The sequence below is a fragment of the Mytilus edulis genome, chromosome 12 (assembly GCF_963676685.1).
Source record: "Mytilus edulis chromosome 12, xbMytEdul2.2, whole genome shotgun sequence".
In the NCBI taxonomy this organism is placed as follows: Eukaryota; Metazoa; Mollusca; class Bivalvia; order Mytilida; family Mytilidae; genus Mytilus; species Mytilus edulis.
The window spans coordinates 68,933,900-69,048,710 of NC_092355.1; the positions used below are offsets into that span (position 1 = coordinate 68,933,900).

General features: G+C 32.3%; 2 protein-coding genes across 11 annotated transcripts; one reads left to right on the forward strand and one right to left on the reverse strand.

Annotated features, from left to right (window-relative positions):
• Nucleotides 1–1,716: 1,716 nt before the first annotated feature.
• LOC139499000 (translocating chain-associated membrane protein 1-like) lies at nucleotides 1,717–15,334 on the reverse strand. Its single transcript, XM_071287650.1, has 12 exons — nucleotides 15,016–15,334; nucleotides 14,045–14,108; nucleotides 13,041–13,162; nucleotides 12,393–12,509; nucleotides 11,753–11,808; nucleotides 11,341–11,425; nucleotides 10,505–10,575; nucleotides 8,459–8,569; nucleotides 7,866–7,937; nucleotides 6,972–7,043; nucleotides 5,991–6,127; nucleotides 1,717–5,716 (listed from the first exon to the last, which is right to left on the reverse strand). The coding sequence occupies exons 1-12, from the start codon at nucleotides 15,139–15,141 to the stop codon at nucleotides 5,619–5,621; spliced, it is 1,131 nt and encodes a 376-aa protein (XP_071143751.1). The 5' UTR covers nucleotides 15,142–15,334; the 3' UTR covers nucleotides 1,717–5,618.
• Nucleotides 15,282–76,297, forward strand: LOC139498999 (MYND-type zinc finger-containing chromatin reader ZMYND8-like). 10 transcript variants are annotated; one of them, XM_071287641.1, is made up of 28 exons: nucleotides 15,282–15,534; nucleotides 24,947–25,145; nucleotides 27,105–27,158; nucleotides 30,799–31,053; nucleotides 33,630–33,761; nucleotides 43,593–43,647; nucleotides 50,590–50,655; nucleotides 52,834–52,971; nucleotides 53,679–53,794; nucleotides 54,254–54,397; nucleotides 54,804–54,917; nucleotides 55,690–55,782; nucleotides 56,344–56,431; nucleotides 56,909–56,964; nucleotides 57,254–57,334; nucleotides 58,571–58,630; nucleotides 60,459–60,514; nucleotides 61,233–61,355; nucleotides 61,989–63,599; nucleotides 64,051–64,447; nucleotides 66,853–66,987; nucleotides 67,519–67,597; nucleotides 67,995–68,119; nucleotides 68,926–69,162; nucleotides 69,545–69,682; nucleotides 72,021–72,173; nucleotides 72,911–73,054; nucleotides 75,191–76,297. In XM_071287641.1, the coding sequence occupies exons 4-28, from the start codon at nucleotides 30,847–30,849 to the stop codon at nucleotides 75,413–75,415; spliced, it is 4,773 nt and encodes a 1,590-aa protein (XP_071143742.1). In that variant the 5' UTR covers nucleotides 15,282–15,534; nucleotides 24,947–25,145; nucleotides 27,105–27,158; nucleotides 30,799–30,846; the 3' UTR covers nucleotides 75,416–76,297. The 10 variants fall into 10 exon arrangements, with proteins under 10 accessions (XP_071143742.1, XP_071143748.1, XP_071143747.1 ...); XM_071287642.1 differs by lacking the exon at nucleotides 15,282–15,534 and adding an exon at nucleotides 20,539–20,663 and having other exon boundaries at nucleotides 25,031–25,145; nucleotides 30,724–31,053; XM_071287639.1 differs by lacking the exon at nucleotides 15,282–15,534 and adding an exon at nucleotides 20,539–20,663 and having other exon boundaries at nucleotides 25,031–25,145.
• Nucleotides 76,298–114,811: the final 38,514 nt, after the last annotated feature.

Here is a 114,811-nt window from a genome sequence, read left to right on the forward strand (position 1 = left end):
ACAGATACAGTTAAGTCTGCCCCCATTTCTAGAAATTGACAATAAGGGTCGGTTGAAAGCAAAACTTTACAACCAAAGAGATGATATCAACTCTCAAACTGTAAACTTCCCATTTCTATGTATCAACATTCCAGCAGCACTTGCATACGGAGTATTTAAATGGTACGATATTCCCGGGATTATATTTCTTTAATAGAGAGTTGCTGCTCACACGCAAGCTATCAAACCAAAAATTCCAAATGGTGAAGTTGAAATCATCCCTATCAATATTAACGCAATGTATTAGTTACATTCTAATAGGTCACCACTATGTAATTCTTAAAGATTGACATTCAGAGCATTTGTGTTTTACTCCATCAAGGAAACTGTCTAAGCATTGCACTATGCACACTCTATTTTTTAAACCATTAATCTAGGTACATTGCAATAACATAGCATCAAGTTCTCATTGAGATGTAGATAATAATATTGTATCTATACTCAGATACTATAAGCAATAGATCTTCTATATTTGGTGTATGAAATGATTGCGAGGTGTTTATGTTTAATTGACAGGTGTCATCTGACCTTGACCTAATTTTCCTGGTTCAGTGGTAAAAGTTAAGTTTTTTTGGGATTTTGCTTTTAATACTATTTGCAATAGTCAACTGTATTTGGTGTGTGGAAACATGTCAGTCTGGCAGGGTTTATAAAACCTTGGAGTTGTTGTCACGGTTCATTACTCAGTGTTACGTTTTTTGATAATTGGTGTTTTTCTTAAACTATAAGCAATCTATAGTTAATGCATAGATTGATTGTAAGGTGTAGTGGTGTACATGTATGTCTGACCTTGACCTCATTTTCATGACTCATTGGTTTATTTAAAAAAAAATTGGATAAGTTTGTCCCTTAGAAACTATAAACAATATTTTGTGTATGGAGTGATGGTTAGGTGTTCATGTATTTCCAGTTTGGTTTATCTGACCTTGGCCTCATTTTCTTGTATCATGTAAAGTTTATGTGATACTGAAGTAAAGCTTTATATTTAGGACTATCAACATAATATCATTGGTTAGTAAAGAAGGCTAGACATTTCAGTGTATGCTCTTGTTTTAAGGAAAATCATTGTCAACATACACACAATGATGACCACAGACCATGTGAATAATCCCCTCAGTATTGTTATGGCTATTTTTATGGAATATAAGTCTCTGCATACACAAACGAAGACCACAGACTATTTGACTAAACACAAATTGATTTTTTTAAATATCAGTGTCAGCATACACACAATGATGACCACAGACCATGTGACTTGACACTATCAGAATGTTTAAAGAGACTATTTGACTAAACACAAATTGATATTTTCAATATCAATGTCAGCATACACATAATGATGACCGCAGACCATGTGAATAATCCCCTCAGTATTGTTATGGCTATTTTTATGGAATATAAGTCTCTGCATACACAAAATTAGCAGAAAGATAATACCTAATTAAACAGTACACACTAGGATTTGCTTATTTTCTTGGACCATACTCAAGTTTGAAACCAAAACACCTCATACATTTGAGACTTTCCCTACCTAAACTAAAATGGACACAAAAATCCTGCAAAAGATGGGAACCAGTAACACAAAATACAATAGAGAGATGTGGTATGGTTGTGAAAAACTTTTCCTAAATTTCAATGGACGAATATACAATATGGCCTACAATTAACCAAATCAAATACATTAAAACTATTTAATATTAAATTCTTTTTCTTATATAATGCAATGAGACTTAACTACAAATTTGACTGTAAATCCTTTATATTAACATATAGATAACAGATCCTTAGATTTAAAGACATCTCTACACTATTTCTTCCTATTTTTAACGCCAAAATGTAGAGTTATCTCCCATTCTGACACTTTTTTTTTAAAATGCCAAAATGAATAGAATAATCTCCCTTTCTGACACATTTTTTTAATGCCAAAATGAATAGAATTATCTCCCTTTCTGACACTTTTTTTAATGCCAAAATGAATAAAATTATCTCCCTTTCTGACACTTTTTTAAATGCCAAATATGAATAGAATTATCTCCCTTTTTGACACTTTTTTTTTCTGTATATATTTCTCAAACACTTGCAATTTATACCAATACTCAATTTAAATTCTACTAATGCAATGGAGATACTAGCCTCCATTTTTTACCAGAGGGAAAATAAAACTGTAAATTCAGAAACTTTTGCATGCAGCTTTTAATGCCATTGTTGAGAATGGACGACATTGTTAGATTATTCATTACGATTTTATGAAACGACGCATACAAAAAAGCTATCAATTTATTTTTTTCATTCTTTTGGCAATAACTAACCCCTCCCAATTTTCCCAATTCTATAAAAACATGGCAATAATTTCTGAATATACAGTAACTTTCATGCAAAATTGACTTTACAACTTGAACCCATACGGCTTAACGACATCTACATTCCTTTCAAACTACATTATTTAGTTTAGGAAAAAAGATCACTGTTTCTTACATTTTGCATGGTTTAGAATACTTTTGTACAACATTTCCACACTACACAGTAGTGCATTTAATACATAAAGCTGTGTAAATGACTAGAATTACACCTCTCATTCAAAACTCATAAGGAACTTCATATCTCTTTTTATTTCCAAATGTAGAGCAATACTGTAACTTGTCACATATACATGTATGCAAACAGAAAGCACTACTTTTTCCTAAAACAATTTATCATTTCAGTTTTTAATGCATTCTAGGTAGTTTCATTGTTCGTACCAAAATATGAAAAAGACGGCAAGTCTTTTGTTGAATTTCAGTTGTTTGGGACACTGTTAACCAAGCCATGCATTATGGAGTTTTAACCCAGAATGCATTTGATTCTGAAAGACAAGTGTTTTAACTTGGTTTTTATCTGCAATTATTTTTTTCATTCATGCATGCATTGTCAAAGTTGAATTGTTTATAAATCAGTAATCTACACCTTTATTTAACAATATACACACTAAATGAAGAACAAATGACAACAAATTCAGATCATAACTTTATTCTTTAACAAATTTATTTTTACAATGCATTTAAAAATACCGCTGAAAGTTCATTAACTATTGGTGTGTGTAAATGATCTTTTAACCACATGTTCCTAAATAAATGTTGAACATGGTTCTTTCTTACAGCTAACTTCCTAATGCATGTAGAGCAAGACTTTGATTAGCTTGCTTGCTTTGTTTGTATATTGTACAATTGTAATTGGGATAATGTCCAATCAAATTTAAATATAGTACATACAGGTTAAAATATGCCTATATATAATTGTTTGAAGATGTCAATATTTTATAATTACAAAGCTTGAATGGCCTTTATACAAATAGCAAGCAATCCTACCAAAGTTTTACTGTACAAGCATTAGGAAATTAGCTGTAATAATGATGAGAAACATGTTAATCTAACTGGATATTAACATTGCTAGATCATAATTCTTTAATGAGACTGCATGTTTTAATTCTTACAATGAGTGACAAATAGTGAAATCGAGTCTATTTGATATATGATATTATGATTTTCAACGGTATTTTCAAACAAAGTGTAAAAATAGTGTGATGCATAAATATTGCAATCAACAAATACATCTTTTCTTTTCATTACATTTTTATACAATTAAACACAAAATAGTTTGCTTTAAAATAACAAGTACTTGAAAGTAATTACATTAATCAATAATGATTTCTTTTCTAACAGGTTTTCCATATACAACTAGTACTGTATAATGGGAGGTAGGAAGGCACTTTAAAATATTGATGGATGTTTCTACAGATCAGCATTAAGAAATCAATCAGGAGGGGGGAAGGAGGGGTCCTGATCCCAAAATCCCAGGCTAAAAAACATGAAATCCAGAGGTACCAATTTAAAATAAATTTAAATACCCTGAAATTCAAAAAAGAATTCCTGAATCCCAAAAGGGTCAATCCCAAAATCATGTGCTTGAAAACACCCTATTCCAGACTCCCGATAAAGGTCCTATCCCCCCTCAATCTGGCATGGTGGGATAAAACTATATGTGCCTTCCTTATCTACTATATATTTCTATATGAAACAGTCATTAATATACAACAACATGTGAGCTATTTTATATTACCATAGATCTGACAAACAAGCACCTACTTCATCATAGTAACTCTCAACCTACATTTGAATTTGTCTGATAAACTTTTCAATCTACATTTTACAAATCAAATTAATGTGTTTCGTTAAAATTTTTAATTATCAATTTTAGATATCAAATTAATTCAATCTGTTAAAATTTTCTATCTACATTTTTATAAATTCGTAATGTATATCACTACAGTGAAAAAGGTGTTTTCAATGTGTGGGCATGAAATGATCAATATATACATGTAGTGGTTTTAAAATCAACATCTAAATTGATGAGCACTTAATGAATGAAATTGTACATTAATTATTCTGGTAATATATCACATATTCTCCCTTGTTTTCATACAGGCAAAATACTTAATTATGTACTTTCAGGGACACAGTTAATACTATCAAACTTATTAACATCTTTTGTGTACCATCAATATGGTAAAAATGACAGAGTGTAATTATAAACCAAAAGAACAAATAGGTAGGTCAAAAAACAAAAGGTTGAAATATTTTACTAAAAATATAACTGATAATTATTCATCATAACAAATTTTTAAATAAAACTAAAAATGAATTCTTAAAAAAATGAATTCTTAAAAAATGAAGTTAATAATATTTCTTGTGTAAAACACAATTTTTTTTCTGAGAAATATGACCAACAAAAAACTCCCAAAACATAAGTTCAAAGCATTTTTTATCAATTTTTAATATGGGCTGTTCCATTAAAACATGCATGGTATCAATTGATTATAAGTTTTATATCATGTTAAAAATCTCTGTATAAAACAGCTGACTTAAACATATGTATTTTATAAAACAACTTAAATGCTGGCTAAAATAAAACCAATTCAAAATAACAAAAGCGCATCTTAAAATTGCTAATGCGATAATTTTAAGCATATCATAAAACAGACATAAACAACATACAAACAAACAAACTTACAAACACATTAACATTTGTACCACCACCATCAACAATCTAAATGACAATTTCTGTAAGGGTGTTGTCAGATTTTTTTTTAAATAAACAAATGATAAAATGTTAAAACAATACAAATATGATAGCCTACTAGAGGTAATTTTTGGCTGATTAAACTGTTCACACAAAGATACGTTTCACCTGTGTAACACAATCATAAACTTTTAACAGTTGTTAATGAGACCTGAAATAGCCTTGTGTTACACAATTGTTTTATGTTCCCATTTCAAGATCTTGATACATGCAAATATAACTGCAAATTTGAGATTTAAAGTGTTCTGCTTACTTACAATGTTTTTAAAATTTTGAATGCAAATGTTTACTTTCTTGAAACATTTATTATTGCAGTTTTAATAATAATAAAAACAATGGCACAAATTTCTAAAAACAAGTTAGCTGACATTACACCCAAACAAAATCTTGTCACATGATCAAGGAGACAAGTCATGTGACAACACATCCTAACAGATATGTCACATGATACAGGTCACACATGCTTAGTTCTTCTTGCTGGCTTTAGAGCGAGATCTCACACCATTCTCAGATGCAGTTTGTTGATCTACTTCTGGGAGGTTTTGTATGTCTTCTTCAGCCACTGTAAATAAAAAAAAACATTGTTATTAATAAACCATTGCTTCAGTGGTATGGGGTAGACATAATTCAATGCATCAGTTGAAATACACACAATTTTGAGAAAGTTTTGTATAATTTATCCCAATTAATAGTTAGGATTTCTTATCAGATTTAATTGTAAAATATGTTTAAGAAATAACTACGAATTTAATGGTCAATTTTGGTCATTTTTGTTATAAATGTCTCGTTTATAAAAAAAAATATCCCTGTTATATAATTTTTGTATCCTGACTTACTTTTAACCTTCTTCTTGATTGGAGATTTAATTTTACGTGAGACAGCACTTCTTTCTCGGAGACGTCGGAGATGAAAGTTGATGAAGTTCCACATCATCCAGGCCTGCAGTAAAGATACAGCTGCCAGGCAATTTATTCTGAAAAAAAAAACCCAAAAAATATTTTTTTACATCAAAAGCCAATAAACATGATTTATATGTTCCTAAAAATTGTGTTTTTATTGAATCCTCCCTAAAATTCTAGGTTCAAGAGATTAGTTTCTCTCAAAACAAGAATGTGTCCATAATACATGGATGCCCCTCTCGCACTATCATTTTCCATGTTTAGTGGACCGTGAAATTTGGGTCAAAATTTTAATTTGGCATATAAATTAGGAAGATCATATCATTGGGAACATGTGTACCTAGTTTCAAGTTGATTGGACTTCAACTTCATCAAAAACTACCTTGACTAAAAACTTTAACCTGAATCCAGATGAACAGACGCACAGACAAACGAACGGAAGTACAGACCAGAAAACTTAATGGCCCTCTACTATTGTAGGTGGGGCATAAAAAATATTGTATATGTCATTCAAGAACTTTTTATCTTCAGTGTGATTTCCAGAATCAATTAATTTTTACTATAAGTTCACCATTTGTTCATTCATCATTTGTATCAGTAGTTTCAGTAAATGTGTGGTTTGCACAATTGAAATTGTAACAGTAGTTTCCTTGAATACTCTGCAAGTGGACTGAGGTGTTTCTAATAACATACTTCCTTGATGAAAGAAATTAAACCTTCTTACTATTTTTTTCTTCATTAAAACTAAGTTTTATTAACATATTTACATTTGTTAATAGATACATCAATCTTATCCTGGCCTCATTAACATTAGTAAAGAACATCTGGTTAATTATGTTAGTACACAAATTTTCATTTATCCAGATATAATTCATGTTTTCACCTGAATGATTTTCTTTGTTTATTATTTATTCTTACCTTACAAGTTGAGTATTAAAGTTTCCAGCTGGGAAATCAATGGTTAACTGGTTACTTTGCTGTAAACCATACCTAAAATATACAATTTATTTATCATTACAATTAAAATCAAGAGTTTGTGGACCTACATTTCAATTGACCATATTCATCCTAAAAAATGTAGCTTTGAAAAAAGTAAAATCACAAAAATACTGAACTTAGAGGAAAATCAATTCGGAAAGTCCACAATCACATGGTCAAATCAAATAACAAAACGCATCAAAAACGAATGGACAAGAACTGTCATATTCCTGACTTGGTACAGGCATTTTCAAATGTAGAAAATGAAAGCAACTGTTTTTTTCTCATTCTATTGTATCTTATAAACGTGAATACTGTTTGGAGTTGGAGGTCTGCAGGACACTAAAAAGTTGAATAGGTTTTTTTGTCAACAATGACAATATGGTGGCACTGACAACGGCTCCCCCTCTTTTCAGTTAGTACTGAGAGTAGTCGTACTTTTAATAAATTAATCAATGTTTTTGTTTTATTTGTATTGTGCACCTTTCTTTTCTATATTTGCTAGTTTTACATTCAAATGTTTGATTTAACACACATGGTAGCCAAGAAGGGCACATTCAAAATCTGCTATGATGTATTATTAAAAAGAAAAGGTATTTTATATAATTGTAGATAATAATGTGTTTTGTAGAAATTTTATAGTCTCTCATAACTCTTTTTAGAGTGGCTCATGTTGTTTTAAATATTACTGTAATTTTATAAATGTATAAATGTATGTCAATTTTGAGGTGAGACTCTAATAAAGTATTTGTCTTGTCTTCAAAATCAGATAACCACCTCATGCACCTTAAGAGACACATTTATAGCAAAATTATCTCCCTTGAGTTTACTTACCAGAATGTCAGTACTGACAGAGTTATTGTTCCTAATCTCACCAACACAAAGAGACCATTAAATACCATAAACCTGTAATATAAGAATGTATTACATACAACGTGTGATTTCTTACAAAATAAGTTGAGTTACTCAATATAGATCATTAAGAACTCAAAACATGAGAAAGTATATAATATGTTTAAATTTTTTTTTATTAATTAACAAACTATATTGTCTTATGAAGTGATGGAGACATTTTTGGCTTTTAACACAGGCTTGGAGAACCACAAGACTGTAAAATAAGTATGTCTTGTTTCTTTTCCCAGCATGCAGAGTATTTAGATAGTTTGTCTATAGTCATAATTTGTGATCTTTCTGCTTAAAACATTGGTCTCTTGAGATACAAACACTACACGGTTTTTCATTATCGATTTCTCAATGTTTCTGTTTAAAAAAAAAAACACATCTCAAATACAGATGCCATCACAACTTATAAACAAATTGATTCTAAAATATTTTGAATTTTGTGAAACTTTTCAACTTTTATATTGTTGAAGAATATTTAATGCAATGAACAATAAAGTAAGTGTGACACACAATCATAAACTCACCCAGTGTTAGCTAAATCTGTCTTCTCTGAGAAGTACATTAATCTGGCTAGATGGAAGACAAATTCTACTGAATAGTGAAGTACCATCATCCCTAAGGCTACTCTTGTAAAACTGAAATTATACAATCACAATATTTATATAATGTCAACATGAAAACTCAATAAAATTGAGAATGGAAATGAAGAATATGTCAAAGACAACACGAGCTAAGAGCAGACAATACATTCTTTCAGTGCTTGTTCTGCAATTTTAATGCTTTTTCATCAAAGAAAGATCTTATTGTTACACTACAGCAGTGTTCTCCCCAGAAATTTTTGATAGCATCACATTTGGCGTAAAAAATAAATTGTATTTTTTTCAATGTAATTTGTCGCGTCGTGGTAATGCTCTATTTCCTTCATGTTATATACGTTATTGTTTATTACAAAATGTATTATATTGTTTGTATGCTATAGGCCCTTTTTTGGTGAATAAAATATTCTATTCCACCCTATTCTTTGTATATATATTGTTGAATTCATAACTGAGAATACAAACTAAAACCATGATAACAGTATTTTCAGTTTATGTTTTCTATACTAGTACTCATTTATAGTTCCAGAAAAAAAAAATTCCTCTTGGGCCAAATAAAAATATATGTGTATAGATACAATTGCACTAAATGTGTAGGAAAAAACACTGGTTTTTATAATAAAAAAAAAAAGGAAAAAGAAAGTATATAGCAATAAAATTTAAATTAAAAAACTTTCTCTATCATGTCTATCAAATATATTGGTTCATGGTCCCAGTTGTTTTCTTTTATCAAAATGATATATATTTTTAACAAAGTTATCTAATTAATAGTCTGTTAATGCTTAGTTTTCTCTTTAGGTATTGTTTTCTGTCTACTGTGCCATTTGTGGATATGTAGTTATCTTAAAATGCGGATTTTTGTCATATCTGGTCCGATTCCGATCAGTAGTTTACACTAAAATATTAAATGGCCGCCGAAAGCAATGAAAAATACGAAAATAAAACAATGTTTGACAAGAGATTGGGAATGAATATGGCGTTTTTAATGCATTAAATGGATGAAACATAAACTTAAGCCAATAACGATCACTTTCTAAAGAAAGTACAAAACTTATATAATTCAAAATCAAAATTTTCACTCTCGATTTACAACTAGTAATAGGAAGACTAATATTTTGAGTAAGTCATAAAAAGATAACACTCAATCTCTTTTAAAAAGAGAAAAAATGTTTGTTTCTTTGAATTTTCATTTTGCAAACATATATTTTGATTTATTTTATGATTTTCTGACTATAGTTTCCATTTGCGATTGCATACCACGTGGTATTAATCATGTCACAAGTGACAGCTTGGGGTATTAGTATCCAACCAGTTATCACCCAAAGGGCAATTAACACCTATTTAATAACTTTAAATTGCCTCTATTGTCCGACTTGAAGGGATTACAATTAACGGTAATATATTTTTTATGATCATAAGCGGTAATTAGATGAAAGTTCACAATTTAGGACATGGCTTTGCCATACAGAAACGAGAAAAATAACATCCTGAAAATAATTATAGCGTCGCGGAAATTATTATAGCGTCACGGGAAGAAAATATACGCTAAAACGGCCTGGGGAGAACACTGACTACAGCCCATGAAGATTTTGATAGTTTTACTTGTCCAATGTGGGCAGCTCAAATTAAAACTCAGATGTTGTAGACAATTTTGAAACACAAAAGCAGAAACTAAACTTTCAATGTTATTGTATGTTAAATTTTTATAAAATAGCATGTCCAACCCCTGTGTTTGGAAGCTTTGCCAATCCCCCTCCCCCTTTTATCTTTTTTGCATGAGTGAAATCAACCAACAGCTATCATATTCTCAAATCACCAGAAAGACTAAAATTGAATAAAATAAATATATTTGGATGTGGATATGAACTTGTTCAATTTTAACATTTAAAAATTTTAATGAAATGAGATGATGGATCAACAAATACTAAACAATGAACAAGTTTTTTTAAAGTATTATTCTTTAAAGATTCTTACTTTAATACATAAGCTCCACCAATAAATAACAAATACAACACAGCATATTGTATCCTAGATGACATTTCTTCCTAAAAAATAAAGCAAAACTATATGTGTAATTAAAAATATAACATTACTAATAAGTGAATAAAAGCAATCTAAGATTATAACTATCAGCTAATTACTATGCATCTAATTCTCAATGTAACATCCGCAAAATTTATATAAAATCTCAACTCAAAAACTAACTGAAATTCAAATTCTAGTAAAGTTAGTAATCTATACCAAGAGATCAAGAGAGATCTATAAAACATGCTCACATCAAAGTGATCTAACTGGATGAAAAATCTATCATTATTGCTAATATGTAAATGTCAAATCAACATTGCCAAATATGTATAAAAGAAGATGTGGTATAATTGCCAATGAGACAACTGTCCACAAGAGACCAGAATGACACAGACATTTAAAACAACTATAGGTCACCGTAAAACCTTCAACAATGAGCAAAGTGGCCTTTTTACTCTTAACAGCTATATAAGCAAGTTTGTAAGTAGGAAGATCCATACAATTTGTCACTTCAGAAATGAAACCATCTAATAAATAAACTTTTTGAAATTGACAAATATCAGACTTTTGTGGATGAAATCTACATTGTCACTACTCACATGTTATTTTCTCTGCAAAATGTGGATAACTATTAAGTTTTGTAAATTTCAAACAAAAACAAATTGTGGAACTACAGTAAATAAGAAATGGTGCATTATTTGTGTTGTTGAGTTTAAATTTCAGTAACCTGTGGTTTATACATGAGTGTGCATAAAGAGTGTCAAAATCTGAATTATGTATTTTACCTTTTTAGTTTTCTGGAAGTAGAGTTCAGGGAAGCTATGTAACCAGTAGGCTAATTGAATGATGAAGTAAAACTTGTTCACAAATCTGAAAGAATATAAGAGCAGTATAAAAACAAGAGTGTACATTCAGAACATCTTGTCTGCTTTACTTCACATTAATATGTTGAATGTCTGAAATATGACGGTTTTACTACAAGTATCACATAAAATTTTAAAATATCAATATGTTCGTAAAACTTTTAAAAAAAATTCCACCATTTAATATTACTTGTAATTTTTCTTTATACAATTGAATGGAAATATGCTATAAAATAACATGGAACTTGTACACAGAAAAGAAATTCTCTACTTGGTTTAGATAATTTCATAATATACTATCTTTAATAGCTTTCTTTGACTTTAAAACACATACCCTAAGTTTGCATGTGGATAACCTTCCCATAAGGAATTGATGTTCAGAAAATTCTCCTGAAATAAACATAATAAATTCATATTTAGGTGTCAACTAAACGGAAAGGTTAAGTAAAAACAAACATGTACTGTAAATTCAGAAATTATTATTGCCAGGTTTCTATTGATGCTTAAAATGTGAATAGGTTAATTAGTATGACAATCAAAATAACTTTAAACTTGCATTCTGATATCTTATTTTATATATTTGTATGCAGTTTTTTCTGTAAAAGTCATCTGATTTTGGACCCGTTTTTCAACAAACAGAAGACGCCATGTTTACACTTTCATTTGACTTTAAACAAAGAAAGATAACTTGTGTTTGCAATGTTTTTTAGCAGGAAAAAGTATTCTGATTCCCAGTAAACTGGGACACATTGTCAGCTGTGTGAATTTTGGCGAAAGGTTTAATAACATCAATGCAAAACATGTAAGAGAACTTAGATGTGAAATAGGTTAATGACAGAACTTCAAATACAATTTTTCAGGAATCAATAAATTGGTACATACAAAAATTTAATTATTGGGAATCTGTTCATGTGCAATTAGCAGAATCCTTTACATGGTATAAATTTAAAAATACACTAAAATCTTCCACTTACTCGGACAATCAGATCTGCTCCCCAGGCTGCTGATACAAAGTAGAAAAATAATAATTGTCCAGACTCATTAAACTTGCTGTGCTTTATCTTGGACAGATGCATCTTCTTGTTAAGTTTCTGAAACAATACAAATATACATGTATATTGCATACATCCCACTTTTTTAACCAAGATTTAGAATACCATTTGTTAACTATATATGTACTTTACATTGTATTGAAATCAAGATTACATGTTCATTGTTGTTCTGCGGTGTGCATGTTGTGTCAACTTTTATATTATTTAATTATGCTTTTCTCTGTGATAAATGTTCTTTGTGCTTTATATGTCATGTCATGTTTTTATTTTAGCGATATTTTTAACTTTTGTCATAAAGCAAGAAGTTTGCCTAGCTGTTCAACTGGGTTCACCACAACATTTTTTCTTAAAATGTCCTGTACCAAGTCTATGTATGTTGGCATGTTTTTGTTGCACTTCAGTGTTCATGTTGTTACTTTGTTTTCCTTCTATAGTTTATGTGTTTTCCTGAGTTTAAGATTGTAATCCAGATTCGTTTTCTCTAAATCAATTTATGACTTTTGAACACCCTTATACAACTGTTGTCTTTTTTTAAGACAAAATATATTGAACAAACATCTATCTACTTACATCTAGAACATACTCTTGGACCACAGCATGGATAACAATGCAGATCAAGGTGTAGAAAAACACACAGGAGATGTCCTTAGCTCCATTAGTATACATTATGGGCAGGTCCTCTGCTTCAGACACTATAAAAATAAGACATCAATATTTAAAAACAAAACTCAGGTTTAATTTCATGATCTTATTACTTTTTCCAACTGCTAACATTCATTTGGACTTAAGAATGAAATGCTTTTTTTCAAATTTTATTGGGGTGTATTTGAAGTGATGACAGAGGCATTTTTATTTAAGGAATGAATGTAATATTTTTTCTGTCTATGAAGAAATAACATAAAAAATGAGGTGCTTAGCACATTAATTCAAAATGTGCACCCCATTTTTAATGTTATTTCGAAAAGACAGAAAAAAAATTCCACTCATTTATTATAATTTAATTCTAAATTCCATTTTAAACAGGAGTAAACCATGAAAACATGTTGATGACGTCACGGTCACATAAGAAAATTTGGTTTTTGAGTGGATAAACAAAACAACGTCAGTCAATCAGAAGACGCATAACATAAAAAATTATTTGAAAATGTGAACCTGATTGCTCAATGCTGAAGTATAAAGAAAAAGAAGACCGAGGGTAACAGTATTTCACTTTTGACTAAAAAGAATGCAGAGTGAAAAAAAGAAGAGCAAACTATTTAACAATGAAATAAATACCCTTGGTTTTAACCTATTTAAACTAGAACAGAAATAAGAATGTGTGTTCAAAGGGAAATTCTTCAATTGACCTGCCCCTTAATAATGAAATTATTTCAAGTAACTGTCAAATTTGGAATGTTGAACCTTGAATAAGAATGTCCTTATAAAATCACCTAGTTGAGGAATAGAGTGATCCCTTTTGTCGTTAATGCTCATGGCATAGTAAATCAAATAAATTTTAATTAATATTTAAATCAAAGTGTCGGGTACCCCTTAAACGATGTTTATATTAACATGTAAAGTTGTTTTACACTCACCATTAACTGTTGAGGATACATTGTGTTGTAAAGCAACAAACAGTGAAGCTACTGGAGAAGTGGCCTGTAATAAAATATATAAATTCATTATACACAATAAAAGCTGTCTATTTTTGTCTAACTTCTGCATAAATATATATACACAAATTTCTTATTGAACAAGTGTATTTTTTTTTACTTTGGCCAGTTGTAAACACTAAAACAGTACATTTTTGTACTTTTGAAAAGGATTGATTTTTTACAATCAGCATGATCAGATATTGATTTATTTCAAACTATGTTCAAGGTCCATATGTATTTATTGTTGTGGTCTACTTTAAGCCTTTTTATACCTCAAAAAAAATTTTGAATGAAATTCTGCATTTTCTGAATTGGCCAAACAGCTGCTATGTTTTCACATAGCAAAAAATATTTTTAGTTTTGAAATAATGTAATAAAAAAGGTGGGTTCTCTATCTATAATTATGAAATAAATGTAAGTATTCTCTAGACATGCTAATTAAATAAACCACTCCAACAAGTCTTTTATATACAAAAAGCAGTAAATGTTTCTTCAGTTTGACACCCTGTTGACCGTTGACAAAAGCCTGAAAAGGCATTGTTTCATATTGGCAATCATGTTTTTATAATTAAACATCTTAAATCTGACTAGCATTTAATAACAAAAAAAAAAAAAAAATGCTATTGTTTATTTTGCAGTGTAAATTTATCTGAGTATGATCCATAGACTATAGTATACATGTAGCTATCGAATTTTTGAAAGTGTCAGATGTTATTTTCGTTTGACACTGACAGATGCTTCGAAAATTTCATCAGTTTTACGACGAAATAGTCGGCTTTCTCTTAATTTTAAATTGAAAAGAAACATGCTGTTATATTTCATATTTATATAATACAAATAAGTTAAATTAAGCCAGTATTGGCAGTAAAGAAAGTACCCGGCACCTGACCGGTACCATATGGCCATCTCACCTGAAACATGAGACCAACCACAAACACCATGGCGATGCAGGAGACAATGTCTGCATGGTTTTGTATCACAAATTCATGGCTTAGAATCGGAGGATTCTTTGTTGTTCTTGGACGTCTCATTCCCATGATTATCCTTGTTTGAAAATCGTCGATGTGGCGTACGACCGCAAATTGCGTGTAAAAGGAAGTAGTAGTCTCTTCCCAAGATGCACCAGTCTGCGTTGATTTCTTTGAAAGCTCTTATTTGATTGGATAATTATTTTTTTAGATTAAGGTCAAATTTTAGATTGTCTGTGCTGTAATCCTTGCCTGAGGCTGCCTATGAAAGATTTAAAAAAACATGTTTTCTGTTAAAAGTAGAGTCATATGGTTTTCAAATCAAAGTGGGGCTTGAAGTTTGTTGCACTGAACCATAGACATTGCATATCAAGTCACTTTGTGAAAGGAAAAGACTCAGAGAGAGAAAATTCAAAGCCAAAGTAAAAAAATAAAACATGAAATTGAAAGTATAAAAGTAGAGTAAAGTAAAGATTTATAGAAAAAGTTGACTCTTTAAAACATTTAGGCCTAAACCTGCAATCAAACTTAAACAATATAAACATATTTACGACATGACACTAAGACTACTAATATGAGGTAGGCATTACCTGTGAATGGGACGGTCTGTATGATTTTTTTTTTAATCAAACATGTTTAAAAGAGAAACGGAAATACTGTAACGTTTCCGATTTTGGTACTGTTGTTAGGGATTTGAGTTATGACGTTATTTAAGTTATGACGTCATATTCAATGTAAACAAAGAAACACTGTCATCAATTACTGTAAGGATTTTTTTATATAACAAACAATTTTTAAAAATGAATTAGTATTGAGCTCCTTTCTTAGACTGATAAATATACATTTTATTCAAAGTCTCCTGCAAACATGACTGGAAACAGAAGTAGATTTCTGTGCAGAACTGGTGGAACTTTTAAACCAGAGTAAAAACAAAAAGTAACTATAGTTGATAAGTTCCTCTGGACTTTTTTCGGCTATTTAGTTCTTTCCACCCGGAACTTTCCAACGTCTAAACAAAAGAGCATTTACACCTGTACATCCCGACAACAAAAAGACACTAGGAACATATCTGAGAGTACTTACAGTTATCTGACAGCAAGTTCAAAGCCATTAACAACTAATAAAAAAATCATGCATCTAAGAAATATTTATTTTATCCACTTATAGTTAAAGACTGTAATCATCTGCCACAACATATAGAATCAGTACAGAGGTGATAATCAAGAGTATTATCTTGGAATCTGCTCTCATCCCAATTGTCTGTATACCTAACTTTTCTTGTTATCAAATGTACATGTATCTAGATAGTTTTATCTAAATGTGATAAAAGGAATATAATTTAAACTGAAGGAAATTTTTAGCTCCATATGGGAAGACATGTTAGATGGTCCCTTTTGAATTTCCATATTATGGCAGATCTCAACATGCTGAACACTTATTCACATAACAATACCTTTAAACAACTTACAATAAAAAAAAAACAATCACTCTTAGCAGTGGCGGATCCAGAACTTTTCCTAAGGGGGCCCGCTCCAGTCATGCTTCAATGATTCCCTATATAATCAACCAAATTTTTCCCACGAAAGGAGGGGCCGGGGCCCCCCAGCCCCCCCCTGGATCCGCCTATGCCTAGCAACTTTTCTTTCTACATAAAATTACATGTATTAGGTTTTCATTGACATTTACATTTATTTTACTTAATTGCACATTTCACATAGCAAATTTTGATTGGATCATCAACATCTTCTACTTTGGAGTTTAAAAATCTCCTTCAATAAAAATTCTCTTCTTTTAATCACCCCAAATTTTAAAATTATTGTTTAAAAACAACGGTACAACCAAGGATTTGTATACTATTTCTTACTATACAAATCCTTGGTACAACCAAATTCAAATTAGAACACAAAAAAAAAAAAAAAAAAGACAATGCAAAAATGGTCTGGACAGTCAATACAATAATGCAACTCCAAACTAAGCATTCCTAAGGATTGAGAAACATCAACCCAACAAAAAAAACTGGAATTGTCAGATACTTGTGTGTTATTTGCTGTCAAGTATAATCACGATTATAGAGAACATCATAGGGCTTTTTTTATATCACACCTGCCTCAACTTGAGGCATCAATATGTACATGTAATCTTAAGAGGTTTGGTCAAAAACATCTGTTAACAAAATACAGACTCAGCAATCACTGTTTAAGGTGGTACCTAACACTACAGGGAGATAACTCTGTAGAGTCAGCTGAACGTTTTAATTACTTTGTGTTGTAAAGGGAATATTAAGCTTCTCAATGATCAAAATTGGTGTTTGTTGTTGTAAACGTAGAATTCCGAGCGTTCATAAATTTATAACTTAACACCATCTTTGTAGAAAATAACAGTCACGATTTATTCACACTATATGTATATACAGACGTTACATAAAATACAAAATACACGGCATACACTCTGACAGTACAAACATTCAGCCATCTTGTCTATCCGGCAACACATCTCTCTCTCCCACGTCACTATCATACAACGTCAATAATACGGGAAACAACATTAACACTGTTTTGTGACATTACGGACATGAAGACAAAGTCACATTCACAACATTTGTCAAACTGCTAATTATAACCAGTGTAATTTTTCTGACAAAACGGTTGGTTAAAATTTTTTGAAATTTTTATATTTTTGTTAAAGGGTTAAAGTAAATACTTTGTCAAAATTTTATTAAAATTAAACGAGACAAATTAATTTTAGTGAAAGTGTTGGGTACCACCTTAAGAATAGAAACTGGCAGACATGAACGATTTATCTATGTATGTGGTAAATATGAAATATTACCTCAGCATGAGAGGATGTTTATATTGTAATTCAAATTCTATTGAAAATGAAATGCACTTTCTTCTGGAATGCTCTCTTTACAATAACCTCAGTAGAGATATGACTGAGAATGTAAAAACTGACCCCAGTTTATTTAATTTAAACAGAAATGAATCTTGTCAGACAAAACATTATTCAGACAGACAGGATTTTTTATATTTTTCCGTTGATAACATAATAGAAAGGTTTAAATTTCTTTTTCAGTCAGACAAACCATTAGTCTCCTTAGCTTAGAACGTACTGTAAAACAATAGATTTTCTGGGATACTAAATAGAAAACATTCAACAAAACAAGATTTTCACAGAACAAGAAAATTTAAACTTACCATTGTAAAAGGTTGACTGGCAATGTTTCAATAACTTTAGTTCTTTCAGTTTAAAGAACTGCCTTTTAAGTTGTCAACTTTACTTGTAACTTCTGAAACTAGTTTCCTTTTTTTATCAACAAAATTTTGGAGTTAACTCCCTTTAATTGTTGATTTCTGCTATTTCAAAGTGTGTTTCAATTTTCAAAAAAATCATATATTGAAATACCAGGACAGGAACACACAAATGTTGGTTTTTTTTGTGCTATATTATGCATAATGCTAACTTGAGGAAGGTTTTTGTTTTTGTTTAACAAAAAAGGTGCCAATGTTAAGTGCAAGAAAAGTCTAGAGAGAATTATTTTCCACCAAATTTTCAACGGCTTATATCTCAAAAACAGGCACATGGACCCTCCATTTTTTCTGCTGTTTAAGTTTCTTTATTTATATACTTTCAATTTATAACAGTCTTTTAAAAAGCTTGTTATTTTTAAACAGAGGAGCAAACTTCCTTAAGTGGTCTTAGTAGTTCTAGCCAGTCAACACTGATGTTGTGACTTTGAACCCTGCTGGTGTGGGTGCACTTAACTCCAATCATAGTTGACTAGGATTGTCAGTTTTTTCTATTGAAGGTCAGTGGTTTTCTCCAGGCACTACAGCTTCCTCCACCAATAAAAACTGGCCGCCACTAAATAGCCCAAAAGTTCACTCAAAAGTGACATTAAAACACCAACAACCAAATAATCAAATCCCCCCCCCCCCCCCCAACCAATATACTTTTAAAACTATTCAGAGAAAGTATTGTGGTTGTGCCTGACAGTGTTCTCCCCAAGACCTAAAAGCACTATGGTACCCTGGACGTGGTGCTAATATATTTTCTACCATTGCATGTGCTATCTTGGATGATTTTATAATAAAATGTAAAAGGGCCATGGTGCTATTGTTTTTACAAAACCAGTGCTATGTTAATTTCCATGATGCTATTTAAAATTCAAGGTAGACTAAGTACACAGTGTGGGCATTGGAAGTCTCTTCTTAACTCCCACATGCATCATTATAATAATTAATTAACCTGGAAATCATTAGGCTTTTTACTTTTTCATTTGTTCAAAAAGAGACTAATTTCAGTAATATTTTGCTTGAGATGAAAAAAATCCTGTTGATGACCCAAATACTTCCTGTGGGAATGTCTTTTTGGGCAAGGTCCTGGCCTCATGGTCATAAAACTTTAAAGCATGATTTTTGTACTCAGACTCAAAAATCAACCATTCAAATTGCTGGATTTCATGTTTCGAGCATGACTTAGCAAAGTGTCAATTATGCCTTCAAGGCCAGATCTATTTGCATGATATGATTTCTACATACTGTGGATTCATTTATTTTCGTGGGTACCAATTTTCGTGGATTGCAGAAAACTTGCCTTTTTTTGTGGTGATGTAATTTTGTGGTTTTGCCAAACTCTGCATACAACCTGATAGAAAATTTGTAATTCGTTGAACATTTAAATTCATTGTTCTCCTGTACCCATGAAACCATGAAAAATTGGTATCCAATGAATAATAATGAATCCATAGTATACATATGTTATTTTACATTTTAGTAGAAAACAAATAATTTTGTTCAATTTCACAATTTTACTCATTCAACTTTTATGGCAGTACAAATCATGAACACAATATATCTCAATAGTTGATTCTGAAATTGAGAGACTGTGAGTTTGAAAATTGAAATAAGTAATTGCAGGTCAATTTAGTCCTTTCATCTCTGCTGAATAAAAAAAACCCATAGCTCTCTCTGTTTTTTTTGTTCGCCTAAATTTCATATTTTGGAAGAATTATCAGGCTATGAATACCTGGTCTTACACAAAGCAATAAATTTGCATATTTCTGCAATATTAATCAGGTGTTTGTTCTTAATAATTCACCTCCTTTTCCCTAAATAAGAAACAGTTCTCGCTTCCTGAAGTCAGAGTATATAGGGCCCACAGTGCTGAACAGTCCAATTATTTATTTATAAATGACATTTTTATTGAAAAATCTAGAATAGCTAGTTATCAGAAATACTATTCGGTAGTTATGTATAAACTGTTAACACTTGTAGTAATTTAAAAGGAATTTTAAATCCTCTACATTTACATGATTAACTCTTATCGTTTGTATATACTCTGTTCAGTCAGGCATAACATAATCAATACATCATTTTGTTTTCAGTCTGCAATAATTATCATCTGTAGTATTTTATCCAATAAGATCCTCAGATATCAATATTTCAAACTGAGTAGTTACCATGGTCACAAACTTCTGCTAACCAGTTGTCTATTCTAAAAATAGACCTGAGAATTTTATCATAGAGTCATCACACTATTTACACACATTGTGTGTTAGACAGCTAAAGATTGACGACTAGTTTGTTTAATAGGTAAATGTCTGAAAACAGGTTTTTAAACTATTAATTATGTTTTATTGATGTGTGGTATGATTTATTGTATGTGACTGCCTAATAGTCACAATTATGTAATTAACTTTAATTGTAAAATAATCAATTTGATGGACCATGCATGGAAGCATGGGCATGCTTGTTTAGTCCTCCATGTTTTTATTTTCTATTTAAAATATGCATTGTAAAAAGGTTTGACTAATTATTGTTTTGTTTAATTGATTAACATGCATTTTTACATTAGATATCATTGAGAATTCTGAAACACATGTTACAAAAATTTCAGTTTAATTAAAAAGAAAAAGAAACTTAGAAAGTAGTATTTTTATAAAGAGAACATGTTTGAAATGTTGTGGAGGCATTTATATAAGTACATGATGTGTGAATCGAACAATGCTGATGTGCAGTTTGACAGATAAAAATCAGAGACATACAATTAAATCATGTAAATCTGATAGTTTTAAAAATCTAGTCCGGTAATGCTGGATACCAGTTGACACATGTAAAGTCTGCAAGATTTTCTAGTCGTGAATCTATGTCTCTGATAAAAAAAATGAACAATAACATAGTGAATTATATATACTTGCATTAAACCTTGTAACTACTAAATAAAGTACACCAAATTAATCTGAAGAATATTTATGATATTTTAATTTTCTAACCTGGTGGGAATGCCCTTTGCTCTTTAGTTGTCAAACGACTTACTCCCTCCTGTTCATTAATTTTATATGACACAAATCTTTTGGTCCTTTTCTATGTCCAGTTTCCATTTTCTCATATAAAGTGTATGTGAATATAAATGTAAAACTGGGCTTTGATTCATGTCAGAGCCATACTGGGGATACCTTAATGACCGATAGCAGTAAAAATTCTGACTTTTTTTTAGTGACACTAACAGAATTTTTGGTGCATGACAACAAAATATACATTTTTATTATGATGATAAAAAAAAAAAATCAACTTCTTTTGATGAATCTATACTACTAAACATGCTTAAGGAAGAGACAGATTTCATTGAGCCACGTTACTCCTCTGAAACCATACAAAGTCAGATGAATTTGTGAAATATATATGCTGTAGAAATGCAGTTTTTTGTACTTCCTAAATTTGTCTTTGAAACAATCTTTTAGAAAAAAACCATACTGTAACTTTCATGCACGCTCAATCTACATACAACCCATGAATTTAAAAAACTTTGGTTTCAGCACTTGCCCAATTGTATAGCGATTTTCTAGTAACATTTAATTATTTCCAACAAATTCAGTAATCTTACTAATCACAATAAGGATATTTTGACAAATAACGATAGAATATTAACCAGCTTGACTCCAACTTCGCTTTGCTTTAGCCTGTCCTGCTTCAGGTTCAAATTTTTGGTCAAGGTAGTTTTAGATGAAGTTGAGGTCCAACCAATTTGAAACTTGGTACACATGTTTCCCATGATATGATCTTTCTAATTTATATGCCAAATTAGAGTTGACCCCACTTTCACGATCCACTAAACATACTAAATGATAGTGCGAGTAAGGGCATCCATGTACTGAGCAGTAAGGACACATTCTTGCTAGGAAATGTTTCTACCAAGTTGAACTTTTCATTCACTGTGCTTAAGGTGGTAGCAAAACACCTTGACTAAAATTTATTTGGCTTGTAATTTTTTTTTTAATAATTTTGACAAAATATTTACTATGCTCCTTTTATAAATTTTTTTAAATTTCACAAAACTAAAAACACACTCTTTCACAGAAAAATAATGTAAGCAGTATGACAAACATTAATTTGATCATTCTAAAGCTTAATATTTCCGTAACAATACAATGTGATTAAACAATTAGCTGATTTTACAGTTATCTCCCTGTACTATTAGGTATCACCTTATATATATACTTTAACATTTAAATCTATTACATCACAAAATAAATAAGAAATGCAAATAATTTACTAATATATCTGACCTTGAACTTATTTTTTTGTTTTGTAGGTCAAGCTTTAGTTTTCATAGTTTAAAGTTTTTCACATACATCAAGAATTTTGTGTCACTATAAAAATCCCTGCATACACTAAAACTTAAAAGCAATCAGTCAACTATATTTGGTGTATTGAATAATTGAAAGGGCAATATGTCTTGTTCATCTTACATTTATTCCTTTTGCATGGATCATTGATAATTTTAGGTTCATATCATTCTTGTAGATATAACCCTTATTTAAAACACTTTCAACTTAAACTAGTATAAAAAAAAAAGAAGATGTGGTATGATTGCCAATGAGACAACTGTCCACAAGAGACCAAAATGACACAAACAATAACAATTATAGGTCCCGTATGGCCTTCAACAATGAGCAAATCCCATACCGCATAGTCAGCTATAAAAGGCCCCGATAAGACAATGTAAAACAACTCAAACAGGAAAACTAACGGCTTTATGTATACAAAAAAATAAATGATAGACAAATATGTAACACATAAACAAATGACAACCACTGAATTACAGGCTCCTGACTTGGGACAGGCACATACATAATTTATGATTTACATAATGTGAATTTAAACATGGAAGCAATTTGGATACTCATCTTTACAGAATTATGAGTTGTTTGCTGAACATTGCCAGTAAATCTGCATGTGCGTATCAAATTGCCAACTACAGCACTGTTAGCATCATGAATTGTAAATTGAGAAGTTTATGCTTGCATTTATTATTGTGAATCCATGATCTCTGGAAAAAAACTGAAAAAATTATTTGAATTAAAATCACTGCTAAAATTACTATCAAAGCAAGTTTTAATCATTGAAAACCTGATACTGGTGCCATTTGTTGCATTAATAATTTTAATTATTTTATTGAGCTAGCTTTGTTCAGATTAAGCTTGTAATCTATTGATCTATACTGTATACTTCTATTATGAGTTTGCACTAAAAAAAACTTTCAAATTCATGCATTTAATTTTACCTGTACCAAATTTCCTATGTCATAATGCTTGTGTTAAATACAGTAAAACAAATGGTTAAATGATGTCATTTACAGTGTATTGCATGATTGTAAATTCAGGCCAGAAAAGTTGTTCGATTGATTTCCAGTAGAATTTTCCTCTGAATGAATTCTGTCTGTAGTGTTTAGCGTGTAAACAATGATGTGTTTGTATTTGGTACCCCCATTTATGACTTCCCTCATACAAACCCTATTGATTTTTCATTTGTTGGATATTATAATTCATGGTTCACTTGTAACAACAAAACCAACGAAAAAATTGATATCCAACGAATAATGATAAATCCACAGTACACAGTGGCCAGAGTGCTTATTACCATTAAACTAGATCAAGTTTGAATATGGGTGGCACTTAGACCTTTTACATGAAGTCCTTAGTTATGTTTCTTCAAAACGTTGTAAGAAAGCGGGGCATCATCTTTGTCCCATGGGTACATTTTCTACTTATTCATTCTGACTGATGAATATTTTGTAGACCAAAAGCATGTCTGTTGTATAAAATTATAAGTCTGCAGCTGCAGGTATCTGTGTTATTTTTTAATAACCAGGGTTTTTATATAGTAAATAGAAATGTCAAAATATTAAAAAAAGAAGAGATTAGTGATCCATCAAAAATTCAGTTATAATTTACACTAGAGGATCTGAAATTTTTAACTTTCCTGAGCACACTGTTTTATGTAGCTAAGGCCATACGATCACCTATAGTTGTTAATCATGTTAATGTTTGTGTCATTTTGGTCTTTTGTGGATAGTTGTCTCATTGGCAATCATACTGCATCTTTTTTTTTATAAAGTCCTATAATGTAAGATTCGGGAGGTTCATAACATTTTCATTCAATGTTTTTTATCAGCTATTTTTTTTTACTATCAATGTTGAACCGCAGACAACATTGATAGTAAAAAAAATAGCCAATAAAAAACTTTGAATGTCATGAATGTAAAGAACCTCTGGACTCTGGAGTCTTATATATTATAGGACTATAGCGGGAAGCTTAATTATTCCTTGGTTTTAAGGACCAGTCCTATCTTCACATTTCTTTTCCAAATGTTTGCTAACCTTGGGAATGACTGATATTTGATAAACTAAAGGTGCCTTCATTAATATTGATACATATCAATAGTTATCTTAATTGTTACAATTCTCATACAGTTTTGCATTATGAGTATCATGAAGAAAAAAAAATGGTCACCTGATCCCCATATTTGTTATTTGATTTCCAGTCTTTTTATAACTAGGATAATTAGCACAGAAAAAAGTATCATGATTATATAGACTTCACTTATGAGAGCATCTTGTTACCAAAGTTAAAGCTATAAATAGCTGCACATTGTAATGATTATTCAATCTTTATTTCAGTGTGAGGTTGATTGTTTACATTAACGGGCTGACAGATATTGCCATAGCAACAGAGATTAGTGTGAACAAGGATTAAACAGAAAATCGTTTACAGCTATTCATTAGATTCACACAGGTAAAGTACACAGATTGTTAAATGCCTCTGAGGTTAAATGTAAGCTTTGTTATAGTATGCATATAAACCGTACACAAAATGTTTAGATAATATATATTCTTTGAAAGTAAATGAATCAAATATTTCTACTGTAATAATAATGAGTTTTAATCATAATTGAACACACATGTATGTGAACCTCCCATGGGATATTAACTAGTTGTAATCAGAACAGATAAAAATACCAAATTTATTTATGCATATGTGATAATTGTTATTTAAAAATATTTTTCAAAACTTAAAAAGAGAATATTTGTTTACTTTTGATCTCAATTAATACGATAATAATCATTACAGTGGTTTAGTATTATGGATATAAAAATAAGAAGATATGGTATGATTGCCAATGTGACAACTTTTAATCCACCAGAGATCAAATTGTCTACAAACAAAAACCAAAAGCAATTATGGTATATGTAACTCTTTTTGGAACCCTCATAGCAATACATATTTCTTGCAACTGAGCAAAAGTAATTCTGATCTCAGGGAAAAAAAGAAAATAGATACTGTTTCATTCAAAACACTTGTCTAGATAAACCTGGTAGCTTTTAGAAAAAAACATTGATCCTTATTGAAATGAAGGTGCTAAAGCAAACATTAGAATAACTTTCCAAGACTTATTTGTAAAACAAAACACTTAATTAATTATAAAGGCTGAAATATGTAAATTTAGGGTTTCAGGCCCGTAGCCAGGAATTTCCAAGGGGGGGGGGGGTTCGTTGGACTCACAAACTCAACTTTAAGAGTCACAATTCGAACACAGAACATTGACTTTAACAGTGCTTATTTGTTTTCAGGGAAGGGGGTCATCAGAATTCTGCGAACCCCCCTGGCTACGGGTATGGGGTTTGGTATATTTCATAGTTTATAGAAATGTCCGAGCTTGAGCAAGACATGACGTTCTTATTTGGTAAAATAATGGGAGACTATTTCCTTATCTTAGACAAAAGTTCAAGTTCCATGTTTGTCAGGTGCCACTGTTACTGTTCTAGAGTTATACCCCTTTACAAATGGTTTCCCTCAACTAAATGTTATGAAACTTATAAAAATTGCTTATTACCACAAAACTCTGATCAAGTAGTGTCACTTTTACAGTTCTTGAGTTATGTCCCTTTATACCATTATATGCAAGTGGGGGCATCATCTGTGTCTTCACCATTTATTATGCCTCTGTCATAGACAATGGGGACATTTAATGTTAACCTTGACCATCTTTCTATCCTTGTGCCTGTCCATATTACCAACCATACTATTTTCATTTATACACTCTAACTTACCATTCTTCATGAGAAACTGTTAAATCTACAGGCCCGGGCTCAATTTTTTTTTTTGTACCGGTAGTTAGATTCTGTTGGTCTGGAGATGTTATTTTTACAGGCCCGAGAGCAATTTTACAAGCCTGGGTTGCCACTCAGCGCGAAGACTGACATACAAATGACTTAAATTTGTTTTATCCAAATTTTGTGGAACTCCTACATATTTCTAAGAACAAGAACATGCAGAGTTTGAAAAATTTGGGCAGTGAGTCATTCACTGATCTAGAGTTTGTCCTGTTATATGGAAAAATTGCAGCATAATGGTTGGTAGAATAAAACAGTATAAGTACTGTAAACCAACTTATTTTTACTGATACTTTATTTCACGTTTTACCCTTTCTTGACCACTTCGCGGCTATTTAATTTCGCGATTATCTGATTTACCTGATGAAGTTTATTGAGGAAAGATCAAAGATTGACATATTCGCGACGATTTATATTCACGTTATTTTTCTACTCGCTAATGTGGCGAAAATAAATCGCTCGCGATACTAAGTTTGTTTACGATTTACCCCCCTGTCCTCCCCCTCATGAATATTGGTATACCATGTATAATAATGATTCCACTGTATATTTGATATCCCCTTCTTCTATGTATTTTCAGGTGTAGCAGCATTCAAAATATTTGCCAATGGTGACTATTGATTAACTGTAACTTGTAAGTACCAAATTTGTCTGATGTAATAAATGAAGAGATTTTATTATTGGCTCCTAGGAGTCGATATTAAGAACTGAATGATGGACAGTCAGTGCGTGAATGTTTCTAACTATCTGATTGGAAGATATTACGAGACGTGAACAATCAAAGTTTATTGATTGGTTAGGACAATTCAAACCTAGTAAATGTCCCTCAATCCCGTAGAGTATGGGATTTGTCCTATCTATTTTAGCAATTAGATTTTGCCTGGTGATTAGTCATGCATATTCATGTTATTGATATACAGGTAACTTTTATCTATAAATAGCCAAATCTTCTGGAGTTTCGTAAACAACAACGTTAAAGGATATATACTACTTTATAATGTGTGTGGTAAAATTTGATGATTGATGCACATGGCTATTCTAGTAAATGAATTAATCTACAAAGCAAGAGCACTTTCCATTTTCATCAGTTAAGAGACGACTATAGCCCTTTTGAAAAGGCTAATACTTGTAATGGATTATAGGTTCATACATTAATTAATCAATAGTACTTGTTTTATGGAATGGATGCAACAATATATTACTATACATTCGTTCCTGTCTGTTCATGTTTTGTTGAACAAGACTTTGTCTTTTTATACGACCGCAAATTTTGAAAAAATTTTCGTCGTATATTGCTATCACGTTGGCGTCAGCGTCGTCGTCGTCGTCGTCGTCGTTGTCGTCCGGCGTCCGAATACTTTTAGTTTTCGCACTCTAACTTTAGTAAAAGTGAATGGAAATCTATGAAATTTTAACACAAGGTTTATGACCACAAAAGGAAGGTTGGTATTGATTTTGGGAGTTTTGGTCCCAACATTTTAGGAATTAGGGGCCAAAAAGGGCCCAAATAAGCATTTTCTTGGTTTTCGCACTATAACTTTAGTTTAAGTTAATAGAAATCTATGAAATTTTGACACAAGGTTTATGACCACAAAAGAACGGTTGGGATTGATTTTGGGAGTTTTGGTCTCAACAGTTTAGGAATTAGGGGCCAAAAAAGGGCCCAAATAAGCATTATTCTTGGTTTTCGCACAATAACATTAGTTTAAGTAAATAGAAATCAATGAAATTTAAACACAATGTTAATGACTACAAAAGGAAGGTTGGTATTGATTTTGGGAGTTTAGGTCCCAACAGTTTAGGAAATAGGGGCCAAAAAGGGACCCAAATAAGCATTTTTCTTGGTTTTCGCACCATAACGTTAGTATAAGTAAATAGAAATCTATGAAATTTAAACACAAGGTTTATGACCATAAAAGAAAGGTTGGGTTTGATTTTGGGAGTTTTGGTCCCAACATAATAAGGGGCCCAAAGGGTCCAAAATTAAACTTTTGTTTGATTTCATCAAAATTGAATAATTGGGGTTCTTTGATATGCTGAATCTAACTGTCATGACTGTGTATGTAGATTCTTAACTTTTGGTCCCGTTTTCAAATTGGTCTACATTAAGGTCCAAAGGGTCCAAAATTAAACTTAGTTTGATTTTGACAAAAAATGAATCAGTTAGGTTCTTTGATATGCTGAATCTAAAAATGTACTTAGATTCTTGATTATTGGCCCAGTTTTCAAGTTGGTCCAAATCGGGGTCCAAAATTAAACTTTGATTGATTTCATCAAAAATTGAATAAATGGGGTTCTTTGATATACCAAATCTAACTGTGTATGTAGATTCTTCATTTTTGGTCCTGTTTTCAAATTGGTCTACACTAAAGTCCAAAGGGTCCAAAATTAAACTTAGTCTGATTTTAACAAAAATTGAAATCTTGAAGTTCTTTGATATACTGAATTCAAAAATGTACTTAGATTTTTTATTATGGGCCCAGTTTTCAAGTTGGTCCAAATCAGGATCTAAAATTATTATATTAAGTATTGTGCAATAGCAAGTCTTTTCAATTGCACAGTATTGCGCAATGGCAAGAAATATCTAATTGCACAATATTGTGAAATATCAAAAAAAAAATTATTTAGAGTTATCTTTCTTTGTCCAGAATAGTAAGCAAGAAATATCTAATTGCAAAATATTGAGCAATAGCAAGATTTTTTTTTAATTGGAGTTATCTTTCTTTGTCCAGAATCAACTTAAATCTTTGTTATATACAATATACAATGTATATTCACTTTTTACTACCAACTGATAAATTAAAATAATCTTTACCATTCAGTGATAACAAGCAGTTTTTTTACATCTTAATATTTTATGATGTATTTAAATGAGTAGTTATTGTTGCAAACTCCATTAGAAATTTTAATTGAGATTAGTTTTGGAATAAGGGAAAGGGGGATGTGATTAAAAAAATTGGGTTCAATTTTTCTCATTTGAAATTTCATAAATAAAAAAGAAAATTTCTTCAAACATTTTTTTGAGAGGATTAATATTGAACAGCATAGTGAATTGCTCTAAGAGAAACAAAAATTTTAAGTTCATTAGAACACATTCATTCTGTGTCAGAAACCTATGCTGTGTCAACTATTTAATCACAATCCAAATTTAGAGCTGAATCCAGCTTGAATGTTGTGTCCATACTTGCCCTAACCGTTCAGGGTTCAACCTCTGCGGTCGTATAAAGCTACGCCCTGCGGAGCATCTGGTTAGTTATATCTTCTATTGGCCTTGGTGGCTGAGTGGTCTAAGTAGTTACTACTGTAATCACTAGCCAATCAACATTGAGATTGTGAGTTCAAACCCCACTCGTGCGGGAGCACTTGACTCAAATCTTAATTGACTAGGATTGTCAGTTTTCCTATTGAAGGCTGTGGTTTTCTCCAGCATTCATGCTTCCTGCACCAATAAAAACTGGCTGCCATGAAATAGTCCAAAAGCAGTGCTTAAACATGTAAAAGCTGTGTTAAAATACCAAAAATAAAATCTATTGAAAACACTCACAAAATTTGTCAAGATAGACAATGACTTAGACCTTGTTATACATCATTTGTGCTTTTCCATCATAAAAGGCTTAATATTCACCTATTTGTTAAATATTTGTTACCATGCATTGTTGGGTTGCCATTTTAGTGATTTTTGCACTGTACATACTATTTCCTCTGATTTTTGTCATTTCAAAAGTCAACAATGTTTTTATTTTAGTCCAAAGTTGTATATTATTGCACTTTTCTAAATACTGGGGGCTTCATTTATTTTCTTGAGTGTACTATAGTGTTAATTTTTGCGGAATAATGAATAATGATAAATTATGTTTTTTTGGGCATCTATATTTGATTTTATAGATTTATTAAAGTGTGCTTTCAAGACTATTGACAATTGATACTTCCTTCAAGATTGAAATTTGTGGTTTTCCTATTAAAAAATGAAAAAAGTGAATGAAATACTTTGGATTCATTATTATTAGTAAGATACCAACTTTTTCCTGGATTTTATTGGTACTGTATTTAACCCTTAGACTGCTGCATTCATTTCTATTGTGAAGACTTTTCCCAACCTGGAAATCAAATATCCAAAAAATACAATTTTCCTGATTCAACAAATGTTGTTAACCACAAAAATAATTGCCAGTAGATTTCTTCATCTGACTATCTTAAAGGGAAATACCTACAGTGAAACCACATCTTGACAGCTTCATACCACTAATGATCATGTGATATCTAATTACCACAAGGTTCCAAAAAAGAAGCATAACATACCAAGGTCGTTATTCAGTATCAAAATGTCGACTTGCCAAGTGTTTGGTTGTTTTGGCTATTATTATAAAGGAGCAAGCTTATATAAGTTTCCAGACCCATTAAAACAGAAAGAATTGTACCAGACGTGGCTGCGAATCCTTAACCTTCAAGATGACAGTTTCACTCCTTCAAGGCACAAGGGTGTGTGTAGCGACCATTTTGAAACGTCAAGTTATGAGTTGAATTTTATGGTAATTATAACTTTTTTCTGACAAAGTTAAAACTGTTTTTATTAAGTGCTATCATTTATTTTAAATGTCTTCGTTTTTATTTTTAAGCCATTCTCAAACTTTGGTTTGCCTCAAATAAATTTTATGAAACTTATACACAATGCTTATTACCACAAAACACTGATCAAGTAGTAATATTGGTGGTATCACATAAACCATTTTAGAATTATGTCCCTTTACAAATGAAAAAAAATGTGAATTCTTTGTTTCTCTAACTTAAAATTGCCTCAACTAAATGTAATGAAACTACACACATTGTCTCCACAAAAATCAGATCAGGTTTGAAAATTAGGTAGCATCACTTATACTGTTCTAGAGTTATGCACCTTTTCAAATAAAAAAATTGCTGAATTTCTAGTTTCAACTCTGTGACTTTAGTTTACCTCAACAAACGGAAAAATTGCTGAAATATTTGTTTCTATTCTCTTACTTAAGCTAATGCCTCAACTTAATGTTATAACTTATAAACTATGCAAATTACCACAATACTCCAATCAAGTTCAAATTTAAGTAGCCTCACTTGAACAGTACTCAGTTACGTCCCTTTATAACATTATGTGCAAGTGGATGCATCGTCTGTAAACACTTTCCCCATTTTTTTTTTTTTTTCAAATCAGTCAGACATCCGATCCGGACAGGTACTGTAAATTCATTTATTTTCGTGTGTACCAATTTTCGTGGATGAAGGAAAACTTGCATGTTCGTGGATTTTTAATTTAGTTGTTTTGCCGAGGTCCTCATACAAGCCTTTAGATAATTTGTACTTCGTTGAACATTTAATTTCTTGGTTCACCAATACCAACGAAATCCACAAAAATTGGTATCCCACGAATAATGATGAATCCACAGTAAGACTAGATTTGGGGATGGGGTATGGTAGAATATCAATCTTGAATTTATTCACTTTAAATACCAATTAATGAGGATGTTTGAAGAACAACTGTTTTGATAAGTGTGTGACATAAGCACCGTATATCATCGTACAGCAGATATATAGGTACTAACCAAGCGAGCATGATCGATTTTGAACTGACGCAGTAACGAAAATCTTTGTTTTGTTTTATCAATATTTAATGTACATTTCTCAAATGCTTCAAAATAATTTACATATCGTTTTTTTCCTATATATAAGACTACTTTTATATTCTATTAAGAACAATTAACTTGTAAATGCGCAAATAGTTGTGAATGTCAACACCCAACTTATAATTTTGATACAATTGGTGTTACATTTACATGTTTTATCTAAAAGAAAGCTAATACAGGGCAAAAGTAATAGTTACCAATCATAAACCTACCTGTGATTACTCATTACTTGAAACTTTTTGGGTATGAGTATGAAAATAAAGTTTTTGTGAACAGTGTGCAGCAAATTAACTATGAACCATACATAAGGATTTATGTGGTCGGCTAAACATCGTACACAACGATTCTTTTCAGAATAAAATATTGAAAACACATATGCATGAAAGATTTCAATACCAATTATTGATACAGCTATACTTATTACATACGCACAGTGGCCTAAATCTATCAGAAAAAGAGTTGCAATGAATATGGAATTATATCGGATGAGACGAGTACCAACTTCTTTGACAAGTATTTGCACATGTTTATAGTAATCGTTCTTGTTTGGGGATAATAATGAGACATCTCTCATCATCAACCTACAACCAAATAATTTCTTAAAACAACAATTATGTTAGAGTTGAGGTCCACATTGATATTTTGTGAACAAAGCAAAGATTTTCGTTACCGTGTGATGTCAAAATTGATCACGCCTGCTTGTTAGTACCTATATCTGGTGTACTGATGATACACGGTGATTAGCTTGGCTTCACACTTTGAATTCCTTAGCAGGTTTCATAAAAGCTGCAAGGATGATTGGTTGATTAAAATTAAGTGTAAAGTAAAACCAAGCAGCGACCAAGCATAAAAAAATGAGCGAGTGCGTTAGTTTTAATTATATTGATTAGATGATAAAAGTGAAAAAGAATGTGACTTTACATGTAACCTTCTAAGGCTATGAGACATCACCAGATGCTGCTCCTGATATGTTTTTCGGCATATATTATATTTTTATGCTTTCACATTTTCCCCCTGTTTCACAAAATGAATATGGCTTCTACTAAAGAAAGCTCCATTTGGAGCTAATGTGTTTAGAGACCTCTTATGTAAGTACCCCATTACTATATTACTGTATAGCAGGTTATTTTCGGGGGATGCAAATTTTTGCTTATTTTTGCGGATATAACAAAATCACCAAAAATAAATTCTGCCAATTTAAAATGGCACATGCAAAGGTATAGATAAAAGTTTTGAATCCGCCAAAATGATAACCACCAAAATATATTGTATACTGCCAATTTAAAATGGCACATGCAAAGGTATAGATAAAAGTTTTTAATTCGCCAAAATGATAACCACCAAAATATATTGTATACCTTATTCAATGAAAATCGCAAAATTTTACACCCGTAAAAATAACCCTCTATAGTATATGGTACCTAACTAACAAGTACTACATTAAATTACAGACTGAGTTGATAGGCCATACACCTAGACCTAGACTTAAACCAGATGCAGTACCCACAATATTTGCTGTTGATCAAAGTACCAGAGTAGACATCAGATATGAAGCAAGGAAAAGAGATCTAGAGCTGATTGAGGTAACAAAAAAACACTTATTTTTATTCACTTATATTTTATAGTGAATTGTGATGGATATTTAGTCAATAATTATGATAGACCATTTTCATATTACCGACTTTTGACTCAATAATTTATATTTTGTTGACAGGTTTACGGTAACCTTCTCTGCTGTTGGACATCATGGTTCTTGGTCAAGCAAGAGCAACATAAATAAGTAAATTCAAAATTTTAATCGGTACAAATTTGAGGGAAAGTTTACTCTTTTTAAATGCTTTCTATACGTGACTAAATCATCAGAAAGCAGTAAACTTTTCCCCCAAATTGCACTGTTTATATATTTGATTTTAATTCTTTTGGATGCTCGTAATTCACTGAGTACCAGGATGTCTTACCACAGAGTAGGTCACCTATCAATAAAATATAGAACCCGTTCTTATTTGGTAATATGAAAAGAGACTATTGCTGTATACCAACTTATTTTCGTGGAAACTGTTTTTTTGGCGTTTTTATCCCTTTCTAGCTAACTGCATCAATTTTTATATCACCATTTTATGAATTTTAGGTGGACTAAGGTGGTACCTAACACCTTGACTAAAAATAAATTTGGCTCGTTTAATTTCTCGAAATTTTTGACCAAGTATTTACCTTTAACAAAAATATAAAAATTTCAAAAACTTTGAACCACACACTTTCTTGGAAAAAATTTCATTGGAGACGTAGCAGTTGAATAAACACCAATTTTAATCATTCAGAAGCTTAATATTTCCTTGGCAATACAATGTGATTAAAACGTTTAACTGATTTTTACAGAGTTATCTCCCTGTAGTGTCAGGTACCACATTAAAGGGTAGATCAGAGTTTAAATATTGGCAAAAAAAAATTTAAATTTGTTTTTACTTTTCACAAAATCAATCATGATTGATGGTTTACAGTAGGTCTCTATTTGGTAAAGTGGACTTAAAAGATTAGAATCATATAGTAATAAAATTTCATCTTCTCACTTGGTCTCGTCCTGTTAAAAAATGACCAGCACCTTGACTCACCTTCAATTTTTTTTAGTGAAAACACTGTAATAGCATATTGATAAATAAATATGCATGCAATATCTGCCACTAGATGTTACCCATTCAATCAATATATCAAATTTTGTCTGATAACTTTGATTTCATTACTTGAATCAAGCAAAAGAAACAGATTTGTGTGTTAGCCAATAGAAAATAAGTATGTGTATTGAGTTGAACATTTGAATTTGTGGTTCATATTAACCAATGAGAACCATGAAAATTGGAATAATGAATCCAACTAAATATAATAATACAATTCATCTTACATCCTGGTACATGTATAATTCACAAACTCCTCTCACAACACATCACCAAAGAAACAGGAAATTATTGCTTTTGGGAGTCGCTTGAGGTCAGTGTTTGCCAGAGTTGTACCCACAGAATGTGGAGAACCTGTATTGCTGGTTACAATGTTTATTTTCTCTGTAAGAAGGGCAATAATACATCTTGGAAATTGCAACAATTGGTCAACAGTAAACACAGCTGGTAGTTTGATGGTGGCAGGGCCTCAATGGCCAAGTGCCATTGTGGTCTAAGTAGTTCTACTACTGTAATCAGTAGCAAGTCAATACTGAGGTTGTGAGTGTGTCTGTGTGGGTGCATTTGATTCTTATCTAGGATTGTTGTTTTTCCTCCACCAATATAAACTGACTGCCACAAAGCCCAAAAGTGTGGCTTTAAATGGTGTTAAAACACCAATAATCATCCTATGAACATGTTAAAGAAGGTTCATGGTGTAGTGTGACATCTTATAAGAGAGGGAGAAAATGACCAGGGTCCCTGGCAGGGATTAATCAAAAACTGGAAGTCAATAAAAAAGAGACATACCAAACAGAAAAGAAAAATTGACAGTAAGACAAATAACAGTCCACACAAACTAAACAGAAAACTAAAGATTGAGGTACAAGAACCTTAGGGATGAACTCAGGTGCTCATGGAGAAGGTAAACTATTTCTTCACCACTATTGGTAATGGTGATTATACACCTTCCAAGTAAAAATTTAGTGATGAATTGCTCTTATAAGGGAGCATATTTATTGTAGAGTGGTTGCATTAGACACAAATTAATGCCAAGTAAAAGAATCTCTGCTTACAATGATACTTGTATTGGAACTCTAACGAAGATAACGTCACAACAGTAGTGAAATCGTATATTAGAGAGCGGGAACATCTCATGTGCAATCAGAAACCATATTATTATTGGTCATTTGTGAAACACACAGATATTCTCGTTATTCCGTAACAACCAACAAAATTATGATAGTGACCAAAAAACTTTTGAATGGATGTTTCTACTTTACCATGAGGAATCCTTATTTCAACAGCTTTCCTTGTATGCAGTAACCCTCTCTCAAATAATTCATCATAGGAAGCATGTACATGTATCTTATAAATGTTGCTAGACAGAAACCAACATAATCACTAAACCTTGAATTATTCTGTGAAAGGTCTTGTTTATATAATATCAGAAGAGGCTAAAGATTTTGGCCAGCTTCTTTCCATATTTCTTTAGAAGTTTTTGAATGAAGTCACCTTACAGGAATAAAGGCACAAGTTTGCAAGAAAAGGGGCACAGTTGGTTCCCATAGGAATACTAATTGTCTGTTGACAATCATGTTCTTCAAAGGTAAGAAATATGATTGAATATCAGTCATAATTCTAACATCTTGATAATCAGTTTAAGAGCCTCTGGCCTTTGTTAGTCTTGTATTATTTAAATTTTAGTTTCTTATGTACAATTTGTAAATTTGTATGGCGTTATTTTAATTTCTTGTGTACAATTTGTAAATTTGTATGGCGTTCATTATCACTTAACTAGCATATATTTGTTTAGGGGCCAGCTGAAGGACGCCTCTGGGTGTGGGAATTTCTCGCTACATTGGAGACCTGTTGGTGACCTTCTGCTGATGTTTTTCTATGGTCAGTTTGTGGTCTCTTTGATACATTCCCCATTTCCATTCTCAATTTTAAGAGAAATTTTGGTTGGAATCTGATATGTTGTTTTTTTATTTACAAAGTATGATTTGTCCTTACTTAAAACAAGATATTTGCATCCTCGTTGATCTTTTTTTGTATGCCCATGAAACAAATTTTGACTAATTCTTTCAATCTGTAATGAAGAATGAGGTTAAGTTGTGTATAAAGGGTTAGGGACATCAATATTTTTAATGTATTATTGCTTGATGGAATGGACTTGAGATTGATTGAAAGTACTCTGACATATATTTTTTTATATTTATAGTGTCAACATCTTTATTGGACCAAACCACTTCCACTTATAACAGAAAGACATCAACATCCCAGATATTGATGGTTATCACAACATACAGATGTCTGTCTGCAATAACAAGTTGGTAGACAGCTTTTCCTAAAAATGTGGAGATTAATGTTGATGCAGTTTAAGGTTTTCAGTGAAATATTGCGCCTATATGTTTGTGGCCACAGCAATATGTGTTATATCTAGTGTCATCTTCATTCATGCCTCTGAAACCACCTCATCAGCCAAGTTGGGAGTTGTTATAGTCTCAGGTTTTCAATGAATTATTGCACCTATAAGTTCATGGACACAGCCAGAGGTGTTATACCCAATATCAGCTATGGTCACTCCTATGAAACCGCCTCATCAACCAAGTTGAAGTTGACAGGATTTTAACATTTCCGTGTTTCCATACAAGGCTGGTGGTTACACATACATGAGATAGACATGCATATATAAGTTTGGGAAAATTCAATATTCAGTTTATTCCCAAGTTAATAAAGAAGTCAGTAGTCATCAAGCATTAAAAAAACAACTATCTGAGATCTAACCATATTTAATTGTGCTCTTCACAAAGGATCATTGGCAACTGGCACATATTTGGTGAAGCCTGAGGCACTGCATCTTTCATGGGAAGATTGTGACCCACTGCTGACATTCTCACTGAACCCTAATGACATAAGAAGAAGAAGAACTGGTTACGTCAAGACGACCAATTGAAGAGAAGGTTTTTATTCTATTATAAGTAACATTGACTTATTTAGTCATATTGGAGCCATACAGATCAATTATGTAGAAATACTGTACAGAGCTATCAGGAGTTTGATTATCTGTCCTTGATGTTCTGTACTATTTTCTAGAATATTTCTTTAAAAGCTTTTGAAAGATAAAGTACCTGTAAGATGTATTTTATAAAATGTTCAAGGTCATATTGAATTCTTTGTTAAATTTTTTTCAATTTGTTATGAATTGTTTAGATAAATAAATTTGTATGAACTACATCAAATGTATTATTAATTTAAAGCAATTATCTCCAGGTCTACCATCGGTAAACTAAACAGATTGACTTCTAATTTAGTATCAGCTTTATAATATATATATAACAATGATGAATTTTAAAAGATGAGATTTTACAGATCTGGTTAAATTCGTTCTGACTTTACCTGTTTTTTTATTTTCATATCCCAGTTTGAACTTGATCATCTTTAATTCTTAGCCGTATTTGGCACAACTTTTTGGAATTTTGGATCCTCAATGCTCTTCAACTTTGTACTTGTTTGGCTTTATAACTATTTTGATATGAGCGTCACTGGTGAGTCTTATGTAGACAAAATGTGCGTCTGGCTTACTAAATTATAATCTGGTAACAATTAAGACCTGACAATTTCATTTCATCTGTTTTGTCTTTTGTTCTTCAGATATAAAAACTGGCCAAAAATTGTCATATGAATTCTTGACTGAGTTGGTACAAACCTGGAATCAAAATGAAAGCTAAAGGCAAAGTCATGATTTGTAAAAAAGTGGTATTTGATTACCATTTACTAAATACTTCCCACTTTTCGGTGCACTATATGTTAGTTGAACACCCTAATATTTTGAGTATTGCAAATAAAAGAGACCCATGTTTTATATGTACAAATATTTATTGGTCAACAACCCTTTCTTATGTAACTTGTTTATGTCATAAGCATTTGAAGAATAGCTACCAAATTGTGTTTTGATATGAGGTTTAATCTAAGTCCAATAAATTTATTTAATTATTACAGTACCGTATGCTATCATTGGAAAAATGTCTAGTTCAGCATGTAATAGGTAACTTAGAATGATTCAAATCCCATCAATTAATTGAATAGTTATAAAATGAACATAGCTTCATGTCTGAGCCTTTAAGAGCTAACTTTACTGTAGTGTTTGCTCATTGTAGAAGTCTTTATGTTAACCTATAGTTGTTAACATTCTCATTCTTTTTCTCTATTGGATAGTTGTTTCATAGGCACTCAAATGACATCTTTTTATTTTTCCATAGATTTGATGAATGATTTGTAAAAAGATAATCTACCAAAACCACATAAAAGTAACCACACAGATATACACTGTAACAGAATGATAATAAAATAATTGAATCCACAAATAGATAGTTAAATAAATACAAGTTAAACATGACGAAACTTGTCTTCTAAGAAAATATAAGCATGTTGATTGACAGATCTTTTAATTTTTTTTCATGTATTATATAATGAGAGGGGGTAGGAGGGGTCCTGATCCCGAAATCCCGGGCTTAAAAACATGAGATCCCGAGGTCCTGAAAGTCGATAAAAAGAATTCCCTGATCCCGAAAGGGTCAATCCCGAAATCCCAAGCTTAAAAACATCAGATCCCGGAGTCCCAATAAAGGTCCTATCCCCCCTCTATAATGCATAGGCCTAAATTGTTGCTGAATGGTCTGTATTTCGTCTTCAGCAATCATATTAGCCTGTCAACACTGAGGTTGTAAGTTCAAACAGTCTTGTTACCCGTTGTGATCAACTCTGATCTTAAATAACTAGAATTGCCTGTTTTCCTCCCAAAGGTCTTCGTTCTTTTTAATTGGCACCATAATATATAAGCCAAGAGATCTGAAAGTGACATTAAACATCAACAATCAATCAATCATATACATATGTCGAGGCTATTTTTTTGTAAGTTCAAAATAATGATCGTAATGATACCAAGATTGATATGTATACATAAATATTAGAATAGTCTGAAACAAATTCTTATGTTAGGAAACTGCAGTGTATTTCAGAAACATCGTTTAAATTCAAAATTTTTATAAGTTATCATATTTGATATAAGAAAAGAATTCTTTGAACAAAATACACTTCTGTACAGTAAGGTTTTATCTTAAAACATCCTAGTTGTTTATTAGGCTTACTTAATTTTCTCTATGAAAAAGAATGTTTACGCTAATTTTAGCAAAATATCTAAAATATTGATTAACCATTATTTTGTAAGAAAAAATTAATAAAACCATTTCTCACATTTAACTCATCTATAATTCCCATTTAGAGCCTCACAACATAGTCAATACTATGTTGAGAGCCCTTCCAAAATTGTCCAATTAAAATTCTGTAACTATGGCATTGTGCAAATCAAGCTCCGCCCACTAATCACAGCTGTGTAACTCATAAATAATCCACACACAGTGTGAAGGTCATCTGACATTAAATGGCTGACACAGAAGAAGCATGCTGCAGCAGTGTAGACAATCTTAATTTCTAAAGTAATTTAAAAACATGGTAAGAGGAATGCATTGTATTGTATTATGTGTATTGAATCATGCTTACCTGTGTAATTGATTACATTGTGAAATTTACACCTGTAGTATTTTTGTCAATATCATAACACCAGATTAGATCTTGTAATATTGTGTTTATAAATAGACACTAGACTTGTTATTATGAGAAGGAATATATGTATAGTGTATAGTTATGAAAGGTATCTGTTTAACTGATGTGTATTATGTATTATTTTATATTAATTATTGCGAATTAATTAAGCTTGTTATTTCAATAGTTTATAACTTCTGTCTATTATTTATATTGATGCTGATTATTAATTTATTTGAAGTAACTTTTTAGTTTGTTGTGAAATAATTGTATACTTTGCACATGTTGCATTATACATCTTTGTTTACAAAAATTTAGTTTTCTGTATACACTATTTTGTACATAGTAAAGTTTTTTAACCTCAGTTATTAAATTTTGGTGAAGGAATTCGAAAACTTACTCAATGTATACAAAAGTATATAAGCAATAATATATTGCCTGCTTCATCATTGAGTTGATAGTTTATTTACAATGTAAGATTATAGCAGAGACATTTAATACATAGACTAAATAACTTGTCATTGAATATTATGAGGTCATCATAAATTCCAGGATTAAAATTTTGCAGACATGTATTAATGTACTTTCTGCTGATTGGAAAAAACGTTCTATTATCGGAATTTTTATTTAAAAATACTAAACATTTATATACTAGCCATAGTATTTTTTTAATATAGAGGTTTTGCATTTATATTGATGTTTGCAGAAGTAAATGTAATATAATGAGCAAAAATAATTCTGTGTGGTTTTGAAAAAAGAAAAATTAACTGGCCACATTTTAAATCAGGGCTGTTGATGGGAGTGAGAAATGTTTAATTGTGGATGGTTGCATTAAAAGTTGTTAGAATTATAAGTAAAATGAAAATTTCATATTTGGTTAAAAAAAAAATCCCTCCCCACCCCCAACATGCCTTTAATTCTGAAAATGTTTTTGCTTTGAATACTTATTTTTTGTTGTAAATTCTGATACAAAAATATTCATTAGATGATTGTCCAAAGTGATTTATTTTCACCATGCAGGACATACCCGTAGCCAGGGGGTTCGAACCCCCCTTGAAATCAAATTGTGAGTGTTAAAGTCGAGTTCATGAGTCCAACGAACCCCCCTTGGAAATTCCTGGCTACGGGCCTGCAGGAAAGGTCAAACCCCAAGTAATTTGAAGCTTTGAGTTACTTGAGGATATTATCCAATATACATGTAGTCATGAGAATTGTTTTCCCTATTTTATATTCCAGGTTAATATATCAAAGCGTTTATTTAGGTTTGTTTTCTTTTACATTCTTATGATGTAGCTTGTTTTACTGGTTTGACTTTCATTTTAATTGTGAAGTGGGTCTCATTTGGGTCTAAGCGTGACGCGGGATTGCCGATTTTTTGTAAGCGTGACACGTAAAAGTCAAATTATTGTGTCGGGAAAACGGGAAATGAGGTCTAGCAGGACCCGGGAAGTGACAAAAAAAATTAGAATTGCTTGCGTACATAGTGTAAGCGGGATACAGGAATCTGACAAAACAGTAAGGGGGATCCGGGATCAGAACCCCCCCCAATGAGACCCCCTGTGAACTTGACAAAAACTAATTTTAATCAGTTTTCAATAGACAACTTTCGAGTTTGATGCATTTCCATCAAAAACTTTGGTTTTAGTGAACATCATTCGTGCGTTTAGGGGTGTGTCACTTCCGTTCCAATGTTGAGTGAGTGTAATTATTTTGTGGACATCTGTCAACATTTTGAACGATTTTATATGACTTGGATTGTCTTTTTTTTTAAACAAATTGATTAAGGGAGCATTAATGTATACAGAAATATAAAAAATAATGTAAGTTCATGATGAAAAGAAAATAGTTCTCAAATGATGCAATTTTACATAATTGCAAGAAATACATTGCCATATTTTGTATGTTCCTCTCCCACATGTCCCAAGTCAGGAGCCTGTAATTTAGTGGTTGTCCTTTTTCGCTGTATATCATCTTTGTTTTATACTATCCCCAAATGACCCCCAAAAAATAAGAATATAACAAGCACCGATTTATAAATTGTCTTTAATTTATTGGTGTGATAAATGGATAACATGATAATGAGTCATGCCATCTCCTATGCATGTGGATTATCAGTTATGACAATAAAATTTTGTTTCAATTTGACATATTTGTCTGTATCTTGTATGATTAATTGACATTGAATTATAAATTGATAAACTGCAGATTGCTGCAGAGTTTTTAAATGAGTTTTTTTATTGTTTCAGTTGTTATTTGATAATGAAATTCAATAAATTACATGGTGTGTTGAAACCCAGAAAGATGGGGGGGGGGGGGGGGGGGGACAATCATATCAACATTTAGAGATTGAATATTCTCTCCTTGTTCTAAATATTTTCCAAGAAAAAAAAACCCAATTGGAATAAAAAATGTTCCATATACATATATAGTTATTTTACAATAGACTATTTTCATATTACCGACTTTTGACTCAAAGTTTATATTTTTCAACAGGTTACCTACGACATCCTGGTATCATGTCAAGTTAGAGCAACGTGAAAAAGTAACATCAAGCTTTTATTTAATCTGTGCAATTCTTGGGGAAAATATACTGCTTCGTATTTTCTTTAAACGACAAAGTAATCGGAAAATAGTAATATTTCCCCTCAAAATACACCAACTCAATGTTTGATTTTATTTATTATGACTGCTCTTAATTGACCGAGTACCAGGATGTCGTAGGTAACCTGTCGAAAAATAATATAAACTGGAGTCAAAAGTAGGTAATGAAAATAGTCTATTAGAATATTGTGGATTCATTATTATTTGGTGGATACAAATTTTCGTGAGTTTCGTGGGTACAGCTGAACTGTGAATTCAAATGTTAAACAAATAACATATTTTCAGTAGGTTTTGTATACAGAGATTGGCAAAACCACGAAATCAAATATCAACGAATATGCAAGTTTTCTTCAATCCACGAAAATTGATACCTACGAAAATAAACAAATCCACAGTATGCACTTATATTTTACAATTATGGGTTGTTTGCTATTGAGATAGCATTCACATGTTTATTGACTTGAATGGAGAGTTGTCTCATTGGCACTCATACCACATCTTCTTTTATCTAGTAATTATAAATATGACAAATTAAACATCTTTTGCTATCTTTTTCAGGAAGGTAGAAGATTAAAAATGAGTCAAAGTTCAAGGGAGTCATCTGCTAGTAGAGGTATGACATTAATAGAAAAATTGAAAACAGTTTTCGGAAAATATAGATGTCCATGAGAAAAATGTTTTGTGGTTCCTAGAACGTGTAGGGTCAATAGGTCAGAAAGAGAAGAAAATTCTAAATCTTTTTATACGACCGCAAAAATTAGAAATATTTTGGTCGTATATTGGTATGATGTTGTTACATTTGAAATTGAAGCATTTTATAATTTATTCGAGTCGAGACAGAAGTCATAGAGAGAACATTAACAACATGTTCAAATTATTTATCAAATGAGAGTTTTTTCTTAGTACAAAAAAAAAAAAGAAGCAAAAATAGCATTATGTCAACAAGTAATGAAAAATTGCTTAAATATCTTCTAGTCATTATGGCTTCTTTTGGAATCGTACTACATCTCGGGGGCAGATCCAGCCATTTTAAAAAGGGGTTGGGTCCCAACCCAGGATAAAGTGGGGTTCCAACCATAAGTCCCCATTTAAATGCATTGATCGGTCAAAAAAGGGGGGTTCCAACCAGAAGTCCACATTAGAATTCCATGATCGTTCAAAAAAAGGGACCCCCTCCTCCCGATGGATCCGCCATTGCATCTACTAATTTTTAAATTTATGATAATTGGTAAATTCAAGCTATTTTCTCAGTACACCTTATAGACAAATTTTGAATTGTGCAATTTTCTGTGAATAATGAGTTTATTTCCAATGTCACACTGCTGATGTGATTACGTCACAGTAAAAACAGATTATTCACAGGTCATTTATTTCACTTGAAAATGAAGTTGGTGCAAAATCTGCCACTCAGCTGTGATAGCTGAGAGGGAGATCTCCCTCTTTGAAGGTAATGACATTGTTTACAGTGTTTGACCTTCGGTCAACTTATGCAGCTCAAGATAGTTGTATAGAACTTTGAATTTACATGTCAGAGGTAGATATGCAGTATTTTTAATGAATTGTATAATTTTTTTTTTGACTAATAGTTTGATATTTGTTTTGTTCTACAATACCCTGTACTGTTGTAGATTATATTCCTGAGAGTAAACAAAGGACAAGAAATATCCCTGTTAGGTGTGCCAATTCATTTGGAGGACAATAAAACAATTTTAATTTTAAGTATTTTTAGAGATAAAGGGGATTCAGTCAAAATCATTGTGTTCTTTTCAAGAAATATCAGGTAATTGTATTGTAACTGACTGAAAGAGGATTTTTGTTACACATTTTAGAAATATTTTATCAAAAACTTTATGAATAGAACAACATTTTATGGACATATTTCTATTAAATTGACCCAGTATTGCTGAAAGCACACCTTTAATCAACAATGAATACCTTAATACCTTTCAATTATAAAAGGTTTCAATTGAAATCTAAATAGTTTTTGGTCAGTTATCATTCCTTTCTATTTACCCTTATTCATAAAATGCATGTTAAAATGGCTAGTACAATTAAAATAAAAGAGATTGAAAATTACTGGAAAAAAATATGCTTTTATGATAAAAACTGACTCAAGGTTGAAAATAAAATAGATAGAAGAGATTTTGGGAGAGGTAAAAAGGGATGTCATTCCGAAATTCCAGAAAATATTCCCTGATCACAAAAAATGAATCACTAATGTCCTGATAATGATAAAATTTGGCAAAAATAAAGGTCTAATCGCAACGTTTGTATAAATGTTAGTTCACATTAGGCAAATTATAAATCAGTTAAAATTCTTCCAATCCATCGTCAAAAAGAATCAGCCATTACTATTTTTTTTTTTAATTTTAGGTAGTGATGTTGGTTGATGCACTGTACTTCCGATACAATTTGTCCAGTTATATTTGATGTTCATAAAATGTATCAATTTTCATTTCAAGAATTGTTGTATTTAAATTTATTTACAGGTTGTGTGATTTTAAATAGATAAATTGTGTACCCTACTCCTGAATTAAATATCAATGAAAGAGTAAATATTTGAAGCAAAAGGTCTTTATATGGACTTCAATGGAAGACAAACTCTTAATGTATATTAAAGATATCTAATAATCTGCTAAGATTTTGTTTGTTTCATCATCGCATCAACATGTACATGTGTACAAAAATATTCTGCAGAAAAGAGGTGCAAAAAAAAAAAGATAAAAGAATTTTTTGAATCCATAATTATTTATTTTAAACTTTCAGCTACAATTTGATAAAGTTTAATTATGAATTTAAAGATGGTTCATTTTTGCCTAGCAAACATTGTTATTTCCCTATACATGCTATAGTTGCATCTTTTTACTCTTTCTGGATTACAAAATAAAGCGTATAGACATGTGTTTTAAAAAAAAAATGCATATATGGTTTATCTTTGCATGAATTTGAAGATGTAGTTGATTGACGACATGCAGTATAATTCTTGATTTCAGGAAATGCCACCCTTCAAAACATATTTATTTTACTTTGCAGTTTAGTGTTTAATAATATTATTATGTTTTATATTAATGTCATTTGCTTTCTTTTTCAGAACATAGATAAGAATTGTCTGTTTATAAAATATGTAAAGCTATTTCTTGTTTGCAGATGATCATGAAGAATTGATTAATTTCCCCACTGGATACCTCTTCATTTCACAACAACATTACTGTGTAGTTTATCTCCTTGATAGCAGACTACAGTTTACATTAAATGAGGTCATGTGACTATAGAGATCTGCCACTTTAAAATCAGTCACTAGTTATATGTAGCGGTATTTCTGCCTAGAGCTGATAAATCTATTCTTAGCCCAGTCGTTCAGGCATGACTTATTAAAGTTCACATAAATAGTGTTGAACATTTAATTTAATTGGAAGACATTGTAGCTTATTGAAGACCTCAATTTTAAACAGGTGTCAACAAATGGCTAGGCTAAGTAAGTGAAAAAGATCAAGAGAAAAACCTAAAATACACACAAACAGATAATCACATCTTGGTGTCATAGAAACGTTATTGTATGATCTTGTATCAACTTACATAAAATAGATCAAACAAAACACAGGCAAAATATTTTCCATATCATTGAATCTAAGTTTTAGGAGTTGATTGCAAAATAGATGTTTTGAAATAATATTTTAATTATTAATTATTATTTTAATAACTTTTAAGATAATGCCTAGTTACATTATGTAATATTTCCCATGTTTGGAGACACAGTGACTCCAATTTCTGATGAATCTTCCCAAAAAATATATCTCATTCGACTGAGACTATAATCCATTTCACGAGACAAATCTCCCAATAATATGTAAATTTTCATATGATTTGCCTCTTATCTGTAAAACTTAGGTTTTTTTCAAGATGTTCATTTTATCAAGTCATTTAAATAGTAAAAACAAAACAGCTTCTGTTTACATTTAAAGCCAGTAGATATATTAATCCCTTAGCAAGATAAGCAAAATTTTCATGTTTTTATAAGAATTTACAAATCTTGCTTGCCGGTATAATAATAAATATGATATGATTTCTAATGAAAAATGCCTAAAACAGCTTATTATCATACGTGTACTAAAACTGTTCAACGCCAAAGTTAACAGCCGCTTTCTCACCCTTGATTTCTTGCAAAAGATCAGTTTATAGTAAATTATATTCAATATCTCAAAAGGGGTAACACAAACCATCTTTACATATATATACTGAAGTTTATCTTCAGAGAACTTCATGATGTTAATGCCTACAATCATGTATCAAATTATTTCATTATGAAGAGGCATCTCGAAAGTTGTTTTGACAATCAGAATTGAAATACCATTTATCATATGACGCTTTCAGTACTACTCAAAATAAGATGGTTGACAAGATAAAATATGCTCGCCAAATTCTCAGTTTCAGAAAATAAATCCATTCAGGCCAAAGGTTACACAAACTAAAATTTATAAATGTTATATACATGTATAATACTATTGATTTTACTTTGACACATATACCTGTTATTTATTCTTTGGATAAATGCCACATTCATAAAATGGCCCGATTTATATACTTGTTGATAATCCATAATGGTGTTAAATTAAAATGAAATGGCAATTGCATGTTGAGATTGGTTTAGGATTAAGGGATTTCAGAAACTCTTGGAAACAGCAAAGTCAAATGAAAGCCTTCTGTAGTAATACTAAATTATGTAATCGTATCCAAATTTTTGTTTACAAGTTCCTGTTTATATTTAGTGAGAGATTTCTATTTCTAAAATTTTGAGACCTTGTCCAAACTAAGAAAGAGCTCACTTTTCAGATTCTATGATTTTCACAAACCAAATTTTCAGATTATTGATTTTATGAAAGCTGCATAAATATATACCTGTATGATGGCTGTATCTCCCTAATAAAAGGGAAGATTTCTCAAACTACATTATGTCCTGGATCAGGTTATGATGCTTTACTTGTAAGAAGTTGTCTTTTTGTTGTACTTACAGATGAGGCAAGGATGAGGGGCGATAGGACCTTTATCAGGACTTTGGGAATCGGCTGTTTTTAAGCTGGGGATTGACCATTTCGGGATCAGGGAATTCTTTTTTTGAATTTCAGGTTGTCAGGATTTAAATTTATTTAAATTCAGGACTTCAGGATCTCATGTTTTTAAGCCCGGGATTTCGGGATCAGGACCCCTCCTAACCCCCTCAAGGATTAGGTAATACCTTGTTGTTTTAGTAACAGATGAGCCCAGTTAGTAGATACTTAAAAATAACTTATTGATTTACTTACAGATACTAACATCTTAATAAATACAGAAGAGCACAGCATTAGGTAATAACTTGTAACAGATGAGCTGAGTTAAAAGGTACCAGTTAATAACTTATTGTTTTTATCACAGATGAGCCCAGCAGAGCCGAGTTAGTAGGTACCAGTTAATAACTTATTGTTTTTATTACAGATGAGCCCAGCAGAGCCAAGTTAGTAGGTACCAGTTAATAACTTATTGTTTTTATTACAGATGAGCCCAGCAGAGCCGAGTTAGAAGGTACCAGATAATAACTTATTGTTTTTATTACAGATGAGCCCAGCAGAGCCAAGTTAGTAGGTACCAGATAATAACTTATTGTTTTTATTACAGATGAGCCCAGCAGAGCCAAGTTAGTAGGTACCAGTTAATAACTTATTGTTTTTATTACAGATGAGCCCAGCAGAGCCAAGTTAGTAGGTACCAGTTAATAACTTATTGTTTTTATTACAGATGAGCCCAGCAGAGCCGAGTTAGAAGGTACCAGATAATAACTTATTGTTTTTATTACAGATGAGCCCAGCAGAGCCAAGTTAGTAGGTACCAGTTAATAACTTATTGTTTTTATTACAGATGAGCCCAGCAGTGCCAAGTTAGTAGGTACCAGTTAATAACTTATTGTTTTTATAACAGATGAGTCCAGCAGAGCCAAGTTAGTAGGTACCAGTTAATAACTTATTGTTTTTATTACAGATGAGACCAGTAGGTACCAGTTAATAACTTATTGTTTTTATTACAGATGAGCCCAGCAGTGCCAAGTTAGTAGGTACCAGTTAATAACTTATTGTTTTTATTACAGATGAGCCCAGCAGAGCCGAGTTAGAAGGTACCAGATAATAACTTATTGTTTTTATTACAGATGAGCCCAGCAGAGCCAAGTTAGTAGGTACCAGTTAATAACTTATTGTTTTTATTACAGATGAGCCCAGCAGAGCCAAGTTAGTAGGTACCAGATAATAACTTATTGTTTTTATTACAGATGAGCCCAGCAGTGCCAAGTTAGTAGGTACCAGTTAATAACTTATTGTTTTTATTACAGATGAGCCCAGCAGTGCCAAGTAAGTAGGTACCAGTTAATAACTTATTGTTTTTATTACAGATGAGCCCAGCAGTGCCAAGTTAGTAGGTACTAGTTAATAACTTATTGTTTTTATTACAGATGAGCCCAGCAGAGCCAAGTTAGTAGGTATCAGTTAATAACTTATTGTTTTTATTACAGATGAGCCCAGCAGAGCCAAGTTAGTAGGTACCAGTTAATAACTTATTGTTTTTATTACAGATGAGCCCAGCAGTGCCAAGTTAGTAGGTACCAGTTAATAACTTATTGTTTTTATTACAGATGAGCCCAGCAGTGCCAAGTTAGTAGGTACCAGTTAATAACTTATTGTTTTTATTACAGATGAGCCCAGCAGAGCCGAGTTAGAAGGTACCAGATAATAACTTATTGTTTTTATTACAGATGAGCCCAGCAGAGCCAAGTTAGTAGGTACCAGTTAATAACTTATTGTTTTTATTACAGATGAGCCCAGCAGAGCCAAGTTAGTAGGTACCAGATAATAACTTATTGTTTTTATTACAGATGAGCCCAGCAGTGCCAAGTTAGTAGGTACCAGTTAATAACTTATTGTTTTTATTACAGATGAGCCCAGCAGAGCCAAGTTAGTAGGTACCAGTTAATAACTTATTGTTTTTATTACAGATGAGCCCAGCAGTGCCAAGTTAGTAGGTACCAGTTAATAACTTATTGTTTTTATTACAGATGAGCCCAGCAGTGCCAAGTTAGTAGGTACCAGTTAATAACTTATTGTTTTTATTACAGATGAGCCCAGCAGTGCCAAGTTAGTAGGTACTAGTTAATAACTTATTGTTTTTATTACAGATGAGCCCAGCAGAGCCAAGTTAGTAGGTATCAGTTAATAACTTATTGTTTTTATTACAGATGAGCCCAGCAGAGCCAAGTTAGTAGGTACCAGTTAATAACTTATTGTTTTTATTACAGATGAGCCCAGCAGTGCCAAGTTAGTAGGTACCAGTTAATAACTTATTGTTTTTATTACAGATGAGCCCAGCAGAGCCAAGTTAGTAGGTACTAGTTAATAACTTACTGTTTTTATTACAGATGAGCCCAGCAGTGCCAAGTCAGTAGGTACTAGTTAATAACTTATTGTTTTTATTACAGATGAGCCTAGCAGAGCCGAGTTAGTAGGTACTAGTTAATAACTTATTGTTTTTATTACAGATGAGCCCAGCAGTGCTAAAAGAAGATCAATGGGACTAAGGAAAGATGACAAGGCTAAGAATAAAGGTTTGTGAAGTAGTTTGTTTGATAGTTATAAAATGTTGGGGGTTAAATACATTTTATACCTCATACATCCTTTTAGGGTTCTCAGAGGCTGAGTGGTCTTAGTAGTTACTACTGTAATCACTAGCCAGTCAACACTGAGATTTTGAGTTTGAAACCCGCTCGTGCTGGTGTACTCGACTCCAATCTTAATTGACTAGGATTGTCAGTTTTCCTATGGAAGCTCTGTGGTTTTCTCTGGGCAGTCAGGCTTCCTCCACCAATAAAAACTGGCAGCCACGAAATAGTCTAAATGCGGTGCTTAAAAGTGGCTTTAAAACAACAAAAATCAAATCAAATCATGCCTCCTTTTATAATGCATATGGTGATTAGCAGACACATCTGTTTATTCCTATGTTGATTAGTGAACAGCTCTGTTAATCTATATGGTGAAAAGACGGCACACCTTTAAAATCATGGTGATGAGTCAACACACCTTTAAAATCATATGGTGATAAAATGACACACCTTTAAAATCATATGGTGATAAGACGACACACTTTTAAAATCATGGTGATCAGCCGACACACCTTTAAAATCATATGGTGATAAGAAGACACATCTTTAAAATCATATGGTGATAAGCCGACACACCTTTAAAATCATATGGTGATAAGAAGACACATCTTTAAAATCATATGGTGATAAGAAGACACATCTTTAAAATCATATGGTGATAAGACGACACACTTTTAAAATCATGGTGATCAGCCGACACACCTTTAAAATCATATGGTGATAAGAAGACACATCTTTAAAATCATATGGTGATAAGACGACACCTTGCTTTTAAAATTCATATCATACATGTCATATGGTGATTACCAAACCCATCATTAAAATTATATGGTGATCAGAAAACAGGTCCCTTCAAATCATATGGGGATTAACTAATACTGGTGATGAATAATAATAAATAAGCTTTATTCAAAGTTGGTCTGGTGTACAAAACATGAACTTCTTTTGACATGCATTCATTTTGATGAAATTCACAATCAACGAGACAAACTGTATAAATAGACATTTACTGGCTGAGAATTTAGATAATTTTATATTCCCTTTTAGTCATCTACATTTAAATGTATTAGCACTGAGGTAAATGTATTAGCACTGAGGTAAATGTATTAGCACTGAGGTAAATGGTTGCTAATTCCTTGGTACAGATAAAATGCTAGTAAAGAACAAAAGAGGCGGATCCAAGGGGGAGGGGGGGGTTGGAACCACCCCCTGTTTTGGGACGATCAATGCATTTGAATGGGGACATGTAGTTGGAAACCCCCCCCCTTTGTCCTGGGTTAGGAACCCCCTTTTTAAAATGGCTGGATCCGCCCCTGAACAAGCATAAGTGTATGTATCACTTGTTGAAATTAACAATGACAGTTCCAAGCAGTACATAACAAAATAAAGGAAAAGAGAAATTTAGGGGGGGGGGGGTTGGAACCACCCCCTGTTTTGGGACGATCAATGCATTTGAATGGGGACATGTAGTTGGAAACCCCCCCTTTGTCCTGAGTTAGGAACCCCCCTTTTTAAAATGGCTGGATCCGCCCCTGAACCAGCATAAGTGTATGTATCACTTGTTGAAATTAACAATGACAGTTCCAAGCAGTACATAACAAAATAAAGGAAAAGAGAAATTTAGGGGGGGGGGGGGGTTGGAACCACCCCCTGTTTTGGGACGATCAATGCATTTGAATGGGGACATGTAGTTGGAAACCCCCCCTTTGTCCTGAGTTAGGAACCCCCCTTTTTAAAATGGCTGGATCCGCCCCTGAACAAGCATAAGTGTATGTATCACTTGTTGAAATTAACAATGACAGTTCCAAGCAGTACATAACAAAATAAAGGAAAAGAGAAATTTAGGGGGGGGGGTTGGAACCACCCCCTGTTTTGGGACGATCAATGCATTTGAATGGGGACATGTAGTTGGAAACCCCCCCTTTGTCCTGAGTTAGGAACCCCCCTTTTTAAAATGGCTGGATCCGCCCCTGAACAAGCATAAGTGTATGTATCACTTGTTGAAATTAACAATGACAGTTCCAAGCAGTACATAACAAAATAAAGGAAAAGAGAAATTTAGGGGAAAGTAATATTACATGACATTCACTAACCAAAAATTAAGTTTTGAATTCTTTATTTTAGATCCAGAAGAAGAAAAAGAAGGGAAAGATAGTCGACCAATCAGAACCCGCCTGTCAACAGGAAGTATTCATATGAATGGAACAACTACTATAGCTGTGGCTAAAGAGATTGAAAACAATAGTAAACTACTGACAAAAGGTAAAATACAGTTCTATCATTTCTCATCTCTGTAATTTATCTGTCTATGGCAGTGTTTTAGTAGTGAATGGCATTATTGGTTGTTATGAACCATTGTTATTTTCTGATGATTGTACCACAAGTTTTATTTGACATCTTGAGGTTTAATTTATTTCACCAAATTTTTTTTTAAATAACTATCAATGTGTTTACATTAGGGAAAATAAAAACTTCAGAAGATAAAAAATTGATAGAAGTCAGAGAATTCTTCATTTTGCAACACTTGGTGTGTGTAAATTCCAAACACAAATAACTAAAAAACAATTTATATGAAATATATAGGGAAAAAGGTGACAAATGCCTACTTATTTTGTTTTATGCCATAGACAGATGAAGCATTTTGGAAAAGAGATGGATTTTTTTTTTTGCGGGAAAAGGGGGGAGGGGGTATGGTTCCAAAGATGTGCCTGACATAACTTTTTGACAAGTTTTTACTATCAAAGGCCAATGTCAGAGTGATCTGATTTGGTATATAAAATATACCTAAGAGGTGCAAGGCAAAAACATTATAAACAATTTTATGCTAAAAAAAATATGTGTTTATCAAATGGGAGAAACACCTTCTACTCCCCCTAAGAACCATTGCATGAAATGTAGCTGCACTGTTTGTTCTTGTGTCTCCAGGTATCATTTCTTTTTATCTAACTGGTCTTTTAAATTGGTTGTAGATTCTCCATGTGGTGTGAATAATAGGAAGAAGAAATTACCATTAATAGAACCTCCTAATTTAGGAACACCACCACCAAAGAAACGAAAGATAGGAAGAAATGATGGGACAGGAGAGGTAATTTTATTTATTTATTATTTTGAAATGAGTGACATATCTTAAATGGTGGGAAGTTGTGGTTTTAGTTTATGACTATGTAAATAAAAATACTAATAAGAAATACTGAAAACCATTTAAGTTTAGTCATCAATTTATAATTAGTGAATAGAAAATAACTTGAATAGAAATAGAAACTTATATACATCACTAACATATAAAATGTATTGAAAAATCACAAAATTATATTGCCACTAAGTCAGTTTGAAGTTACTGCTTTACAAAGAGTACTACAGTTTTTCCATAAAAAAACCCAACAAAAAACAAACTAGCCATCATTATAATGCCAAGGTTGCTGTATGTGGTGTTGAACACAAACAAACAATCATATTTCAAGAAAACATTGTTATTTCTTCTTTTTATAGAACTCTTTGATTAAAAAATAGGATCCAATTTCACATTTTGGCTTTATTTTTACAGGACAACAGAAATGATTACTTTTGTTGGCTGTGTAACAAGGAAGGGACTGTGGTGTGCTGTGAACTGTGTCCCAGGGTCTACCATACCAGATGCCTGGACCTCGATTCAGATCTACCCAAGGAATGGGTCTGTCCAGAATGTGAGGTGATTAATTAATATTCAATATTAAATTGGTCTTAGTATCAAGCTGTAGAAAGGAGATGTTGATGAACATTCTAATTGTGTATATAAATGTTCAATTCCTTACAATAAAGGAAAAGAAAGGATATGGGGTATCCATTGATGACACAAAATCAGTATATGCAGTAACACAAAAGCAAAAGAACAGCGCCTTTGTTGATGTTCTTCATCTCAAAATCACAGTGAAGCATTCAACACAGAGTAAAAAAAATCATATTGCTGCAAGTTTAAGACAGTACCTAGCATTTGTTTGAAGGGAGCATCGATCTAAGAGGAATTCTCTACTAGAGCCTCACCTGTAGCTTGATCTTATAAAAAGTAATATTTACAAAACAAATTTTACAACTACTTTAATGTTTTCTTTTTTCAGAAAATAATGAGAGCTGAGTGTGTGGATACTCAGTCTATGGCCATGTCTATGATAACAGTTGATACCCTTTGTTCATTGTTAGGGTTTGCTTTAGAGAGAATGAAACACCAAGGGGTAAGTAGGTCAATCTAGGAGAAAGTAGGTCAATCAATGAAATCTCATCAATTTACCGTAAAAGATTAGTATGGCGTTCATTATCACTGAACTAGTATATATTTGTTTAGGGGGCAGTTGAAGGACGCCTCCGGGTGCGGGAATTTCTCGCTACATTGAAGACCTGTTGGTGACCTTCTGCTGTTGTTTTTTTCTATGGTCGGGTTGTTGTCTCTTTGGCACATTCCCCATTTCCATTCTCAATTTTAGATTATGTATGTCAATCTAAGCAATTATTTATCAGCCTATGTATTTTCAATGGTGCTTTAGTTCATTACACAAATAAAGTATATCTAACTTGAGGCATATATCTTTGCGGCAACAGTTTATTATCCAAATGATGCAAGCGTTTGTGAAGTCGGAACTATTTAAGTGTATGTAATAGTAAAACAAAGGATATGGAGTATCCATTAATGAAACATAAATAGTTAATACAAAACAAAGCAAAACAAAAAAAACACAAAAAGCAAAGCAACAGCTCTTCTACATGTATTGCTGTTTCTTAGAATTAGTATTTGACATAAAACTCACATGGAAGTCTTACTGGGTATGTTTTTAATTCAATTTTTGAAGAGCTTTTACATTGTCTATTGAACTTTATCTTGACATCCCTGATGTTTACTTTACCTGCTATTATTATCAATCAATAAATCTTTATAGAAATATCAGCATTTAAAAAAATGTTTAACATGCAAAAGCAATAGATTTTAATTTTATCTTTTTACCATTACAGAGTGAGCCCTTTATGATACCTGTTGACCAGTCGTCTGTTTCACATTATTCTGATTACATATTCAATCCGATGGATTTGACCATGATTGAAAAGGTATGTAGCGTGTAAGATAATGTTTTATGAAAAAGAAATAAGAAGATGTGGTATGATTGCCAATAAGACAACTCTTTGCAAGAGACCAAATGATTAATATTTCATGAAAAGTTAATTGTAAGGAAAAGCACCATACATGAAGAAGAAAAAATTGGCCAGAAATCGAGGATTCAATGGAACAAATTGGAATTTAATTTGCAAATGGTCAATAAAAGACGTTGAGAAAAATATGTACTCCAAGAAATTTGCTATCTGATAAAAAATAAACTACATAAACTCTTATGATCATTCACACAATGTTTTTGTGTTTAATATTTAATTAAACGATTAACATGCAGTGAAAATAAATTTTGTTTGTGTCAGTGTTATTGTTGCCGCCATCTTATTTACATTGATTACGAAAAGAAGTTCGGTCAACATTGTCTATCGAAAAAATGAACAACATCAAGATCCACTCCCAGAAGTACTCTCAACCAATCATATCAACATATTCTCTAATATGAAAATCATATAGGAATTATTGATAAATACAGAATTCTTCACATATTTTATTTCTTCCAGAATATCAAGAAGAAGATGTATGGTTGCACAGAGGCTTTCCTGGCAGATGCTAAATGGATATTACATAACTGTATTATATTTAATGGAAGTATGTCATTTCTTAGTGTATATAGTATATTTTCACTTAAAGACTTAGATTTTAAAGCTCTGTGTTGTGGGATTGCAATTTTGTCTGCCTTCGATTTGATGGATTTGACAAAGTTAGCCTTCAGAAATTTAATACTTGGTTGTTCATTTAGATTTATAGTTAACCTTTAACCGAAAATTCTAACAAAATTGGTACTAAACAAATAGCAATCAATCTACAGTATGTGTAAAATGATTTGTATGACTATATCAAATACCAGTAATATAAAGAAAAAAAAGTTATAATCCAAAGTTGTTAACATTTGGCCTCTTCATGAAGAATTATTCACACCGACTCACTCTGTTAAGAGTATATCAATCATTTCAAAAATCTACTTACGACTTAAGTAAGAATAAGAGCTTGAAACTATTTAGTTTCAATTTTTTTTGTGTTTTATGGTTGCTATATCTAACAAATAATGTTTTCTTACATTTTCAGCCCACCACAAACTGACTGCCAGTGCTAAAATGATCATCAAAATTTGTAAACACGAGGTGAGATTTTTATACTTTTCCAATTTTTTTGTAATTCTTTTATTTCACTTTAAAGGAACTGTAAATTTAATTTCTTTTCCCCATTGCAGTCTTGATTAACATTAAATAAGTAATGATCCTATTTTCAAAATAAAAAAAAGGCCCTGGTTTTATCTTAACTTTTCTTGACCATGCCTGGTTTGGGGTTTTGTATTAGTATAAATCGACAAAAGCATGAATTTGATGTCTGAATCTATTACAGAATAAGTAATAATAATATTGTATAAACAAATATTTAATCTGATTTCAGATGGCTGAGATAGAACTGTGTCCCGATTGTTACTGGAATTCATGTGTTCGCAAAAATGATGAGTGGTTCACCGAACTTTGTGTAAGATTTTATTAGATAGTAGAAAGAGTTGATTTATAAGATGTAGAAAATTCAAGACCACACAATTTCTTGATCTATTCTTAGAAATTACCAAATTTATAGTGCTCTTATCATTTGTTTTTATTATTTTAACAGTTGGTGGAAGTTCTAAAAAGAAAATGAATAAAGAAGTCCTACTTTTTTTTGTTTTAAAATCACTGCCAAAATTAACTATATTTACAGTAATTGTTGACCTTTGTCTTTTAATGGAAAAGCAAACTTCTCAAATCTACTTTTAAAAAAAAACTAAAAAAAAAAAATGCATGTTACTCAAATGAAGTGATTTGACTTAGATAATATATCCCATTCTGCAATCAATAAAAACTAACTGCCAAGATATCAGCTGCTTAGGATAGAAATCAAGCTTATGCAAAGTAATATCTGCCATTATCAATGCACTTGTTAACTTATTTCAGGTTGAAAAAAATCAGTATGCAAAGTGTGTAACTGTTTGGAAATTGACTTGATATAAGAACCTTACTAAAAGACCAATATTTATCTTTAAATATTTGAATGTTACAAAACCAATAAAAGTCTAATACATGGTCCAAGGACACAGTTATCGTCTTTTGGTTTTCGTTGTCTACGAATATAGTCCCTAGTGTAAACAGTGTATAACTTGCATGTTTTATTTGATACACTTTCCCAATTTATTTCTTGATATCAAATGCATGAAATATTAAGTAGGGGGATGTAATTACATGTCAAAAAAATTTGGCTGCTGAATCTTTATGTTAAGTAGTGATTTGGTCCAGTTCTAAAAGGTCAAATTTTATCACGTCTGAAGCTGTCAAACTGAATTTTACACTCCCTTAACACAGAATTGTCAATATTTTAAGTTAGACGTGGTAGAAGTTTCTATAATTTTGATGTTATTTGTCTCACTGGTAGTACACTACACTGTAAAAATCTTTTTGCGAAAGAGCAGGTGCGATTTTTTTGATTTTAATTTATTGTCTAAAAGAAATGCACTATGAAATAACTGTGTTCTCGGGCCACATGTACATGTAAACATGCACTTGCATAAGGTTAATTTTGATCAGACAGATACTATATTAGTATATAGATAATATTGCTGAAAGTGGCCATAAAAACCCACAATCAATCAAATTCTTGAGAAGTTTAAGGATAATGATCAATGAAATGTTTGCAATGGACGACAACTTGTACTGATAATTTGTATATTTTCTTTTCTAGAGAAGTCCTCACAGTTTGGTTTGGGCCAAGTTGAAAGGTTACCCATTTTGGCCTGCCAAGGTAAGATCATGTGGGCCAAAAAATTATTTTAAGGATAAAAAACAGATACTGAAGTATTTTTAGAAAGTTGGAGAATGTTGCATTAAGATGATAGAATCATACAGTATTTAGTTAATAATATAAAAACAAATTTTACGTACAATAGTATAAAGGGCCATATGTAAATAATGTTCTTTTTATATTGTTCAATTCATATCTGAGTAAAAAAAATACAATTAAAGTAACATTTGAAATTAAAAGTTGTTTAAGTTTTACTAAGGTTCTTGTGAGAAACTACCAACTAAATATTTAGCACTAAAAAAAAAGTTATTTTAAAAAATGTAAAGAAATTATAATATATCAATTACAATTTAATTAAAAATTATCTTGTGTATGACATTCAGTGTTTTTCATAAAAAAAATATAAAAGTTATTAAGCTGGGCCATAATATATTGATATTAGTATAATAGTCTCAGAGTTAAGCAACTTTAGTAATTATTGTAAAAGTTTGGATTTTTGGTCATAGCTGGTCCGGTTCAGATCCGGAGTTTAGAAATCGGTCAATGGCGGACGAATACAAGAAAATTTACAAAAATAAACGATGTTTGACAAGTTATTTGGAAAGGAACATGACGTTTTTAATGCAATAAATGGATTAAAAATTTACTGGAGGCAACTTTTATCACGTTTAAATGAAGTAACAAACTTATTTTGCCGCCGAAATTGAGGTTGATGTACGTTTTCGAGTAATGCTAACAAGCACCGAAACTGACTTGCGGAAAAATTATGCACGAAGTGATAAAAAGTTGTATTTTTATCAAATAACCTGCTACACACTGCGAAGACAATGCTTCAACCTTTTTTCTAAAGATTATGAATCGTTTATGTCTGAATTTCTTTAATTTTCAATAAAAAAATTGATGTTTCATCAACTTGGTAAAAATTGAAAATGTCCGATGACGGAAGCGACTGAAAGCGACTATCGTCAAGAACAGGGCGACTTGTTTTCGCTTTTGGGGGTCGGGGAAAGCGAAGTGACGATCGGGAAGGCGACTTCTTCGCCCAAGTCGCCTGGTAGCGTGAGCCCTGTATGATAAACAGTAACAACTCAAGCCACTGTATTACAGGCTCCTGACTGGGACTATTGTGGATTCATTTCTTTTCATGAGCATCAATTTTTGTGGATTATTGAAAACTTGAACCATATGAACTCTAGTCATTTAATGTATAAGATGCATTCGACATGTTATAATATGACAACTTAGAAATAAATGTATTGAATGCATTGGCAATTGTATTTTTGTGTCAATTTGATTTCTTGGTTTTGCCTAAGTTTTCATATAAGCCTATAGAAAATTTGTTATTTGTTAAACATTTAATTTCATGGTTCACCTGTACCCAGGAAAGCCACTAGAATACACATTATCGCTAATCCTGGTTGACTGGGCCGCTTGAACTTTTGACGTCATACACAATCACTTTTCTATTGTGGTGTCAGATATTTTGTTTTATGACGTCAAATTTTTATGAGAACCTGTGTGATATCCAGTAATGGCGGACAAATAGCCATATCCAACGAATAATAATGAATTTACAATATAATATTTACAAGTGGGAATATTTAAAACAAATCTGTTAGGATCAAACTCATATTACCTGTAGGATCTGTAACTTATTACTGGAATTTGGCTTTAAAATGCTACTAAATTCTACAAATAAGGAAACATTTAACTGCAATAAAAGAAAAAAATCAATATAAAAAATGCCATATGTTTTTACAAGGTTAGCAGGGTCTTTGGAGCTTCTTGTTTAAAATATAAATCATGTATGCAAATGTGTATATTTCAGGTGTTACGTGAAGTAGAAGGTCAGGTTGATGTTCGGTTCTTTGGAGCTCATGATAGGTGTGTAAAAGTAAAAGATCATATGATGTGGTGAAAAAGCTATCTAGCTTCACAAGTGCACACAAAACAGCCATTTAGAGATACAATACTTTGAATTGCAGATTAAATCTCAAATATACGGACTTTATTATGGGGGGCAAAATTCTAGAAAATATAACACATATGATTTTTGGGACAATTTTATGCTATTTGTAATCAATACATCAAGCTTCAGCCATTTTGTACAAAGAATGCCTTATCGAAATCTTGTGTGTAAAATTTTGGTATTGATTTATCTGAAGTTTCGATTGTTCATGATTTACAAATAATTTGCATTGAAATTCTTTTTAAATACTTTGTTTAAACTGCTACTAGTTATTGCCTGTGTCGAATGTTCCAAAAGAGAGGCATAGCAAGTGTAGGTCATTCTGATACAGTACAATCACAAAAAAAGGGATAACAGTAATGGATTTTTTGAAAATTTAGGTGACACCAAGTGAAAGAAGCCATCTTGAATGAAAAAGATTGATAATTTTGAAATAATTGTTTAAAAACAAGGTGCCAATTTTACCTAGAAGATAAGATGTGGTATGAGAGCCAATTAGACCACTGTCCATCTAAGTCACAATTTGTAAAATTAAACCATTATAGTTCAAATTACTACCTTCAACACAGAGCCTTGGCTCACTCCAAACAGCAAGCTATATTGATAACATATGTGATATACTTATATTTACAGATCTTTGTTACCCCCATCACAAGTCTTTCTGTTATCAAAGAACATACCAACCCCAGCTAAAAATAAAAAAGGGGGATTTGATTACTCAATGCAGGAGTTAGAACTTCATATCCAGAAACTTGAGTAAGTAATTATAAATAAGATGTTGTATGAGTGTCAATGAGACATCTCTCCATCTAAGTCACAATGTGTCAAAGGTAACCCATTATAGGTCAACGTACAGCCTTAAACACTGAACCTTAGCTAACACCAAAAACAGCAAGCTATATAGGGCTCCATAATGACAAGTGTAAAACAATTCAAATTTGAAAAGTTGTGGTCTAATCTATATAAAAAATGAGAAACCAGAAACACTCATAAACCACATCAACAAAAGACAACCACTAAACAACAGGTTCCTGACTTAGAACAGGTGCAAACAAATCCACTGGGTTTAAACGGTTTAACAGGTGCCAACTTGTACCCTTACCAAGTATTAATACAAGTGTTTTAAATGATATATTAAATTGAGAATGGAAATGGGGAATGTGTCAGAGAGACAACAATTTGAGTAAAGAGCAGAAAACAGTCGAAGGGCACCAATGTGTCTTCAATACAATGAGAAAATCCCACAACCAGAGGCATGCTTCAACTGGCCCCTTAAACAAAATTGTGTACTAGTTCAGTGATAATAGACACCATACTTAACTCCGAAATATTTAAATAAACTTAAATTTAAATCATACAAGACTAACATTTTTCTTTTTTCTTATTAAGACAGAAGTACGGGACTTATGAATATGCCCCATTCCGGTGTCCATATGACAGAAAAAATGTTTATAAAGAAGGAAAGTTCAAAGTTTCACCTAAAAAGAGACTGGCAAGGTTATCTAGTCTCAAGTTCGGACCATCACCAGGAATTAAGGAATCTTTGGTTAAACAACGACCAAAAACTAATTTGACTTCCGAGTCGAAAATAACAGAAAAACATACAATATTGTCAAAAACAGCATCAGCAGTCAGGAATAAATACAACAGTATTATAACTACAAGGAGAGCAAGTGGCATTAGTAGTTCTGTAGAAAACTCTCCTGTTAAAGGAGATACAAACAGTGTTGAAAGCTCTCCTATAAAAGGAGTTACAAACAGTGTTTCAATAGAAAATTGCACTGATCAGGAATCTTCAACAGAATCATTATCAGCTCAAGTTGATCCAAAAGCAGCATCAGATATTGTGTTGAAATTAAAAACTCGGTTACAGAGTAAAATGGCCGACACAGATGAGGTTAAAAAGGAGGACAATTCTCAATCATCTGTGGAAAGTCAGACTGTTGATGAGGAAAGTAGTAACGGAGATAATTTTGACACAAAAGAAGAAAATATTCAGGATGTTAAAAGTGAAGGAAAGGTAGACAGCATTGCATTTAAAACTAGAAGCCGAGTGGACAATAGGACTAAGATTTTAGAGACAATTCAAAGTAAATTGAATCAAATAGCCTCCGATGAAGATTCAGAATTACCAGAAGGGACTAATGAACAAAAGTTTAAAGAGACTAAAAATAAAATGGAAAATACAGGTGAAGAAAATAAACAAACGAAAAATCAAAAGGAAAAGGTTAGTGCTGATGGTGAAGGAATAAAAGAACGGACAGACAATGAAAGTGCTAAAATTGAGGAAAAGTTAACACCAACTAAACATGATTATTTGAGTAAACTTCAAGAAACCATTAAAAAAGGGAAGGAAAATTTAGGAATAATTGATAAAGACGATGATTTAGAAAGTGAATCTTCATCAGAAGAAGAAGGGGATGAGGACGAGGAGGATGAAGAGACAGATGATGGCGATGACGATGATGAGGAAGGATCAGAGGAGGAAAGCGAGGAAAATGATGTTGAAAAGAGCGAGGAAGCAAACATCAATGAAAATTGTGATACTGAAAGTGCTAAAACCTCAGAAACTGTTCCAGATAACAGCTCTGAGACCAAAAAGGATATAAAAGAAAATGATAAAAGTGATAAAATTGAAAGTGATAATAAAAGTACTGAAATTGCCGATAAGGTTGTAAAAATTGTTGACACTAAATCTAAAACTGTTATTGAAAGGGAATACGATACTGTTGTGAAAGACGTTCTGGACGAAGCAACAGGAAAGATAACTCAAATTAAAGAAAAACTTGTCTCAGAAACTAAAGATTACGACACATGTTTGATGATGGAGGTTGAAACAGAATCTGATACAGATAAACTTGTCATTGATACAGACGACGATAGAGCTTTGTCTCCTTCACCAAAGAAAGCAGTGTCGTCTGCTAAGTCAAGTCACATGACTGAAAAAACAAAAACTTCCACAATTGAATGTGCTCCTCCTACCTCAAAACCAGCTGTAAGGTAAAAATTATGTGTACATTATAAGTTTTGTAACACATGTTTGATTTACTGTCAAATAAAAATGTCTCAAACACTAAAAAAGCACAGATCCTACATAATATATGTTCTTTTACTCCACTATCTTTTTTTAAATCGATTGATGCATTTTCTTCATTTCAACAATAGAATTATAGTTCTATACATAATTTCATGCTTGCATCACAGCTGAAGATTGACCACTCAGATAATTAGAAAGTGTTTATCTATTTGAATATTGGAGTTAAAGCAGGGACAAATCCTCAGGTTTTACCAAACAGAAGTACACAAAACACAACATATTAAACTCAAAGACTGAGTAACATGAACCCCTTCAAAAAACTGGGGGTAGTCTCTTTCAAAATGAATATTGAGTTCCTCTTGTTTTTAATCTATCAATTATTTAGCCTTAGTGGAAATCTTTTTTTTTTTTTAGCTCAGTGCCAAAAACTAAAGATGTTTCTGTTGAGCCTGCTTCATCTCAGACAGAACTCCACACAGATTTCTTCCAGAATGCCATGGAGATTTCGTTAAAACACAAACCTGACAATGAATTAAATAGTGCTAATAAATTGATGACAAAGAAATCTCCTGATAGAGTGGCGCCACCTGTGACTGTGATAATGTCACCAACAGTGAAATCTCCGGTTTTATCTCCAACAGTAAAATCACCAGTTTCATCTAGTGCAAATACAATTTTAAATTCTAATATTATCTCAAATGTAGCCAAAAGTACTATTGCATCAAGTGCTAGTATCCATAGCAACCAAAGTGGTGCTCCAACCAAAACAGACGATTCACGGAATACATTAATCACTGATTTTACCCAGAAGGTAAGAAGTACATGTAATGATATCGACAAAAAATGTATCTTGTTTATTTATTATAATTTGTGGAAAACTAGTTTCACAGCCTTCATGGGTATAGGTTGCAAATTTCAAAGATTTAACAAATACTGGGGATTCATGTATTTTTGTGGATTGCAAAATTTGCATGCAATGTCAAAACATTCTGAATTTGTTGAATATTTCAACTTGTGATTCATCCGTCTCCACCAAGTTCATGAACATTGGTATCTCCCAATTAATGAATCCACAATTTATTGTGTTGATATGGGCCTCCTCTTTTAACTTTAGTTCTGGTAGGTTGGGAAAATAGCTCATAAAAAACCAGGGTTGGCAAAAACCCTGGTTTTATGAGTATTGCCCAACCCAGTGGGAAATACTGGGAAAACCTGGGTTTTACTGGGTTTTATTGGGTAATACTGGGCAATACTGGGTAATAAGAAATACTGGCCTGCATTTTGAAGAGATTCAGTGATTAAACACAAATGCAATACATTAAAGATATTTATAAACTCATTTTGATTTATAAATAAGTTTCATACTTGTTTAAGAGACTTATAATAAAAGTGTATACATTTGAGAAAGTATTACTCTAGCAACTCTGAGACAAGTGTACAAGAAGACACATTTGACAAATATAAATAGCAAAAAGCCTTTCTCAACAATTATCCTAAAAATCTATTAAATCACGTTCTGTCTAGATTGGTCAAACTGTTAACATTTATGTAAAGCCAAAGAATCAATTTAATACAAATATATATAGCTAATTATATTAAGAATTAACAATTGCATTTAAGAAAAAATCCTTTTAAATAATATCTATGTACATTGTACATCGCTAATTAGTAAGTAATTATTTAGATTAGAACGCATATGTTTAACATGACGGTACCCAAATTGCACCTATTTTGACAGTTTTTTCACCTACGTTGTTTTATGATCAAGAAAAAAATGTCCATACTGGGTTTATTTTGTAGCCCTATCCTTCTTTATTGTATAGGTACACCAACTTGATTTTTAATCCATGATTGAGTCGTAAAAAAATGGGTTTGAATCAACCTCCAAACTATCAATGATTCTGTAATGAGGAGTACCCAAATTGCATCCATGCTTAAATTCACATCGTCAAAAGTCTAATAACCGAGCTTTTGTTTAATTTCTTCAAATATTTTGAACAATTGGATATTAGTTCATGCTTACTCTTCATATTTTTTATGAAATGGATACTTATAATATATTGTATTTGTTAATTTTAAAAAGATGACGTTTTGATGACGTCGCATGGTGACGTTTTCGTACATTTTGCGTTTTCAGTAAACAGTCCATCTGTTGATAAAGACTGTGAATGTTTTGTGTATATCTAAATATGTTTACCTATGTTGAAAGACGTGCAAAGTATCAAATCATAAAAATACAAATTGTTTAGTCTCTATGAAATCTTGTAAGATTTCCGTTGCTTTTTTTTCTAAATAGGTGCAATTTGGGTACTCGGTGCAATTTGGGTACCCTTACGTTATATAACAATAATCAGCCTTTTCATTTCTATAAGTACTAATGACATAGTGTTATAGCTAAATACATGGAGGGTGTTTATTTAGCAATATGATTGTATTTCTATTTGAATTTACCACACTGCAATAAAATGATTTTTTTTAAATAGTTTAAATTATTGAAACAATGCTAGGAAATTAATACGGTATCCTAAAATGTACTAATCTGGTATTTTGCCTACATAGAATTAGTGGAGAAGAGAATGAAATTGAATTTTCAATCTTCTAGAAATGACTCTCTATGGTTATCTGTATAAAATGTATAAATTTAGCTATAACACTATGAAACTACCACAAGTCTTTACTCTTTTGTGTTGAAATAAGCTTAAAAAATCATATTGCCCAGTATTGCCCAGTATTGCCCAGTAATACCCATTTCAGGGAGTATTGCCCAGCCTGGGAAAACCCGGGTTTTCCCACCTGGGTTTTCCCGGGTGGGTAATACTTTGCCAACCTTGATAAAAACACATTTTACAATGTCTTGCATGAACGACATTTATTGTACAAATTTCCAGAATTTCAACCAAATTTACATCTGTAAAAAACAATTCTCAGGTTGCAAAAGGGAGTGAATAATCGATATTGTTTATTTCCTAAAGGAATGGAGTAGGTTCAATAGCTTGATAATAAAGCCCTTTAACGGCCACTTTGTTTAGCTAAAAGTGCCAATGAAACATTTCTTCACCAGAGATGAAATGACACAGGAAATTAATAACTATACATGTAGGTCACCACACTGCCTTCAACAATGAGCAAAATATATCTGTGTTTGTGTTTGTATTCAAGACCTTGCGTAAACTGTTTAGACTTTAAAGAAACTTGAATTATCTGTTATATTTTTAGGTAATGGGACCAATACAGACAGCTTTCTCAGATTTCTTCACTGAAGTACTGGACCAAGAGAGGGAGAAAATAAAACAGGAACTATCTAGAACAAAAGAAAAACTTGTGGAGTTAGAAGAAAAGAAAAAGGAGAAGGTAATTCATACAAACTCTCATTTATTAGTTAGGTATTTACTTCAATATATATCATGTTTCCAAAGGCAAGGCCTTAAAACATTTATCAAGGAAAAATTACCACACTTTTATTTATTGTGTAAACAGCTTATCATTAGAAAAAACTTTGCTGTCTTGTGTGTGGGAGGTCAAACCAAAGATTTAGATTTAATTTTGCTTCTTCTCAATCAGTCATAAAACTTTTTACATAGATTGGTCTGATTAAAAGTAGTTGCAGCCCTCACTGTTGGATAAAATCTTTAGACTCATTTGCTAAAAAAAAGTTAAATGTGTTAGGAAGAATGACAAGTTTTCCTGTTGATTCAATGTCAGCTTATAAACTGGAATGTCAAATCACAACTCAGCCCAGCCAAGTCTGGTGCTCATATACATAACACAACAGCATGCTGTCATCATGGCCCTGTAAACTTAGGTTGCAATTGTTATCTTTCCTACATTTTGTTTTATATTTTGATTCACAAGTAACGTGTATTTTTATTGAATTGTTTATAGACTCCAGAAGAACAAAGTGAGGACAACAAGAAACATTGGGAATATACACAACAGTTTTCAGAGCTCAAGTATAACTTTAGTAAGTAGGGAATATTGTAATTCCCACTAAGGAAAATCTGTAAAAATACAATTAGGAGAAGTAACAAACAGTAACCAGAGATCAAGTAATGAAGATGTTAGTAACTATAGGTCATGGTATGACCTTGAAAATGATCAAAAGCCATACCTCATATAGCAATCTATAAAAGACTCGGACAAAACAAAATGTAAAATATTAATAAAGAGAAAATGTACAGAACAATAAACAAATATAAAGATGATATAAAGTAACAAATGATGACCCCCAAATAAACAGGCTCCTGACAGCACATTTTGATTTATTTATGATTCTCCCCTTATTGACAGGGCAAGAATCTGACTACTTGTTCTATGCCATTCTTGATGCCACTTTATTTCATGGTATTCTGATGTTTCAGGATTGACATGTTTGGAGATGAAGTCTTCATGGGAGTCAGAGAAATCTAGACTAATGGATGAAGTGAAGGAATTAATGAAGAAAGAAAAAGAAACTGCTATCAATGACACAAAGAAAAAACAATGGGTAACTGTTTAATTCATAATGATTTAATTTTGGATGTAACACGTCTTCTGATTGGCTGATGTTATTTTGTTATCAGCCCATAGACATAATTAAATCATGTGACTGTGACATCATCAACGTTTTTTAATGGTTTTCTATGGTTTAAAATGGAATTTAGAATTAAATTATAAGAAATGACTGTAATATTTTTTCTGTCTATTCGAAATAACATAAAAAATGTGGTGCACACTGTTAAATAACCCCGTTATTCAATGTGAAACAATTTTTTTATGTTATTTCTTCATAGACAGAAAAAATATTACAGTCCTTTTAATGGATGATTAAAGTAGTATAAGTTCAAAAGCAGAATATTTCAAAATTGATTAATTTTTGGTGTCAGTTTTCCAAAACTAAGGCCATAGTTCTCTCTACCAATAAAAACTGAATGTGTTGAAACGAGTCATGTTTAGAATTTAGTAAATACTTCCAGAATAAGATTTGTCAACTGTAAGCGTGGCCTCACACATTGTTATTTCACTGATAACTTTTCATCAAACATTGTGATGTCATTTATAACTTCCCTCAAATACTGTAAATTGAGAAATTATTGCGATGTTTTTATTATTGTGATGTTTTTATTATTGCGAAAAATGCGTCAGGGTTATAATCGCAATTATTTAAACTTGCATAATTTGCTCTGAAACAGGAATGTATTTGTATCAAAAATTTAAAAAATTTACAACTATTTTCTTCTCAAATGTGAATCTCCATTGAAGTCCTCAAAAAAAAAAGAACACAACTTTTAATAAAATGTTGTAATTTTACAGTGTGCCAGCTGTGGTAAGGAAGCCATTTTCTACTGCTGTTGGAATACCAGTTATTGTGATTACCCTTGTCAGCAGTCTCACTGGCCTACTCACATGGCAACATGTATGCAACAGACAAAAGACCCAGACGCTAACAAGCCCCCAGTCAATCAAATGATTCATGCGTCTGCTACAAGTATGCACACCAATGGACCTGGTGGACCCCAACCGCCAAATAAAAGTCCAATGGAAATTGAGGTAAATTTTCTAGGGCGGATTTTTTTCCTGGTATGGGGTTTAATGTTTTGGAGACATTTAAATCACCTGATTTACTTTGTTGACAGAGGAATTTTATTGTCACAAAATTTAGATGTTGACAGAGGAATTTGATTGTCACAAAATTTAGATGTTGACAGAGGAATTTGATTGTCACAAAATTTAGATGTTGACAGAGGAATTTGATTGTCACAAAATTTAGATGTCAGAGGAATTTGATTGTCACAAAATTTAGATATTGACTGTCAATTAAAACATGTAAAATATACTAATGTCATTGCTTTTCCAGCTAAGTAATTGTACAAATAGAAGAATGAATTTCAAGCTAGCTATTTGTTATTGTTAACTCATTCATGTATTTCAGCAAGAGGAATTCCAAAGACGGCAGCAAAGAGCTGAAGAACAACATCATCATCAGTTTAACATCCAACCAAATGGAGGCTACATGCCAATGCACACATCGCCACCTGGTGTCATGCATAACATGCATAGTAGACAACAGGTACTTGCTTAAATTTTCTCTTTATGGTAAAATGAGACAGTACATGTCTATATCTTCAAACTGTCCTACCATTTTGTCAGACTTCATATTATTTCTTGCCTGTAGTCATTTTGTAAATGATAAGTTACAGCACTTGCATTTTGCCTTTGTTTTTCAATTTATAAATACACCTGTAAGTCTGTAACTAAAATTATCTTCTAAAGTGTACTTTAAGTTTCAGAATGTCTGATGTAAAGGTTTAAAGATGAATCTGTATGACGTCATATGTCCTGTTACAGCGTCAAACTTGACTATCAGACATTTTAAAACTTTTTGTACCCTTCAGAATGTATTTGATTAAAAGAAGATTTACATGTGAAATATGTGAGTCTTAGGGAGGACTTTAAAATTGATAATTTAACTTTCAAGATTGGATAAATCTGAAAATCCACGAGTAACCTATGTAAGAATCTGTTTCTCTTATGATTAAAAAATAAATTTTCCTTTTTTCCCCAAAGTTGATTTTTGTCTCACCTTGACAGAGTCAAAAAGTGAGACATAGGTATGCTGTTTCCGGCGACGGCAGCGTCAACAATGTATTAGTTTGTGATTAGGTCTAGTTTATGGTGAACCACAAGTGGTAGGTCAATCATATTTGGTATGCAGTTGTATAAGCATTGGCACACACACATCTCATTTCCATGGAGATTATTTGGCCCTGCCCCCTCAGTCATGGTCAATTGACTTTGAAACTTTTGCTTATTTTACATGTATTAGTTTGTGATTAGGTCAGTTTATGGGGAACCACAAGTGGTTGGTCAATGATATTTGGTATGCTGTTGTATAAGCATTGGCATATCTCATTTACATGAAGATAATTTGGCTCCATCCCCTTAGTCATGGTTTATTGACTTTGAAAATTTTGCTAAGTTATCATTTATTAGTTTGTGATTAGGTCAGTTCAAGGAGAACCATTAGTGGTAGGCCAATGTAAAATGGTATTCAGTTGTATAAGCATTGGCTCATCTCATTTCTATGGAGAATATTTGGCCTTGCCCCCTCAGTCATGGTCTATCGACTTTGAAACTTATCTTAGTTTACATGTATTAGTTTGTGATTAGATCAATTTTTAAGATGAACTGCTTATGTTAAGTCAATGATATTTGGTATACAAATTTATTGGCATTTGCAAGTATTGTTTCCATAGAGATTATATAGCCCCACCCCCTCTTCATGGTTTATTGACTTAGAAACTTTTACATAGTTTACAAGTTAATGTTTATGTTCAGGTTTGGGAACGACTTATAATAAGTCAATGTTATTTGGTATGCAGTTGTATTAGCATTGGCACATCTCATTTACATGGAGATTGTTTAGCCATGTAACTCAGTCATGGTTCATTGACTGAATATTTGCATAACTTGTGTAAGATGTTAAAGTATTGCTATTTTGATTTCAACATTTGCATAATCAAAATAACAAAAAGGCGAGACCTATCTCTGTGATAACAGTTTATTTTTTATACAATGGGTTCAGAAAGGGTTAAAGGAGTATGTTCGATAAGGTCCTAAAATGGCCCCCTTTTTTAGCGTAAATTTCAAATTCGGAGTTATCGACCAATATCACGATAATTTATAGCTAATACATTGACTAGCTAGGATATAAACCATTTTGTTGAAAATTTTACGTTTCTGCGTTTCATTATGACGTCACAAGTTGTACTCATATTGATTTTTCACGAAAAAATCAATGAAAATGGGTAAATTTCCATAGATTATTGGACAGGAAACATGGAGCGCATACGTCGACAACAAAGATCTTTTAAAATAATGTTTGTGAAGACATTTCACATGTCTTATTTGAATCTTAAGCTTGTCGACGCCTGCGCTCTATGTTTCCTGGTCCTTTATTTGGTTGAAATCTAGCTGATTTTGTCAAATTTCACCAAAATCCCATATCTTGACCTTTTTTGGATGTAAAAATCAACGTGTTAGAATTAAACTTTGACAAAAACAGTTCTGTTCAACTTTCTAACATGTCTTTAAGGCAACTTAAAACATTTATTGTCTTGTAATTATGAACTTTATAATTGGGGCCAAATATGGCCCTTACCGAACTTACTCCTTTCCATAGAATTAGAGAAACTAGGTTTATGTGTGTCAATCTGTTACATAAAATTTTGTATGACTTTTCACAGGAACTACAAATAAAAGCTTCTTGAAATTTTGCATTGAGAATTTTATATTTCCATAAAAGTTTTTGATGATTAATTAAATTAGCTATCATGATGTCATATGTCATCGTTCATTTACAAATACCTTATATTATGACATACATTTGTATTGTGTATTTGTTTTAGGAATCTCCGCCAAACCCAAGAAAGAAAAACGTATGGTCAGACCAGGATATGAGCAATGCCGTTAACGCTGTCAATTATGGCGGCATGTCAATTAACAAGGCCGCTAAAGTTTTCAATGTTCCACGAAATAAAATATCAGAAAGAATACCAAAGGTAAAAATAAAATTAATTTTAAAAACAAACTACTGTGTTCATTATTTAACGTGGGATAGCAATTATTATGGAATTTGTGGTAAAGGTTAATCATGAATTTAAATGTTCAACAAAGTACCTAAATATTTTCTATTTAAGGAATGACTGTAATATTTTTTCTGTCTATAAAGAAATAACATACAAAATTTGGTGCACACTGAATAACCTCGTAGCGGGTTATTTAACAGTGTGCACCACATTTTTTATGTTATTTCGAATAGACAGAAAAAATATTGCAGTCATTTCTTATAATTTAATTCTAAATTCCATTTTAAACCGTAGAAACCCATGAAAAAACGTTGATGACGTCACGGTCACATGACTAGATTATGTCTATGGGCTCATAACAAAATAATGTCAGCCAATCAGAAGACGCGTTACATCCAAAAATTAAATTATTAGATTGTATGCAGACATTGGCAAAAGCAAGTAATCAAATATCCATGAAAATACTGTTTTTCTCAAACCATGGATACTAGAAGACTATTACTCTGGTAAAATATTTATATTGATATATATGTTATTATATTTGAAGAAGCAGTATCGTTTTCATGTTATAACTGCAGTTTTAGCTTACCATATCTTTTGTTAAGTATTTGTACAATTTGTCAGAAGCCTACTTCCTGTTGTTTGATAATTTTAATTACATGTGGTGTTTGCGTAGCTCTACAATGTGTGCATTTTTTTTTTATTGACAGATAAATAATCCAGGAATGAATCCACCCATGATGCCAGGCAACCAACCAAATCCACAGCTTCAACTGCAATATGTCCAACCGCCTCAACCAATGTCCATACCACCCAGTGTTCAGACATTCTCATCACCACCTCAGTCTGCTCAGGTAGGTTAATATGTCCAACCGCCTCAACCAATGTCCATACCACCCAGTGTTCAGACATTCTCATCACCACCTCAGTCTGCTCAGGTAGGTTAATATGGCCAACTGCCTCAACCAATGTCCATACCACCCAGTGTTCAGACATTCTCATTGCCACCTCAGTCTGCTCAGGTAAGTTAATATGTCCAACCGCCTCAACCAATGTCCACACCACCCTGTGTTCAGACATTCTCATCGCCACCTCAGTCTGCTCAGGTAAGTTAATATGTCCAACCGCCTCAACCAATGTCCATACCACCCAGTGTTCAGACATTCTCATCGCCACCTCAGTCTGCTCAGGTAAGTTAATATGTCCAACCGCCTCAACCAATATCCATACCACCCAGTGTTCAGACATTCTCATCGCCACCTCAGTCTGCTCAGGTAAGTTAATATGTCCAACCGCCTCAACCAATGTCCATATCACCCAGTGTTCAGACATTCTCATCGCCACCTCAGTCTGCTCAGGTAAGTTAATATGTCCAACCGCCTCAATCAATGTCCATACCACCCAGTGTTCAGACATTCTCATCACCACCTCAGTCTGCTCAGGTAAGTTAATATGTCCAACCGCCTCAACCAATGTCCATACCACCCAGTGTTCAGACATTCTCATCGCCACCTCAGTCTGCTCAGGTAAGTTAATATGTCCAACCGCCTCAACCAATGTCCATATCACCCAGTGTTCAGACATTCTCATCGCCACCTCAGTCTGCTCAGGTAAGTTAATATGTCCAACTGCCTCAACCAATGTCCATACCACCCAGTGTTCAGACATTCTCATCGCCACCTCAGTCTGCTCAGGTAGGTTAATATGTCCAACCGCCTCAACCAATGTCCATACCACCCAGTGTTCAGACATTCTCATTGCCACCTCAGTCTGCTCAGGTAAGTTAATATGGCCAACTGCCTCAACCAATGTCCATACCACCCAGTGTTCAGACATTCTCATCACCACCTCAGTCTGCTCAGGTAGGTTAATATGTCTAACCGCCTCAACCAATGTCCAAACCACCCAGTGTTCAGACATTCTCATCGCCACCTCAGTCTGCTCAGGTAAGTTAATATGTCCAACTGCCTCAACCAATGTCCATACCACCCAGTGTTCAGACATTCTCATCACCACCTCAGTCTGCTCAGGTAAGTTAATATGTCCAACTGCCTCAACCAATGTCCATACCACCCAGTGTTCAGACATTCTCATCGCCACCTCAGTCTGCTCAAGTAAGTCAATATGTCCAACCGCCTCAACCAATGTCCATACCACCCAGTGTTCAAACATTCTCATCGCCACCTCAGTCTGCTCAGGTCACCTAACATAATTATATTCTATGTGAATTCATACCTGCCAACTGCCACTATTTGCAGGGGAAGCCCTAATGGAGGCTCCCAATTGGAAATTTTGAAAGAGCAATTTTTTCCACAAATAAAAACAAAACAATCAAATTACAATGGCTAAATTTTTGTAAAAGTATGAAGAAGCAAAGGAAGAACATTCAGATAAATTTGAAGAATCCTAAAATATTTATAGGACTAATGAGAACCATCTGGCACGTAAAACTCCCAAGGACATTTTGAAATGTTGGCAGGTATGTGTGGTACATAAGGTGCACTTTTTAAACAATTTAAAAATTATACTTTTCATCAATACAATTTATAGATATATTTCATTTTAATATTTTGATATTTGTGCATGTTGTGTGTACTGTTTATTATCTGCAACTAGAAGTTATTTTTGGTGTGCAGCTTACAAATTCTATCCTTGTAATGTTATACAATCTTTCTCAGGACAAATTATTCCAATCTGTCCGCCAGTTTTAACCAATCCCATTATTTTGCAGTTAAGCTGCATTATGCGAGCACCCTAGATTTGTGTTCTACCCAATAAATGCTGAAATACGTGCCATTATTATTATCTAGTTTTTATTTATAGATGAGAATGCCAAACAGTCAGCCAGTTTTAACCAATCACATTATTTTTATTTATAGATGAGAATGCCAAACAGTCAGCCAGTTTTAACCAATCACATTATTTTTATTTATAGATGAGAATGCCAAACAGTCACCAGTTTTAACCAATCACATTATTTTTATTTATAGATGAGAATGCCAAACAGTCAGCCAGTTTTAACAAATATGATGAATCAACCAGTGATGTCTCAGAACAACTCCATATTGTTCCCCGTACAACTTCGTCCGACACAACCACCAATGAACATTCCACCTGGCATGATGCAGCCAGGACATCTAGTGATATCACAAGGGGGACAACCCCCACGACAATCACTGAACATGATGCCTAGAAATATTCCATTCCGATTCTAACATTGGCTCAGTGAAATTATTATATACAAGTATTCAAGGTTGTCGGTAATGGTATGCCACATTAAATTTTGAGACTTTCGCTGCAGATGCCTAGAAATATTCCATTCCCATTCTAACATTGGCTCAGTGAAGTTATTATATATATACAAGTATCCAAGGTTGTCCGTGATGGTATGCAACATTAAATTTTGTGACCTTTGACTGTGGAATTGTGGCTTAGTTGCCACTTACTTGTAAATCAACAATCATGTTATGTGTGGCAGAACCAGAGTGGCCAATTCATTAACCAAATATGCAAATGACTGTGAACTTTGAGGTTCATAGGTGAAAGTCCTTGACTGCTGAATTTTAAAATAACCTTCCTTCTGATACCCATTGTTACACAGCCATTTCAGTGCTATACAAGCTGGCAATTAGTTATGAATTTTCTCTACCCATCAAGCTAACTGCATTTAATAGACAAATTTAATAGACACAATATATGTTCAATCGTTTGTAACTTAATAGCCTCTGATCTGTTACTGTAAATTCTGTAGTTATTGTGAGGTTTCATTAAATGCTAATAATGAGAGTAATCACAATATATCTGATATTCTGAATCACATATTATCCAATTTTCCAGAAATAGCAATAACTAATCTCAAATTTGTGTCCATTCTTCAAAGTTGCTATTATTCATGCATGCAATTATTTCTAACTTTACAGTATTTGAATTGTAAGGTGAAAATGATTTTTTATGCCCATAGATTTATGTCACTCAAAACCCCAGTGATGATATGGTAGAGTTGTATGTTTACACCATGACATTACACACTTGTTATGTTAATCAATTTATATTACAGAATTGTTGATTTTTATAATAAAAAGAATAAATTGTTACTAGATGTATTAGTATTGAATTTTTATTCCTGTTCAAATGGTTTACCAGCTTGTAACACAGACTTATAATAATGTGATCAACAGTACTTATGTTGAAACATGAGGTTATAGTACTGTCTTGTACAAATATTGTTGGAATTCAATTGATCGATCAATTTAAGTGGAATTACACCCAAGATAGATTTAGAATTTGGAAGCGTTTTTATCGTTCATAAACCATTCAAGTGTTAAAACTGTAGAAAGATAGGGATTTATGATTGTTAATGAAACCTCAGAGACCAAAATCAGATAGATGTAAGCCACTTTTGGTCACAATACAGCCTTCAACAATGAGCTAAACTCATACCATCAAGTAAGATTATATGGTCCTAACATCATGAACATGACAAAATGTCAGAAAATTCATAACAAAAAAAACAAGGATTAAAGGAGTAGGTCCAGTAGAGGTCAATTTTGGCCGGAGTAGGTCCAGTAGAGGCCGATTTTGGCCTCAAAACTACAGGTTCAGCTAATGAAAGATTTTGGACATTTTTTAAACACAAGTGTCTACTTCAGTCTATTCAATTATTTGAAATATTTTAACAGATTTAGTCTAATATTAAAGACACTCAAATTCAAGCTTAAATATGAAAAATCTATCAAATATGCCATAGTATGTCACTTTTCAGATGGTTTTTGTGAAAAATGAAAGTGGCCTCATTGGTGTTCACTTTCAGCCTTGATATATGTTATGTATTATCATCAAATAAAACTTCCCATTAAATATTAAGAATGAACACAAATGGTCACTTTTATTTAAGATGGAAAACATCTAAAATTTAACTTAAATGCTAAAATTGTGACAATTTCAGTACTTTTGCAGGACTTAATGATGCTAGTACTTGACCTATGTGCATTGTATTGTAAAAAACAGCCCATATATATGTAACAGAAGAAATCTACTTTCCAATAAACAGCTAAAATTTACATTTTAACAATTTTGTAAAACTGCTTTATTTTGGGGCCAAAAAAGGGTTTTACTGGACCTACTCCTTTATGATAAAACAGAAAAGTATTAAACGGATATAAATGGCTGCCACCAATTACAACTCCAGAATTAAAGGCTCATGACTTGCACAGGCATATACAGAATGTGGAGGGGTTGAATGTGAGAGCACAACCCCTTACTTTGGACAGTAGTGTAACAACACACGTAAACAAACTTATTTAAAAGCACTATTTTAGTCTATGATAATTTAATAGGTTGACTGATGTTGGCTGACAAAAGGCTGTACAGTGACCTATAGTTGTTAATTTTTGTGTCATTTTGGTCTCTTGTGGAGAGTTGTCTCATTGCAATCATACCACATCATCTTTTACAAATAATTTCCATGGAAATGAGGTGTGCCAATGTTTCCACTACTGCATACAAAATAAAGACTTGCCATAAGTTGTTCCTATTAAACTTAACCATCGTTTACAGCCAATTCCATTGAGTGTGTAGTCATTATTAGGTAAGGTATACTACCCTCTTTTCGAAGTAGCCTAGCCCTACAGACAGATATATTGGGTATAGTTTACCTAACCTAATAATGACTTCATGGTTCAGTTAGCAAGCAAACTAACCAAAGATATTACCTTTGCCTACACACTCAATGAAATCGGCTGTAAAAAAAATACATGAACTAATTGCTACTGGACGTAAATCAAACTGACCTTATTAATCACAATCTTTAACATTTAAACTGATTAAATATTCTAAAGTCATTAGACCATTACTTGGGGATTGGGGTCAAATAACATCAATGGAAATGAGATGTACCAATGATTGAACATCTGCTACCAAATACCATGAACTGACTATCCATAAATGGTTTTCCCTAAACCATGGCAAAGGGAAAAGGAAAACAATATCCATGGAAATGACATATGACAAAGCTTATACAACTGCATAGTTAAATGCCAAATATCCCTGACTATTCATAAATGGTTTTCCGTAAACCATGACAGGAGGCAAGCAATCTCTATGGAAATGACATATGCCAAATCTTATACAACTGCATACTAGTAGTTAAGGGCCAAATATCATGGAAGTATCTTAAGAAATTCCACTCCTGACCTAATCACAAACTTTAACTTATTGTTTTTGCTAACATTTCAGTCAATAAACCATGACTGAAGGAACAGGGTCAAATAATCTCCATGAAAATGAGATGAACCATTGCTAATACGTACTGCATACCAAAGAATTCCAATAAGTGATTCACTTTTAAACTGACCTAATCACACAAACTTTAACAAATTGTTGACATGCATTGGAAACAACATACCTAAGCTTTTTTTTGTGTTTTTCTTCACTCTAATTACTAAGTTCATGTATCATATTAACGTGTCTATATATTTATATAATATTATTTGAGAGAATAATTGAAAAGAACATGTTTCTGGGATTGATTTTCCTCGTTGTTGATTAAATCAACAGTTGCAATATTTGCCACTGGACATTATGTAATCATTCAATCAATCACTTTTGATTGTCAACTGCACACAAAAAAAGCGCTACGATTTAACTAGTCTTTTGAGTACAAAAAGAAAATGAAAGCATACGAAAACAATTAATCATGGCGGCCGGTTAATATAAAAAAAGAAGATGTGGTATGATTGCCAATGAGACAACTCTCCACAGGAGACCAAAATGACACAGAAATTAACAACTATAGGCCACCATACGGCATTCAACAATGAGCAAATCGCGTTTTCGCCCTTCATATTATTTAGAGCGAAAATCCGAAATCGTGTAGTCGAAAGTGCGAAATAGGAAAGAAAAATATTTCGAATTTTTTACCTCGAGATTTCGCATTTTCGCCAAATGTTGAATGTTGAAAACGAATGTTAAAAGTTGAAAACGAATGTTGAAAGTTGAAAACGAATGCTGATTGTTGAAAACGAATGTTGAATGTTGAAAACGAATGTTAAAAGTTGAAAACGAATGCTGAATGTTGAATGTTGAAAACGAATGTTAAATAAAAAAATGTGAAAAAAAGTTTAAAACAAAATAATTTTGAATGTTGATAAAATCGAATGCTGAATGTTTTATTTCATATTGAAGATTGCTGTGAATTTTCAGCGTTTACTGAGGTGTACATTACATTATGGAATATTGAGGAACGCTGAGCATAACAAGTTTTTTTTTATGTGTTTCATAACATAAAAAAAAGTCATATGACCGGAGACAGATCTGACCAATATATCTATTGACGTGACACTCATTTATTGAACAAAATAAATGTCGTTTCACTAGCCAACACTACATTCTGTTATCAGGTTATGTTATCAGGTATGACAGGTTTACCCATCTCATTTAAATTTGTGACTATTACCAGGTTACACGATCAAATTTATATAATGGTATCATGTCGTCGTCTGCGTCGTCGTCCGAAGACGCATTTAGTTTCCAGACAATATCTTTAGATTTAGATTATGGATCTACATAAATTTTTACCAGAAGGTTCAATACCACTGAAGGAAGGTTGGGATTAATTTTGGGGGTTATGGTCCCAATAGTTAAGGAATAAGGGGCCAAAAAGGGGCCTAAAATAAGCATTTTTGTAGTTTTCAAACAATAACTTGTGTTTAAGTGTATGAATCTCTCTGAAATTATACCACAAGTTTCCATTCAATGAAGGGATGGTTAGTAATGACTTTGGGGGTGTGGCTCAAAATGTTTTGGAATAAGGGGCTAAAAAAAGGGGGGAATAGGTTTTTCCGGACAATTACTTTAGATTTAGTGAATTGATCTATATAAATTTTTACCAGAAGGTTAAATACCACTTAAGGAAGGTTGGGATTGATATTGGGGTTATGGTCCCAATAGTTTAGGAATTAAGGGCCAGAAAAGGGGGCCAAAATAAGCATTTTTGTAGTTTTCGAACAATAACTTGTGTTTAAGTGTATGAATCTCTCTGAAATTATACCACAAGTTTCCATACAATGAAGGGATAATTATTAATGACGTTGAGGGGTTATGGATCTAAACGTTTTGGAATTAGGGGCAAAAAAGGGGAAAAACTAGGTTTTTCTGGTCAATGGACAATTAAGACAATTTAAAAGCAGTGTAAGGGAGGTAATTAAATCAAAGAGCTGAAAGCTCTGAAGAAAAATGACGCCACTGTCTCTAATATTGGGATAGTTTTTATGCAAGTCTTGATTTTCACATACCGTAATTTGTTTAACAATGCAACATGTCTCGTAAGCATATAATTGATATTCGTATATATGTGTGAAGGTGCCAACTGGCTGGTTTTTTTTTTAAGACAAATGAATAGGTCAAGACTACCTGAATTGTACAAATAAATCCCGTGGAAAGGCTTCTATATTTCTCACTGGTACATAGGCTGAATCCGGGTCCATTCGCGCCCATTCACGTTTGCGCCAACTCATGTTCGCCCCCTTTCACTTTCACACCCTACATGTTCGCAACTAATCTTAATTGGTTTTGTGTTTAATAACTCTGTAAGCAAGTGTTTTCTTATAAGTATAATTGTTGTCATTGTCTCAAAATAAAGTGAGACAGCATTTTTTTTTTGTGTTGAATAAATCTTAATCATGTTTTGGATAGCGTATTGTTAAAGATAATAATAATCCTTTCTAAATAAAGTGGTATTTTGTCAACGTTTTATTTAACGTTGAATAACTCTTAATCATGTTTTGGTTAGTGTATTGCTATACTTTGTTTCATTGACCTCTTTCATAATGAAGTGAGATTCTGACTATTTTTTTTTCTGTGTGTTGAATAAATTTTATCATGTTTTGGTTATAATAGTAGATTGCTATATTTTGGTTCCTATATTTTATTGTTTCGTTGTTTCAGATCAAAGGGCTTAAAAACAATTATCTTTTGTGTTTTTCCTTTAAAATCTTCAATGTTTTACTCATACCAAGCTATAAATACATTCAGTATTTACACCAAAGCAATTTAAAACAACAATCATGATTTTCCAATTATTCAACTTGAATTTGAATTAAAATTGGGCGCGAATGAGTAGAGTGCGAACGAACCTTGGGTGTGAACGTGCGAGGTGCGAAAGTGTATTGGGCGCAAACAGACCTGATACCACATAGTCTGAACCCCCTTCTCCCACAAAATATGAAGTAAATTAAAAACAAATTGTTCAGAGAACAATTGAAGTCTTTCCACTAGAAAAGATCTATTTTTATATTGAAATATGAAAAATCAGTTTAAAATGTTAGTTCCTATGGCTTTATGACGTCCTATTAACCTATGACCTTGACCTCAATTTCAAGGTCACAAACCATGGACCTTGAATCAAAATATCCTAGGTCTTTAATATGTTTGGTTAATGAGTACTACCACTTGACGCGTAATTTTAAATGTAAGATGGACAAAAACTCCCTTTTATTGTATGCACAGCCTTTCAACCAAAATATACAAGTAAGGACATGTCGCAACTAATAATTTATGAAAAATTATTTGTCAAAATGTCATACAGTATTTGAAAAGAATTGAAAATAAGCCAAAATCAAAATTTATAATATGACCTTGACCTTTGACCTCATTTTCATTTTTAGTACCAATGACCTCATGAAGACCTTAGGTCTCTATCAGTTATGGTTTACCAGTTGAAAATGCATATCGCTTGAATCAAATGAAAAAGGGGGAATAACTCTGAATATGGAGTCCCCATAGAGCTATGGTTCAAACGAATATTCTTATCCTAAATATGTAACGAGCAATTTGGTAAAATAAAATCTTTTACGGTTACGAAGGAGAGGTGGCCACAAGAAAAACAGTGTTTGGGGAGATAACTCTTACAACATAATGTATTTTGTTATAATTACATTTGATATATGTTTCATTATAATACTTTATTCTGATTGGCTAACTGCACATCACATGTTATTCCTCAAGCAATTGCATCACTCAATAAAACTTTTCATTCATGATAACACGTGGTCCCACAATAAAGTGCACAGATGAATTGAATAAAAAAGTTATAAAATTCGTGTTTTCATGATCCTAGCTAAAAAAAGTAATTATAAGTATTGAATGTTTCTTTTTGTAACCTCATAGGGTTGCAAAAGCGTTGACCGTGTGCACATTTTTAGAATGAAGCGCTTACGCTTACGCGCTTCATACAAAAAGTACTTCGGTCAACGCTTTTACACCTCAATGAATTTACAAAAAAAAAGCATTCAATACTTAAATGCAGTTGTAAATTTTTAAAGCAAAAAGAGTTAATACTAACTTTCACTTTTTTTGGATGTTCATGTACATTTTGTATGTATTTATTTTTCTCAACTACATGAATTTTTTGGTGTATTTTTAATGATATATATGAGTAGTCAAAATAATTATTACGTCTGGCAAGGCTTTTTAAATTTTATTCTGGGACACCTTCCTATGACCACAAGGCTATGTTAATTTTTTTCTGGGACGCCTTCTTAGGAAGCCTTCCTACGAACGTCTTAGGAAGGCGTCCCAGAAAAAAATAAAATAGCCTTGTCAGACGTCATTATTATTTGGACTAATACATGAGATATTGGATATTTTTATGCATTATTTAACCAGTTGAGTCTTTTACAGGATTGTTTGTTTAATGCTGTTTAAACATTACTGAAAAAAAACACCTTAAATTTGCTAATTATTTGGCATGAAAGTTTGATTTATTGAAAGGGACTCATAGTTTTCCATTTAATTTTAATAATTGTCTAATGGTTAAAACAATAGCTTCGTTGTTTACTTTTATACACAACAACATATTCACTTTGGTTTCGTTGTTTACCTAATATTCACTATGTACTTGGTAACAGTTATTAATTAATTGAATAGAAAATATTATAATAAATATTATTGGAAGCCGAATTGACGTCAAATAGGTGCCGATTTGACTAGATGCCAATTTAACCAGGTGCCGACTTGACTTGTACGTTTCAATTCCTCTGCGATCGTTTGCGGTATTTTCTTGAGAAAACCTATTTTCCATCATCAAAGAGAAGAAGAAACTGCTTGAAATGATTCCCGAACGCTTCGTGATTGTTAAAATAAGTTTAATTCACTCAAAAAACAATTTTAAAACTTGCGATGTTTAAACAGGAAGTTTCAAAAGCACGTGTAAAAGAAGAAATTAACCGGTGAGAGTGGAAATCCGTACATAACATATATCACTATAGTACGACTTTTAAAGCAAAACAGTTTCATCCTTTTGTAAAACAGTCTTAAATATACCTATCACATTAATGTTTGAAGGGTCTTAAGCTTATTCAAACCATATAAGTCGGTATGAAACACCAAAACGGAATGATAATAACCGATTACGTTTTGTAGTTTACAAAATTCTGGACTGGTTCCTGTCAAACTACAACACTTTGTTCGACTGTAGTGGAATACAAACAGAAACCAGTTAGTTTGTAAACTGGTTCCTGGCTGATTACTACACAATGCTCATGCATAATGATAACACAAGCACATTCCAGTTTGTATTGAAATTAGTAAATACGAAACCAAGCGCGGTAGGCAGAGAAATCAGGTCGGCAGTTATGGAACAATGACTGCGTCATTTTCCAAAAACAGAACATACAATGTTGGTATGTTCGCATTTACCTCCCTTACACTACTTGTAAATTATGTAGAAAGAAATGTCAGGTTTTGGACTTATTGCAAAAAAGGGGGTGGTAGTAGTTTTCACATGATTTTTTCCCCCAAATTTTTGAAAAGTTTGAAGAAGAAATCTTTAATTGCACAATATTGCATAATTGATTTGTAAGATCTTGACATTTGTTTTGTGTCAGAAACTCATATTGTGTCAAGAACTTGATCACAATCTAAATTCAGAGCTGTATCAAGCTTGAATGTTGTGTCCTGCATACTTGCCCCAACTGTTCAGGGTTCAACCTCTGCGGTCGTATAAAGCTTCACCCTACGGAGCACCTGGTTTCTAATCAATTAAAATATATGCAATATCAGGACGTCTGATTCTCCATGATCCCTCCCCGTTCCCATACCCCCGTTCTCTCATATTTTTTGTTGTAGTCAATTGTTTTTAGACATCATGCAATGACTTTGTCAAATTCTTCTAAACTTGAACAGAGAAGCTTCTTAAAAAATAACTCATCTCAAATTTATTTTCTGCATTTTCTTCCAAAAAAAAGGTAAATGGGCTAGATTTATCTTCAAGAAATGTGAGGAGATGATTACCCTGCAACAAAATCTGTGTAGGTTTCGGCAATAAGTTTATCGACAGATTAAAGACAATCCCATGGGAACCACTTGTGTTCCTTCAGTTGCAGACTTGTTTCTGCATTACTTTCGGTCACAGTGCATGGTCAAACTCAAAAAAGATCCGTCTAATTTCAATTTAATTGGCAATTTCAAATAAACGTGCAATTTTCTTTTGATTTTTTTTAGTGGATTTGGGGAGAGGGGTAATATTCAATAAACATACTGCCGAAATTTACCAAAGGGAACTCATGTTAAGTAAATTATTTGTTAAAGCATTGACTGTCTTTTACTAGATGTTCAATGTAGCAGGATATACATCTTGTCACCCCCGTCTTTTCAGCCAGAAACAATCTTAAAATAAAACCTCTACTAAAATTTTCGGTAGTCAAGTATAAACATTATGTTTGGAAGTTTGGCTTGCCTGTAGAAAACTGATTACAAAAAAATATGACCACATCCTAATCTTTATATTACTAGTATTATGCATGTATTGTTCTTCTCTTCTCTTCTTCTTCAAAATTGTCTCCACATTTAACATTATGAATATTCTGACAAGTTGCGCATGATTAAAAACAGGTTAAAACAAATTGTTCAGTTGATTTAGTTTGAGGTTTTGGTCGCATGAGACTTGAGTATCTTAAGAAACTTTGCTGTGGCAATATCTTGGCGGTATTTACGAATAAGGATTATTTTGTCTTTGGTTGTTGGCTGTAATAGGTAAGTATGGTGTCTGACTGGTTTGAGGTTCTTGTTGGTTTTTGGAGATATTTACTCTCGTCTATGTCTACGATGTCGTTCGTTTGTTATTTTGTAAGCATGATGAATTGAGTTCTTTATTGAGCTCATACATATATACGATCAATAGATTTAACAATGTAATAAATAGTTATTTTTTTCATATTAGAGAATTCATTTTTATAAAGACATAAGACATAAAGCTTTATTTAGAGTCGGTATAATTATTCTAGATCTCCATAAAAGAGGCGTGGTTTGAGAAACAGCTGTATTTACAAAGTGCAACCTATACAAACATTTATTCAAATAGACAATTCTCTAAAAAAGTGTTTCTCACATTAATACTCATTTATCAGAATTATAGCCTTAAAGTTATCACTGCGTATACTCTTAAGTTTTTCTTTACTGTACATTTTATACCCCCTTCCCTGTTTCTTTTTTTTTTGAAGAATTTTAAAACAAGACTTTAATTATTGCCAGCTTACCCTATTTGCATATTTTCTAAAATAAAATGCCTAGAACCTGTTTAAAACTGTTTTAATAACATATTGAAAGCATATCAGAATACTATAAATGTAATGTTTAGCAGTCATATCAGAATACTATAAATGTAATGTTTAGCAGTCATATCAGAATACTATAAATGTAATGTTTAGCAGTCAATCATTACAGGTTGCACTTTGTAAATACAGCTGTTTCTCAAACCACGCCTCTTTTTGGGAGATATTCATAGAAAATTAATTTTGTTTACATACTGGTTCCCAGTTATGCTCTCTGTGTTCCATCTCATAGAGACATAACTTGGGAATGTTACCAGTAAATATACATGTGCATATTGTTTACATTGAAATCTGTGGTAACCCTTCATTCGAGATAGGGGTAGTTAAGACATTTTATGAGAGTTTAAACTCTGAAAAATCAGGGCATATATATACGTTGAAAATATGCCGCACAGTCCTATATTTTGACCGTTGAACACAATTGTAGCGCATATGAACTTTCAATTCTAGGAAAAGATTTTTTTCAAAACTTCATAGTAAAAGTGGCACAGTACAACTTTCTGATAACATACACAGTCTTTTCTACGATAACAACTATCGATTTCAAAACTTGAATATGTAAGATTGTGTAACAAAAAACAACCATGTCAATTTCAGCATGTTTAAAATGTTTAGTGAATGTCGAGTCTGAAGCGTAGGACAACTCATATACTCCTGTTTCAAATTGGACAATGTTTTGTAATTTGATTTACTTTTGAAATTATTTGTTATGTTAAAACAGAGACATATATACACATGTGTATATATGTCTCTGGTTAAAATGATAATTATTCACCTTGAGCGATGTATTATTGTTGACCATCCGAGATTCTTTTTTTGTGAACCCGTCTTCAGCTGAATACGTGATTACTGTATCGTATTACTACACGGGTCGCAAGGGGTTTCAAATCGAAAATAAATTACTCGGCTAGAAACAGGTGTTATAGCTCGCTAAAAGCTCACATACAACTTGTTTCCTAGCCTTGTACAAATACAGCTGATATTTAAAGACACTAAACAGATATTGTCTCTGTAAACAAAATTAATTTTCTATGAATATTCTAGATCTCCCAAAAAGAGGCGTGGTTTGAGAAACAGCTGTATTTACAAAGTGCAACCTATATACGCTTTTACATATAACATAAAAGCGAAGTTGCTTATTGACATCTACAAATTTATAAAATACAAACGAATTAACAGTTAGTCAATTTACAAATACCAACTAAACATAGCACAAATCACGGTAGCACTAATTAACAATTAACAAAGGTTGAATTAACAAAAAACAATTTCAAGAATTATAAAATATACATATCACATATGTACAAATTTACACATGAACAATTAAAAAAAATGACACAGTTGCAAGTTAAAAATTGATAATTTACGACTTTAGAATGTTTAACCCATTAAGGGCATACGATACAGTTACAGTGAAGGTAATGCCGTTGCTAACGTAAAATGTTATTTTCGCGACGTCAAACTCTAACATCTCGGGAAATGATGCATTTTTCGACTGATTTTTATCATTCAAACTGATTTAATTTGAAAACGAGTGCATGGACCCCTATTTTTTAAAACAGCAATTTGTTTCATTTTGCAAGGAGATTATGTGACCCAAATTTTATAAAACTGTAAATAGCGCATTTTTTTTAAATTTTGATAAACAGCAAAAAATTACGTTTTTTCCTCTATTCATGAACATTTGATAAATACAGAGTTATTTCGGAATGAAAATTGTATAATTTTTAATGATACTTATAAAATGCAGAAATTACCGATTATTTAACAAAAACCATTTTGTGTTTATCTTTTAAAACAAAAAAGTTATGTCTTTCTTTCGAAAAAGAAAATACGGACACAAATCTGAATTTTGAGCAAATATACAAAATTTCGACCTTATTTTACTCAAAAAGTAGCACATGAAGGTATATTTTTTATTACATATTTGATTTAATCAGGTAAAAAATAGCCTATATGCAAATTTTCATCAACTTGTAAATACAGGTTCAAAACTGTATCGTATGCCCTTAAATTATGGACCTTTATTTTCAAAAGATTTCAGGATTTACCATCTTCAGGATTAAAAAATAAATGAACCCGGGATATATAATGTTTTAATTTTTTGGGGAATTCTGGATACAGTGTATATAATTTCACGGCATTCCAGAATAACTCCCCTCTTACAACCCTCTTCTAACATTTTCTGGACTAGCTTAGAAAATATATGACCTTTAATTATTGATTACCCTGATAGAGCAAGTACTTTAATGCTAGTTGAATAATCTTTATTTGAAATGTAATTATTATTTATATATTTTTATTAGATAACAAGTGTGGACACAGATGAGTGTGGATAGTATGTTTGGATGTTTGACAGTGTTTTATGATAAATGTAGTTCTATGATTTTCCTATATGTGTTATTAACTGTGTTGCACGATGACAACCAACCGGAGCATTAGGAGTATTGTTTATTTTATATTTAGTTTAGGACAGGCATGGAAGAGACACTAATTGCATTAGTTACCAAATGATTATGATAGAGTATGTTCCACATCTTTGATTTTGGATACATTTTATAGCTAGGAGAGCAACACATAATAGGTTCAATTTTTCTTGATTTTTTTAAATTGGGAGATGATATCTGAGAACATGATATAAGGAGCCTGTAATTCAGTGGTTGTCGTTTGTTTGTGTGTTACATATTCGTTTTTTCTTTATTTTTTGTACACAAATAAGCCTGTTATTTTTCTCCTTTGAATTGTTTCACATTGTCATTTCGAGACCTTTTATAGCTGACTATGCTGCATTAGCTTTGCTCATTGTTGAAGGTTGTGCGGCGACCTGTTATTGTTAATTTCTATGTCATTTTGGTCTGTTGTGGAGAATTGTCTCATTGGCAATCATATCACATCTTTTTTTAATTGTATTTGCTAACTATTTGTATGGTTCTATTTATATATACTGAGTGCCAATGAAAACGCAACACTTGGTTTTTCAAAAATAAAATTTATATTAGAAATCATAATCTTTCAAAATGAATTGTTCTTGAAAATTAACAATTCTAACAATAGATCGATATCAAACAAAAATGTTTCATTGTCATCTTTCGGGCGCAATAGATAAACGAAACATCCAATGTCGAATCATCAAATCACAGTCCTAAAAAAAATGTTACAACCCCGTTGTGCAGCGCAATCTCGACAGAGCCGTGGAATTGATCATCCCGGACGTTTAATGTTATCTCGAGGAATGTTATTCCACTTGTCCTGTAAAGCAAACTCAAGCTTACTTTGATATTGGTGGTGGTTTTCATCTTCTAAACCATGTCAAATCTGATGCAAAATTTGCTCTATCGGACCTAAATCTGGCGAAACGCACAACTTTTGGCCAAGGCGGGTGCCAAACGTCTATGTAACCACCACTGACGATTTTTGGTACATAATGAATGATTTTTGGTCTACAGAATTCGATGTTTACACCAGACGGCCGTTTAGATGTCGGCTGTGGTCCTCTTTAACCGTTGAATTTCTGCGCAAATGGTGCTTTACTGAAATTGCTACATAGGATCTACCGTGACCACCATTGAACTCACGTGACCTTTGGACATCCATCAGAGTCGATATCGGATATGTTAAAGACCAAATGTATCGGTTTTGCTGAGCGTTTCTTGCTTTTTGAACCCCGGGATGTGGCTTATCATTAACTGATCCATTTTTGTTGAATTTGTGGATGATTTGGGTTATTGTATGCTGTGAAAGGCTTCATTGGATCATGCCCGAAACTGCATGTCGCTGGTTGTCAGAAAGTCCTGGCATTTACTCAGATGTTTATTGCAGTTTCCTTACAATAAGGGCGGGAAAATTCATGACATTAGCCTAGCTTTAAATGACAAAATCGTGAAAATGGTGCGTATGTTGAAAAGCGGTGAACTCGGTTTATGTCCGTTCAAAATAACCCTTACTTCGCATTTGTTCCAAAAATCACCCAACCGTAAAGTTGTCGACAATTGTCTTTAAAGTCATTTTCAACCAACTTTACAAAGTTCTAATATAAAATAAATAAAAATTATCAGACTTTTTTGAAAAACAAAAGTGTTGCGTTTTCATTGGCACTCAGTATATCTTTGTGGTGGCTTGTCAGTATCATTAGTAAAACACTTTAAAATGTTGAATTGATCCTCAGATTAGAAGTCATTTATTGTTTTTTAGTAATGACAATGCCTAACATGATGCTTGGGCCTGATGAGCTAGAAAGTAAGCTTCTGTGCTGTTTTCTATCAATTCTTTGATAATATCTCCTTCAAAGCTGGTGAAAGCAAAACAAATTTGGTCAATGGACAAATAATGTTTGGTTCAAACAAACAAAAAATGCTTTTATCTCCCTGTTACTTACATTGTACATAGAAATGATAATACTTGCAGACATCCTTGTACATGAGAGTTGTCTGTAAAATCTTTATTTCACAAAGAATGAATTGCATAACAATGAACCAAGCTCAAAGCAAAGCACTTTAATAATACACTTTGACAGAGAGCTCAATCCAGTGATATACTTTGTACTACAGGTCCTTCATGAACATCCATCAACCAGAACCATATCTCAATAACATGCCATTCTACATGGTTGGATCAGAAGTCCTGAAAAAGACATGATTTTTTTTTATCGTATTTAAAGTATATATGAATAGGTTAAAACTTTCACAAATTTGTGGTATAATCATTCAGTGTCTGGCAACTATCAATCGCTTCATGCACAAACTGATATAGGTTGAGCATGAGTGCCCCTCTGTTGGAAATAAAAACATACCTCCACCTAATTTTAGTCTAGTCAACTGATGAAGAAACATTCAAAACTATGAAATGTTATCTAAGACTTGTCAGTGTCTATATAGAGCTATTCACCATCGCCACTGAATCAGTGATATATGTACACATAAATACATATAAGACTAAAATTAAAGTACATATATAAGACTAAAACTGACATTCGGTCTTTACCTTCATTCCCCAAGTCGTGTTCAAATCTGATTCATGATAAAATAAAAATTACAACCAATGAAATCAAAGGCGAATTAAGAGCCCCCCCCCCCCCCCCCACCTTGTCTGGAAAAAAAATGGTTGATTATTTAGAGAACCACTGGAGCACGATCAGAGTGGGCCCTCTCTTAGGCAGTCAGTGGACCCCCACTTATGAAAATTTCTGGATTTGCCACTGGAAATATCCCTCTAATAGACTAGCGTTTAAATCCCAGTTTTCTAATATGGTAGCTAGGTGGAACCTAAAACTAAAAAATTTGAAAAAAATATTTTAAATATATTTCAAATGCATGTACATGTGATAATATAAATTCTCCAAATTTCACTGTATTTTCCCTTTTGATGTTTTTCAACTACAGCCAGTTTGGTGTGGGTTGATGTTTGATTGTTGTACATGTTATATATCGACATGAGATTTGTTTTGTCTGTTTATATACATAATACTTATTTCCCTAAATTCAAATAAAATAGATGTGAGAAATTAAAGGAAACCATATGCAAATATTAAAAAAATAATTTGCATTTGTTCTGTTGATTGATAGTGGTACACATATGAAGAAATGGTGAAATCACTTATATATAGTTCTGATCAAAAGTTTCATGATAGACATGCATGGTAATTAAGTAGTAGGTTGTTTGAAGTTTGCAGCATATTCAACTTTGAAAATCTTTTTCAGGTCTACAATCCATATAAAAATCTGTATATATGTGGTATAATTTCCAATGAGACAGCTTTCCAGAGGTTAAAATAACAAAGTAATTATAGGCAACCATACAGCCTTAAAAAGTGAGAAAAAAACAGTCTAGACATGTTAAGTAAGCAACAATTAAATTAAGAAAAGTAATGGCCTGATTTGCAACTTATAAACAACTGGTTTGGAACCCTCCCCCCAAAAAAATCAAAGAGCAGATTGCTCTGAGGGATACGATTGCCGTTGTTTCGTTGACACATGTACATGTATACATGTAGCTGGATAATATTATTTTCAAAACTAATTAACTGCACAGCACATGTAAAATAGTTACAAAATAGCCAATCCCAGATAAAAGTGTATGAACAATGCAATTAGGCCTATTGTGTTTAATTTTTGTACTATCATTTCCAAGTTTACTTTCCACAGCAGTCACTGAGACTCAGAGTGAGAGAAGGTATTTCACTTCGTATCTTCTCACCTATTTTCCTACTTTAATTCTAGGAGGAACCCAATTCCTAACTCTTTAAATATTTAATTTCCTTTCGGTCAGTGATCATGACTCCTTTCCGTACACATTTATCGGTTTAAATTGCGATCGTTTTTAATATAATACACTTTATTGACAGAACGAGCTAATACTCGACGTATTGTTTTGATTCAGAATTCACGGAAGTTACTTCCCGAAGGGAGACAACTCGAAACAATAATATGGAAGACTCCATTTCGCCTGAAGGGGTGTTCTACGATGTGGACTATATTTATTTTAATTTAAATGATGCATATGATTTAAAATTATGCAACAATAATAACCTTCAATACCAGACATACATAGAAAAGATCCCATGAGTTAACCAGATGCTCCGCAGGGCGTAGCTTTATACGACCGCAGAGGTTGAACCCTGAACGGTTGGGGCAAGTATGGACACAACATTCAAGCTGGATTCAGCTCTAAATTTGGATTGTGATTAAATAGTTGACACAGCATAGGTTTCTGACACAGAATGAATGTGTTCTAATGAACTTAAAATTTTTGTTTTCTCTTAGAGCAATTCACTATGCTGTTGAATATTAATCCTCTCAAAAAAATGTTTGAAGAAATTTTCTTTTTATTTATGAAATTTCAAATGAGAAAAATTGAACCCAATTTTTTTAATCACATCCCCCTTTCCCTTATTCCAAAACTAATCTCAATTAAAATTTCTAATGGAGTTTGCAACAATAACTACTCATTTAAATACATCATAAAATATTAAGATGTAAAAAAAAATGCTTGTTATCACTGAATGGTAAAGATTATTTTAATTTATCAGTTGGTAGTAAAAAGTGAACATGCATTGTATATTGTATATAACAAAGATTTAAGTTGATTCTGGACAAAGAAAGATAACTCCAATTAAAAAAAAATCTTGCTATTGCACAATATTTTGCAATTAGATATTTCTTGCTTACTATTCTGGACAAAGAAAGATAACTCTAATTAAAAAAAAATATTGCTATTTCACAATATTGTGCAATTAGATATTTCTTGCCATTGTGCAATACTTTGCAATTGAAAAGACTTGCTATTGCACAATACTTAATATAATAATTTTAGATCCTGATTTGGACCAACTTGAAAAATGGGCCCATAATCAAAAATCTAAGTACATGTTTGGATTCAGCATATCAAAGAACCCCAAGATTTCAATTTTTGTTAAAATCAAACTAAGTTTAATTTTGGACCCTTTGGACTTTAATGTAGACCAATTTGAAAACAGGACCAAAAATGAAGAATCTACATACACAGTTAGATTTGGCATATCAAAGAACCCCATTTATTCAATTTTTGATGAAATCAAACAAAGTTTAATTTTGGACCCTGATTTGGACCAACTTGAAAACTGGGCCAATAATCAAGAATCTAAGTACATTTTTAGATTCAGCATATCAAAGAACCCAACCAATTCATTTTTTGTCAAAATCAAACTAAGTTTAATTTTGGACCCTTTGGACCTTAATGTAGACCAATAAGAAAACGGGACCAAAAGTTAAGAATCTACATACACAGTTAGATTCGGCATATCAAAGAACCCCGATTATTCAATTTTGATGAAATCAAACAAAGTTTAATTTTGGACCCTTTGGGCCCCTTATTCCTAAACTGTTGGGACCAAAACTCCCAAAATCAATACCAACCTTCCTTTTATGGTCATAAAACTTGTGTTTAAATTTCATAGATTTCTATTTACTTATACTAACGTTATGGTGCGGAAACCAAGAAAAATGCTTATTTGGGTCCCTTTTTGGCCCCTAATTCCTAAACTGTTGGGACCTTAACTCCCAAAATCAATACCAACCTTCCTTTTGTGGTCATAAACATTGTGTTTAAATTTCATTTATTTCTTTTTACTTAAACTAAAGTTATTGTGCGAAAACCAAGAATAATGCTTATTTGGGCCCTTTTTTGGCCCTTAATTCCTAAACTGTTGAAACCAAAACTCCCAAAATCAATCCCAACCTTTCTTTTGTGGTCATAAACCTTGTGTCAAAATTTCATAGATTTCTATTAACATAAACTAAAGTTATAGTGCGAAAACCAAGAAAATGCTTATTTGGGCCCTTTTTGGCCCCTAATTCCTAAAATGTTGGGACCAAAACTCCCAAAATCAATACCAACCTTCCTTTTGTGGTCATAAACCTTGTGTTAAAATTTCATAGATTTCTATTCACTTTTACTAAAGTTAGAGTGCGAAAACTAAAAGTATTCGGACGCCGACGACGACGACGTATAATGCGGTCGTATAAAAATTAATTAATTGAGTGGGGAATCCAGAGCAACCATTCAATTGAAAACCCCTCGAAGTCAAGAAAACTATACCCATGCGCATAATTTCCCAAAATAACCTGGATCAAGAACGTATATTAAATGTTTATTAAACGACCTAGATTAATCATACGTTTTTTGATTGAGTTAAGTCTGCCAATTGATATTTTATCGTATGTTTTTCTTTGTTGTGATGTTATGCTATTGTTTCAGAAAAAGGGAGAAGGTTTGGATCCATTAAAACGTTTAATCCCGCTGCAAATGTTTGCACCTGTCCTAAGTCAGGAATCTGATGTACAGTAGTTGTCGTTTGTTTATGTAATATATACATGTTTCTCGTTTCTCGTTTTGTTTATATAGATTAGACCGTTGGTTTTCCCGTTTGAATGGTTTTACACTAGTAATTTTGGGGCCCTTTATAGCTTGTTGTTCGGTGTGAGCCAAGGCTCCGTGTTGAAGGCCGTACTTTAACCTATAATGGTTTACTTTTTAAATTGTTATTTGTATGGAGAGTTGTCTCATTGGCACTCACACCACATCTTCCTATATCTAGATAGTTCTCTATTTCTTTATGGAAGTACAATCTCAAAAGGTACCTTCATAAAGGTAAATTAAGAAAAACTCCACTTCAGTTCTTATATGACAGAAATAGATTTATCGGAATTCAGAGAACTCTCGCATTTTATCAAAACTGGGAATTCCCTCTAACTGTTTCTAAATTTATAAAAACACTAAATATAAATACTGCTTAATTCTGATTTTCCGTGTTGTTAAAAACACGCATATAAGTCAAGGGAATTATCAAACATGAAGATTATGAAAAGAACATTATAGGAAAGTTGTTAAAGTTCAATCCCTTTGTTTGTTTTTACCTTTTAAAGCCAATCATAAGAATCTGAGATGTTCCTTAATGTTTAGAATAAAACGATTGACGCGAGGGCAATGCTCTGAGCCACCAGTATAAGTCTACAGATTGCTTGAAAGCAATCGTATCCCAAAAATTGTTCCAATGAAGATAAAGGCAAGCCTGGAGGGGATTCATTACATTTGGAACAACTTTTCTGAAGGATGGATACGTATAAAAATTAAAATATGTAATAAGATTGCCAATAAGACAACTACCCACAAATGTTCAAATGACAAAGCAATTATAGGCAACCATACAGCCTTCAAAAATGAGGGAAACTGTCCCAACATGAAAATTATGCATTAATACAATTGAGAAGAGTAATGGCCTGATTCACAATTCCACTAATAAACAGGTCGGGAACATCTACCCTTCAAATAAACCAGATGCTCCACAGGGCGCAGCTTGATACTACAGCAGAGGCCGAACCCTGAACAGTTGGGGCAAGTATGGACACAACATTAAAGCCCGATACAGCTCTGAATTTGGATTGTGATCAAATAGTCAAAACAGAATAGGTTTCTGACACAGAATGAATGTAGTCTAAGAACTTAAAACATTTAATATTAAATTGGACTTTTACCTATTGTGGTCCTTTATCCAAAAATCTTGATACATGGTTTGAGGCACTTGTCGCAGAAAAAAATCCTATATATAGACTTAGGGGTCGACCATTTGATATTCTGGGGGAGGGGGCAGGAGGATTTGTTTTTGATCCGATCAAATGCCCTTTCATTTGGTATGCAGGTTTCAAAAATAGAGGGAGAATAAGAGGGAAAGTTGAGTCATCTTTTTAGACTTCAGTTAAACTGAGACTTCTATAATGTGTTATAGTAGTCTCAGAGTTAAATAATGACTATTGAAGTTATGTAGACTTACCTTCTAATTTAAAAAAAAAACCACAATACTCAGAACTATGTCTAATTCACTTTGACTACTGATATGCAAACCTAAAAACAGAAAAATATATCATAAATTAAAATAGTGATTGAAAGATTCATAACACTTTGAAAGGATAATTCAGACACGTGTTACACGGGGAGCATGTTTGTTTACAAATAATAATGTCACGTGATCGCGCAGACCTCACATGTTGCATCGCCCTTGCAATCCACTAATACATAACCCATTATCATGCAAACATGCAACGTGAATGTGATTGGTTATCAAATAATACAGAAATAATGCATGTACAGTTTATGAATAAATTAGTTCATCAAATAGATCGATTTTCACTTTTGACACGAATAGGTCGGGTTGACATTTTTGTCATCGGGGATAATATTGAGATAAATGGGATAAAACTGACCGTCAAAAAGGTCTAGAGAAGCACATCAGTAGAACCTTAACATTAATAAGTAATACTTACCAAAATTTCTCTAATTAATAAACTATACAACTGAAATTTCACAAAGATAACGGTAAATAATTTTGATGGTGCTGGTGATGCTGGTTAAATTGGCGCGAAATAATATTCCTACTCCTATTGCTTTACATAAAAAAAAATGTATAGAATTGAATTTGACTAAAGTTGAGCATAAAAAAACGTGAATATGCAAAAAGCCTGGTAATATATTAATGATAAAGTGTGGATACATTTCCGTAAACGAATTTACCCGTATACTTCACTAAGAATTACATTTGAGCGCAAGGAGATCTATTTTGTGAATCGGTTTTTATAACCCCGGTTGAACTCAAGGTCGTATTAACGGAATTTTTTGCGTTGCTTTTAAAAATCATTGAGGCCATCTATTTTTATTACGGGTTTCCACATCTTTAAATCGGAATTATAGAAAAAATGGAATGTTGTTAGCAGAATCAAAACAGAAATGATGAACACTGCAACATTTTCAGCAAAACATAAATAGGATGGAGGATCTGTGTATTCACATTATTTGTAAAACTCTCCTTATTCCTGTGAAGCGTGTGCTTTACATCGAGGCTTTCTATGCTTATCATCGATGCTACAGTACTTCAACCAATCAGACAACGTTTATTTGGGGCATTCGACCTATTTTAACTCAGATTTTGGATTTTTTTAATCGAAATTATAGAAAAATGGAATGTTGTTTGTACATATAAAATAGAAAAAGATGAATACTATTAGCTAAAGCAAGTTTGGATGGGGTTCTGTGTATTTACATTGTTTGTACAACTCTCCTTACTGATGCCATATTTTGGAATTTCCGTGACCTAAATGGTTCGCGAAAATTAATATTTTTATATATAGTAATAGTAATTAGTTATCATGTCACATGAAAGCCTCCATACATACTGATTTTATTGATATGACAAGGGGTAAAGTGTATGATTAGATCGTTACACGACAGATTAGGTAAGTGATGCATATTATTGAAACTGTTATTTTGTAATTGTCTCTTCCTATATTAACCAATGTTTCCAATTGATATCATCTTTATAAATTGAATGCATATTAGTATAGAGAGTATCATTAGTTCTGAAGTTACTGAAATTGTTCGTCCTTATCATTGTTTGAAAAGGTTGAGGTCTTACCATCTAGACAATAAAAAAAAAACGTCTATACAAACTAGTTTTGTCTCTTCTCACAAGATTTACGATATCTCATCATCTGTAAACCACTGTCGCTTTAGAGTCACTTGATACGCAATGGTTGGATACTTACTCTATCAAAACATAATTTATATTATCAGTCAAATGATAGAGATTTACTGTTATGCTTTAGCAAGGAATAGTTGTTCAATTATTCTTACAATAATACTGACATCAAAAGGAACATATTGTCCATCTTTTCCCCTATATATTTTGTTACATAGAAGCTGCAAGATTTGAACTCAATTCATCTCGTTGAAGGTATTGTTATTAAGCTAGTTCAGACCTGAGTGAAAGGTCATATGTCAAACGGAATTTGATGAGACTGTTGTAAAAGGGAGAGATTTAGCGCTATAAAACCAGGTTCAATTCACCATATGCATTTTCTACATTTGAAAATGCCTGTACCAAGTCAGTAATATGACAGTTGTTGTCCTTCGTTTGTTGTGTTTTGTATAAACTTGATTAGTATCCATATTTGGCACGACTTTTTAAAACTTTTTCCTCAGCGCTTTTCAACTTTGTACTTGTTTTGACTTTCGAACTTCTGGGCGTCACTAGTAAGTCTTGTGTGGACGAAACGCACTTCTGGCGTATTAAATTTTAAACCTGGTGCCTTTTGTAAGCAATTATTCGTGTGTTTCTTTGTCCAATGTGTTCTGCTATTTATTTGTATTGTAGTCCTGTAATGTTGTGTTGTCATTTTAATGTTATATTTAACATTGCTATTAAAGCGGGACGTTTAGCATGCCACAAAACCAGGTTCAACCCACCATTTTTTTTCTTTAAACAATGTCCTGTACCTAGTCAGGAATATGGTCATTGTTATATTATAGTTCGTTTCTGTGTGTGTTACATTTTAACGTTGTGTTTCTTATGTGTCGTTTGTTACCTCTTATATTTGAGTGTGAATTCACATTATTATAAGACGTGTCACGGTACCTTTCTATCCCAAATTCATGTATTTAGTTTTGATGTTATATTTGTTATTCTCATCGGATTTCGTCTAATGCTTAGTTCGTTTCTGTGTGTGTTACATTTTAATGTTGTGTCGTTGTTCTCCTCTTATATTTAATGTGTTTCCCTCAGTTTTAGTTTGTAACCCGGATTTGTTTTTTTTCTATCGATTTATGAGTTTTGAACAGCGGTATACTACTGTTGCCTTTATTTGTCATTTGAATTTGCCATATGATTAGGGACTTTCCGATTGAATTTTCCTCGGAGTTCAGTATTTTCGTGATTTTACTTTTTAGAACCCTTGTTTTGAATAATTTTTTTTTATCAGTATTGCATTTTTGTACAATAATAAGCTAACCTTGAACATAATCTATTATTTTCAAAGCTAACACGCATAATGGTTCCTTTCAGATATGGCACAAGTTTTGGCAGTACAAGGAGACGTAAGACATGGGTTTTCTTACAATTGCACTTTCAACCATGACTTCGCCCGAATAACTGGACTAGCAGCTTCATCTAATGGCAATATTGTATTATGCGACCATAACAACAAGACTCTTATTTTAGTTGACAATATCGGAAATTATATTACCAAGCTGAATGTAGACAGTGAGCCATTCGATGTGGCTATTACAAGTCAAAATGTAGGATATATTACTCAACCTAATACCAGATCTGTATTGCAGATATATCCAGAGAGGATGGTTGTTCTATCGAAAAACACATGCAACGATTTAAGGACTACCATGACATCTATAGTTAAGGGTTCATGCACACTTGTCGTAAATGAGATGGGTAATTCCTACATATATGATTATTCAAACATAAGGTTAGTCGATGTCATTATACATTATCAAGATGGTTAATTCTTAATTTGATAACATTTCAGATTTGTAAGTTTCTTCCTTTCCAATTCAGTTACGGGGAAGTCATTTTTAATTTTTAGCAAGCAAATTAGGATATTTCAAAATCTTAAGCAAAATGCAGGCTACAATATTGAGAAACCAGAGTTGATATGAAGTAAACATCATGAGTTCACATTTAATTTATAAATCGAATCGAACAATTCGTAAAATTTTATATAAAACTGTTGTTTGGAAGAGATATTTACAAGTATTTATTATTTGTGCATGAATTTTGATGGTGAATAACTAAGATTGATGTATGCGCGTCAAACCTTGAACTAAAGTATGGAGATTCAAGATATGCAAACGTTTAAATTAAATATTGATTGATTGATTAATTAATTGATAAGCACTATAACTGTGCTACTTCTTTGAGTTCATTTTTTATTAGTGTGGGATGCCGGGAAGAACAAACCACCTTTGGTAGAATCCAGGTCAATTTAGATTGGGTTGCGATCAACTTCTACATGCGAAACTTTATCTCACCACATCAGTGCCAACAGGCCAGTATTGCAATACACCACTTAATCAACTCAACCAACAAGGACCCTTTGGAATTGTAGATAAATTTTCACAAAACAGTTATTCTAGGTGCAAATGTATTTGGACCTTTGAACAATTAATGTCATTTTTAAAATGTAAGATTGTGGTAAACAACCTCTTGTTATTTCGTCTTTTGATAGGCTAATATCCAATTGAAATAAATCCCCAAAAACTAAAACTCTTCATTAGGGGAGGTTAATAACAATGGTCAAGTTGCTATATTGGAACTGTTAATGTCTGCATCTATGGCTTTTCGAACTTTAAGGTTATTTCATAATGAAGGTTTTTTTTAGCATTTTTAAAATACTCATTCTATGTAACCACTTAAACATTTTCGGCACACATAGTCACCGATTTTTCTGAAAATTAGACTAGTCAAAAAAATAATGCCAACCGATATTTATATTGGTTGGTTACAATGGTAACAGCGGAGAAAGTAGCGATTTTTGAGAAAAACACGATATTTGGTGTAGTGCTGTAAAATTATGCGGCTATATCTACTAAAAAGAAATACAAAATCAAATAATTTCATTCTTGTTTTAGTCAAAAATCAAAAAAGGTTATGGGTTATCTACCTAGAAACTTGTGAAATTAATTTCTGAAAAATGGTCATCGTGCAATATTCCTCACAATACGAATTATCTCCCTTTGGTGGGTTACAATAATGACTGGACCAAAATGAAAATGCTAATAACTGTTTTATTTCTCAAAGGTTTCATGTCAAATTTGAGATTGTAATAAATTTAGACCCTTTGATACATAAAGAAAAAAATATTTGAAAACTTTTTAAATCTTCATAAAACTTGACCTGATCAACGCTGACAATGATAGGACCAAATAAAAATGCTAAGAACTTTATTTCTTGAAAGATTGATGTTAAACCTTAAATAATAATAAAGTTTTATCATTTAATATATAAATATAAGAAAAAATTATAAAACAATTCCAAAAAAGTAACTTTTCTTATGTTGACAATGACCTGACCAACAACAGCAATGGCCTAACCGATGAAACTCTCTGTGTTATTTCACGGTATATTATATAAAAAAAAAAACAACAGGAAAAATATATGTTTTTTGGGTAAAGTTGATAAATCTAATATAGTTTTTTTCTCCTTTTTCTTAACAGTAAATAATTATTTCCACGTCCTACTTAAGGCATGCCCGAGCCTTGTGCAGGCTTATCTTGGTAGTTTTAAATATTTTCATAACACACAAATAAACACTTTGCGGACTACTTGAGGTATGCCTGACCCCCTGTATGCACAATATCTTGGTAGTTTTAAACGTTTTCATAAAATATAAGTAAACATATTCGCGGACTTAACTTGAAGTATGCCAGAGCCTTGTGTTTGTTCAAATGTTCTCGTATGTTGTTAGCTACATGTATTATGTTTGAAAATAATTTTATATATTTTTTTTTTATATAAAATTAATGGTCAATCTAAGTGTTTCTATAAATTTAATGCAATTTGATAGCCTATTACATATAGATAGGTATAAAGTCATTTTTCCTGATCGTGATAACTGTCAGAATACAATAAGTCACATGTATAATATGTTATAAACATTGAGTCCTGTTTCATAGTAAAATCTTATTTTTGTTGGCTCGTCGTAAGACCCGAGACCACCCGCTGATAGAGTTTCCGCGGGTCCATGTAGGGAAATGAAACTTTTTGAAAATCTCGAAAATTCCTCCCGGCCAGAACGGCAAACAAGAAATATGCCGGATGGATAGCAGGGACCATCGGATCAACGGCCGACTGTACCCACCCTGGATGGTTATGCTATTAGTTTGCTAAAGAACCATTGCTTTAATTCTTTTAGGGTCTCCCTAGTTGACCAGTTGAAATTTCTGTCCTTGTCTAATTGATCCCCATTTTCATAGCAGTGATATTTCAAATTGTCCGCCTTCATCCAAGCCTAGTACCCCTATTGCAGGACCTTTCTGAAATTGTTTTTTTTAACTTCACTACAGCATATGAATAACTTAGTTTAATGAACTAACTTGTAAAACCATTGTTCTTTGCATTGACACTGCATTAAATTGAAAACTTACAGAAGAGAGTTTTTGTATGAGAGATTTAGTCTATTTTAAAGTGTTTTCCAAGTTTATGCATATAATTTGTTGTTTCTTTTGCAACACTATCGCTAATAATGCCTGGAATATTATTGATAATTCTCAAATGTAAACAAAATAGAAAATAAACATTGATATATGTATCGAGGTTCATTAAAACGAATTTGCAAACATCAGCACTCATCATTAATTTTGAAAATGGACTGCATGTTCCTTGGCAACGGTTACGAATTCAATGGCAAATATTGCACAATTGAATATATATAATTTTTTGAATGATTGTATTTGTTTTTTCTAGAATGAGTAATTGTTTTCTTGTATACTTTTCATGATCATGAAAACAGACTGAAATTTGTTCATAATTAAGCACTTTTAACCAGATTAAAGAAATTGAGTTTATTTCGTCCAAGTGGTTACATCGTTATGGATATACTATACTTGCATACTCATTTATATATAAAATTGAGAATGGAAATGGGGAATGTGCCAAAGAGACCACAACCCGACCATAGAAAAAAACCAACAGCAGAAGGTCACCAACAGGTCTTCAATGTAGCGAACAGTAAAATCACAAAAATACTGAACTTAGAGGAAGATCAATTGGGAAAGTCCATAATCACATGGCAAAATCAAATAACAAAACGCATCAGCGAGGAATTCCCGCACCCGGAGTCGTCCTTCAGCTGGCCCCTAAACAAATATATACTAGTTCAGTGATAATGAACGCCATACTAATTTCCAAATTGTACACAAGAAACTAAAATTAGAATAACACAAGACTAACAAAGGCCAGAGGCTCTTGACTTGGGACAGGCGCAAAAATGCGGCGGGGTTAAACATGTTTGTGAGATCCCCCTCTAGCCAATGTAGAAAAGTAAACGCATAACAATAGGCACATTAAAATTCAGTTCAAGAGAAGTCCGAGTCTGATGTCAGGAAATGTAACCAAAGAAAATAAACAAAATGACAATAATACATAAATAACAACAGACTACTAGCAGTTAACTGACATGCCAGCTCCAGACTTCAATTAAACTGACTGAAAGATTATGATTTCATCATATGAACATCAGGCACAATCCTTCCCGTTAGGGGTTTAGTATCATACCATCATAACATATATGAGAAGAACATAACCCGTGTCATGCCAACAACTGGTTTTTGAATAAATGTGTTTAGTTCCGATGCAAAGACCCTATAAGTGAATCAATATTAACGCCAACATATGCAATCTTTAATTACCTGACAACAGTATCGTAACTATATCCCTTCTTAATAAGTCTATTCAAAAGTTTTGTTAGTTTTTGAGGTGAATACTGACACCTTTGTGCTTTATAAAGAATATTTCCATAAAAAATTGGATGTGAAATACCTGAACGTATAAGAAGTCTGCATGTTGAGCTATATTTACGAATGATGTCCTTATACCGATGATAAAATTTAGTAAATGTTTTGACTAGTTTGTGATATCGAAAACCCTGGTGTAATATTTTTTCAGTAATACATAAATTTCTCTCGTTAAAATCTAAAACATTATTACATACACGAGCGAATCGTACAAGTTGAGATATATAAACACCGTAAGATGGTGACAAGGGAACGTCACCATCTAAAAATGGATAATTAAAGATAGGAAATGAAAAATCATCTCTTTTATCATAAATTTTAGTATTCAGCTTTCCGTTAGTGATATAGATATCAAGATCGAGGAAAGGGCAGTGGTCATTGTTAGTATTAGCTTTATTTAAAGTAAGTACAACAGGATAAATTTCTTTAATATACATACTGAAGTCGTCATTATTGAGAGCCAAAATATCATCCAAATATCTAAAAGTATTATTAAATTTGTTTATCAGATGTTGTTTCGATGGGTCTTTGCTTATTTTTGTCATAAATTGTAACTCATAGCAATACAAAAACAGGTCCGCAATAAGTGGTGCACAGTTAGACCCCCTTGGAATTCCGATAATCTGACGATATACGGAATACCCAAAGCGAACAAAAATGTTATCTAGTAAATATTCAAGGGCATATATAGTATCAAAGCATGTCCAATTGACATAGTTTTGTTTTGTTTATTGCTACTAAAAAATGACCTAAAAGAGTTTGAACATATATATTCACATTCTGACTTTTTAAATGCCCATTTAATTAGGTGTGTGATTTTTTTCTTAATGAGAATGTGAGGCAATATGGTATACAGGGTAGCAAAACTTTGAACAGATTCAAAATCACCAATATAAGCATGCAATTTATCAAGTACTTCCAACGAGTTCTTGACACTCCAAAAGTAATTAATTCCACTATTTTCGAAGGCCTTATTTGAACAATTTATTATCAGGTTTTTAATTGTACCAAGTGTGCTGGTAAGAAGAATAGACAATTTAGAAGTGGAACAATGGCTTGAAGACGAAATAAATCTATATTTGTAAGGTGTTTTGTGTAGCTTCGGAAGCCAATACATAGTTGGGACTTTCATTGTATTTGGCTCTGCTTGTAAAGCGGTAGCTAAAAGTTTATGTTTGTTACAGATGTCGTTTTCTGAAACTGGAGTCAGTTGGAATGTTGGTGAATTGGTGATTTCTTTTTTCAGAACCTCAATGTAAAATGTACGTCAAACAATAATAATATTATTAGCAGCTTTATCGACCGGGACAAAAACAAATTTCTTGGATAGTTCTTTTAGTTTATGTTTGATATATGTATGACTCAAATCTATGGCGGGTTCCAAATCTATGGCAGAGTCCTAATCTATGGCAAATGTGACGTAACAAACGCTAAACAACTCAAATATCTGGTAAGTTTTTGTTTTCTCCAAATCTATGGCAGATCTGTGGAAAAGAGTAACATATAATGTCACAATTGAATAACGCTATATTACATCTCCACCGCGCTAACGATGGCGGAACTCATAGATTTTAATACCATTCAAGATGAATTTAAGGTATTTCCCTGGCAACAATTTACGGGATGTTTAAAGGAAGGTGTGACCTATAACCCCGAAGAGGGATAAAATGTGCTGTACCGGTGGATGCCGGCGATGATCAAGGGAACCGCTATTTTCAGTACTACATTTTGGGGGGAAAGGAGTATTAGAAGTAGTGTACCACTGGCAAAACGATCAAATGACCGGATACAAATTTGATTTAAATCGTCATCAAATAAAAAAGATGTATTATAAATGCGTACGATATCGCTGAAATAAATATAATAATTGAAAATTCAAACTTCATTTTTATTTGATACTTTTTTGTTTTTTTTTGTTCGACCTTCTTGTTTGTTAAACTTGAATTTAAAGGATATAATTAGTAGTTGGTTTAATGAATGGGTTTAACAGGTACCATGCACAGATTAAAAAATGTTTATATTTTTGCAGAGCACATCATTTAAATCTTGTATAAAGATATATAAATCTATCATTTATGATTTTTTTTTTAGGTTTACCATTATGGAATGTTTATATCACCAATTTTAATAGACATGCTCTCGTTGTTGTATATTGCCACTTGCTTAAGACAAGTCATTGGTCGAAACATTAACTGCATTGTTTTCGATTTGCACAAAATTTGCCATAGATTTGAAAACAACATAAATCCGCCAAAGATTTGGAGAAAACAAAACTTGCCATAGATTTGAGATGGCATGACGTCACATTTACCATAGATTAGGGATCTGCCATAGATCTGGAACCCACCATAGATTTGAGTCCTACATATATACACATGTGTGTATACAGTGAAACTTAATAAGCGTTTTAGTTTTCCTACCTTTCTGCAAATTTAAGAAACTGAAACTTTTTCAAAATTGTTTTAAACTTGTGTATCATCATAAAATTGTTTTCATAGCAACACAGTGAAAACTAGTATAATACCATTATATATGAATATGTCTAAAATTTTGATGATTACAATAATTTCTACAAATTTTATATTTTTTTTTCTGACTGCAGAATTAGGTTTTAAAACATTTTTTTTCTTCAAAGTTTTTCAAAAAATAAAAATATCTGAAAAAATGAAAACTAAGCATTTCGTATCCATGGTAACAAAAAAATGAGACATACTTCCTCATGACTTTTTCACATCTTTGATAAGATAAGACTATGTTTTTTATGAATTCATGGTCGACTCTAACTCAGGTGTCCGCAAACAGTTTTTCAGAGCATTCAAAAATGACCCCAAAGGGTATTTTGTTTACCTTATTCAAAACACATAAAAAAAGGGGGGGGGGTGTATGTGATTATGATTGAAAATGAATATGAAAATATCAGTTATTTAATTACATTAATAAAATGCATAAATTTAATAAAATCATAAAAAAAACATTCTTTCTCTTAATCATTTATTATGAAAAATTATGTTGAAAATAGCCTTTTTGCGCTTAAGATATCCAAAAGAGGTAAAACCAGTCATCGGTTGCTATGGAAACCAATGTGCTTAGCAACCAAAATTTTGCAATTTTTTGTATGTTTCATCAATACTAGTAAATGTGTGAAGTTTGTTGAAAATCCATGACCATGCGTGCCACACTCCATATGTAAGAGTTTTTAAAAATAGTTACAGAGAACCAGTAATAATTTCCTTATTTAAACTCGAATTATAGTATGGATCTTCGAGATATTTATAAAAATAAATCAATTAAAAACTTATAGATTACTTGATTGGTGTTAAACGCAACTTTCAGTACCATGGTGCTATTTTTGTGGCGGTCATTTTTTATTGGTGAAGGAAGCCATAGATAACCAACGGCCTTCGGTAGCCTGAAAACTGACAACATTGTCAACTAAGAGATTACGAATTGAGCTCTCCTGCCTCGTGCGGGATTCGAACTCGCATCCTCAGTTTTGACATGTCAGTTATGCTATAGTTCGACTACTTCGACATTTGGTTACCGGGGCCCCTTTAAACTTAGACAAATTTTCATAAAACTAGATTATGGCAGGTGGAAATATATTTGGATCTTTTTTATACATACAAATGAATTCAATCGAAAAAACACATCCCACAGAAGATAAAATACTGATCTCTTTAAAGCTTAATTTGCATTTCTGCCTACACCACCAACATTTTTTGTTAAAGAAAAAAAAACCATCATAAAATTTCTCCACGTTAGTTTGCAGCACAGAAAATTATTCTAAATATTACATTGTAGTATAACAAACTTCTAGTGCCATTGTTTCGGTCGCTGATGACAATAAAAAGAATATACATTTTCATGTGTAACGCAAATAGATATTTCAAACAACTGTACGATTGTGGTTTCGAAAAAATCTTAAATCAGTATACTTACCTACGAAAGCAAACAATTGAACTTGTTACATTTATTTTAATAAGGTTGGTGTAACTGTTCAAGGTCGCTGTTTTACCAAATTGCTCACTATAACTATTTTTTTTCTTTGTGATCTAATTTAAATTATTTCAGTGCCATTGGGGACAAAACAGTATACACAGGTAATAAAGGATTTGCTATTGGTGCTGGTGTTGTGAAGACACATACAGTTGATGGGAAAACTTTTTTTTCGTGTACAGTTGGCACAAATGATATACTGGTCGGAAAGAGAGGAGTTCAAGCTCCGAATTATCGTGGTGAAAAACTTTCTAGCATCACAACCATTAAAACACCGACTGATATATGCTCTGATGATAATAGACACCTTTACGTCAGTGGACAAGGTTCAAACAACATACACAGACTTACACAGGAGGGAAAGGTGATAGATATTCCACTTCATTCTCAACATGGAATCAAAGAACCAGTCGCTGTGTGCTTCAACCAAAACTATACAAAGTTATATATTGTCAATGAATGGGGGAAGACAGTTTTGGTCTTTGATGTTTATTGATGCTTGATTATTAAGACTTTTTATTAAATATTCCAGTCGAAATAAACCATAACAACTTTTTTCTTGTCCATTTATTCATATATTGGATAATATTTGTTTTATATTGCTTTTGCACAAAACATTTTGGAACCGATAAACAATTTACCTTTCATTGTTTATGTTTATTTTTTACACATAATATTTAGTGTGTTTAGGATAATAATTTCAATAAAAAATATCTCTTGCTTTTTTTCTTTATTTTTTAACAATCCTAATGATTGTTTCTCAAAATAGCGCGCATGAAATGCACCATTTTATATTGTCGTACAGGATTTTTTTTCAAATTTAAGGAACTTTCTGGGTTTTTTCAACATGTTCCATTGGTAAGGAAAGCCGAAAAACAATTTCTGACTTTATAAGATTTTTTTGATATATACTTTTTGATGTCCTTTCGCTTTATGATAAACACTTCCAATGATAGTTGTAGTGTATTCTAGAACAATTTTCTAAATCTGGTCATTCTGACTTGGGAAAAACAATATTTGTATATTTCTCCAGGTTGTTTAGTGGAGGTTTGTCGAGGTATCAATCTACATTTGAGCATTTCAATATAAATTGCGATCTGTCTATATACTGCTACATGATACTTCTTTTAATTACACAATAACACAGGATCACCCTTAAAAGAGAGGCGAAACACTCCAAATAGCCGTTCAATCTATGCGCTATAAGCATTTTGTTATATCATTAAGAGTATTTCTGGCTTTTGGCAATAGTAGTTTTACGACATCTCGTATATCATTTTCAATATGCAATTAAAGTTCAGGAAATTATATTGTGTGTGTGAATATGTGAAAATTTCATATAACGGTAATTAAATGACTGTTTAATCTATCATACGAGTATTCATTTATGTTTCAATGGTTTCTTTATCAAAATAATCATCCTCTAAAGTATCTAAAGGAGACGCAATACTTTGAATTTCATGTCAAACTGACCTGTGCTGTAAAAACGATGCTTTATGGTAATTATGATTTCACTATTTGGACATCGACACATCTTTACAGTGGATAGAAGTTCCTCATCGACTATCAATATGAAGCAGACTGTATTGCATCTGTTGTATCATTTTCTTTTTATCAGACGGTAACAAAAACAGATTACGCTAGCTTTTCTCATTCTTCGTGTTCTTCTATAGAGGCATCTGTATCATAGTTTATCTAATCTTACTTTTTTAGAATACCAAGAATTGATCAAATTAACAGATTTGTTGTCATAAAGTTGAAATTATCTTTTGACTATTTTTTTTTTGTCTCCATTGTTAATGGCAGCTGTCCCACACAATGGTGGTGTTGATTTTTTCAATAAGTGAAATACAAATGAGAATGGAAATGGGGAATATGCCAAAGAGACAATAGCCCGTCAAAAGAGCAGATAATAGTCGAAGCCACCAATGGGTCTTCAAAGCAGCGAGAAAATACCGCACCCTGTGCTGTACCTCAGCTGGCTCCTAAATAAAAATGTGTATTAGTTCAGTGAAAATGTACACCATACTAGATTCAAAAACATATCCATGTATATGAACTAAAAGATATAAAACAAGAATGTGTCCATAGTACACGAATGCCCCACTCGCACTATCATTTTCTATGTTCAGTGGACCGTGAAATTGGGGTCAAAACTTTAATTTGGAATTAAAAATAGAAAGATCATATCAAAGGGAACATGTTTACTAAGTTTCAAGTTGATGTAACTTTAACTTCATCAAAAACTACCTTGACCAAAAACTTTAACCTGAACTTCGCACTATCATTTTCTATATTCAGTGGACCATGAAATTGGGGTCAAAACTATAATTTGGCAGTAAAATTAGAAAGATAATATCATGGGGAACATGTGTACTAAGTTTCAAGTTGATTGGACTTCAACTTCTTCAAAAACTACATTGAAAAACATACAAAAGTAACAAAGTCCATAAGCTCCTGACTTGCGACAAGCTCAAAAAATGCAGCGGAGTTTAACAAGTTTTGTGAGTCCGAGTCCGTTGTCAGAAAAGGTAACAACAGAAACTAAGGAAAATGACAATGATATATAAATAAACAAAGGACTAGTAGCAGTTTCTGACATGCCAGCTCAAGACCTTATTTAAACTGACTGAAAGATTATGTCTTCATCATATGAAAATCAAGCACAATCCCTTCCGTTAATAGTTTTGTATCATTCCATCATAAAATATATGAGAAGAAAGAATGTGTGTGTTATTTCCTACATAAGCCCTAATGGATATCTTAATATTCTTCTGGGAATATTCATAATGCTAATCGGAGAAGAAAACTGCCAACGGGTTTTATAATGCTCTGTCCTAGAATGGCTTGCAATGAGAACACATACTGCTTTGAAGCATCATACTGGCTACAATGGAATATGTAAGCGATATTCCTAGCATAAAAAACGTCCACTGATATACCGTGATAAATCATTTTAGATGATAAACCCTATATATTTTAATAAAGTGTTTTTTTCAAAAATATTCTGCAAAAATAACATCTTCTTTATAATCAGCATCGTTTGATTTGGTCTGGCAAATTGGGAAATTTGTAATGTTTGTCTTGTTAACCGTTGGAATAGTCAATAATTCAAATGAGAAATTTTGTTATTCACAATAAAAGAAATTGTTATGTCCCTCTGCCTCTGCTGATATCCAGTTAAAGAATGTATTTAATTCGCTCTGTTTGTTAAACAGTCTTTTTATACAAAAAATCTTTGAATGCAAGATAATGACCAGCCTATATCTTGTAGGATAAAATCTTTTTAATGTTTGTGGGACTTGAATAATTATTCCGAATGGTCAACCATTTTGCAGCTAAGGAGCAATTATCTGTTCACATTGTTGTCGGATAACGTAAATCATGAATACTTGGGGCACTATGCGCAATTGTTTCTCCATATGCGATAATGGTAACGTTTTCTTCTGTAGCTCAGCTCATATCGCAAACTTGTATATGTATGATAGCTTGTTTCGCAGCTGAGACATTTTCACATATGTGGTTACATTTTCCGGGTACGAAGTGTGATTAATTTTTCCGTAAATTAGCATACCCCAAAAATCCTTTCGTGTTGCGGCTCTTCGTGGTAAAAAGTCCCACAATAGTTTCTTTGAAAATTTAATACTTTGAATACATATTATAACTCCGTAGTTTTAACACGTTTTTTTCTAAGGTCCCAGGGGCGGATCCAGGATTTTGGAAAGGGGGGCGAAGGTTTAAATTCGCCGAGCGGAGCGAGGGAAAAAAATTTTGGGACCTTTTTGGGGCTAAAAAATACATAATTAAACGGTTCCTGTCGTGGGGCATTTATATTTTATAGTTGCTGTAAAGTGTAAGGGTGGGACATTTTTGATGCTTCATATTCTCCCTATTAATTGTCTTTCATAAAATGATAGTATGGATTCAAAGCTTAATTGATGTGGGACTTGTCAGTGAAAAATAGACATGGAAATTATCGCCGGTTTGTTGCAAGTTAAGTTATCATAACCTCACAGATTTCGTGTTGTAAACAAGATAAACGCCGGGCTATTCGATGAAAACACTTGTGTCGATCAGGTCAAAATATTAAAATCTTAATATTGGCGAATTTTGATTCCGTTCGGTCAACTTTTTTTGCAGAAATCATTTTTTTGGAAGAACAAGCACCATAATCGTAAATTATAACTTTTTATTTGCAAATGTTACTAAAATAATACCAAGCGATTGTCTTCATATTTCTTTGATGAACAAAATTTGAGAAAATTTAGTATTTTGTATTAACAAGGAATTTGCATTCGTAACAAGTCATACAAATCGAATTTTTGAATTGAAATTGCACTTTTATCGAATAAAAACGAGTAATATCTTTAAGTAATATTCTTTAATATTGTTAAAAGTAGTATAACACTGTAAAAAGTAGCATAACACCATAAAAAGTCTTTTTCTCGGAATATATCAGTTTGTTTTTGGGATAGAATGTTTTTCTTGCATTTCTCGGGAAATCGTGGTACCGCAATACGACCGACACGAGTTAGAAAAGACAAACAGGCAGTTTTTATCCAAATGTTTGGTTGATATGTTTCACCCAACAGAGTCTGAAATGACAACGAATATGTAAGTCCGGCGAAACAGACTTTCCGGGCAGACATGCAAACCCCGGCCACAAAAAAAAAATAAAAAATACGCCCGTTTTTATTCATGATGTTCATTTAATGCTAAATAATTTTGTTGGAAATTTTCGTTTCTATTAGCATAAAAGTGGACAAGACTATTGTTTTCAATCCAGATACGGCCAGAAGTTTTGTTTTAGGCAAGAATCAGAGTCAATGTTTTTTTCTCTCAAATATCTCAGACTGCCTCCTCAAATCAAATGGTTCGTACCTGAGACTTGAAATCTTTCTAGACCTTATACTGACTGGGGATCATTATTCCACTTTGTTAGTTATAAAATAGGCTGGGGCTTTTGGGGATAAACATGTTTTCGTAGGTAAATAATATTGTGGAATTTTTTTTTCATGATAGTGTAATAGTCTACAGTCTGAAGGGTAATACTTTCTGTTTGGTGGAATAGTGAAAAAGAAGTCAATACGTTCTTGCTCAATTAAGCAATGTGTTACTGTAATTTAAATTTCAAAATGACCGAGTGACGTTTTTTCAACGCACTGGTCAACTCCACCATAGCAAATCACATGACTTTGACAATCAGTAAATACCAGCGAAAAAAATCTTTAGTTCCTTCATTATATAAGTTCCTAAAGGAAACATTATTCTGGAATATTATTTTCACTCGAATAAATATTCCAGTAAATGTTCCTAACGGAATAAATGGTATAGAATATTTGTTCCAACAGGAACATAAATTATGACATTGTTTATAACAAAGTTTCCAGAGGAACTTCTGTTAGGTGGAACAAATATACGTTGACACTTCAACTTCGTACTTTATTTGGCCTTTTTCACTTTTTTGGATTCGAGCGTCACTGATGAGTCTTTTGTAGAGAAACGCGCGTCTGGCGTATACACAAAACTTGATTTAGTCCTGGTATCTATGATGAGTATATACACGTTTCGTAATGAAGAACTGTGATCAGTGTATCTTTTTCCTATACAAACGATCAAATCGAATACACCTTGCCTACGAAAATTGAAAAGAACATTATTTATCAATAATATTGTGCTTTATTTCCAGAGGCGGGTTTAGTGAGTTTAAATTTACACGTATTGTTGATAATATATTGTCCGGGCCCCTTTTATCAATTTGCTTATAGACCCTCCCCCTTTTTTCTTACATTCTAGATCCGACCCTAATTGCTACACATTTCGTTTGATGGGTTGCTTTATCGCCATGTTGTACATTGAAATCCTTTCTTGTACAATCCCCCCCCCCCAGCTAATTGGCGTCCTTTCTACACAAGGATATGGATTGTGGGGCTTCATTCCTGTTTCTTTATCTTTAAAATAATGACATGACTATTCTGTAATTACATCATTTGTGTATTTAGTATACGCTTACCCCATTCTTAAATGTTTGCAGTAACCCAATAAAAAAGGGAAAACTTATGCTCAAAATAAATTAGTGTTTTAAAAGATTATGTCAACATAATTTATTCTGTGGTCTATATATTTTTTAAACAAATAAAAAAAAACCACAAACCCTAATTAACAATCCCTCATTTATGTCTGTTTGGTCCTCTGTTTCTCTCTTCTCCTGTTTATTCTCCTCCAAAGCAGTCTGGATTGCCATTCCTGGATGAGTATACAGATACTCAACGCCAAATTTACTTACTTGTATACACCATACAGGCCTGGTATGTATGGCCATACGAGTTTCCAAGGATGTTCACTGAGTACCAGAGTAGACTTCTACATATGTCCTGGTTTAAAAGTAAATAAATAAATGGGGTTTGCCACATCTCTGGAGTAGCAACTCTCAAACACTTTTTGATTTAATACCTGTATGACTATTTCAATAGTTTATTTTACAATGTTATGTAAAATACTGTATGTTGTATCAATTATATATGTTATGTGTATATGCCCCCCTGGGGACCTAATTTGGAAAATAAAATTTATCTTATCTATCTTATCTTATCTATCTATCTATCTATCTATCTATCTATCTATCTATCTATCTATCTATCTATCTATCTATCTATCTATCTATCTATCTATCTATCTATCTATCTATCTATCTATCTATCTATCTATCTATCTATCTATCTATCTATCTATCTATCTATCTATCTATCTATCTATCTATCTATCTATCTATCTATCTATCTATCTATCTATCTATCTATCTATCTATCTATCTATCTATCTATCTATCTATCTATCTAATTTGGAAAATAAAATTTATCTTATCTATCTTATCTTATCTATCTATCTATCTATCTATCTATCTATCTATCTATCTATCTATCTATCTATCTATCTATCTATCTATCTATCTATCTATCTATCTATCTATCTATCTATCTATCTATCTATCTATCTATCTATCTATCTATCTATCTATCTATCTATCTATCTATCTATCTATCTATCTATCTATCTATCTATCTATCTATCTATCTATCTATCTATCTATCTATCTATCTATCTATCTATCTATCTATCTATCTATCTATCTATCTATCTATCTATCTATCTATCTATCTATCTATCTATCTATCTATCTAT

What these genes read in the sequence shown, in the direction of transcription:
- LOC139499000 (XM_071287650.1), bottom strand. Translation starts at nt 15,141, where the DNA reads ATGGGAATGAGACGTCCAAGAACAACAAAGAATCCTCCGATTCTAAGC. An exon ending in GGTGGAGCTTATGTATTAAA is followed by an intron (nt 8,570 to 10,504) that starts GTAAGAATCTTT and finishes GTATAATTTCAG; the next exon opens with TTTTACAAGAGTAGCCTTAG. An exon ending in CTGTCAGTACTGACATTCTG is followed by an intron (nt 7,044 to 7,865) that starts GTAAGTAAACTC and finishes TGTATATTTTAG; the next exon opens with GTATGGTTTACAGCAAAGTA.
- LOC139498999 (XM_071287641.1), top strand. Translation starts at nt 30,847, where the DNA reads ATGTCGACTTGCCAAGTGTTTGGTTGTTTTGGCTATTATTATAAAGGA. An exon ending in TGACAAGGCTAAGAATAAAG is followed by an intron (nt 50,656 to 52,833) that starts GTTTGTGAAGTA and finishes TCTTTATTTTAG; the next exon opens with ATCCAGAAGAAGAAAAAGAA. An exon ending in GGGTCTGTCCAGAATGTGAG is followed by an intron (nt 54,398 to 54,803) that starts GTGATTAATTAA and finishes TTCTTTTTTCAG; the next exon opens with AAAATAATGAGAGCTGAGTG.